Source organism: Lactuca serriola, chromosome 5 (assembly GCF_051521515.1).
Source record: "Lactuca serriola cultivar US96UC23 chromosome 5, Lser_US96UC23_V15, whole genome shotgun sequence".
NCBI lineage: Eukaryota > Viridiplantae > Streptophyta > Magnoliopsida > Asterales > Asteraceae > Lactuca > Lactuca serriola.
In genome coordinates this window covers 238,809,907-238,954,085 of record NC_136412.1, presented here as the reverse complement: position 1 = coordinate 238,954,085, position 144,179 = coordinate 238,809,907, and the positions used below count along the sequence as shown (strand labels likewise).

Sequence of the window (144,179 nt, the reverse complement as noted above, 5' to 3'; positions counted from 1 at the left end):
TCGCCGAGTCCGGTCAAGCTGACCGTTGACCTTCGACCAGAGTTGACCTATGTTTGACTTCTTAGGGATAGTCAAATTTAGAAGATAAAAGTGTTAATGGGAGATGTATGATATCATAGGGAGATTGTAGCTCAGCGGATCGAGCACGGGTGATTTCGGGATTTGCTAGCTTTCGATATTCACGAGGTGAGTCTTCTCACTATACTGTACCCGGAAGGGTTTGACTGTGTGACCGGAAGGTCGGATATGATATGTGATATATGTGCTATATGTGATAGTTAATTGTTATATGTGCTATGTATGTTATGTGGGCCGGAAGGCATTATGCTATGGGCCGGAAGGCGAATATGTTATGGGCCGGAAGGCGTTGTGTTGTGGACCGTAAGGTCGGCGTGGGTAGGACCGGAAGGTTTACCCAGCAGGGACGGAAGTCCCCTGAGACACATGGACCGGAAGGTCAGGGCCTGGAAAGGCGTATGTGCGTAAGTTGTATATTGGGGAACTCACTAAGCATTTATGCTTACAGTTGTTATGTATGTGTTTCAGGTACTAGCGAGGACCATGGGAAGGCGCCGGCGTGATCTGTACACACTGATAGATGTTATATGATCTTGGGATTTATATTATTTGTATTTGACATGACACTTGGAATGTTTATGCCTTGTTTTGAATGAAAATACTTTATTTTGAAATGAAAATTTTGTTTGAAAATTTACGTTGTTACAATTGATCATCCTCATAACTAATCCTTTCAAAGGTTTTATAGCAGTAGATTTTAGTGGATAAGGTTTTCGACATCATTCAATAAAATTCCATTATAGTTTGTTTTACTTATCCTTAGAAATAAATCACCCTAAATAATTTTAGAAGGCTAGGATCCATATTTGGCTCCATGATGAGTAAAGGGATGTCATAAACACAGCATAAAGTTATTTAGGTAGGCAAATCTCTTTGCCAATTTCGATCACTACGAAACTCCTAGATCTTTGAGATTCATTAACTATCAATGGCATCTTAATCTCGGATTATATTCATCTCAAATTCAATGACGAGGTCGTCGCGGATCACTGAACAGATGGTGAATCAACCATACAAAATCGCATGGTCCCCGACTCAAGTTACGCTTGAGATTCGCGAGTTCCACATCATTCTCTATCTATACTCTCGAATTGACGTGTTGGTTAACCACACGAGCTCTATCAACAAGTTATAAAGAGAATGTGCAACTTTTATGGATAACATCAGATTCACATTAAATAGATTGAGAATTAACCTTGCAAAATCACATGGTCCCCGGCTCAAGTTACACTTGAGATTCGTGAGTTCAATATCATTCTCAACAATATTCTAGATTGATGTGCCGGTTAACCACACGAGCTCCACCAACATAATATAAAGAGAATGTGCAATTTTCATGGATAATATAAACTCACATTCTATTAATAAAACGGGATTTTGTTTTATACTTGTATTTAGAATACTTTTAGATTGACCATTATCACTATCAAACCCTTTCGGTAACTCCATTCTCAAAATGCAATAGGACAGTGAGGGTGGTAAGTGCGAAGCATATTAAAAACCAACCCCATTAGGAATCATAGAGACCTTCTTAAACCCTTACATTAGAACGGGTGAACCTAGTCGAGGTAAGACTGACAATGTCAATATTTAAACACGCGAGGGCGCATGTTGTAACTTTCTTATACATATAATAGACACAATTCTAATATATATATATATATATATATATATATATATATATATATATATATATATATATATACACACACACACACAAGGGGTAAATTAAAAACTCTTTAAATTTAGTTGTCTATTATTAATTCTAATTAATTGCGAGGACGCAATGTAACAATTAATAAATCATGAGGAGTTAATATTCAAATTTATAATTCTCTATTAAAAATAATATTAAATATTAAATTCACTATTTAAATAATAGATAAATATCCAAATTCAAATAACATATTTAAATAATATTTATCAATTATCAAATAAATATTCAAATACACATTTAAATAATATTTATTAATTTTCCATATTCAAAAACAATTTAAATTAGGTATTTATCCATGTTTATCAAAGCTAAATATTCGAAAAATGGCAAAAAAACCGAAACCCTAAATTATGCTGAGCTCACGTCATGAACTCCTAGTTCATGTCGTGAGCTGCGACTAAGGTTTTTATCAATTACGAACTTTTCATCTAATCTTCTTCCATTCAATTTCAAACAAGTTTAAGAAAAACAAGGATCAAGGGTGAAAATAACCATGAACCAATGACTCTGATACCACTGTTGGGTTTTCTACGCATCAAATACACTCTAAAACTAGGCAGTGGAAAAATCGAAACAACGATATACCTAAGTGTATGTGCATCCTATGGATCTATGGCTTCATGCTAATTACATCAACCCTAGAAAACTAAAATATACCTCTTATGTATCCATTGATCCCCATGCTTGAGATCTTGAACCTCCATGAGGTTGCTTGGATGAAATGATCCAAACCAGAATCCCTCTAATGGTATCACACCCGATGACACCAAAGAGTGGAATAAAAATAACTAGGAGAAGGATCAATTTCACAAACCCAAAGGGGTTAGAAATCATCCCTAAGAGGGGGAGGAAGAAGGGTTGGCGAATACTTCAAGCCAAGGTGCAAGGAGGAATGAAATCCCTAAGGCCCTATTTATAGCCTTTGATGCCTCCTAGGGTTTAGTACTCCTTCCCATGTGGGATGGAGGCCTAACCATGAAATTTCACTCTTTTCCCATGTGGGATGGAGTGGTTTTCATCCAACCTTAATTTCATAAGGTTCTGGAACATTCTTGATTAACCAACTATCGATTAATGAACATTCAAGCCTTTAATTAATTAAACTGTTAATTAATTCCCAAAATATATTTCCAAAATATATTTCCAATTAGTTTCTAATTAATTATTAACCATAATAATTAATAAACTAATTTCTCCTTTATTTATTCTACTCAATTTGGGTCTTGAGGGCAACCCAAAAGGACCCTGCTATTATTAGAAATATTACCAATAGTTAATGACCTTGGACACTATTCCAACACCTTTGCTGTAGATCAAATTCCAAAAAGTTAAGGAAGATAACAACCAAAGTAGATTGCCTCTAATGGTTCACCCGCATCAAGAGAAAAGAAAAAGCTCCAAGTGTATAAGGGGTGGGACGTTATTGAAAGAAAGAAAATTTGAATAATTAAATAATCTAATTTAATCCAGAATTCAAATCTTTTCCTTATTTATATCCTTGGATAGAAATTCAAGGATTTATCACTTAGAACTTTCGTCCACATCCAAGGGGATCCATAATGTTCCAACTATTCAATTATTGAACAATTGACATTTAGTCTTTTCACCTTTTAAGCAACACAAATTAATTCTAGTTAATTCCTATTGTTGAATGTGATTCAAGCATTTAGAGCATTTTCATGGAGCATTTGGAGTACTTAGAACTCATTGAGCACTTGAGGTTCATGGAGCATGTGACAAAGGAAAGCATCATCTAATATGGCTTTGGATCATCTGACAAAGGAACGGATCATCTAAAATGGGTTTGGAGCAACCTGAAATGGCTTGGAGCAACTTGGAGTGACTTGGAGCAACTTGGAGAAACCTGTAGCAACATGGTCCAACATGTTGAACCAAGTGAAGATGTTGTGCCAATTGAAGATGTTGGACCTTCATGGAGAAGTTGAGCCACCTCTGGGAGATGTTGAGCCAAGCATGAAGGATGTTGCGTCATACTTACACAAGATGTGCTAACATCATACATGTTCTGCCATCTTGGTGCAAGATATGTCATATTGGTTTCTTGATGAGCCATGATATTTCTGATGAGCCACGTATGATATGAAGTCATCTATGATGCTCATAAGTTGGTGATGCTCAAGGAATACACCATGTTGTGCCACCACGATGGATGTTAGGCCACTAGTGTTCATGTTGTACCACTATGGATCAAGGTGCCCCATCACGTGTGTTGCTGATGTTCATGGGTTGTATACTTGTATGACATGGATGACCGTTCCAGAAGATGTTACATGGCGAACTATTATTGGTTGACACCATTCATGGGCTTATGGGCTAATGGGTTTGGTCCATTAGGGTTTTAGGTCTAATCCATAAAGTATAAATAGGGATCCGTTCTAAGTCATTTTGTATCTTGAATTCCAGAATGTTAGGCAAATCTCTGCGACATTCCAACAAGAAAGGAAGCAATTCGGCGACATCAATATGCTATTTCCTCCATGTTAGGGGTTTTTAGGGGATGGAGAACATAACATCATGAGTGAGAGATATAGAGAAAGAGTGATGACTAGGGTGCACTGTTAGGGTAGTGTATGTGTGTGTGTTTTGTCCTTTATTGAAATAGTAAAAAAAATAATTATAATAAATTTAAAAAGAAATATTTAAGGGTATATTCGTCATTCCAAGTTAGATATGGATCAAATTCACAAACAAATGCCAAACATAGGGACCAAAACTGTAACATCTGGTTTTAAGACGTTCTTATTTTGAATTTTGTCTTGGTCGCGACATGGTGATGAAGGAACCATGATGTGGCATTATCTGTTGGAGGAAAGCGCTTCTACGAAATGCCATGTCGTGGCAAAGTCTTGGCCACGAGTTGGTGGTTAGTTTGGTCCAAAACCCTAGACTTCTGAGTTTATACCATATTAAGAGACAATAACTCCTAGGGTTGCCTTATTTGGCAACCTCCACCCTCTGATATCATACCACATCCAAACCCTAGCCTCCATATGTGTGTTTTGAGTGTGTGAAGCCACTTTTGTGGAAGTTGAAGGAAGGAGTCCATTTTGGTGATTGTGTGCTTGGTTCCAACTTAGATCTTGCATCTTCATCACATTTATGGTCTTTTGGAGGTATAAAGTCTTCACCTTTCTCATTAGTGATGAGAATTATGCAAAACATATAAATCTTATGTGTGCAACCCTAAAAATTGATCTATGATTTCTCTAATTGAACATACAATTTTAACAACAAATTAGAAACCCTGGAACACTAACATATAATCAAAATACACAATTAGGGTTAGAATAATCATACCACAATTGTTATATAATAATAACAGTGAAAAAACTTGTGTTGTTAAAGCTTTTAGAGCAAGCATCACAAATGTCACGCCTCTAATGGTTCACACCCAACACTAGCAACCAAGGGGCTTTAGGAGTGAGGATGGAGAGAAGGGAAATTCGGCCTAACCCTAGGATGAATGGCATGGTCGAATTTATGAGGCTAGGAGTCTTATTTATAGTGTAACAGCAAAACCCTAGATAAGTCCCAAAACAATAAAATAACATTATCTTACTTTTGGTATTTATCTGACTTCCTAATTATCCTCTAAGGATAATTCTAGATAATCTATAACCATATCAAAACCGTCCAAGGCTTATGGATGGTTCAAGAATGCCTCTTGTTCAACTATTGAACAATTACACTTTCATCCCTGCACTTTTAATTAATCTAATTAATCCTAAGATTAATTCCAATTGATTTCTGATTAATTATTAATTAAATAGTACTATTTCCAATTAATATATTATTCTCATAATATATTAACAAATTATTTATTTTGATTTAATTTATTAACCATAAATTAATAAATCATTCTCTCTCTCTAAAACTTATCCTATTCAATTGCTAGGTTTGAAGGTAACCCAAAAGGACTGTGCTACTATCAATTCAAATATATACCAATTATAGTTATGTGTTTAGACACATAATCCAACAGTCTCCCACTTGGATTTCTTTAATAACTATAACTGCCAGTATAGCTTCCAAATTGTAGCTCTCAAAAGTCGTTATCAAACTCTGACCTAGTCAGTTACGTGTCCTAAGATAAGTGATAAAATATTCTTTCGTTCTACAAGATATTGTACAAACATAAGACATGGATTATAATCAATCTCATTGTCCAATTTTTATTTCCCGATTTCTGACTTATGATGACTGAAATCGGACTACCAATTGAACACATCAATTTAGTCCAAGCTTGGCCAAACACTTTTGATGTCATATCATCGAGGGACCCAAAGATATCGCTTTTACCATTATGGCAAAGGAAAGAATAAACTTTGACTTACATGCTTGCACTATTTACTCATCAAATTACGCACAACAATACGTTTTATAACATCAAGTTACTGATGCGTTTATGTATTATCAATGCACAACCAACTTGTAAACAACAACTCATATATCTTCGTTTTAAGAATATAAAATATTATCGTCTCAAAATTACTTGTGATAAAATCCATGAAGTAATTCTTTGAGCGTGGGTTTTATCCAATACTTAAAATCCCCATTTTCTAAGTACTCATGAACATTGCAGCAAAGCTATTGTTATGTCTAATTCCCATAGAAAATCTACGATTCAATTCATGATAGCCTTGATTTCCTACTTACTTCCAAAAGTATGAGCGACTGTGGATGTTTTGAATAATCAAATTACTCAGGAAGTAAAACATGCAAAGTGAAACATAATAATAACCTGACTATCTATGGTCTCAAAATATTGAATTTAATAAAACTCTTATTATTTAATCATCATATTAATTAGACTTTATTCAATGTATAATGTTTCGAGTAATCAACTAAACACTTTAATTAAACATCAGTCATGCCATGCTATAAACATGCATACTATGTCTCTCTATGGTCCTTCCTATGTGAACAGATTGACTGGACATTATTCCAATGATGCTTGTTTCACAATTCTAAATTCTTGTTATTATCTTAAATGTATTGAAATTCCATCTTTACATGCATTGTCCTTTTGTGATGTCGAGGCTTCAAATTCACAAAGACTTAGCCAAGGATATTACAAAATGCTCCATTAGATCTTTGTTACTGAAAACAATTCCATGAGAAGAAGTCTCAAATTCAAGATACACTCCTTGAACACCTTCCTTGCATTAAAGTTTCCAATTCACACATAGATTTCAACTCCCATCATGGAAACATTTCCATATTTTCATATGACCATCAATTTTGATCAAGAATCACGTCAATCTAAAACATGTCACTGTGGTCATTCCAAACAATACTATAATATAAGGTGTATTTCAAAACATTTTAAAACATCAAGGGTTTAATCTTTTAATAAATTAAACTTTTAACTTAATTAAATTTAAACCATTTTATGGATTTATTAATTATCCTTTAATTAATCATTTAATTAAATTAATAATAAGATCTTTAAACTTTTCAAAGTAGTAGGGTTATATTTTAAAGTTTCAAAATTAATATTCAATTAATTAAATTAAAAAAAAAACAATCATGAATTCAAGACAAGGATATCCAATTACATAGATAATTATTCAGTTTTACTTAATTAAAACATTATTTAAGATAATTATCCTAATCAATTCGTGAGATATGCAAAAAGTCCGAATTTTAAGGATCTGAGAGCTCAACACGCCGTGGTGGATGAATGGCATGGCCGAATTTAAGGATCTGAGAGCTCACACCTCTAATGTTTCACACCCAACACTAGCAACCAAGGGGCTTTAGGAGAGAAGGGAAATTCGGCCTAACCCTAGGATGAATGGCATGGCCGAATTTATGAGGCTAGGAGTCTTATTTATAGTGTAACAAAAAATCCTAGATAAGTCCCAAAACAATAAAATAACATTATCTTAATTTAGCATTTATTTGGTTTCCTAATTATCATCTAAGGATAATTCTAGACCATCTAGAACCATATCAAAACCGCCCAAGGCTTATGGATGGTTATAGAATGTCTCTTGTTCAATTATTGAACAATTACAGTTTAACCACCACACTTTTAATTGATCAAATTAATCCCAAAATTAATTCCAATTAATCTTTTATTAATTATTAATCAAATAATACTATTTTCAATTAATATTTTATTCTCATAATATATCAACAGATTATTTCTTTTGATTTCCAATTAATTTATTAACCATAAATTAATAAAATCATTCTCTCTCTCTAAAAGCTATCCTATTCAATTGCTAGGTTTGAGGGCAACCTATAAGAATTGTGCTACTATCAATTCAAATATATACCAATTATAGTCATGGGCTTAGACACCCAATTCAAGAATTAGATCACTAGATTTAGTTCTAGATCATTTTATATTTTTGGTCCAAAATCTTATTGTTCTTGGAGTTGGAGTGAACTTCAGGACCTTGTAGTGCTCTATTTGGTTTCTAAACCATGTTAGTGGTTAGAAAAAGGACTTGTATGACTTAGTTAGGTGTTCATGTATTTGGTGTAACCATTAAGAGCGTAGGATTAGAGATCTTGGCTTATTGGGAAGTCTTAATGGATAAAGTTGGAAACTTTATCCATCTAGATCTTGGGAAGGTTCAGATATGAGATTTGTGGCTTACGGGGTTAAAGGTTAAGAGCTTAATTCATTAAGCTGTGAGAGTCTAGTTCCTACGACGTGGCAGTCTGCTCGCCACGACGTGGAGACTGGTGTCACTACGATTGTTTTGTCGTGTAACTGCCAAGACGTAGCCTATGGGCAGCCACGACGTAGAAGGCCAGTTAGGGTTGACTTTGACCATTGACTTTTTGATGTGTTTGACTTTTGGTCAAAGTTGGAGAGGTGTTGAGTTGTAGTATGAGGTTTAGCTTGTCATTAGTTTAGGAGGTTCATGTATATGATTTTGTGAGACTTGGAGTAGTGGATTTAAGCTCTTCGATCAGGTGAGTATTCTAATTGTATTACCTATATCATAATGGCGTGCATGCTAGACTAGTTGAGTCTTATTTGCTTATTGTTGTTATGTGTATTTATTGAGTTGCTGATAATTTCAAGACTGTTGATAGTCTGCAAGGTTGTTGATAACCTATAGGGCTACTATGAGCCCATAAGATTGTTGATAGTCCACATGACTGTTGATTGTCCCGAGGTTGCTAATAATGCATAGTTGTTTATATTGTTTTGTTGATATTTAGGACTGCTGATAGACATAAGGTTGCTGATAACCCATAACTGTTTATTATGTCGTGTTGTATGTGAACTTTTGGGAAACTCACTAATCTTCGTGCTTACAATTGTGGATTTAAATGTCTTTCAGGTACTTCAGATGATTTTGAGAAGGCGAAGACTTAATTATACACACTCATCAACAATTTTTGTGATTCCGCATTATTATGATATTCTGATTTTAGGACGACTGTATTTGATACTCATGTTGTTCTTGACTGAGTTTTATGGAAACAATGTTTTTATTTAATTTAAAAATAAAAAATTTGATTTTGAAAATGGGATATTTCAAAAACCACACAAAATATTTAAAATTAGACTACTGATGCATCACCAAACATCATATCATACATACTTATAAAGCTAACATTTTTTCTTGAATCTCATGCATTTGAAACCCCCATAAAATTTTGCCAACACCTCATTCATTTGAAACCCCCACACCCTTTCACCTTCAAAGTAATTAATCACACATAATCCTATTCCAAGAAAATCACACACTCTATAAGTTCAACACCTCATGCATTTCAAACCCCCACACCCTTTCACCTTCATTATATATGTAGTTATATTTGTACATTTTTCTCACAAAAAGTCGTCCTTTAGTTGAAGATATTATGATTCAAAAGTTTTCATATAGTTGAAACATTCACGATCCAAATATGATGATTTGAAGAAATGGGTTATGTCACATCGATAGTAATTGTAGTATGATTTTTTCTTTCAACCAAAACAAATGAAGCTTTTCTATTCTTTCTGTATATTGAATTTCTCATTTAACCTTTATATGTGATTTGTATGTATTACTCAATCTTGAACGTGACTCTCCAAACATCAATGTTTTGCTTGGAACATCTTTCTCATTCTTCTTTTTCAAGAAAAACATTTTGATTGTAGGTTAGTGAAGAATTGTCATTAAGTTTCTATGGTTGAATGATGTTCAATAAAGAAAGAAAATTCAAAAAACGGATATAGATTTTTTTTGTTTGAACAAAGTTGACGAATGTTAGTTTTTTCTTTTGATTTAAACGTATATTTTGTAGCATTTTTATTTATATATTCAACCACCCAATGTTCTTATTTATTTGATTGTAGTTTTTCAATTTTGATTATGTTTATTTTATATTATTTTTTTGTTGGGTTATCCTACACAACATATTTAAAAAGACAACATTTAAAAGATAACATAATTTTTAACATTTGATATGTAATTATGATGACTTATCATGATATGTTCTTCATATGAAAGTAATTTATCCATATTACTACGACAAAATTTTCATATGACATTTACAAAAATGTATATTATATGTGATTTGTTTAACATATATATGCACCTATGTATGTTATAAATTTATAATTAAATATCTTTTTGTTTAATAATTGAAGGGATTAAAATGATGCGTCAAAACCAATTATTTAGACGAAATAATAATAATAATAATAATAATAATAATAATAATAATAATAATAATAATAAATACACATTTCCAAGTACTGTATTCATTTGAAACTCATACTACAACTCAATAGTTTTCTAATTTATGTATATTTATTAGTTACAACTAAAGAGTTTTTAACTTATGATTATTGATTAGTAATCACTAATAACTTTTTATTTTTTTTATTTTTTTTATAAGGTTGTAAAGTTTTACTCATTAAAAACATTAATGTATTTGAAGAGATTTGTGATTTAAATATGAAAAGTTAATTTAAATGTTATAATAAATGTTTTAGTGTTTTTATGTTATTAAAAGTTGTAGTGTTTATTTTTCATATTTTTATTATTTGTTGTATATATATATCTTTTGAAACAATTACTGAAATCGTCCCTGTGGTTTGGGTAAAATTACGCGTTAGGTCCTAACGTTTTTTTTGCACTCGGATGGTCCCTAACATATCATATTCTTGCGTTTTTCGTCCCTAACATATCATATTTTTACGTTTTTCGTCTCTTGTAAAGATAAAAAGACTATATTGCCCTTTGTATTTTCTTTTTCAGTTTTTTATTACTTATTTTTATTAATTAATTAATATAAATGAAATATGAGTAATTTATAAATAAGGGGTCCGATCTACTCCACACCCCCGTCTCCCTTCCAATCCACTGCCCATCGCTCACCTCCACCGGACACCTCCGACAACTATTCCGACAGCACCTCCATTCAAACATGGTTCATCTCCAGCAACCACTGCAATTTACACCAAATCAAAAGAAATTAAACCAAAATCAAGCACCAAATCAACTACCACACCCACCACTTTTTACAAAATCATAACCAAACAAAAACAGTAATCAATGTATACAAAATCAAAACCTACGATCAACACTAAACCAAAACCATAGATCAAAACTAAATTCAAAGCTCAGAACCAAACCAAAAAAAAAGATAAAACCAAACCATGTAATCAAATCTAAAATCAAATCTCAAAATTAAACATAAAATGGGCATTTGTATCTTAGTACAAGCTACAAAATCAAACTTGAATCAAAATTAAACATGAAAAACGAACTTGATGAAATTTAGAAATAGGGGTGAACTGTTGCAACCAGGGTGACGATGAGAAACATGGTTCTGGCAAAACTTATCTCTATCAGGGAACCGAACTTGATGAAATCTACTTTGTCACCATCAAGAAATGAAAAACAATGAGGTTCTGGTAAAACTTATCTCCATCTCCACACATCAATCTTCGTAACAGATCTGAAACTGAACGTCGGTGGGAAAATCGAACGAAGGCGATGGTCTCGGCTAGGGTTCGATATTATCAAGGAGAGGGGCAGAGGGAGGATAGGCGATGTTCTTTCAGGGGAATCCAATGATCTTTGAGGATCTGAAGTAGAGAGAAGTAGGGGAAGAGAGAGATGAGAGAGACGAAGTAGACGGTGGCCCATGGGTTTAACCGAGATGAAAGAGTTTAGTGGGCCCCACATGTTTTATTAGTTTTTTTAAATAATATAAATAATAAAAAAAACTTAAAAATAAAAAACAAAGGGTAATATAGTCTTTTTAATTGTGTTAGGGACGAAAAACGTAATAAAATCATATTACAAGGACGGTCCGAGTGAAAAAAAAAAGTTAGGGACCAAACACGCAATTTTGACCAAACCACATGGACGATTTCAGTAATTTGTTCATATCTTTTTAATACAAATGTTATAATATATGTTTTTGTATTTTTATGTTACTAAAAGTTGTAGTTCATATTTTTGTTCATACATTTTATTACCTGTTATATATAGATTATCATACGTTTGATATATAATTTACACAATTTTAAACGGTTTATAAAATTATCAAATAATTATATATATCACAATGACTTTAAAATTAAAACTATAATCACCATATCATATCATACTATATTAGAAAGGAAACATTTTTTCTTTCACCACATTCATTTGAAATTCCAAACTTTTCATATTTCCATATAATATACTTAATTTATTAACTAAAATATGCTTTTAGTTGTAAACATTATCATAAATGGAAGAATTTGTGACTTATCAATTTGATATACTTAATTTGTTAACTTTAATATATAGTTAAATAAATAACCTACATTAATATATCAAATAAGCTTAAAAATTTAGTTTAAAATTTAAAACCTAAAATAAAATATCAAATAATGTTTAAAAAAATTCAATAAATATTTTTTAACATAGATAAAAGGAAAACATTAAATATAATAACAATAAAAGAACCTAAATTAATGAATTGAATTAACTAAAAGGTGTCTGGAAACTATATTCTAACAATATATTTTTAATCTGTGTCGCGCAACGCGCGATAATTCGTGTAGTATACTTATAAAGGAAACATTTTTCTTTTCATCACATTCACTTGAAACTCCCATGTATTTTTTCTTTCACCACATTCATTTGAAGCTCCTATGACTTTTCAATTTATTTCTAATAATAATTATGAGTTGGTTAATAAGATTAAATAAATATCAAACCTAAAGTGTAATCATATATAAACTAAACTTCAATATTAAGATAATATCTTTACTTCTACTTATAAAGTTATGTTTTTTAACTTTTAACATATTATACTTAATTTGTTAGTTTTAATATATTGTTGGATGTAATCCATTATCATTTTAAAGATATAATTTTGGGACAATTAGTATAAAATATTTAAATTATTAATTTAAATATAACATTACAAGGTCAACTTAAATATTAATTTTAGTTTAACTTAACCAACTCAAAAAATATTTTGTAAATAGTTAAAAGTGATAACTGGTAGTGTCTTTCCAATAATGATTATAAGTTGGTTAATAAGGTTAAATAAATATCAACCCTAAAGTATAGTCATAAATAAACTAAATTGCAATTTTAAAATAATATCTTTACTTCTACTTATAAAGTTATGTCTTTAACTTTTAACATATTATACTTAACTAGAGGGGAATCATGCGCGCCGTTGGCGCTGTGGTAGTTTTTTTTTCTCTTGTTTCAAGTTCTATCATGTAGTAGAACATGTCTAGCATAAGCAATCAATAAACATCTCAAAGAATTTCTTCCATTATCAGCCAAATCCTGGAAATGTTGGAGGCAAATCCTGCATATGAAAACGTACATATGAATTAGGAATTAGGGGTGGCAATAAAAATAAAATTTATTATAATCTAAGAAGTCAAGTTAATTTATAGTGACAACATCGACACATATTGAATCCATCCAACAAATCCCTTTCATGAATTACAGACAACACAACATAACAAACACACATAGCAGAAAATCAGATTCACCAAAATCCAAATGATACTGTACTTCCTTTTCGTGTTTAAGAATTTTTTGGAATTTGTTGCAGCTAACTGTTGTCCAAAATCAACATACTTTTAATTTTTAACAAAGTAATTTAACTTTCATCCATTATAGCAACCTACATCACTCATATTGATAAAAAGAACAAAAAGCAGATTGTTATTTTCTGAAATTTATTTAAATTGATACCTGTATAGAACCAGTTTCATGATTTTCTATGAAGGTCGGGGGATGGCCACCATGCAACGACACCTGGCGGTTTGTCTATAGTTATCTTCATTTTAATCCATCTCACCAACATTCTCTAATAATAAAATATGATTCACTTGCATGCATGTAATCTTTTACATAACCTCACAAAATGAAGCCTCCTCCATCAATCATATCCTATTTCCTACCTGTAAATATCAAGATTCAATAACGACTTAAAAAACTGTAGGATTTTATAAAAAAATTTATCTATATTTTCTCTTATTACATCTTGACTAACCTCATTCAACATAAGTATTCTTTATGATATTTCCTTACATAGTCCTGTGAATGATCAATATTTGGAGCAGCATGAAAATTATCTCCACTACTCTTCTTTCCTCAACCCTACAAGATAAACTTCAAATTATTACAAAAAGGTAATGTAGATTTCAACATTTAAATATATAAAGAAAGTATTTATACGTGGAAGTGAGGATCATCACCAACAATTGCACAATCATCTCAACTCAAACAACCACCGAAAATATTACGAACACCTTTTTTATTCTAAAAAGCCTTGTTCTTAAATATTGATGTTTTATCTAGATATGATCCACTTGGAATTTCCCATTTTTTATTCTCATCCTTGCATACAACCCAATCAACAACAACTTCAGTTTATGTATGGAGAATATTATTGGCAAATTCAAGACATATCTTTATGTAAACTCATGGAGTTATCAACCAAAGTTTGTTTTACTATGTCAAATTCCTCATAAAAAAAGATTCCTCTTATGTGTAGATTCTTTTGCATTGAACCCTCCAGATTTCTACAAAATGTTCGATAAATGTCCGAGAGTCCCTGGTTTGACTGAAATAGATCGGTCAGTCAGGTTGTTAGAAGCAACAAACGTTGAAATAAAAGAAAATGATAAAAAAAATTAGCTTTAAGATCAATATTGGCATTGAATAAAAATGTTTCATAGACTGGCCATATGGAAAAATCTTGTTTACTTTCTATAGTATTGCCAATTGCCATCATCATTAGATACATTTTTAAGAGGCACCTTAAAATTCTCAATCTTTTTTTTTATGGTATGTGTATTACTACTCATTGAAGAGGAACAAATTTATAGAATTTGTATCAAATTACTTAACAAAAAAACAAAAGAAAACAAACAAATTTATAGCATAATTAAGCAAAACTGAAGCGAGACTCGCAATTATCCAGAGCAAAATCCATATAGCAATTTGAAATTGAAAATGATTAGAGTTCAATATAGAAAACTAACCTGAAGCAAGGTCGTTAAGGACAGTAAATGAAACAGTTGCATCATTCTACAAATCTATCAAAAAAATCCATGACCAATAAAAAATATAGTCTTTGAACAAATGACTTTAAAAGAAGAAACAAGAAATTATGATAAGGACAAGCGATAAGGAAGTAATCACCCAATATTCTCCTAGGGGCATTTGGGTTTTTTTTTTCTTTGGTTTTGTTTTTTATCCACCCGTGTATTTGCTTTGTTCTGCTTGCATGCTGTTGCTTTGGGGTTTTTCCTACTTGAAATACATATATAAAAGGTTAAATTTATAAGATGCAATCAAAGTATGATCCATAAAGGAATAAACATAATAAAAATTCATAAAACAAAGAAACAATGCTTGTGATCCTACCATCCATTCACAAAGTTGTTGTAGATCTCAATAGCAACTGAAAGTGGAAATTCATCAAAAGAGGAGAACAAAATCGGAAGATTGACCCAGCTACTATGGTAAGGTTTTTTTCTCCGTAAGGACTTTCCATCAAACATCCGATGTGTGAAATCAAACATCTCGTTGATCTAGCAGGTTTTGACGTTCTGTATCCCCTGAAATCTCATACATATAGAGATATTAAAAAGGTTATTATTACCAATAAAACTCACGAAAACAGTTAACATGCGTAGTTAAGAAGGCTATTTGTTGATTTATAAGGATGGAATCGAATATCTTTAAGAAGCCATTCATCACCAGCAGCAGTGAGATAAGTGATCAAATTCCTTGCAAGAACAAAGATAAAAAAAACATAAAAAAAAAGTCAAAAAAGTTACCAGGACTAGGAAGAACAAAAGCCCCTTTGCATATTGTATATTTTTTTGGTACCCTCTCATTTGACTCATTAAATACCTAAAAATAACGACAATCACAACTATAGACAAACCTGATGAAAGTATTTAAAAAACGATAAAAATCATGATACCTTTACAACTGTTTTGAAATCAAAAATCAAAGAATTTGTGCAACTTTTCATCTGTCACACAACAAAAACAAAATAAATTATTAAAAAGATAGAAAAAACTACTTACCTGATAAATATTCATGGCATCCAATGTAACGCTCTAAAAATTCAACCAATTTTAAGCTTTTCAAAAACAATCCGGTTTCATAAAGTTATTACAAAATGGTTTTCAATACAATTATTTCAGAGTCTTCCCAGAACCACATCACAAAACATAATCATGAGGAGCGGTACGATCACGCCTTTGCCTTGCCACGGTCTCCTGAAGAACTTGAAAAACATTAAACCACAACTGTAAGCCCGAAAGCTTAGTGAGATACCCCCAAAATACTAACCACATATACCATACACGCATAACATGTCATATCATAATAGAACACAGAACAACCATGCACTTCGGGTCTACTGTGTGACTGGTCCGCCGCACCGGCCTTCAGTCCACCTGGTCCACCCTCCGAGTCTAGCCACATACATCGAGTCTATAGTGTGATTGGTCCGCCCGCACCGGGCCTTCAATCCACCTGGTCCACTCTCCGAGTCTACAGTATGACTGGTCCGCCCGCACTGGGCCTTCAGTCGGCCTGGTCCACTCTCCGAGCCTCGGCACGTCTGGTCCGCCCTCTTAGGGCCTACAGCCTATTCGGACCGCTCGCTGGGCCTTCGGGATAACCGGTCCGCCCTGGATATGTTGGCCTACAACACAAAGCAGGACCTTCCTCAACCCAACCCTAGTCCAACAACCATGTGCACATAAACATTCAATCATATAACAAATCACATTCAATCAAACCGATCTAACAGATCACATAGCATAACATCATCCTAACCAGGATACCGACCTAACCGGTCACTAGCATAGCATCATCCTATATACCAGGATACCGACCTTAACCAGGTTTCTACCATATACCATCCTAACCAGGATGCAAACATAACAAAGCAATAACATAACAACGATACCCGGATCACAATCCGATAAAGGGCCGGCCTTGGTGTCGTAGACCCTGTCGATATAGTGAGGATAACTCACCTCGCAGCTGCCGACTGAAAAGATGAGACCAAGATGCTCCGACCACTGACACAATCTCCACCACTATCCACCACCAACACTGAACTCAAAACAAAAGCCAACAATTACCAAAATGCCCCTGGAAGTCAACCGGTCAACCCTTGGTCAAAGTCAAAGTCAAAGTCAACCTCCTGACTGACTCTACTCGCCGAGTCAACCCGATGACTCGTCGAGTCCCCATGCTCAGAACTTCCCCAATCCGCGACTCAACTCGCCGAGTCACCCCGAGACTCGCCGAGTCCAACAACTCTGAGTCCCCTCGCACTCAACTCACTGAGTCCTCCCTTGACTCACCGATTCACGACTCAACCAGAAGAAGGTTAGGACCTCACGACCAGACTCGCTGAGTCCAAGGCTATCTTCAACCAACTCGCCGAGTTGTTCTTCCAACTCGTCGAGTTCCTACCCACCTTCGTGCAACTCGCCGAGTACACCTTTGTGACTCGCCGAGTACCCCTAGATCTGAAACTATACAGAGGCTTTCCAAGCCATGCATATGCTTTATACCATAGATCTACCATTCTACAAGCCATCGATCACGTAAAGTGGCAAACTCTACGTGAATCCACGTAGATCTAATTTACACCCTAGGGTTTGGGTTTGGGACAAAAGGGCTTCATCAACCATTCAAGAACAGGGACTTTAATGCTCTTTAGACCTCCTCCATTCCAGATCTGAGGTAGCAACCTCAGATCTAACCTCCAACTCACAATACCACAAGCTATTCTTTCCACATGCTCCAAAAATGATGAATCTAGAAGAATAACAGCCCAAGAAATGAAGTAATACCTCAAAAGAAAGCTCCAACAAAAGAGAAATCTGAATCCTTGCAAAGCCCCTTGCTCCAAGCCTCTTAACTCTCCAAGATCTCTTCCAAAATCTCTTCTCCAAGGATCAAAAGCTCTTAATCTACTCACAAACGCGTCTTAGGGTTTTCTGGACTTCAAGAGAGGGTAAAGAGGCTGGGGAGAGGGTATAATGTCCTTTAAATAGGGCTCATCCTCCGAAATTAGGGTTTTCTCCACTCAACACCAACTCGCCGAGTCCAGCCGCCGACTCGCCGAGTTGGCCGCTTAACACGCGACCCTACTCGCCGAGTCCACTCGTGGACTCGCCGAATTGCCCTTTCACATTTACACTTTGAACCCTGAACTTACACTCCTGAACTTGGGATGTTACATCCAAAGCACTAAAACCTATAAATCATACAAAGCTAATAACATTTGAGGAAGTACAGGTGGATACATAGGACAACATACCCAAACCTACAACAACGGGTATAAGCAGGACAATTTGGACGTGATAAATACTGAACTCATCAAACCAAAAAAGAGCCAAACATGAATTACAAATAAAATCACAATCACCAACATCATCATAATCAAGCAAAATCAAACACTTATCAGAAACATATGAAGATTGAATGGGATGAGGAATAATAGCAGCTAAACGCCGAGAGAAGGAACGCTTGGAGGATAAAATTCCCATCATCAAATAATTATATAAGAAGAATTATACATACCTAAAGAAGAAACGCGAAGTTGTTACAACACAAGAACAGAAAACCGCAGAGAAATTCGCCTTAGAACACAACAATAGAGAACTCCAGAGAAAGTATTGTGAAAACCTAAAAAAATAGACAAACAAAATTAAGAAACGATGGCGGTGAAGGTGAAAAAGGATAAGGAAGAAAATAAAATAAATTAGACAACGATGCCGGTCAAGGTGAAAATGGGTAAGAAAGAAAAGAAGATAACGATAACAAAAACATATGCGGTTTGGGGAAAAAAGGATTTTTTTAAGACAGTGGTGGTAAATATTGGAAATCTTCGAAATTGGGTGGCAGAAACGCAATTCATAAAACATAACTGTTCACGAAGGTTTTAACAATTAGTGGTATATATAATTTATTAGATTTAAAATGTTGTATATTTAACCGTTATCAGTTTAATGCTACAACTTTTGAACAGTTTAAAGAAAATACTTAAATTGTTAATTTAAATATAATATTATAGTGTCAACTTAAATATAAATTTCAATTCCATTTTTAAAAAAGCAAAGAATATTTTGTAAATATCTAAAAGTGATAGATTGTAATAATAAATGCAAAAACTAAATTATAATATCAATTTATCTAAAACATTTCCTAAATATATTTTTATAATCGTTAAAAGTTTTAAAATAAGTAGCTTAAAATAACTTACAATAACAATAGTTAAAAATAATTCTATATAAATGATTATATTGTTACATTTAAAATAAAAAATAATGTTTGTTGTTTTAAATAATTATAATGATTGAAATTAAAACATTAAACAAATAAATTTTAAAAAATTAATTAAGAATAACAAATATAAATAACATTAAACTATATATTATATCTAATTTTATTCATGTGTAACTCATGAGTAGAAGTCATTCAAACGATTGAGATTATGTAGTTATAATAAATATATATATATATATATATATATATATATATATATTATCATATAATTTAAAATAATCAATATATTATATCAATTTAGTATACGAATTATTATATCAAATTTAACAATAAAATTATTTTATATTTAAAAAAATATATATTTATAGATATTTCTCTGCAACCAACGGTTTAGTTTTTGAATTAAAACCATGTATTTTTAACAACAATAGAACCATTTATACAATTTTGTCAATAAATTAATTTAATTTTCAAACATTCGTGAGTCAAGTCGAAATTACGTTCGGGGGTATCGGTGTTCATCCGATCTATCGGAAATAGAATTAGGGTTTTAAGTTTAGCCCCAAATTGAATAAAAACCTTCTCCGTCCTCTTCTCTCGTGCGTAATAAGTAACATCCAGCCATAATCCAAGATTTCAGCACCAATTTACATCCAGTGTCGATTTTAATTGACTGAGAAATACCACCTGGTTCGTTAAGCCCTAATTAATTCCAAGCAATGGCTCAGCCCAACAATGTAAGCTTCCCCCTCCCTTCATTTAATCAGAATCTGTCAGGGCTTGCAAATCACAGATTGGATTAGTTTATTCTATTGTTTGGTTTGTTTTAACAATAGTTTCAATCACTGTATGTAGACTGCTGGAGTTGACAACACTTTCAGAAGGAAATTCGACAAAGAAGAGTATCTGCAACGCGCTCGTGAGCGTGAAGAAAAGGTTCTCAATTCGGTGCTTGCTGATTTTGTTAGCTTTTGCGCATTTCCATTTTGATTTCTTCTGATGGTTTGTTGTCTTCATTTGTAATTCAGGAGTTGGAAGGCCGTTCTAAATGTAAGTAAAAGAGTTCATTTTCTCTCACCTGTTCTCCCAGAAAGAATACATACGTTTGATCGCTTTATGGCTTATTAAACTTGATTAAGAAGAGAGTTCTATTATGAGATAAAACATAAAGCTGGCGTGTTTGTGTATATTTTGTTCGTTTTCAGTTTTGGATCTGAAAAGAAAAATCCTCCCCTTTCCCACATTCTTGTTTTGCACATTGCAACCTAACTATCTTAGTGTCTTCCATATTGGTCTATGCATGCATACAAACTATTTTTGTCTAATCAAGATTTTTGAGAAGATTCAATCAAACTTTGATTGCAGCAAAAGGTCCTCCAGTGCAAAGGAAACCCTTGAAGCATAGAGATTATGAAGTGGACCTCAACTCTCGCTTGGGGAAGACTCAGGTCAGCCCTTTCAGTTTTTGCCCATATAAATATATAATTATATTTATAAGTGGGTGGTTTGTGAGTCATCCAGAAATCGTGGTTCTGAATTAATGAGGCACCCAAGATTTAAATAATGATACTTAAGTGTGTTTTTGACGTTTTGTATCTTTGATCTTACAAGTTTATGGCCTTTAATAAGTAAGAGCAATATGTGTACTGTTCATGTCCCTTCCAAAGGAAAAACATATGGATTAAAATATCATGGATATGAAATAAGAGCTAGTGTTACTTTGTTATTTTAGGATTGATTGTTTTATGAACTTTAGCTTGTATGCTCTTTGTTAAGAATATGGGGGCCCACCAACAGCAGGAAACAAGAACTACATTAATTTAAGCAACTAGTGTAGAAAAGAATGAATTGACAACCACCAGACATAATTTAAACCTCACTTTTTGATGTGTTGGAGTAGACCAATATTGATGTGTATTCCAGCTTTACAACAAGGCGTCACACCACCATTTATCTGGGTGGTGATTCAAGAACTTGTGTTCTCTTTTTTCATTGTTTTTATCCACTTTTCTTGACACATTTATATCCTCACACATATCTATGTACGTATTTGTATATAGTATACATGTGCATTTATTCCATGTGACAAGATTAAATCCCTTCAAACTCTCACCTTTAAAGTTGTGGTCACTCCTGATTTTTATGCTTTAATGAAGCTTGTTATAAGTTATAATAGAATTTTTTTTGGTTCTTACTGAACATTTTATTCTGACTCCTTCATGCCTCTCTTCTTTGATAGGTTGTCACTCCAATTGCACCCCTTAGCCAGCAGGTAAATTTGTAAACTTTATAATCAATCATGCATTCTGTTACCCTTTTTTGTGTTGAATTGACGAAAATTGAATTCTAATAAAATGGTTCTAGAGTTCAAAGTATGATGAAAATTGATGGGTATGCTAAGATTTAATTGATTCAATGTAGGCTGGATACTTCTGCTCTGTTTGTGAATGTGTAGTGAAAGACTCTGCAAACTATTTGGACCATATCAATGGGAAGAAACGTAAGTAGTTAATTCATATGTAAAGATATTATTATTATTATTATTATTTATAATTCATGATTTACTTTCTTTTTATTTATATATTTGTATTGTTATTTTGCTACAGATCAAAGAGCCTTGGGAATGTCTATGCGTGTAGAACGTGCATCTCTTGAACAGGTACAAATCCAGCCTAACATAAAAATACTTGAGCAAATATTTAAAAGGGAAACTTGCATATATATAATTGAAGCAGTTTCAGGTAGCTTATTAGGTTCCTTGATAACTTGATTCACCAAATTGTTGGAAATGTAAAATTTTTAGGAAAATATGTGTTTTTGAGGCACATTATTTATTGGAAAAACACAGGTACAGCAGCGATTTGAAAACCTGAAGAAGCGAAAAGATCCTGGAACCTTCACCGAGCAAGGTATGAATAAATTGGATCATGATTTAGTAACAAATGTAAATGAGAAAAGGTGATGAAAGAAAGGGATAGGGATGGATTCAGTCAGTGTAAAAGACGTAAATACCCTCCCTAGACCCATTTGGTGAATACTTGGTAGCTGATGTTGTTCTATAAAAAACAGATCTTGATGACCGGATCTTAAAACAACAGCAAGAAGAGGAGGAAAAGAAGCGTCAAAGGCGAGAAAGGAAAAAGGAAAAGAAGGTAATATAATTTTCACCAACATTTGTGGCCTCACTTAATAAAGTTATATAATAAAAAGATAATAGTAAATAGTAATGCAGGAAGGATGTGTTGTGTTTTTTTTTTTTGTTGAACAGAAAGAGAAGGCAGTAGAGGAGGAAATCGAGGTGGACCCCGATGTTGCAGCTATGATGGGATTTGGAGGTTTTGGTTCTTCCAAAAAGTAAAACAAGACTGACTATACCTGTTTTAAGTTCTTAATCACAACTGCATCAACAAGTTGATCTGTAAGTTGTATATTGTATTGCTCATCTTATGCCTTATACAAAGCACCAGAACATGTTCCCTACATGCATCTTTGCCAAATGCCAATATTCTTTATTATTTTTATTTTTTTTCATAAACTTACTAAGCAGCTTCAAAGCATAACTTCAACCTTGCCATCTATTCACATTAATCTATGCAATCCGTTTCCTCATTGGATGTTTTCCCCTGATATGGAATCCATAACTTCAAATAGCAACATACTACAAAAAGTCATAGTTTGATACAATTCAACCAATCTAAATAGTTTAATACAACGCAACAAATCCTAATAGTTTAATACAATTCAAGTTTCAACAAAAGTAATTATCATTTATTTCTCCAATGCCTTCTTCCCATCGCCTAGTCATCAACTTTGTTTAAAGCTTCTTTAATCTTTAATCAACTTTGATTGACCATTTTCTTAGATGTAGCTCTAAGTCTAAGATTTCCAGGTAAAGAGATGGATTAAAAGTCTTGTTGAAACCGAAACTTTCAAAGAAATCCACCTTTTCTTTTATCGCCTTGATAAAGGCCAAATACTCCCATACTCTTTCTAGATCCTTCTAATACGATTTTTCTATCAAAATTAAAAAATAAAAAATAACTGAACTTCCATATATAAAAATGATATATCTTTAAAACAATATATATTTATAAAAATTTCAAATATATTATTATATTTTGTAAGCGCAGGTTCGTTAGTTTTAGATAAAAAACATTTTTGGAGTATATTAGGAAGTTAATTTTTTCTTGACCTTCATGTTTGGACATATTGACGTTTGGCAATAATAAGGTTTTCTCCACTCTCCAGGCCGATCACTTTCTAAGAAATTGATAACGGAAAATGGAAATAGCCGCAATTAATCAATTAGATATCATTTGTCCAAACTAGAAAATACGTATACTGCATGTATACATAATTATCAATCAGAATACGTACAGACATGCAAATGTATATACACATTTAACATTACGTATACGGTATACCCGTTATATGCAAAGGTCCAAAAATCTAAACGTCCATTCATGTAAACTTTTACATACAGCTGTCAAACACTAAAAACCTGAACACCAACATAGACTACGCAAAAGACTGCAGTTTATTCAGATAAGTAGTAGTAAATAGTAATCTATCCGGTGCCGGTAACGCCAGGGTCTGGCTTGTCTGGACGGCCTTGTTCTTGAGCTTCAACGGTGGCTGACACTGCATCACCGAAAATGGGGCCACCACGTCCGGCGCAATCTTCCACCTTGTCTTGTAGTTTGTCAATCTGAACCTTACCTTCGTCCTCTTTCGAGTGAATATCCATTCGACTCTGGTTCTCTCCTCCCGGCACAGAATGGTATGTTGTCGCCGTCGTGCTTCCCGGCGGCAGAGTTCCTTGGGCTCCTGACATGTTGACTTCTACCTTCTTACTTTTTTGCCGTTCTTGCCAGTAGTGTTTAATTATAGTTGGAGTTGTAAGGGATAATGAACCCTTATTTGCCACGTGGTGGTTACGTGGCAGGAATATATTACACGTGCTCAGCCCTTATGTGTCTTGCAATTGGGTGCTGGGATCTTGATCTTTATCTTCATATTGTTTAATATCTTTGATGCTTAACAAATTGTTAGTTTGATTCGTCAACGTCGGTGAAAGTTTGCAAGTGGATAAATTAAATAACATACAAATATACAATGCATATATATGTATATATGTATATTTACTTTAGATAAAAATGAGGATATTATGTTATATATATATATATATATATATATATATATATATATATATATATATATATATATATATATATATATATATATATATATATATTGAGAAAATAAAAAAGGTTGAAATGGGGGAATCATTCTCAGCCACTCATTTAATCTAAGCATAAAATACACGGTGACAAACTTGTAAATATCGTAATAACCTTCAATCTAAAATACGTAACTATAGAGAATTCGATAACTGTTCGTTCATCATCAAAATTTTTCCTCCAACCTTCAATAATCATCAAGATTTCTTCAACTAAACCGGAATTTCTTCGCTGTTCATGAAATTGGAATCGGAGTTCTGGACTCGCAGTCACAGTCGACATTGAGGGACTTAGAATCGGTACTCACAGGTTCCCAATCGGATTTTCGGAAATCAAAATCAAATTGAGAAATCGATCAGAGATAGGATGTCGCATCTGAAGTCGAAATCGGAAGTATATGATGATTTGAAATTGATAACTTGATGTTTTTAACATTTTAAAAATAGTTAACTTGTTTGCACTCCAACTGTTTGATGAAATGCATAAACTAAATTACCACGTTATATTCACATATGAATATGTTTTTCTCACTTGAATCAGTATATCATTATTAAAAACACAAAACAAATATGCAAGTATGTATGTTATTCATATGTAAATAACATATAAAAATTATATATATTTGTCAAAATACCTTCAAATATTCATAAGTGAATATACCTTGTAATATTCATATGTGAATATACTATGTAATATTCATAAGTGAATATATCATCTAATATTCACAAGTGAATATACTCTGTAATATTCACATGTGATATACCATGTAATACTATGTAATATTCACATATGAAATATAATTTAATACTCATAAGTGAATATACCATCTAATATTCACAAGTGAATATACTATGTTAATATTCACAAGTGAATTCATCGTCCAATATTAAAATATGAATATACTATGTTTATTATATGCTATATTCATATATGAATGATACTTAAATTGTAAAAAAAAATCATATTTTTTATTTATAAGTGAATAACGAATGTACTGTAATAAATCATGATACATCATTATTCACTTATGAATAACGATAAAAATATAAAAAAAATAAATTTTTTATTTTATCTTAAAACTATATTAATATGGATGTCTATTTGTAGAGAATAAAAAGTCATGAATTTTGGTATATTTAAAATCATTTTTTGATAAAAATAGCTTATAAAAATTAAAAAAAAACGAAAAAACTATGTTTTTGTATATATTAAAGTAATGATTAGCATAGTTTAAGGAAATATGTTATCTTGGAAAACACATGTGCATTCGTTTCCCATTTCCGCCGGTACGTTGGAGGCTTTTGCGGCAAAAATAAATGATTAGCTGAGAATGTCCCCCATTCTCAACCTTTTTTTTTTCTCAATTGAATATATATATATATATATATATATATATATATATATATATATATATATATATATATATATATATATATATATATATATATACTTTAGATAAAAATGAGGATATTATGTTAATTATTTGAAAATAAATCATGACGTATGCAAGAACTAGACACTCTCTTGAATATTAAATGTAAATGCACGTATCAAAATTGTAATTCACGATTTTTGCAACCTATTGACCTATTGTCTATTCGTAAATACTAATACTTTACACTTTCACTGGACCTCCGTCAATGCTTGCCAACAATATACGCTAAATTTCAAAGGTTGTTTAAAGACTTATATCATGTTTTAAAAGGTGCAAATAAAGATTGTCAACTGCAAAACAGCCACAAGATGGGAATCGGGGAACAAGACTAAGTAGTTCATCTGCTAGTAGAGGGTAAAAAGAGTAACACAAAACCTATTCAATTGATCAAATAATGTGAAAAGATAAGCGGAAAACAATTCAAATTTAGATGAAAATTTAAGTATGTACACTGTACACACAAAACCTATCCAATTTGCTTTGAACTATTTTATAATGACGATTTTGCCCTTGTTTTTTTCTTTTTTAGTTTTTTTTATTTAAATATTTTTATGATTAAAAGAAAATATTACCCCTACCCTACCCTCTCTCTCTTACAATGCACAAGACCACCAACACCGGCCACCACCACTGCCAAGTGCCGACACTAACACCGGCCACCACCACTGCTGACACTGATGCTTCCTTTGTAACCTTAAACACCACACATATATAGAGCTTTCTCTTTCTAGATGAACAAACACATGAAAATCAGAAATCTAACATACAAGAACACATTAAAAACCCAGAAATGATTAGACACAGATGAAATGATTAAACACAGATGATATCAAACACATACATCTATTCAAGAAGATATGATATACAAAGCTAGAAATCTGATATACAAGACCAAGCACATAGACTTGATTCAATACATAAAACTCGTCGGAGCAACATTATCTTTAAGCCATCTGTTGATCAAAGAAAAAAAATCAAGGGTTTCCAAATCTTCACGTCTGTAGATCGAAGCAAAATCGAGGGTGGAAACAGATTTGAAAAGCTGGGGTTTTGAAAAACTAGAAGGGTGGTGGCGTTAGGGTTTTTAGAAATGACAGCACCTCGCCGGAGAAGGAGAGGGACGGACGGCTGAAACCCTAAACAGCGTCGGATATCTCACCAGATCTGTTCAAATCCAAAAAAACGAGGGTGACAACAGATCGTCATGTTAGAGCTGCCATACGATGCTTTTCAAACCCTAAACGGCAGAAACCGAACCCCTACAACGTTGCTCAAACCCTTGTGTCGTCCGAACCCGAGCCTTCATGGGTGCCGATTGATATGGGCATATTTAGTTATAAAATTCATGCATTATCTTAATACTTTATGTTGTATTTGTCTCATTTAATGAACCAAAGGTGCTTAATTAGCTTAAATATTTCATTTTCAGTAACAATTACATGCTCGGATGGAAAAGGAAGTGGAACTAGCAATTGGAAGCTTGGATCTTGGATTTTGAAGAAAGAAGGATGTTGCTGGACAGCTTGACCCCTCGTCAGTGTTTTGGCCATATCTCATGAACCGTAACTCCGATTGACGAGATTCAAAATGTTCTGAAAAGTAGACACAATTTTGGACGACTTTCGTGTTTTGAGAAAATGCTGATTCGAAATGTACTCGGCGAGTAGGGTCGATTACTCGGCGAGTTGTATCGAACTTTCGCGATTCTGGACGCGCTGACTTGCCGTGCACGGGTTTTAAGTGACGGACTCGCCGAGTAGGTCACTGGACTCGCCGAGTAGCCTCTGTTTTGTGAAAATCTATATAAAGGGACTTTCAGATCGATACCCTAGCATGGAGAGAAACCCTAGGAGGCTGAGAAACGATTGGAAGTGCTGCTAGGTCGTGAGGAACTAAAGAATCAACCCTACATTCAATTGTGAAGAGAATCAAGACAATTTTGGTTTATTCTTAGTAACTTTTTGATTTGAATCATGTTTATATACTTTGATTTTGTTTTTGAGTTTATGTTTACTGCAATCATGAGCTAAAAACTTATTCTTCTGTTAGGGTAGACAATTTTGTGAACATGGATTGATTATTTGAGTAGGATTATTTTTAATTGGTAATTATGTTTTGTTAAGCTTGTTAAAGAACCTTATGTGTTGACAATAACTATTCTTTTGTTAATAAATTAGTAATTAAGTTGTATGAACATCTCTTAGTTATTAATTTCATATGATTTATTGTGACCACATAGTTGTATGTCTAGGAATAACGAATGTGAAACTAGAATTAACTAGAAGATAGGTAAGTTAATGTGTGAGATTGTTTGATGAACATCAGCAATAGGTTAATTGAAGGGTCAATTTAATTAACCATTACAAGTCTTACTTAACCCGAATCAATAATCTAGGAAACCCGTTAATTTAGACAACTGGCCATTGCTTGAGTTAATTTGTTTTCTAAGAATTAGGAATAACGAACGTGAACCTAATTATCTTAATCGGTAGCCAATGAAGAATTAATCCGATACATTAAAATCATCCATGGGAACGAATGAGTCGTACCTAAACAGAAGTCCTCTTTACTATTGAATTTAGTTGGTAATTAATTGTTTTAGTTGCTATTTAGTTAATTTGTGTGTTGGTTATTCTAATTAAGTTCCTAGTCTTGTAAAACTAGAGAAAACCCCCTTTTTGTTATTTGTTTTATTTAGATAATATTAGCATTTATTTTAATTGTTTACCGTTCCCTGTGTTCGATACCCTACTTGCTTGAACTATATTACTAATCGATAGGTACACTGCCTTTCGTGTGTTTATTTTGTGTCTAAGTTAGTAGGATTAAAACTAGTTGGTTTTACACACATCACCGATGCCTCTATAAATCCTAGATATCTTGTCAGATCTGTTCGTCTCCATGCTTGTCTTATCGTCAGCATCGTTGAGAAGTGGCAATTTTCTAAGTGTAGATGTCGTCGAAAAACAAATAAATCTTGTTGGTCTCGATGATGGCGGATTTGTGTTTCATCGGACATAGCAGATTTGAGGGAAACAAGTGTTTGAAGAAGAAATGAAGAACATGAGAGAGAGAGAGAGAGAGAGAGAGAGAGAGAGAGAGAGAGAGAGAGAGAGAGAGAAAGAGGTTAGGGGTATTTTATTTTTGGTTTTTTCTTAATTGTTTTTAAATTGTTGTAATAAAAGAAAAATATAAAATAAAATAATAAGGGGCAAAATCGTCATTATAAAATAGTTCAAAGCAAATTGGACCAAACCTGCAACAAAATGAAAATTTTGAACCTCTGATGCTAGTCCAAACTTTTTTGGACCAAAGTGACAATTTTGAGCTAACCACAGGGACCATTAATGCAGTTTAGTCATAAATAAATCATTATCTTTATAGAATTCATATAATACCCTAAACCTCACCGATCTAGGGTAGAGTGATGAAGTGAGGAAACAGTAGCACAAACTCATTTTTTCTTTTAATGAAGTTTTTAGATGCATTGGATGATCCCAATATTTCTCCTTTAGGATACAGTGACAAAGTCCTGGGGTCAATAAATATGAAATAGATGTATTTATCCATATTTACTAAGAAAAATTAACAAATCTAAAGAATTAGAAACTCATGTACCAGTTCTACTGAAATGAATTTCATCTACAACACCTACAAACTCTTCCGTCCATCGATTTCCTTGTGCCCACATTCATTTCCTATATATCGGCATGTCATCGTTACATCGTATCTGTGAAAAAAATGAAAATCATAAAATGGGTCATGAAAAAGTAGGCAACAACATTGTTCTCGATCTGTCCAATATTTCAGTATCGCAACTTATGTCTTTTTATATTATTTGGTTTCATCAGGTGTATATTAGGATGTAGAAAACTTTATAATGATAGGTAATGGATAGTTGAAAATATGAAATAAACATCAACTTTTATATTCAAATGAAGATGCGTTTATGTGTAGACTATAGCCAGAGAGGGAGACCCCTAAAAAGGAAAATTGTTTGGTTCGCATAGTGTCGTGGAAGGAATTGAATCTGTCTAGGAATTTGAATATAAAAGAATTAGAATGGAGATGAATATGCTTTAACCAAGCATTTGGTTGGCAGGGAATGGAACAGATTCAATTCCATACCTTTATCTATGTGGAATTGCATATCTAGGTACATTATTACAATAAAAAATTAACATTTTAAAAATATAATGTCCTAATATTCATAGATTTTTAAAGTAAATTGGGTTGATAAAAAAAAAGTGAACGTAGTCACATGAAACAAAATTCGAACAGGTCGAAGGTCAAAAAACAGAAGCTTTCTTTTTTTCCTGCCCAATAAGTTATGGGGAAGGAAAAGAAGGAAATATGGAGCTAAATAATTGCAGATGCATTCATGTTTCTTTGACAATCGACATGAAACCTACAGACAAAAATATATCATAATTGAGCTAGTTTTTGGTTATTTTATTTTATTTTTTTTACTTTCTTTTTAATCTGATCAAAGTGTTATGGTTTTCATTTTTCGTATTTTCTCGCATTAAGTCCCGAATAGGTTAAATGCTTCAATGGGTAATGATGGATGACCATTTTATCCTTACTTTCCATCAAAGAAATTTCAAAATTAATATGCATCGATTTTAACAATTGTAAGCGGTATTAGTGTGTAAAATCGATGATACCTACTTAACTACATTGGATCAAGCAACCTTTATGCCATGAACTTGAGGAATTCTTTATTCTAGACCTCAAGATTGGACTCTTCATATGCCAAAAGGCGTCCTCTCTCTGGATAACCATGTCATCCATCTTGCTTTTCTCGTTGAACTTGCACCATTTTGCTTAAGCCACCAAGAAGCTAAATAGTTTGTTAATTTGTATGCTATCTATAACATCTTGATTTCCAGATATTTTCAAATTTGACCCTTGATTTGAGTTTGGTTTTCAAATTTAGTCCCAAGGGCTATTTTCGTAATTTTGGGCAGGACTCTCGTACGCTGGGCGTTTGTGGCCAGGGTGCAAACCTTAAATTTTAGGGTTTGGACCCTATTTAAGCATCATTATAGCCCCATGCCCTCCCTTATCTTCAACCTCCATCCCTATCTCAAAACCCTAAAGCGAGTGAGTGTGTTTTAAAGCTTGAAGAACCTTTTTGGTGTCATTTTAGTGCTCTTGGTGGTGAAGGAGAAACCTAGCATTTGTGGTGTTTCACTCAAGGCTTTGGATTCAACAACTACTCTCTCTTGTGCATCTTCTGGAGGTATAAAGCTCCAACCTTGATGAATATTTCATTAAGATCTAGTTTAGCTTAAAGTTAACACTTTTTTTGTCCCAAATCTTGATCCTTGTGAGTATGGACTACTCCAAGATGTTTGATTTACCCTTTCAGATGCTATAGGGTGTGTTAAGTCATAAAAATATGATCTTAGACATTAGTTCCTTCCCATGCATGATTTAGATTGTCTTAATGGGTCAAGAGACTAGGGTTTTTGGTATTAAGGTCTTATTAGCCATGGAAAACCATAAAGTTGGAGACTTTATGGTTAAGAACACTTTTTAGGGTCTATATCTGGATTTTGAACATGAGTGCTTAAGGATTAAGCACTTATTGGATTGAGTGGGTGGCAGCCACGAACACTAGGCGTACCAAAGGGTATGCTGCGCGTTCAAGGTCAGCCCCTCGACTTTTGGTCAAGCAAGCAGTACGCCCCGCGTTCAAGTTAGGAACGCCCAACGTACTCACCGAGTTAACTTGGTTGACTTTGACCTAGGATTATTTTAGGTGTTTTAACCTATTTTCTGAGTATTGGTCACTATATTTATAAAGGTGACTGGTAGAGTTGATTTCGGAGCAATGTGCTATTTCTGTTTTCTCATCTGTCTGTGAGGTGAGTTTCTCACTATATACATGGGTCGAAGGCACCAATGTCGACCCATCTTCCGGTTATATAGAATATTAGTTGATGTGTGATGTGTACTTGTTTGATTGATTGTGTTGAAATGTACCCCAGTGTGGGGCCCACTATGTTATGCCGGGTTGAAACATATCCCAGAGCGGGCTCCACTATGACATGTTTGGGTTGAAACATACCCCAGGGCGGGGCCCATTATGACATGTTTGGGTTGAAATATACCCCAGATTGGGGCCCATATTTGTTTATTGGGTTGAAATATACCCTAGGGTGGGGTCCATATTGGCATGTGGTGCTTTGGGGAACTCACTAAGATCAAAATGAGGGTTTTTGACATGCATGTCCAATGCATGTCTTGGACCCTTATCAGGTCAAAATGAGGGTTTTTGACCCAAAGATCCATGCATGGCATCAAGGCTCACTAATACTTCAGATCCAAGGCACCACATGCCTTAAATGGCATGGAGATTCATAAAGTTGCAAACTTATGAGATATCACCACCCAATAATCAAGAACATGAAGATTAAGGGACAACATAGTTAGATCTAGTCACATAAAGCATAAAGGTTCGATTTTTAAGGACTAACAAGAGTCTAGGAGGTTGCTACAACAAGGATGATAGCTTGCATGCAGATTCTAAGCTCACTTCTTCTTCTTCTTCCTTTATTTAATGTCTTCAAAAATCACCAAAACAAGGTTCAAACAAAAGAGGAAAGGATTAGGGTTTTCAAATCTCAAAGGGGGATGATGAAGGATGAGGGTGAGCAAACCATATCCTCCTCATTCCTTTAAATAGGGAGCAAAACCCGGAAATAGGGTTTGTCATTTGCCAACTGCCACGCTGTGGCGGCCTTAAATGATCCCGTAGTTTTTTTCTTGAAGCGCCACATCGTGGCGCCTTCCCCCATGTCGTGGCGACCTAATTGCTTAAATTACTAAATCACCTCGGGATCTGGGTGTCACATACAATCATTCCTACATTAGTTAATGTAGTTTCTCCTACTTTTCAAGGTGTTATAAATGAACCGATCACTACATTATTCTCTTCTCAGTCAACAGATGTAGAGGTGCAAACTAACGAAGATGAGGATGAGGATGAAATGGTTGGATTTGCTGAGTTTGAGTTCAATCCTAAAGAAGAAAATATGGATGGCAATGCCATCATGTTTGGAAAATAGTACAAGATTCTTATGTAACACTCATAAAATTGAAGCCAACTTAAAACTTTTTAAAACATTAAAAACCATTAAGTTATTACAGTTTACTTTCAAAATAATTTAAACATCAGAGTATCCCCAGAATCAATCATGAAAATGTAAGGAGGTGCACGATCACGCCTTCGCCTTCCCGTGATCATCAGAATACCTGAAACAATAATCAATAAATGTAAGCTCGAAGGCTTAGTGAGTTACCCCCAAAATACCAACGCCATACAATCATAATCATATCATATAACATATAAGCAAACAACATGCATAATGAGCCATCAATCTGACTGGACCGAATCCCGATCCTCAGTCTATCTGAACCGCTCTCCGAGCCTTCAGCATGTCTGGATCGCCCTCCTCGGGGCCTTCAGCCTATCCGGACCGCTCGCTGGGCCTTCGGCCTGACTAGATTTGCCCGGCCCGGGCCTGTAGTCTACCTGGTCCGCCCAGGGTGTCTTGGCCTACTGCACACAGCAGGACTTGCCTTAACCCTTTCCCCAAACCAACAAACATGTGCACATACATATAAACAAGTAAACATGCAGATCTAACATATCACTAACACGACAACCATCCTCTAACCAGGATACCGATCTAACCGATCTCTAGCATAACAACCATCCTAAACCAGGATGAAATCTAGCATAGCAATAACATAGCAACCATTCTAAGCCAGGATGTAATCTAACATAGCAACCATCCTAAACTAGGATACCGATCTAACCGATCTCTAGCATAGCAACCATACTAAACTAGGATGAAATCTAGCATAACAATAACATAGCAACCATCCTAAGCCAGGATGTAATCTAACATAACAACCATCCTAAACCAGGATGAAATCTAGCATAGCAATAACATAGCAACCATCCTAAACCATGATGAAATCTAACATAGCAGTAACATAACGACCATCCTAACCCAGGATGTAAATCATAAAGGGACGACCTTGGTGCCGTAGACCCTGTTGATATAGTGAGGATAACTCACCTGACACTGCTGAAGTCCCGCGAATGAAACTCCAATTGCTGGTTGACTGCTTCCCGAACTGTCAACATCAAACAATACCTAATTAGTAATTGGGTTCCAATACCCAAGACCAACTCACACTCCAAAAGCCCCAAAGTCAAGTAATGGGCCAAAGCCCAATATATGGCCCGATTTTCCAAATTGGGCCCAAACCTCAACATGGTCTTTCTTTAAAGCCCATCCAATTATTCTAGTCCAACTCTTTGTATTCCCATGGCCCAATATCACATAACCATAAAGGCCTAAATATGGCCTATCTATGGCCCAATTTTCCTAATTGGGCCCAAGACTCTCACATGGACCTTATCCTAAAACCCATACATTTATCTAGTCCATTTACTTATTCTTGGAAAGCCCATTAATAGTCCAATCACCAAAGCCCACTAGAAAGGCCCAATTCAAGGCCCAAGTGAAATTAGGGTTTTCCACATGAAATGACGATTAAGGTTAAGTGTTTCTTACTTAACCCAATTAAGGGCTTAATCCATTAACGACTTAATCCATTAAGTCCATTATTGCCTTAGGTTAATTTACCAATGATTATAATTTATTATTTTAAATGTATTAAATAATTCCCATGTATGTGTGTGTGACCCGATCAATTCCCAAACATTAGGGTTTCCAACCCAATTACTAGCCCATCAATCAAGTGAGTGGGCTTTTAGGTCCATTAGATCTTTATTGGGCCCATTAGGGTCTCATTGGGCCCACTAGGGTTTCTTTGGGGCCCATTTTGTCTAAACATCCCAAACGAGTCCAAAATGCAAACAAGTCTTCTTGGGCTGGTTGTGTATTAGTGGGCCCACTAGGGTTCCTTTTCATCATTCAAGGAAGATTCTCTGAAATTTTCAAGTTGCGGCAGTTGAAGTTCTATGGATGTGTCAACCTATCATCAAGTTCAGTATATTTTATATTCCTTTGGTCTCTGGGTATGTTTACTCTCAATGGTGGTGTGGAATTTTGGTTTATAGCATACTCATGTTTTGGTAGCATTCAGGATCACCTTAGAAGTCTTCTTGGGCTGGTTGTGTATTGGTGGAATCTGTTCAGTCTCAATCAAGGTATGGGGTCTTGTTCCAGGCGTCCATGAGAATGTCTTCAGTTAACAATTGAGGTTTTTCATTCAATAAAGTTATGGTACTTCTTCCCTTTTTGGATGAGGTTATGGGTTCCTTAAGGATGTGCATTGTAGTAATTCATTATATGTATTGCCGAGAGGGGGTGTGTGTGGTTTGGATAAAGGGAACCGTTTAGGGTTGTTGGGAGTGTCAGTTGTATATCAGAAAGTCTCTGCCGAAGGGTGCATCACAAATCCCATTGTACGCAAGTTGTTATTAGGGTTTGGTTACCTAGGTTGGGTATCAATTATGTAGTCTCGAATCATGAATTTCATTGTAAATGTATTGAGTGATCTGCCAGGTGGGGGTACACCTGAGTTGATAAGGGTTGGAGGTAAAAGGGAAAATTCTTGGATTAATCATATTTGATCGTAGGAGCAGTGGTTGGAAATTACATGTTAAGTAGTCAATGGATCATTTAAGGTTTTAAGTACATCTTATGGATTTGAGATTCGGTTGAAATTCGCAATCGATGTGTTTGGGGTACTTCATTCCATGTGTGTGGTGGTGTTGTTAGTCAAAGCCAAGGACGTGGGTTCAAGGGAAGGATGAATATCAGTTATGGAATATGGGTTTCGAAGTTTAGATCTGTTGGGTTCCCGGTCTAGGGGATCATATTGATTGAGGTGATTCAGTCTTATAGTTAGGAAGTTGTAGAATATGTTGGCGTTGCACGTCGTCCTCTGCATCGGTTATATAGTTGACACTCACATTGGGAGTCATCATGATATTTTTGAATCTCATGTTTTCATCAGAAAGTTAAGGTTAACGAATTTGTATGCCAGGTTATCAGTTGAAGGGTTCAAAGTCAAAAGGATGTTTTCAGTTCTATTGGTAGAAGGAGAATCTTTTGATTTGGTTCAGATTGATTTCACCTGTATGGAGGTTAGGCAAGTTTTGGGGCTTCAAAATTATAGCAGTAACGTTTTGGTTTGTCTGTAAAAGGATCAATATTTGTTCTCAGTTTGGAGTGTATGGTTTCTAGGTGCGTGGTAAGTAGTGATTTCGAGGACGAAATCTAATTTAAGTGGGGGAGAGTTGTAACACCATGTTCCAAATCAATTCCTAATTCGAGGCTGTGGACCGAAGATTGGTTATCATTAGGCTTAGGGCCTTTGGAAAAGGAGATATATAGACCCATTTGGGGGAGAATAATGGAATTGAGGTGATCTGGGTGTTCGGTTTGTGTTTTGGAGCCTAGGGGTATTTTGGTAAAGTGTCAGTTCAAGATTTTATGGAAATTGGATTTTTGTTTGGAAGGTCTTAAGGCCGGTATGAGTTGATAGAAGTGTAGAACTTTTCATTACCTTTTTCGTGGATAGAAGAATCGTCAGATACAGACTTATAACGAAGAAGTTATGACCTTCGGAAGATTGGTGAAATTAGGGTTTCACCGGGCATGCGGGGCGTACACAAGTGTATGCATGGCATACTAGGGTGGAGGCCAGTACGTGGGGCATACCTTGGTGTACGTTGGGTGTACTAAGCCAAATGGCCGCAAACGTTCTTTAGAGTACGCACGGCATACTCCACTCAGACCGAAACCCTATTTTAGGGTCTTGGACCCTATTTAAGCTCCTTATCTCATCACCTAGCTTTAATATCTTCAGCCTTCATCCCTTTAAACCCTAAAAATGAAACCTTAGCCCCCTTTTGAGTGGTTTTTGAGATTTTTTGGTGGTATTTCATGCTTTTTGGTGCTCATTGAAGAAGAAGGAGCTTCTTTGAGAAGTGTGGGATTGCTTGAAGCTTTTGGACCTAGGCTTGTTGCATCTTGATCTACATCTTGGAGGTATAAAGTTTCTACCTTGGTGATCTTATATGTTAGATCTAGTTCATGGAGTATTTTGTGCATTTTGGAGTCGTTTTTTTAAAGATGGGTTTTTGATCTACTCCAAAAGCAATGGGCGCTAGATCTTAGCCCTATCCAGTCCCTAGGTTCATAAAAATGCAAGCTTTATTTTGTATTTTGGTCCATGCAAGCATTAAGACCTTTGTTAATACCTTATTGAGCTTTTGAGTCCCTTTTTGACATGAAAGCACGTAAAGTTGCCAACTTTACTTGATAAGTAGTCTTTTAGAATCAGATATGAGAGTTTGGCACTTTGTCTTAACCAATTAAGGGCTTTTTGGAGTGAAAAGGGGTTTGAGGAGTACGCGGGGCGTACGTAAGTGTATGCTCAGTGTGATGTTGAGTTTATGCATACACGTCTTGTACTCTGTGCTTCGTGGCTGTGTATGTGGGGCGTACATCTTGAGTACGCAAGGTGTACTCCCCAATTCAACATTATTGGGCCTTTTTGAGTTTGGGCCTCGATGGGCCATTGGGTTTCTGTTTTTGGGCCATGGTTAGGCTGAGGACTTTCTTGGTATTAGTCCCATGAGAATTTTTTTGGCCCAATTAGGAAGTTGGGCCATATTGGACTTGGGTTGCCATCTTGGGCTTGTATGCATTTGGGTTTAGCTTTGGTTTTGGGCCAAGTAAGAAAATGTAAATTGGTCTTTTTCCCTTTAGGAAGTTGGTTTATGGAGTGAGCCTTGAATTTTGGGCTATCGGGTTATTTATTGATTAAGATTGTATTTATTGATAGTTGGCATGAGGTTATCCGGTTCGATGGTCCGAGCAATGATTTGATTATCAGCGGATTGAGGTGAGTTTTCCTCACTGTACTTTTGGGGTCGAATGTACCAAGGCCAGCCCATTGGATTGTTATCTTGGTTTACCGTATGTTGGTGTGCTATAGTGATCTGCTAGATCTAGATCCTGGTAGATAGGATGATGCTATGCCTAATGATCTGTAAGATCTATCTAATTGTCCGTTGACCGGTTATATGTTTATCTGTTGCATATGTCGACATAGTGTGATGGGGTTGAGACTGTATTGCTTGTGTTGTCACTCAACAAACCCTGTAATGTTTATATCGATACGTTTTTATGTTATGGTATGTGTGGATATGTTTTGGTTATTGGGTTGAGGCGGACCAGGTGGGACTGAAGGCCAAGAGACCAAAGGTGTTCCGAATAGACTGCAGGCCTGAGAGGTGTACCAGTCAGGCCGAAGGCCCGGAGAACGTACCAGATAGGCTGAAGGCTCGGTGAGGCATTCCAGTCATGCTGAAGGTTTTGTGAGCGTTCTAGATAGTTTGTAGGCCCAGTGAAGCGTTCCAGTCATGCTGAAGGCTCTGTGAGCGTCCCAAATAGTCTGTAGGCCGGTGCGGCGTTCCAGTCTGCCAGAAGGCTCTGTATGCATGTTGTTTGTTTGTTATGTTTATGTAGTGGTACTTTGTGGGAACTCACTAAGCTTTGTGCTTACAGTTTCAGTTTATTGTTTTAGGTGCTTTAGGTGATTGTGGCAAGGCGAAGGCGTGACCGTACACATCCTTGGTTTTACTACTGACTGGATCTTGGGAGACTCTGATTTTAAATCATGTTTTGGAAACAATGGTTTTGTAAACATTTTTATTAGTAGGGTGGTTTTGAAAAGTTTAAATTTGTTGAATTTTTGGGGATGTTACAGATACAATATGATCTGAGAAAACAACGCATTATGTGATTTCACCATTGCAAATTTCCCATTGATGAATCTTAATGATCTTATTGATGGGTTTTAGCCATAAGAACTTTCCTATGTGCGCATGCAAAACCCTAATGCTTGGATCTAGATTTTCTAATTAAACATGCTTTAAATCCAAGACTTCTAATGACTAATTAGGTATAAAACAATACAAAATCAGATCTAGAAGTTTACGTTTGAATGTCTTGTTTTATCTTGTTGTCTTGGAGCTTCTAGAGTCACAATTGTCACTCCTCTAATGTCTTACAAACACCAATAAGCAAAGAAGATGATTTGAGAGAGAGAGGGGAGGGAAGATTCGGCCAGGGTTTCTTTCTTCTTAAGAGGTGCCGATTTCCCTATGCCATGGGGTCTATTTATACTTGTAGACTCCTTAAGGGTTTCACCTTAAACCCTAGTTGGATAATCCTTTCCTTAAAGCAATCCAAATCCTTACCATAGATAAGCCTTGGACGATTTTGAGCTATCCAAAGCTCTAGAATCCGTCCAATCCCTATCTCTTAAGGATTTACAGTCTAAAGTGTAACTATCAAACAATTGACAGTTTATACCCTCTTATTTAATTAATCTCTTTAAGTCACCAAATTAATACTAATTATTTATGACTTATATTAATCAAATAACAATATTATTATTCCTTATATTATTCTCATAATATATTAATAATATTTATTCTCTCTTAATAAATCATCCTATCAAGTTGCTATGGTGAAGGCAACCAAAAAGGACCATGCACAATCGGGTCAAATACTTGCCTAATATAGTTGCAGCCTTAGACACTATTCCAACAGTCTCCCACTTGGATATGTCTAGTAACTATATGCACAAGTACAATTCGATTTGCAATCATAGCTCTCAAAGACGCTGTCAAACTCTGATCTAATCAATCTTGTCCTTTAGATAAGGGATCGTACAGTCCTCTGTTAGATATCATGCTGACAATTCTATGGAACGATTAGTCTAGCATTTAGGTTTCTCGATCTCTGATTTATTTGACATAGAACTTAATCGAACACATCAATTCAGTTCTGACCGGGCCCGACACATAAGTCAAATCAAATCATCGAGCGGCCGAGATATCGCTTTTACCTTCTTAGGATAAAAGTTATAGATAAACTTTGACTTATATGCATTTACTTATTCATTAATCAACTATACACAACAATGCGTTTTATAACACCGAGTTACTGATGTGTTTTCTCATTATCAATGTACAATCAATTAACAAATAACAAACCATATATATAGGTTTTAAGACTATATGATATTATCGTCTTGCGATCACCCTTTTTATATCATATTCCATAAGGTGATTCCAGCAAGCGCGTGTTTGTTCCAACGCTCAAAACCAGTTCATAAGCACTCATGAATGTCGTAGCAATCTTTTGCCATGTCTAATACCATTTAGACAATCTACGCACCAATTCACGACAATCTTCATTCATATCTACTTCCAACATATGAACGATTGTGGACAATTTGAATAATTCGATTATTCTTAATAAACTTAATTATTCTGGAAGTCAAAACATGCAAAAATGAAACAATAGTTAAACAATTAACATAAGACAGTAACATTACACATAAATAAAACTCCTTTATTTAATCATCAAATGTTAATTACATTTATCTATTACACGTTTCTACTACTATCTATCTAATCTATGCTAATGTCATCCTTCAGCCCAATACTCCTAGCATGCTGCAAGTGCTTAACCCTACTCAGTCCCTTTGTAAGCGGATCTGCTGGGTTATCTTCTGATGATATCCTCTTCACTACAAGTTGTCCTTCTTCTACACGATGTCTAATAAAATGATATTTTCTGTCGATATGTCTAGATCTAGCATGATCCCTCGGTTCCTTGGTCAAGGCAACCGCTCCTTCATTATCACAGAAAATCTCCATGGGCTCCTTTATGGCAGGTACAACTCCAAGATCACTGATGAAGTTCTTCAGCCATATTGCCTCCTTCGACGCTTCGCTCGCTGCAATGTACTTTGATTCGCACGTTGAATCAGCTACGGTTTCTTGTTTGGAACTTTTCCAAGTCACTGCTCCTCCATTCAGGGTAAAGACCCAACCCGACTGCGAACGGTAGTTGTCCCTATCGGTCTGAAAGCTGGCGTCACTATACCCTTGCACCTCCAAGTCATCACTCCCTCCGAGGACTCAGAACCATTCCTTCGTCCTCTGAAGGTACTTAAGGATATTTTTCACCGCAATCCAATGGGCTCTGCCAGGATTTCCTTGATATCTGCTAACCATGCTCAAAGCAAAGGCTACATCAGGGCGAGTACAAGTCATAGCGTACATGATTGAGCCAACTGCGGAAGCGTATGGTACTCGGCTCATTTCTGCTATTTCAGCTTCGGTACTCGGACTTTGAGTCTTACTCAACTTGGCATTACTTTGTATTGGTAATTCTCCATTCTTCGAGTTTTCCATACTAAAACGTTTCAGTACCTTCTCTAAGTAAGTGTTCTGACTAAGTCCTATTAGTCTCTTACTTCTCTCTCTTACTATCCTTATTCCCAAAATGTAAGAAGCCTCTCCGAGGTCCTTCATAGCGAAGCACTTCCCGAGCCAGGACTTAACTTCCTGCAGAGTCGGGATGTCGTTTCCTATGAGTAATATGTCATCGACATATAGAACGAGGAAGCTTACTATACTTCCACTGGCTTTGACATATACACATGATTCATCTTCGCTTCGTACAAATCCAAACTCTTTGACTTTCTCATCGAAGCAAAGATTCCATCTGCGAGACGCTTGCTTAAGTCCATAAATGGACTTCTCAAGCTTACGCACTCTATTCGGATGCTTCGGATCCACAAACCCCTAGGGCTGTTCTCTATTTGGATAAAACCGAATTGTCCAATTGGACAATTTGGATTGGCTATTTGGTTCGGATATTCGGATTTTTGGATTGGTTTTCAACAAAACTGAATTATTATTTTGGATTTCAGATTGGTTTTGGTTTATAAAATAAGAACCGGATAGTCCAAAAAAACCGAATAACAATTTGTTATGTTTTTATTTTCAATATATCTATAATTATTTATTAATTTTATAATTTTTTTTAATAAGTTCAAAAGGTTTTACCTAATGTCAAAAGTTTTTTATCTATTAAATAATAAACTATAATATGTCTTCTTAGTGGTTGTTTATAAATTTTAAATCACAAGTAAATAATTTGTTTTTGCTTCTTCTGTAAAATTATATCATATTATAAATCTATGTCCTTTTAAAATGTTATGGTTTTTAAAACCCGAATTATAAAAACCTATCCAACCGAATTGTAATTGGATCGGATCGGATCGGATTTGAATTTAGTTTGGACTATTTGGATCCATATTTTGAAAACCGAAATCCATTTGGATTTACTTAATTGGATCGGATCGAACCGATCCATCCAAACGAACACCCCTACAAACCCCTCTGGCTGAGCCATGTAAACATCCTCAGCCAACTTCCCATTAAGGAAAGCGGTCTTGACATCCATTTGCCAAATCTCATAATCATGAAATGCAGCAATCGCTAGCATCACTCTAATAGATTTTATCTTCGCAACTGGTGAGAAGGTCTCATCATAGTCAACTCCGAGAGTTTGAGTAAAGCCCTTCGCGACCAATCGCGCTTTATATGTGTGTACGTTTCCATCCACGTCGGTCTTCTTCTTGAAGATCCATTTGCACCCAACGGTCTTACTTCCGGGCACATTATCAACCAAATTCCAAACTTGGTTATCATACATGGATTGGATCTCGCTATCCATTGCCTTTTTCCATTTCACAGACTCCGGGCCTGCCATGGCTTCCTTATAGCTATTAGGTTCATCAAGATTTATTAGTGTACCATCACTAATATACGTATCCCCTTCGGTAGTAATATGAAAACCATAAAACTTGGGTTGAACTCTAACTCTTTCGGAACGTCTAAGAGGTAAGGACTCGTCAATCGGTTTAACCGGAGTTTCCTCCTCGGGTTGAGTGCCAGCGGTGGAGGTTCCTTCATTTATCGACTCTTGAATCTCTTCAAGCTCGATTTGCCTCCCACTGTCTCCTTGGCTTATGAGTTCTCGCTCTCGGAAAACTCCTCTCCTCGCAACGAAGACAACATTGTCCTTCGGTCTATAGAAGAGATATCCAAAGGATTTCTGCGGGTAGCCGATGAAAATACATCGCTCACTACGAGGTTCGAGCTTGTCGTGAGTATCTCGTCTTATGAAAGCCTCGCAACCCCAAACCTTGATATGTGCTAACGAGGGAGCTTTCCCTGTCCACATCTCGTGAGGTGTTTTGGCAACCTTCTTAGTAGGGACTCGGTTAAGGATATGGGCGGCAGTCTCTAAGGCATACCCCCAAAAAGAGATCGATAGTGAAGCACGACTCATCATAGAGCGAACCATATCCAATAAGGTTCGATTACGCCTTTCTGCCACACCATTCAATTGTGGTGTCCTAGGAGGCATCAATTGTGAAACTATTCCACACTCATTGAGATAATCGTGTAATTCAAGACTTAGGTACTCTCCTCCTCGATCGGATCGAAGCATCTTGATTTTCCTGCCCAATTGATTCTCCACTTCATTCTTGAACTCTTTGAACTTTTCAAAAGTTTCTGACTTTTGCTTGATTAAATAGATATACCTATATCTACTATAGTCATCGGTAAAAGTCACGTAGAAGCGGTTCCCATCCTTCGTGGTTGATCTAAACGGTCCACATACATCGGTATGTATTAGGTCCAATAGACCCTCACCCCTTTCACATGTACTTGTGAAAGGTGACTTAGTCATCTTTCCAAGTAAACAAAGACTCGCACGTGTCATCTTCCCTAAGGTCGAATGACTCCAACACTCCATCCTTTTGGAGTTGGGCTATGTGTTTCTTGTTGACATGTCCAAGACGACAATGCCACAAGGATGCTCTATCCATACTATTGGAAGAATCTATGTTCAAAACATCATTTCCTAAGTTATCAACAATCATAACAGTTTCATATATTCTATTACACGGTATAGCTTCAAAATAAAAGACACCATTTAGATAAGCTAAAATAGAACCATTCTCATTATTAAAAGAAAATCTAAAACCTTGTCTAAACAAACCATGAAATGAAATGATGTTTCTAGCCATTTCTGGCGAATAGCAACAATTGTTCAAATCTAAACATAAACTATTCCTAAGCACTAAAGAATACACTCCAATCTTGGTCACAGGCGATGATCTTCTGTTCCCCATGATTAGATTGATCTTTCCTTGCTCCACATTCCTACTTCTTCTTAGTCCCTGCACATTAGAGCAAATGTGGTAACCACAACCGGTATCAAGAACCCAAGAAATAGCATGATTAGAATCGTTAGATTTAATTGTGTATATACCTACGAAAGACGGCTTGATCTTTCCTTCCTTGATGGCTTGCAGGTACTCTGGGCAGCTTCTCTTCCAATGTCCTATCTTGTGGCAGTGGTGGCACTCTGCCTCCTTTTGGTTAGGGCAGGGCTTAGCAGGATCAACTTTGGTCCCACTAGAAGAGGCACCATCTCGGGCTTTAACCTTACGATAGTTCTTAGACGAAGGCTTCATCTTTTTTCCCCTTCCTTGTCCAATAGCCAAGACAGGAGCAGCGGGTGGATTAGGAGTTGGTGCAGCAGACTTGTCCTTGAAGTTGCTCTCAGCGACCCTCAAGAGACCTTGGAGTTTGCTTAGGGAGACCTCCTCTTTGTTCATGTGGTAGGTCATCCTAAATTGATTGTAGCTCGGAGGCAAAGAGTGAAGCAACATGTCGATCACCAAGTCTTCCCCAAAGTCAACATTTAACTTGCGAAGACGGTCGACATACCTTTGCATCTTTTGCAGGTGCACGGTAAGAGACTCTCCATGACCCATCTTAGCGGAAATCATGTTAGTGAAAATCTCATAACGCTCTTGCCTCACGTTTTGGTGGTATCTCTCCAATAAGTCTTGATGCATCTCGTACGGGTACATGTCCTGATAGGACTTTTGGAATTCGGAGCTCATGGTGGCTATCATGATGCAATGTACCTTCGTTGCATCGCGCTCATGAGTTTCAAAAGCGGTCATTTCAGCCGGAGTAACGATTTCAGGGTTAATTTTCTCGAGCTTCTCATCGAGGACATACTCCTTATCCTCATAGCGAGCAATGGTGCGAATGTATCTTATCCATTCGCTAAAGTTCGTTCCATCGAAGGTGACCTTTTGACAAAGGCTCATCAATGTGAAAGAACTAGCAGCAACGTTGTTCGCGTTCGACATCTACAAATAGAAAGGACAAAGATAGATTAGAATATGAATCCCTAATTATCACCCAATAAGAAAAATTAGGGCTAGGATCCAACAACAATATTTACATATTAGAAAAGGGATGCCGTAATCTAACATGCAAATAATATGAAGGTAAGTGAATGACGATTCACTAATTCTCCACCATAAAAAACATAACTTTAAGTCCTAAATGTATTGAGAATTCCTAGGTTTGGATGAGATTCATTGAAACTATTCAATGGCATGTTTAAATCTCGATATGCCCCTCTAGTTTGTGACTGGGATACCGAGGATCACAAAGCAGGTGTGAATTACCATGCAAATTCACATGGTGCCTTCATTGTAACGATCACCTATTTGATGTGCCGGTAAACCACACACGCTCCATCGAACTATGGTAAACAATGAATCACCCTTTGCCACCTTTGCTTAGAACCAATTAGTGTGCCGGTAAACCACACACGCTCCACTAACTTCTTAGCAAGGGTGCAAAGTGTAATTTCATGGGATTGCATCAATTCACTTTTCCTAAAGTAACTAAGATTGGGAAATTTAAAAAAAATGTGTAGTTACTTTGTATTTCATATTATACTTTTAATGAGAGGATGAGGTTGCCCTATCCTACCCGTTCGGCTAACGACCCTCCACCGATCAAGCAAGCGGTGGGCGTGAGTGTACACCCATTAAGCGCCATTTTATAGGCCGCAACCTTATACCCACCTTATAGATCGGCTTCGTGAATGAGGCCTACTAACGGTAAGACTAGCATTTCAGTTATACATACATATATATATATATATATATATATATATATATATATATATATATATATATATTAATCTTGTAATATTATATTAGTATAGGGTTGTATTTTAAACTTTTAAAAATCTAGGGTTTGAAATTTAAATTGTCTAAATTAAAATTTTTAATCACAAAACATAAATTTCAAAACTTGAGGACAAGTTTTAAACATTTAAAACATGGAGGATCAAATAACAAATAATTTTAATTAACAATCAATTCCATAATTATCCATATTTGATTTATTTAATGATTTCTTGCAAGATAATTACCAAATTAATCAAAATAATTAATTAATTATCATATAAGGAAATTAAATATTTTATTAGTTGATAAATATCTTTAATTAGATCAACATTATATCAAAAAATCGGATTAGGGTTGATCTAATATGATTAAGGTAAGTTTCCATAAGATAATTATCAAAAAATCCCGAATCTGGCCTTTCCTGACGCTCGAACTCGTCGAGTTCCCAACTGGACTCATCGAGTCAGGCCAACTCGTCGAGTCCACCATGGGACTCGTCGAGTTCATGACACAAAAACACAAAATTTGAATTTTGCACACAAGTTTCAAACAAACAAGCAACAATTTAATAGAAACCAATCTAGGCTTTGATACCACTGATGGGTTTTAGCCATAAGAACTTTCCTATGTGCGCATGCAAAACCCTAATGCTTGGATCTAGGTTTTCTAATTAAACATGCTTTGAATCCAAGACTTCTAATGACTAATTAGGTATAAAACAATACAAAATCAGATCTAGAAGTTTACCTTTGAATCTCTTGTTTTATCTTGTTGTCTTGGAGCTTCTAGAGTCATAATTGTCACTCCTCTAATGGCTTACAAACACCAATAAGCAAAGAAGATGATTTGAGAGAGAGAGGAGAGGGAAGATTCGGCCAGGGTTTCTTTCTTCTTAAGAGGTGCCGATTTCCTTATGCCATGGGGTCTATTTATACTTGTAGACTCCTTAAGGGTTTCACCTTAAACCCTAGTTGGATAATCCTTTCCTTAAAGCAATCCAAATCCTTACCATAGATAAGCCTTGGACGATTTGGAGCTATCTAAAGCTCTAGAATCCGTCCAATCCTTATCTCTTAAGGATTTACAGTCTAAAGTGTAACTATCAAACAATTGACAGTTTATACCCTCTTATTTAATTAATCTCTTTAAGTCACCAAATTAATACTAATTAATTTATGACTTATATTAATCAAAAAACAATATTATTATTCCATATATTATTCTCATAATATATTAATAATATTTATTCTCTCTTAATAAGTCATCCTATCAAGTTGCTATGGTGAAGGCAACCCAAAAGGACCATGCACAATCGGGTCAAATACTTGCCTAATATAGTTGCAGCCTTAGACACTATTCCAACACTTATTATGGTTACAAAGCTATTAGGTGATTTGAGCAAATACCAAGTACATGATAAAGCTTCGTACATCGTTGAATATGCAAACATCAAGACCTTATTGGACGATTATTTTGCTCACTTGGCTCTTACATGTATCGATCTCTCCATTGCATTCAATATAAAGTTGAAAGTTCCTAAAGCTTTGTTGAAAGGAAAATTGAATATAAATAATTACAAAGATGGAGAAATTATTCATAAACCACTAGGTGTGGTTTTCCAGGGCAAAGACAAGAAAGGAGGAAATAAGAAATTCTTATTTCGTACTGATGATGTAGAAAGATATTTCAATCAACATCTTTCTAGTATCGTTCTTCGTATCAATAACTTTCAGAAGAATTTGAATGAAGACACGGAGGAGATTAGAAAGATAATTTATCGTTATATGAAGAACCATAGGTAGTTATCATGATTACGAATGCCAGTTAATGACGAAGATCCACAAGACTTCATTATGTATTTACTAGGCACATTTGTAAGTTCGTTAATTTAATGTCGAGACTTAGTCTTTTTTATATTTGTGTAGCACATGGTTCTTGGTACGTGTTCTTTTTATTAAATCTTTTAATAATTTTGCATTTGGCCTTGGACTCGGCGAGTTGAAGGACCAACTCGCCGAGTAGAAGCTGGATGAGGCGCGGAGTTTAAGTTGTGGACTTGGCGAGACGAGTTCCAGACTCGGCGAGTAGACCCTGTTTGGGCAAAAACCCTAATCTGAGGGTTTGCACCCTGTTTAAACACCTTAACTCGGCCTCCTTAGTCCCATTTGCTCCCAGAAGACCCCCATATCAAACCCTAGCCGTTATTGAAGCAATCTAAGGCTTTTGGAGTGATTTTGGTGCTCTTGTGATCCAAGGAAGGAAGGAAAAGCTTGAAGGATCAAGAGGAGGCTAGAAGGATTCGGTTTTGAGCATCATTTGCTAACTTCAGAAGGTATAAAGTCTATACCTTGCTTGCTCTTTTGATAGATCCCATTTTGTGGAGTTTTAGGGCGTTTCTAAGCCATTTTGGTCACCAACCACGATTGCAGGCATGGTTTGAGGTTGATGTTTCGGATCTAGGTTCTTTGAGGGGTTACAAGGCAGAAAGGAGTGACTTTTGCACTCAAAGAAGGCCCCATGCATTGTGAGAGCTTGTTTTAGGACCTTTTGAGCTTAAAGTCCCATGCAAGAACGTAAAGGTTGTAGCTTTACATGCTAGATCGATTGTAGAAGCATAGATCTACATTTTGATCAAGTGTTGTACATCAGAAAGCGAAGATTCAGTCAGTGGTTGTGACCAACTCGGCGAGTCCAAGGTTCTGTCCCATATCAGTTGAGGGTCATAAGGACCCAGTTGAGTGTGGAAAGGTTTTAAGGGGGTCCCAAGGGGCGACCCAACGTTATGGACTAAGCCATTGTTCTGGAAATTCATGGGACTCAGCGAGTGCATGAACAGACTCGGCGAGTCCAAGGCAATCTTCTTAAGGATGAAGTTGAACTCGACGAGTTGTTCATACAACTCGGCGAGTCAAGGACAGGACCTGAGTATCAGTTGATGATGAACTCGACGAGTTGTTCATACAAATCGGCGAGTCGGATGAGGATTCAGTCGATGTTCATTTAGAAGGAAAACTCGTCGAGTCATCGCCAAACTCGACGAGTAGAGATGGGTTTGAGGTCTAATGGAAGGATAGGGACTCGGCGAGTTGGCGAGCCAACTCGGTGAGTCAGGTCAACTTGAAGTTGACTTTGACTTGGTCAGGGGGTAAAATGGTCATTTTACCCTAAGAGTAGATGTCAGTTTCTGACTAAGTGTTTTGTGGGAATTTTAGTCGGAGGATTTCCGGAGCAGCAGCAGCAGCAGTCAGAGGATTCCCGCACAGTTAAGCAGCTACTACGAGGTGAGTTACCTTCCAGTATCGATGGGTCTACAACCACAATGCCGACCCATCAGTAGGGATCGTATGCTAGATGTTTGTCTTTGTGATATTCATCTGTGTTGTTACTACCTGATATGTTATATGCTAGTGTGATATGGTATGTGATAGTGATAAAGTTCGGTTGTTAGGACCGAAGGGTAGGTTAGGCACCCCAGATATGTCGAACAGTATGTTATGACATGTTTAGCTGCTAGCATGATATGTTACATGAGATAGAGGTAGTAGGAGGGGGAAGATTCCCCGAGATTCAGTTGTTAGGACCGAAGGGTAGGTCGGACACCCCATATATGTCTAACAATATATTATGCTATGATATATGTGATAGTAGTAGTAGGGGGTGAAATAGTCCCCGAGGTTCAGTTGTTAGGACCGAAGGGTAGTTAGCACCCCAGAATGGCTCGACATGGGTAGGTCAACGCCCCAGAATGGCTTGACACGGGTAGGACGGCACCCCAGAATGGCCACATAGGTAGGTCGGCACCCCAGAATGGCCGTACCGGTTAGGTCGGGCACCCAGAAATGCCTGGCAGTATGTATATGATATAATTGTATGGTATGTGGTACGATGGGGGAACTCACTAAGCTTCGTGCTTACAGTTTTCAGTTTTGGTTTCAGGTACCTCTTCAGCGAAGGGGAAGGAGCTGGCGCGGTAGCGGCACATCATACACACACACTTTGATTTTCCGCATTATGAGATGTTCTGGGATTGTACTCTGACACTATTATTATTTTGATGTTTTGGGTTTTCAGACACGAGATATGTTTTATGAAATGATATGATCGGATGATGTTTTACTACAAATGTTTGACAAACTACTTAATTTAAATGAAATTTTTGGGCGTGAAAATTGGGTCGTTACAAGTTGGTATCAAAGCCCTGGTTTGAGGGATTCGGACACACCTTCGGGGGCGTCTGGACTCAAACTGAGGGATTAAAAGATTTTATAAGAAAGTGGTTTTCTAAAGAATAAAACTGAAGAGTTTTTTAGAAAGAACAAGTGTGTGATGTGCGCGACCGGCTGAGCTCAAGTAAGTATTCCCCAAAGTACCCATACAAGCTTATGTTACGTTTATCAGTTTCAGTAGAACACCATGCTAGAATAGGACTAAGGATCTAGGAGTGATGCCTTATGTGCCTGCTTTATGTGCTTCAGCTTATGAGAGTTGCATGCTAGAATTGAGTAGACAGCAGTAGGATAGCTTGACTAGGTTATGCCTGATAGTATGAGCTTAGCATTGTATGCTAGTGCAGTTCCTGTTATGAGGATAGAGTTGCTTGAGATTGTTCCCTTTTTTTCCGAATGCTGTTTGCTTTCTGCTATGAAGGCTTTGAGTGATGGGAGTTAGCTGTTAGGTGAATACGTTAAAGTCACATGTGATTAGGGTTGAATAATCTTAGAGTGTTGGATTTGACCCTATTGCGTAGCTCTTGTTTGAGTCCTAACCGTTGTAGGGATGAGTCCCTTACACGAAGGATTATCCGAGCCTCGTTGCATGTGATTGTATTCAGGTAATGGCTAATTGGCATTACAAAGAGACCTTCAGCAGTTGAGGACTGGGTTGGGTGGAGTCAGAGGTTTCCAAGGGTAAGCCTAGGATAAGAGTAGCAGAGATCAACAGTGGTAAAAGGGACCTGGTGGAATCAAGGTAGTCCTTGAGGAAGGTACGGATAGATGTGGAAGGTAGTATGGGCCCGTACTACTGAAAGCAGAGGATCCGTACCCAAATTGAGGAAGGCTAAGACAAGACCGAGGAACTTGTAATAGATGTGATCCCTTTAGAGGTATCAATATCACTAATAGTTGCTTGTATGTATTGCAGAATGGTGGTACTACGTCAGAGGCCAGCAGTTGGCAGTTCTGGAGAGGGATCAGGTTTCGAGCCAGTAGATGAGAAGCTATGCGAGTTCATCGCGTCATAGATCACCAGAGGCATCCTTGAGTCGACCCCCATCATTTTTGGGTCGATCAAGGAAGGGATAGTTGAGCTGATGAAGGACCGCTTCAGGGCGTTCTGGAGTGACATGGCATCTGGCCAGTCAGGATCTCGTACACTGTCCTTTAAGGACTTCAGGGGCAGTGGTGCGCCAGATTTCTATGGGGCGAAGGACCCCATTGCTGCCAGACGATGGATTGCGGACATTGAGTCCGCACAGCTGACCAGCTTCTGCCCCGAGGGGTCGAAGGTGAGATATGCAGCAGGATGTTTACAAGACCGAGCTAGAGATTGGTGGGAGTCCGTCGGTGACTCTTTGGGAGCCTCGGCTATTGAGGCTATGACCTGGTCGGACTTTGTGACCAGGTTTAGGGCGGAATTTGCGCCGGCGGTCGAGCTTCAGCAGCTGGCCAGGGAGTTTTTAGATATGAGGCAGACAACGGAGACTGTGGCGGAGATCACCGCCAAGTTCCGAGAGAGGGCACTGTTAGTGCCCCAATATGCGGGGGATGAGGATATGAGGAGGACCCGCTACCATGACATGCTACGGGCTGACATACGAGAGCATATTAGCTTTTCAGCTTGCCTTACCCTAGAGTCCATGATTGCCAGGGCGAGGGAGAGGGAGATCGATCTGGAGCATGTATGAAAAAGGAAAGTAAAGGAGGGGTAGTCGATTGGGGCTTCGGGGAAGAACCCAAGGGATCAGATGGTAGGCCGAAAGGCCAGTGAGGACCGGGCCGCTGCAAAAAATGCGGCATGCCACATGAGGGGGCGTCTAGACTGGGATCGTCGGGCTGCTTCAAGTGTGGCAAGACGGGGCATTTCAGCAGGGATTGTACTACCCCTGCACCGGTTATTCAGACGTCTGAGTTGCTGTGTTTCCACTGCAACCAGAGGGGCCACAAGAAGGCCAATTGCCCCCAATTGACAGCAACATCAGCGCCAGTAAAGGCGCCAGCTCTAGCGACCCTGCGGATCACTGATGGTCGGCAGGGCAAGGCAGAGGCTCCATTGGTGAGGAGCCGGGCATTCCAGTTGACTATCGAGGAGGCACGCGCTGCACCCGATATGGAGACAGGTATGACTTCTTATTTATGCTGTTATGATATGCTGCTGTGATTTTGATATGTTTGTATGTGCTCTGTTTAGGATCGTTCCATGTGAATGGTATCCCAGTTTAGGTATTGTTTGATTCGGGTGCTACCCGATCGTTTGTTTCTCTTGCGCTTAGCAAGAGATTTTTCGAGTCTTCAGGCATGTTGGATTGCCCTCTAGACGTAGAGATTGCAGATGACCGTTCGGTGCGAGCATCGACGGTGTTCCGAGATTGTGTGCTGAGGTTATTTGAGGAGCGTTATCTGGTGGATCTGGTTCCCATACCTTTGCGGGGGAACAAGGTTATTATCGGTATGGATTGGCTAAGCCCCAATGGGGCAGTGATCGACTGCACGCAACAGTTGGTGCGGATCAGGACCCTAAGTGGGGGAGAGCTGGTGATTCAGGGTGAGAGGCCACAGCGAGGACCAGCCCTATGTTCAGCAGTGAGAGCTAGGCGTTACCTCCAGCAGGGTTGCGCAGGTTATGTCGCGTATGTTATGGATACCCGGGAGGCGGGTAGAGCGACGGTGGGCGAGGTGCCCGTAGTACGAGAGTTCGCGGACATATTCCCTGAGGAGCTGCCTGGGATACCTCAAGAGCACCAGGTGGAGTTCAGGATCGACCTAGTCCCTGGTGCGGCTCCGATAGCCAAGGCACCCTATCGGTTGGCTCCTCCCGAGATGCCAGAGTTGTCTACGCAGCTGCAGGAGCTGCTAGACAAGGGATTTATCAGGCCAAGTAGTTTGCCTGGGGGAGCCCCAATTCTGTTTGTGAAGAAGAAGGACGGGTCGCATCGTATGTGTATAGACTATAGGGAGCTGAATAAGGTAACGATGAAGAACCGTTACCCACTCCCGAGGATTGATGACCTGTTTGACCAACTACATGGAGCATCTTGGTTCTCCAACATTGATCTGCATTCAGGATATCATCAGATGAGGGTCAGAGAGGAGGATATGCAGAAGACTGCGTTTCGGACGCGCTATGGCCACTACGAGTTTGTGGAGATGCCCTTCGGGTTCACCAATGCTCCTGCCGCGTTCATGGACCTCATGAACCGCGTGTGTAGACCGATGTTAGACCGGTTAGCGATAGTGTTTATTGATGATATATTGGTTTATTCCAAGATGCAGGAGGAGCACTTGCGGGAGGTGCAGTTTCTTGGGCATCTTGTCAACCAGAACGGGATTTCGGTAGACCCGGCCAAGGTGGAACCCGTGATGAGATGGGAGGTTCCGAAGTCTCCATCTGAGATTCGGAGTTTCCTGGGATTAGCGGGCTATTATCGGAGATTCATCCAGGATTTCTCCAAGATAGTCGTACCATTGACCAGGCTAACAAGGAAGGTTGTGGTCTTTTGTTGGGGGCCTGAGCAGCAAGTAACGTTCGAGACACTGAGACAGAGATTATGCAAGGTGCCAATCTTAGCCCTGCCAGAGGGCATTCAGGATTTTGTTGTGTACTGCGATGCGTCGATCTCAGGTTTGGGCGCGGTGTTGATGCAGAGAGGGCATGTCATCGCCAACGCGTCGAGGCAGTTGAAGCCTCACGAGGCGAATTACCAGACGCATGAATTGGAGCTGGGGGTTGTTGTGTTCGCCCTCAAGATTTGGCGTCATTACCTCTATGGGGTTCGCTGTACCATTTACACGGACCATAAGAATTTGAGGTACCTCATGGATCAACCGAATCTAAACATGAGGCAGCATCGATGGATGGATGTGGTAAAGGATTACGATTGTTAGATCCTTTATCACCCGGGTAAGGCCAATGAGGTGGCCGATGCGCTTAGCCGGAAGGCGGCTTTGATCAGGGATATTTGCATGCGGATGACAGTGGTGACTCCGCTACTGGAGCGGATTCGGGAGGCCCAACAGGAGGCCATGAAGGAAGAACATCGGATGAGTGAGCGCATTATGGGTCAAGTTTCCTCCTTCGACTATGACAGCAGGGGATTATTGATATTACACCACAGGGTGTGGGTGCCATACCTCGAAGGCGTGCGCCAGATCTTGATGGAGGAGGCGCACAAATCCCGATTCTCCATTCATCCCGGGGCGACGAAGATGTATAGGGATCTTCGTCTGGACTATTGGTGGCCCTGCATGAAGCGGGATGTGGCATGGTACGTGGAGCGGTGCTTGACCTGCAGGAAGGTCAAAGTCGAGCATCATAGACCTCACGACAAGATGCAGCCGTTGGATACCCCGCTGTGGAAATGGGAGGATATTACAATGAATGTTATCACCAAGCTTCCCAGGACCGCGCGGGGAGTGGATTCAATATGGGTCATCGTGGATCGATTGACCAAGAGCGCCCATTTAATCCCAATTCAGGAGAGCATCTCAGCTGAGAGATTGGCCGATATCTATATCAGAGAGTTGGTGGCCCGGCACGGAGTGCCAGTTTCGGTGATTTCGGATAGGGATGCGCGGTTCACATCCAGGTTTTGGAAGAAATTCCACGACGAGTTGGGTACTCGTCTGCATTTCAGCACCGCCTTTCACCCGCAGACGGATGGCCAGAGCAAACGGACCATCCAGACTCTGGAGGACACGCTGCGGGCATGTGTTTTAGACTTCGGAGGTAGTTCAGATACCTACCTTCCGTTGGCGGAGTTCTCGTATAATAATAGCTATCATGCGAGCATCGATCGTCCTCCCTTCGAGATGTTGTATGGGAGGAGGTGCAGGACCCTGATATGCTGGGGCGAGGTTGGCCAGAGGGTCATGGGGAGCACCGAAGTAGTGCTCAAGACGACAGAGAAGATTCAACAGGTTCGAAGCAGGCTTCAGACTGCTCAGAGTCGGCAGAAAAGTTATGCCGATAAGCGTCGATCAGACCTGGGGTTCCAGGTCGGAGATATGGTTCTCCTGAAAGTGTCGCCTTGCAAAGACGTCATTCGATTCAGGAAGCGGGGCAAGTTGGGCCCAAGGTATATTGGACCGTTCAGCGTTATAGCCCAGGTGGGCAAGGTGGGTTATAGGCTGGATTTTCCATCCAAACTCAGTCAGATACACAACACTTTCCATGTTTCTCAGCTGCGAAAGTGTCTGGTGGACGACTCAGCAGTGGTACCCTTGGAGGACATTCAGGTTGATGGCAACCTGAATTACACAGAGCGGCATGTAGCAATCCTTGATCGGAAGTCGAAGGATCTGAGGAACAAAAGCGTAGAACTCGTGAAGGTGCAATGGCAGCACCAGAAGGGATCAGATTGGACTTGGGAGCCGGTGGATGAGATGATGGAGCACTACCCCGAGTTGTTTCAGGATCGAGCAGCAGACTTCGAGGACGAAGTCTAAAATAAGTGGGGGAGATTTGTAGCACCTGGTTCTTGGTACGTGTTCTTTTTATTAAATCTTTTAATAATTTTGCATTTGGCCTTGGACTCGGCGAGTTGAAGGACCAACTCGCCGAGTAGAAGCTGGATGAGGCGCGAAGTTTAAGTTGTGGACTTGGCGAGACGAGTTCCAGACTCGGCGAGCAGACCCTGTTTGGGCAAAACCCCTAATCCGAGGGTTTTCACCCTATTTAAACACTTTAACTCGGCCTCCTTAGTCCCATTTGCTCCCAGAAGACCCCCATATCAAAACCTAGCCGTTATTGAAGCAATCTAAGGCTTTTGGAGTGATTTTGGTGCTCTTGTGATCCAAGGAAGGAAGGAAAAGCTTGAAGGATCAAGAGGAGGCTAGAAGGATTCGGTTTTGAGCTTCATTTGCTGACTTCATGGCTGTAGTCTTCAAATGTTGACCCCTAACGCTGTCAACAAAGTGGTTGCCTTCGAGATGATCTATAGAGCCAATGGGTATGTTCCCGACTACTTCGTCTTCAAGTTCTTCTTCCGGTTCTGCCTTACCGGAGATAAGTGTACGTTTTCGGCCCGGTGAGGGGGACATGCCCAAGTTCCTGATGGGCGCACCCCCAAGAATTGGCAAGACAAATGGTTGTGGGTGAATCAAGAACTGGTTGGGAGTGGTCGTTACCGTGCCAATGCTTTCGCTGATACTGTCCCTAAGCTCTTCCCTCACAATCAAGAAGTCGCCGATTACTTGAAAAGTGTGCAGGTAAGCGCTAAAGATTACTCCGAAGCGCTTCTGTTCGGGGTAGGGATGAGCCCCTCCTGGAGGCGGCGTGACAAGATGGCGGTGTTCTACTCCGTCATTGATGGTGAGTGTCGCATTCGTCCTGTTTCTCTCTTTACTTTACTTTTTTGGTGTTTCTCTTAACCGCCTCCATGTGACTTACATTCCATTCTACTTTTCTTTAGGTGTTGAGTCTTCCTTATCCATGGATGAGGTGTTGCGTAAACGCTATCGAGGCAAACTGGAGTTTCGTGAGGTGGATCTGTTCGAGCGTCTTCCCCCTCCTCGTCGGCAGATCGTCTCAACACCCCTACTCCTCCTGTCCCTCCAGCGAGCTCGTCGGCGTCTGAGGGAGGTCCATTGCTTGCCCGCCCAATTTCCTCTGTTATGCCAACGGGCGGTGTTCCTTCCCCTTCCCCGGAGGACGGTGAGGATAGCAAAGAGGGTATCATTGCTGACGTTCGGCGGATGCAGGCGAAACGGAAAGCTATGCAGGCGATGGGTGAGCCGGTGACTGGTGCTCCCTCTGCCCCCAAGAGGGTGCATACTAGGCGCAACTTTTCTCGTCTGCTGAGCTCGATGAGTTCCACGCCAGTGAGCTCCACTTCCGCTGGCGTGGTTGTGATTCCCGATGATGACGTGCAACAGTCTGAGGGAGTCGATAGGGCGACTGAACAGCCCGGTTTTCCAGATTTTTCTTAAATCCCTTCTCCAAGTGTTCCGTTTATCCCTTTCAAGCTTTCTCCCGCGAAAGGCCTTGGTCCCCACGGGCCAGTTACAGTTTCCAAAGATGATGGCCCTGGTGATGGTGCTTCTGGGTCGACGGCTTTTGTGCCGTCTTGGGATCTTCGCACCGATTCTCGTCTTTCTGTTCGTGCCAATGCCTTGGAGTTCTCGCGCCATGCCTTCCCTCCAACTGTAGTGGGGGATATGGATGTGATGGGTAGCCCTGCCCTTGCTCACAACATGGCCTATGCTGCTGCGCAGGCGATGTTCTATCTTGTTGCAGGTTCCCGGTGCATCCATAGCCTCGGCGAGGTGGAGGCTGCTCATGCCACCTGTGGATCGCGTGTGGCAAGCCTGGAGCGCCGCCTGGGTGAGCTTGGTGACGATCTTCGCTCAGCTGAAAAGAAATGTGAGTTGCTGGCGTCTGAGAAGAATGTTCTTGATGAGGCTAGGGCTGCATTGGAGGCCAAGGTTGATTCTCTAACTCAAATGAATGAAGGTTTAATGATCCAGGTTGAGAGTCTCGAGCGTGACGCCATTGACCATGACAAGCTTGTGTCGTCGCTGCAAGCAGATGTGTGCGCTGCTCGTCGAGACTTGGATTGGCTGTTGCAAATCGGTGTTGTGCGTATCGTTGATAAGCTGATAGAGCATCCTGACTTTACCAATGATATCAGTCTTATCCGTCATGCTGCATATATGGCTGGGGTTGAATATGTCCAGAAAACTTCAAGTGGTGGTGAAGGTGGGGAGGCGGGCGCTGGTTCGCTGTCTGTCGGGCCTGTGGTTAGCGTAAGTGATGCTCTCTTGTCCTTCGTTAGCATGGATCACACAGGTCTATTGGGTCTGGGAGAGATGGGTATTGATGGTTTGCGAGAGTTGTGTTCTTTTGGTTCAGAAGGTACTCCTGAGGATGTTGCGGGTCGTGAGATGGTGCTTGTGAATGACCAAGGTGTGGGAGGTAATGGGAAAGATCGTGGTGCTAGTGGTGATGATCGAGCAGGTGTTAGAGGTGATGATGTTGATGAAGTGGTGGATGATAGGGAAGTTTCTCGTGGGTTGGCTGGGAAAATGGGTGAGGATGATGCTGTGGAGGGGGTTGTGGTTGGTGGTAAGGCTGTTGGTGATGGTTCGGAGCCATGATATTTCTTCATTTTGTTTAGTCTATGTGTTTTGCTTTGCGTTGGTTGAACGGCTAAGAACAATGTTATATATATATATATATATATATATATATATATATATATATATATATATATATGTGTGTGTGTGTGTGTGTGTGTGTGTGTTTGGCATGCACTAAGCATTATCTATTATCAACTTTTGTTTTGTGCTTGGCTTATTCGTTTATTGCATGTTGCTCAAGATGTGCCAAACATGTTGCCTTGTTTTGTTACCACTGACACACTAAATGTTCACATTGAATGCACTTAGCACTCATCATTCAATCATTGAAGATTATTACACTAAGTATGAGAGATCAGCAATTGCATTATTATTTAACCGCGGGTTTTTTTTTTAAATACACTAAGTATTAAGCTCATGTCACTTATCCATGAAATTCTATATATGTCGAGTACTAAACTCATGCCTTTAAACATAGAAATACATTGAGTATCAATTCTCATGTCACTTAGCATGGATAGACGTACTCTAAGTACTCTAGGGTGCAACATACTAAATGGAACATCAACCAACTAGGGTTACATCTTTCCTCTTCCTTAGAAAAAATATTTCTTTAGGTTCCTAGCATTCCATGTTCTTGGAATGGGCCTTCCTTCCATCGTCTCTAACACGTATGCCCCGTTCCTGTTTGCCTCTGTGACCCTGTATGGGCCTTCCCACGTTGGGCCCAACTTTCCCTAGGGTTGTGCCCGACTGGCCTCATTTTTCCTCAAGACATACTCGCCCACTTTGAAGGCCTTATCCTTTACCCTTTGGTTGTAATACCTTTTTGTTGCATGTTTATACGCGGCTTGGCGTACTTCCGACTCTTCACGTTTCTCCTCTAGGATATCTAAGTTTATCCTTAGGTCTTGTGTGTTGCTTTCCTCATTTTGGTTGGCCACCCTTAGCGTATTCACTGCCACTTCCATGGGGAGCATGGCTTTAGTCCCATATGTCAAGCTGAAAGGGGTTTCCTTTGTGCTTTTTCGTGGTGTAGTCTTGTATGACCATAGCACCATTGGTATCTCCTCTGCCCAATTCCCTTTTGCTTTGCCCAACCTCTTTTTGATCCCATTGACAATGGTTCGGTTGGACACCTCCGTTTGACCGTTCGCTTGAGGGTGTGCCACTGATGTGAAGCGTTGGCTTATCCCTTTGGCAGTGCACCATTCTCTGAATGGGTTCTCAGTGAATTGAAAACCATTGCCTCCCAGATATGCATGCCAGTGGCTCAGCTTCAATCCACTTTCTGAAGTAATCCACGGCTACCACCATATACTTCATCTTCCCTGGTACTTCTCGGAATGGACCCACTATGTCTATGCCCCACTGGTAGAAAGGCCATGGGCTGGATATGTTGCTTAGCGGCGCCAGGGGTTTCGCCTGGACTGGGGCGTAAGACTGACACTCCCAACATTTCTTGGTTACTTCTACCGCGTCTTGATGTATCATCAGCCGGTATACCCCCATTCGTAGCACATTTCCTGTCAAAGCCCTCGCCCCTTCGTGTGCGCCTACCTGCCCTGAGTGTGCTTCCTGCAATATCTCTCTCCCCCTGGCTTGATCTACACATTTTAGCCATGGAGACGTGAATCCCTTCTTGTATAATGCCCCGTTCACCATTGCGTATGAGGGTGCCTTTATACGTATTTTTCTGGCCTCGTCATGGTCATCCGGCAACACTCCTCTCTGGAGGTATTCCCGGAACGGTGTCATCCATGTGGGTCCAGCGGGGGTCAAGGTGTTCACCTGCTGTTCATCGATGCTTCTCTCCCGGAGCACCTCCACTAGAACTTTCTTTGACAGGTGGTCAAAACAAGTGGACGCTAGCTTGCTTAAAGCGTTTGCCCTCTTATTCTCACTTCTGGGTATCTGCTTGATTGTAAATTGGCCGAATGATCCTACCAGTTGCTTTACCATCTTTACATACTTTCCCATTCTTTGGTCTCTTACCTCGAAACTCCCATTGACTTGGTTCACTGCTAACCTTGAGTCGGTTAGTGCTGTTACAGCTTTCGCACCCATCTGTTTGGCGAGTCGCAACCCTGCAAGCAGCGCCTCGTTGTTCGATGTATGGAAGTCGAAACAGAGGGTGTAGGTTACCTCTTCTCCTTCTGGGCTGGTCAGGATCAGCCCCGCCTCTGAGCCTTTCCTGCTGGACGCCCCGTCCGTGTACAGGGTCCATGAACCGTCGCCGGTAGGGGCCTCTTCAACTACCCACACTTTTTCTTTCGCCGGGTTCCCTCCGTCAGGAATTTCTAGTAAGAAATCAGCCAGCGCCTGCCCTTTGATACTCTTTCTTGGGCGGTAGTTTATATCGTGCTCTCCCAGTTCAATTGCCCACTTGGCCAGCCGACCCGACGTCTCCGGCTTAAGCAAGATCTGTTTAATGGGGGTAGCTTGTGAGTACCTCGATTTGATGTGCCTGGAAGTCTCGCCTTAATCGTCTCGCCGCGTAGATGAGTGCCAGCACCAATCTTTCCAACGTGGGATAGTTGAGTTCCGGTCCCTGCAGCGCTCTGCTAACAAAGTATACCGGTCTCTGCTCCCCTTCCTTTTCCACAACCAATACTGATGATATCGCTTCGCCTGATGTTGAAAGATACACTTGTAATGTTTCTCCAGGGATGGGGGTTGCCAGAGTCGGTAGCTTGTGCAGTGCTTCCTTGATTCTCTGGAGCGCCTTCTCGACTTCATCCGTCCATTGGAAATTGTTTTTCTCGATGCATCCCTTTAAGGTGTGGAACAGTGGCATAGCCTTGTCGGCAGATTTCGAGATGAACCTGCTTATAGCTGTGAGGTTCCCATTCAGACCTTGTGCATCTCTAAGAGAGTTTGGGGTTGGCGTCTCAATGAACTCGTCGACCTTGGTCGGGCTAGGCTGGACGCCTTGTCTAGTAACATAGTAGCCCAATAATTGCCCCTCTTCTACTCCAAACATGCATTTGGCTGGATTTAGTTTCATCTTGGCCACCTCTAATGTCTTGAAAGTCTCTTCGATGTCTTGCAGCATCTTCTCTTCATTTGGACTCTTAGTCGCCATATCATCTACATATACCTCAATATTCCTTCCAATTTGCTTGGCGAATATCGAGTCAACTAGTCGCTGGTATGTCGCCCCTGCATTCTTTAACCCGAAAGGCATCTTGGTGTAGCAGAACGTGCCATGGTCTGTATAGAAGGCTGTTTTCTCTTCGTCTTCTTTGCTCATCAATATCTGGTGATACCTTTTATATGCATCCAAGAAGCATTTGAGCTTAAATCCTTGGAGCAACTCTACCTTCTGATCGATTTCCGGGAGTGGGTAGCAATCCATAGGGCATGCCTTGTTTAGATCAGAAAAGTCGATGCACATGCGCCACGACCCATCCTGCTTGCGGACCATAACTGGGTTTTCAATCCACGTTGGGAACATCGCCTCCCTTACTATTCCGGCCTCTGTCAGCTTAGACACTTCTGCATTGATCGCCCTGTTACGATCTCCTCCTTGTACCCGCTTCTTCTGCTTAACCTCTTTTACTCCCGGTTTGATCAATAGCTTATGTTCAATGACCCCATTTCTACCCCTACCATATCCGTGGGGGTCCAAGCAAATACATGTTTGTAGCGTTTGAGCAGATCGACCAGTGCTCTTCTTGTGTGGCTTGGGAGGTCGCTTCCAACATTGACCGGCTGGTCGGGGTATCCCTCATTGATTACCTCCTTCCTCTTTGCAGGATTGCCCCTGGGCCTCTTGGGCCCTTTGGTTATTTCTGCTGGCTTCATAACTGTATAGCATCGCAATTCTCTGGGCGGGGTGGCCAAAATCGTGGCTTCGCCTTTTGGTGTGTCGAATTTCATGATCCCATGCATGGTTGAAGGTACAACCCCTAGCTTCAAGAGGGCAGTCCTTCCTAAGATAATGTTGTGCTCCGCCGAGTGTCGAATGACCACAAAGTCTATCAGGGCAGTCTTCTTCCGCTGTTTGTCGTGGCTAGTGATTGTTAATGGGAGGTGGATCGTGCCCAACGGCCACAGGCTGTGGCCGGTGAATCCCACCAGCCTACCCGTCGTAGGTCGCAAATTATCTTTCCAGCGATCCGGGAGGAGCCGGAAACAATGCTCATAGATGATGTCTGCTGAACTCCTGGTGTCGACATAGACCCTATGGATGGTCACGTCTTTGATGGATGCATGTATTATCAGAGGGTTGTTACCTTTCCAGCCGTCCGGCCGGGGATCCTGTATGGAAAACGTGAGCGCGCGTGCTGACGGTTTTACAATGACTTGCTCGCCTCGCTGTTCCTCCCTGCTTCTTTTGGTGCGTATCATGAATATTTCCTTGGGCTGAACTCCTTCGCAGGGTGGACCCTTGGCGTTCTCAGCATCGAATTTGGCGCGTAGGCTTCACGCCACCTCCACCAGGTCTCCCTTAAGTTGTTTCTCCTCCATCTCCTTCTTTAGTACCGAACAGCTAGCTGTATCATGCATTTTGCTTTTGTGGTACTCACAGTACCGACTCTTAGGCGACTTGGTTGGATGCTGTTTCTCAGACACTGCATATACTTCTGGGCGGCGACCCCGTCTGTCGTCTTTAATAAATGGTCGGAAACGTGGTGGTGGTCTTCTTGCTTGGCCATAGTGTCTTCCTCCCCCCCCCCCCCCCCCGGAAATCCGTGTGGGTCGGGTGGTGACGTCTAGTCGCCATAGCATTCAAGTAGGCCTGCTTGGCTGCTTCACCATCTTCCTACCGTAGGTATCGCTCCACTCTTTCTTTCAACTCAGCTCGTGTTAGAGGCTTATTTCCCATGAGTTTTTGCGAGAGGGGCCCAGGCAGGAGTCCCCATGTGAAAGCACCAGCAATGAGCCCTTCGTCATGCCCCGGTACATCCAACGTAGCGTTTATGAACCTTGTAAAGTATTCTCGAACAGTCTCCCCCTCCCGTTGTTTACAGCCTATAATTGAGTGAGAATCGCCTTTGTATTTACGTAGCTGCATGAAGTTGGTGAGGAAAAGGTACTTGAGATGAGCGAAGTTTAAAATGCTGCCCGGTTGTAGCATTTTGAACCATGTGCCGGCGTTGCCATCGAGCATCGCCGGGAAATATGTGCACCAAAACTTCTCGTTAAGCTTTAGCGACGTCATCGTCTATTCATATGTGTCAATGTGGCTATCTGGGTTGGTAGTCCCATTGTACGTTTTAAGCGTCGGGAGCTTTGCAGTGTTTGGTATTTTGTAATCGAACAACTCTTTAACAAACGGAGATGTTACGCTCCAGGAAAAACCATCCTGGTTTGGAGCAGTCAATGTCCCTTGCTGGTATTGAGAACTCATTCCATGTTGTAGGGGCGTAAGGTAGCCTGAACTTGGTCCATAAAAGGGGTATGGCTGGAATGGTAGCTGGAGGGGATAGCTAGTGGAGAAAGGGTGCATGGATGTAACAGGGTTGATCATTATCGGCTGTTGTAGGTTGTTGTTTGAGGGAATAGTCGGTCAAGTCCATGCACCAACCGTCGGGTAGACGGGTGGTGAATGGTTCATCATGGTTTGCGCCAATGGTGGTAGTAGCGTTGTGGAACTCTGTCCACCAGTCGTCTGGAACGATGTAGGTGTTACGAATGACAGTGAAAGGTTGAGAATATGGCTCGACGGGGGTGCAGTTGAGTGAACTGTTCATGCCTGTTGTAGCGGCGGCGCAAAGAACGGCGGCATCTGAAGCTGTGTAGGCGAAAGTAGCCCCACCGAAGTTGTTCCTTGCTGAGAAAACAACGGTTGCGAAATGTTTCCGGCGGCTGTTGTAGAACTTCCTTCGCCCAAAACTGGCATGTTGGTCGTTGTAGGCGGTGGCGTTTCGTCCAACGTCGTCATGGGACGTATGGGACTAATTGGTCGTCCCTCACTACCGTTGGACGCCATTGATGCTTGCTTTCGTGCTTTTGTTTGTGTTCTTCGTCTCACAAACGGATGGCGCCAAATGATGGAACCTTGTCCTGGATGAGATCTTGCTTCTGACTCTGGGATGAGATCTCCTCGGTTGCGTGGTTATAACTGCAAGATCACAAAGAACAAGGGCCGTCAGCCGCTTCCCGAGAGGGGTTCCCGGGAGAACGCTTCGACGGTCAAGTTAGGATGACTTTAGGGTTTGTGTCTGTTCTCTCAGGATTGGTTAGAGAGCTTACCTCGCTGATCTTGTGTGCACATCCTTTTATACCTAGCGCTCCTGCCTGGTCCGTACCAGACAGGATCACTTTTGGAGGAGACAAGGTCAGAGGCGCTGATTGGAGGGTCGTGCGCCCTCAACCGCTAGAGCGCTCTCATTGGCTCCGACGGTAATGCTCTAATCCTGCCCTTTGTCTCCTGACCGTATCTTTTGTCTCAGAGCAAGGAGCGTTACTTGGTGGGCGCGAGCCTTCCGCCTGTCCGTTCCGCTCCCGGGGGCGCCAGCGGGCGCTGAGCCTGGCTGGTGTGCCCGGCTCTAGGGCTTGGACGCGGTTCTGCTGTGCTGCCCTAGGCACACCAACACTCGGCGAGTCGGATGAGGATTCAGTCGATGTTCATTTAGAAGGAAAACTCGTCGAGTCATCGCCTAACTCGACGAGTAGAGACGGGTTTGAGGTCTAATGGAAGGATAGGGACTCGGCGAGTTGGCGAGCTAACTCGGTGAGTCAGGTCAACTAGAAGTTGACTTTGACTTGGTCAGGGGGTAAAATGGTCATTTTACCCTAAGAGTAGATGTCAGTTTCTGACTAAGTGTTTTGTGGGAATTTTAGTCGTAGGATTTCCGGAGCAACAGCAGCAGCAGTCAGAGGATTCCCGCACAGTTCAGCAGCTACTACGAGGTGAGTTACCTTCCAGTAGCGGTGGGTCTACGGCCACAATGCCGACCCACCAGTAGGGATCGTATGCTAGATATTTGTCTTTATGATATTCATCTGTGTTGTTACTCCCTGATATGTTATAGGCTAGCGTGATATGGTATATGATAGTGATAGAGTTCGGTTGTTAGGACCGAAGGGTAGGTTAGGCACCCCATATATGCCTAACAGTATGTTATGACATGTTTAGCTGCAACATGATATGTTACATGAGATAGAGGTAGTAGGAGGGGGAAGAGTCCCCGAGATTTGGTTGTTAGGACCGAAGGGTAGGTCGGACACCCCAAATATGTCTAACAATAGATTATGCTATGATATATGTGATAGTAGTAGCAGGGGTGAAATAGTCCTCGAGGTTCGGTTGTTAGGACCGAAGGGTAGTCAGCACCCCAGAATGGTTCGACATGGGTAGCTCAGCGCCCCAGAATGGCTTGACACGGGTAGGACGGCACCCCAGAATGACCGCATGGGTAGGTCGGCACCCCAGAATGGCCGTACGGGTAGGTCAGCACCCCAGAAATACCTGGCAGTATGTATGTGATATGATTGTATGGTATGTGGTACGATGGGGGAACTCACTAAGCTTCGTGCTTACAGTTTTCAGTTTTGGTTTCAGGTACCTCTTCAGCGAAGGGGAAGGAGCTGGCGCGGTAGCGGCACATCATACACACACATTGGTTTTCCGCATTATGAGATGTTATGCGATTGTACTCTGACACTATTATTATTTTCATGTTTTGGGTTTTCAGACACGAGATATGTTTTATGAAATGATATGATCGGATGATGTTTTACTACAAATGTTTTACACACTACTTAATTTAAATGAAATTTTTGGGCGTGAAAATTGGGTCGTTACAATCTGTGATTATCCTATAAATAGGGTAGATACCTAAGTGAGTTGTAACTTTCAGGCACTTTATGCATTTTTTCGGATTAATTGAGTTGGATTAAGATCATATTTAGATCTCGGTGTTCAAACTTACTTTGATTTACATTACGATTGATTGAATCTTATTTCAAACATGCCTTCAATATGAATAATCATATGCATATGCAAAAGAACATGTATATGCATATCCATAAATATATGCATATGCATAAGAATAAACATATATATATATATATATATATATATATATATATATATATATATATATATATAAAGTCGTGAGGGCAGCAGATCCCATAAGAACTCTGCAGTTAAACGTGCCCGGGCAAGAGCAAGCTGGGAAGGAGAACTAAGCAGTCCTTATAAAGGGTGTGGATACCTTCCCTATCACAACGCCTTTTAAAATGGCGAGGGCAACAGATCCCATAAGAACTCTGTATTTAAGCGTCCTTGGGCGGGAGTAGTACTGGGATGGGTGACCCCCTGGGAAGTCCTCATTCCGAGTAGCCTAAAGCGGACAATATTGTGATATATGCCAGAGGGGGATGTTACAAATGATATCAGAGTTGGGGCACGGGTCGATGTGTTCGATGGGGATGTCGAACCCTATAATGGGGGAGTGAAGGTGGGTTGCACCTGATCCCACATTGGCTTGGAAGGAGAACAAAACTTTTCCTTTCAAAGGGGTGTAGATACCTTCCTTGTCACACCGCGTTTTAAAGTCGTGAGGGCAGCAGATCCCAAAAGAACTCTGCAGTTAAGCGTGCCCGGGCAAGAGTAATCTAGGGATAGGTGACTCCTTGGGAAGTTTTTGTACTGGGAGTCCAAAGTGGACAATATTTTGATACGTGCCAAAGGGGGATGTTACAAATGGTATCAGAGCTATGGCACGGGTCGTTGTGTTCGACAGGGACGTCGAACCCTATAATGGGGGGTGAAGGTGGGTTAGACCTGTTCCACATCGGTTGGGAAGGAGAACTAAGCATTCTTTATAAAGGGTGCGGATACCTTCCCTATCACAACGCGTTTTAAATTCGTGAGGGCAACAGATCCCATAAGAACTCTGCAGTTAAGCGTGCTCGGGCGGGAGTAGTAGCGGGATGGGTGACCCCCTGGGAAGTCCTCGCGTCAAGTGGCCCAAAGTACACAATATTGTGCTACGTGACAGAATGGGATGTTACATGCGAAATAGAGCGAGACCTAAACTTCTAAAATCATTTAGTCCTCGCAATATGTAACTTAACATATTCGTTTAATAGTTAGTAAAAGACAACCAGATCTCCTAAAAGCACAAAGCAAGCAACATTCGAGCATTGAGTAAACATAACCAAGCATATCTTATTCAGGCTATCCCTGACTAATCTGTACTAGAATACAAATTATTTAGTCCTCGCAATATGTAACTTAACATATTCGTTTAATAGTTAGTAAAAGACAACTAGAACTCCTAAAAGCACAAAGCAAGCAACATTCGAGCATTGAGTAAACATAACCAAGCATATCTTATTCAGGCTATCCCTGACTAATCTGTACTAGCATATAGTTCATAAAGCTTATACACATATAACAGGCACATAAGGCATCCTTCCTAGATCCTTAGTCCTAATTTAGCATGCAGTTCTCATAAAGCTGATACACATATCATAACATAAACTTGTATGGGTAATTTGGGAGTACTTACTTAAGCTCGGCTGATTGCATGCACCACACCCATTTCCCTTTTCAAAGTTCTTTTATAAAAATAATTTTCTTTAAAAAAAAATTATACCATTTCCTTAGTTTGAGTTCAGACACACTCGAGAGTGTGCCTGAATCCCTCAAACCAAGGCTCTGATACCAGCTTGTAACATCCCAAAAATACGGTCCAAAACTTTCGTTTTAAAATCATTACTAAAGGAAAAATGAATACTAATCATTGTATAAAAACCAAAAGTCTTGTAACTCAAAATAACATAATATCTGTCAATGTATCAAAATCATATCAAATATCAGAGTGACTCATCCCATGCTAAAACTGTGGTGTGTGCCAGGCAGTTATCCGGAGCTCTTCCCTTTGCTAGTTTAAGTACTTGAAACCAAAATTAAAACCTGTAAGCACAAAGCTTAGTGAGTCTCCCAAACTACCACATACCATACACATAATCACATAATAACATACAATGAGCCTTGCCCACTACATCGGGCCCCGCCCGACATCGGATCGAAGTCCGGTGTACATATAACATAGTAGCAGGCATATAACACATAAACATATAACATAAAAATATAAATATCTTCGAGCTTACGCCGACATAGGACTGAGCCCGGAACACAAAACACATAACATATAAGCTAAACCTTCCTCGGGCTTACCATGGCATTGCACCGAAGTCCATAACACATAAGAAAACACATGCAAGAATCACGGAGACATCAAGCATACAAAAATTCATCGGGCTAACCCTAGCATAAGCTATCATACATAAATGGGACGACCTTGGTGCCTTAGACCCATTCCTACTGGAAGAGGAATCACCTCGCAAATTTCACTATTGAAATTTCGAGTGAGGAATCTCCGACGGCTGCTCCCACGACTCCTCGACTATTATTTCCAAAATAACACTTAGTCAAAATCTGATAATTCTCCTTAGGGTAAAATGACCATTTTACCCCGGGTCAAAGTCAACGCTTTGGTCAAAGTCAACCTTCGGGTTGACCTCTCGTCGAGTTGCCCCATCAACTCGTCGAGTCCTTGAACCTGAAATCGCGACCTAACTCGTCGAGTTCCCAGGCTACTCCTCGTCGCGATCTACCGAATCAACTCGTCGAGTCCCTTAACTGACTCCTCGAGTTCTAACTTAAGCTAAAAGAGGACAAACCAACTCAACTCGTCGTGTCCTTCAATGGACTCGCCGAGTTCCTCTGTTTGATTCAGCCATCTGAATGGATTAAGCTCTTACCCTTCAGATCCAAACTCCATACTGTTGGGTTATGAGCATTCTAACACTACTAAGTGTACGTGCAACCCTAAATACCTTGGATATATGTTTTCTCTATTATACATACAAATATGAATATCCAAGATATTATCCTAACTAGCATACCAAAACATTGATACTAGGGTAACAAAACAGATATAATACATACCTTGTTCTTGTTGCTTGACTCCGTGAAGCTTGAGTGCCTAGTGCCCCAAGCGTGACACCTCAAATGGTTCACACAACACCATGAACACTTGGACTAACCTTGAGAATAAGGATACTTTGGTTCTCTCTAGTGAAATTGGCCTTGCCCTTTTGTGTACACACACTACTTCACATTTCACCAACCAAGGACATCTTTATATAGTGTGGAGATTAGGGTTAAACCCTAATACCCATGACCTTTCATTTAATATGATCCATGGGTTAAACACTCCATGGACTATCCATGAAAGCTTATCCCAACCTAAATGAACTTGGCCCATCACACACATATATCTAAGAGTTCATATTTAATTAGTTCCTTTTGATCACTTAATTAATTACAAATTAATTCTTGATCAATACTAATAAATGATATGATTATATATTAATATATTAGAACTTATAATATATTAATATCAATCACTAGTATCCTTTTTCCTCATCTTGTCAATCCAATTATCTCGATGTCATGCAACCCAAATGGACCATGCCGGGTCGGGTCAAGTATTACCAATTATAGTTATGGACTTAGACATTAATCCAACACATACTTCATATACACACTGGGAATACACTTTTAAGGGTAAAGCTTCCAACTTTACCCGCAATTTGTCCTTCTTAAAAGATTTTAGCTAAAACCCTAACTCTCTAGGATACAAATCTTGGTCCACTAGCTATAATACTCTAAACCAAAGCACATTATACTAGATCTAGGCCGTGGACATCAGTTGGGCACGTAAAGTTCCTATCTTTCCTTCCAAGCATGGCCTTTTAGGGACATACTAACATTTTTAAGCTTGCATGGGCCTTCCATGGTCATAAAGTTTGCACCTTTATTCCATGGAACCCCTTCTAGATCCCAGATCTGAAATGTAAGTTACTTGGGACGTCCAAATCCCTAGGACCAAGGTTCTTGGACCAAAACCCTCATAAAATGGAAGTAGGTAGTGAAGGGTTTTGAGCATTCTAACACTCCTATGGTTTACATGCAACCTTATAAACCTTAGATCTATGTTTTCCCTCTTATACATACAAATATTCAATATTCCAAGGTTTCATCCTAAATAGCATAATATGAAGCAACTATACTACAAAATCCTAGTTAGATGACATACCTTTTAATGTAGATTGAAGTCTTGAACTTTAAGAGCTTAGCTCCAATAGTGTGGAAGCCTCAAGTGGAATCACACTAGAAATTGGCTCACTCTTGTTTACTCACACACTAGTACCATTTCATGTGACAAAGACCTCTTTATATAGTATGGAGGATTAGGGTTTCATTCATGTAACCCAAATACCCATGACCTTTCATTTCCATAGGATCTATGGGTTAAAACTCCATGGACTATCCATGCAAGATTAGCCCAACCTAAATGATCGTGGCCCATGCTATATATATAAGATTCCATATTTAATTAGTTCCTTTTTGATCACTAAATTAATTCTTGATCAATACTAATTAAATAATATGATTCCATATTAATATATTAGAACTTATAATATATTAATATAAATCATAAACATACTATTCTCAAAAGACTATCCATATAAATTGTTCCGGTGAAGTGCAACCTAAATGGACCATGCCAAATCGGGTCAAGTACATACCAATTTTAGTTATGGACTTAGACACTAATCCAACAGTCTCCCACTTGGATAAGTCTAAAACTATTATTACGTATGACTTCAAAACCCGACTAGCAATCGTAGCTCTTAAAGCCGCTGTCGAACTCTGATCTAGTTAATGACTTGTCCATTAGATAAGGGATCATATATTCCTCCATTCTAGATATCATATGGACTGAGACATGGGTTATAATCATTCACTCTGTCCATTTGTTGTTTCCCGATTTCCGATTTATGACGACTGACTAATTGAACAAATCAAATCAGCCCAGGCATGGCCAAGCACTTCGGGGTGTCATCAATAAATCATCGAGGGGCCCACATATATCGCTTTTATCCCTTTAAGGGTAAAAGGAATGGATAAAATTCGACTCATATAGTTATTTTGGAAGTCAAAACATGCAAAGTGAAACACAAGAATAATCGAATCCAATATGGTCTCAGAACTCATGAATATAAATAGAACACCTTTTATTTATCACCATATTGATTACACATTATTCATTGCATACTGTTTCAAATTATCAACTTTATACTTGAATTAAAACAATAGTTTTCCCATGCTCCAAGCATGTACACTATGTTTTCTAAACACTAGTCATGCCATACACCAAGTACACATACTATGTTTGTCAATGATCTTTACTTTGTGGAATAGATCGATTGAACATAATTGCAATGATTTTCATTTCACAATCCCAAATCCTTACCGCAAATGCAACAATTCCAAATTCCTGCCATTTACTGAAATCTGTTAGATTTTAAACTTATATGCACTGATCCTCTAGTAATGATTATGCACAAAGTCACAAAAAATTGTCAATAGTCATTACATAGTATTCCAATGGAGATCATTCCATGGAAACGAAGTCTCAAATTAAAAGTATATTGCTTTGAACATCCTTCTTGCATTAAGTTTCCTAATCTTACACAGATTTAATGAATAACTTCCACCTATGGGAATATTTCCATATTCTCATTTTGACTATCACTTCTGACCAAGAGTTGCCTCTTTTCAGAATATGTCAATATGGTCCTCTCCAAAAATTTACACCATACTTCCAACTGTCCCTGAGCAACCAATCTTTGGTAAACCTTAGATTGTCCTCGACAATTGCTTAATCAAATTAGTCATATCTAGTTGTAGTACTTTTTCCCTCTTAATGCTCTAGGAATTTGGAAAAATTTAGAACAGATGAATATTATAGCACATGCAATCGACCATATATCCAAAGCATATGAGACACGATTCATGATTTCTCACATAAAGACATGATACTAGACCAGTCTTTTGCTATAATATTTCTATTTCTATTTGCCATGTTCTCATAATTCAGATTATGAAAAGGGATGCCGTAATCATAATCGAATTTTAAACTGCAAATAATGTTCCCATATATAGAATTTCCTTATGTTGAACCATTCCAACATAACATTCATATATATACTTGACTAAATTTGATTAAAATCTCACGATCTAAGCTTTTAGAATTGAAATGAAGTATAATTTCCTCTTCCTTAATTATAGCAAAATAACTTTTTCCCATTTGAAACTTTTGTTTTCTATAATTAACATTGCTAACTTGCAACACTTATTATAATTATCATGCTCCCACTAACATGATGATTATTAGCATAACACTTATGCTCCCACTAGCTTTGACATGTACTCAGAAATCAGCTGGACTTCTAGAAATCAATACTTTATTGACTTTCTTACCAAAGTTCAAATTTTATCAAAGTCTTACACCTTTCCTTAGATAGCACACATGTGTGTCTAAACAATTTCAGAACTATGAAAAGGGTCGCCATAATCATAGTCTCAATTGTTTAGACCTTTTCCATTCCTCACAAGTCCATGTTAGTGTGCCGGTTAACCACACACGCTCCACTAACGACTTTGAGAATGCAAATATCACAATTGTTATCTACTTAAAACCTCTTAGTGAAAGCGTTTGCTCATCATCATTTTCATGAATCGGAGAGAAACCTTATGACACTTAGATTTCTATGGTGTATATGTTCCTATCCATGTAAATTTGTCAAACCATAATCACAAGACAAGGTTAGTGACAAATCCTAACTCATATGGATTGAACTTGTGTAGTCTTAACTTCTTGCTATCTGGCAGCACAAGGGCTTGCCATTGCTTCCAAGTTGTTATGCAACCAATTGAGGACTCTCAGAACTCATATGCAAGTCAACTTTAACTGGAATGGCACAGAAATCAGAATATGTCAACACGATAGGTTATAAACCTCAAGTCGTGTGCTAGTGATAAACTACGTGTTTTATTCTTGATTAGACTCTTTCAAGATCTTTTAGACTCCCACTGTCCTCTTGACATATAAGACTCTCTTTCCAAGACCCATTCCTTGACAAACAAATATTCAAGAGATAGTGTGGATTCTTATAAAGACAAACACTTCACACAATTGGCCTAAGTTGGTCTCTGCTTTATACAAAACATCACAACTTACCAATTTCAAATGTACAAGAATAGGACACATTTTACTCTTACATTTGATAAGTGTTAATAAACCTTCTAAAAGATGTGTCACTCAAATTACATTCTTGGAGTATGACTCTAAGACTTGTTTTGGAACGAAGTATGTATCACCTTCTTGATTTAACCACTTCAATAATTCATGACTCCTCTTCTTAGCCATAAGAATATACTAAGATGTCCTTAGAGGATGAATTGTGATATGGTCTCACAATCATTAAGATGATCATAAAACATGATATTAAAGCACTCTCCCATCTTTTCAGATTAGAGAAACTTTTATCTTTCTGCCAAATTTGATTCTTCTCATTCGTTCTGCCATACATTGAAACTTTTCCAATGCTTCAGAATTATACTAAAACTTGTAAGTATAACCATATTTACTAAACTTTAGTAAATCATGACGAATAGTCTTATCGATCTTTTGTGGTGGACTTGATCGGTGCACAAGAATGTGTACTCGATCCCTTAGTCCTTCACTTGACTCACATATACATGTGAACAAGGAATTAGTCTTAATTTTCCAAAGCTGAAAGCTCTCATTCATCATACTATACAAATTGCATGATTCTAAGTTTCGGTCCATTTGAAACTTAGGTGATGAGAATCTTTCCTTATTTGGTAAATTTAGACACTACCACAAATTAAAGAATCAAATTCACATTTCCATTATTGCTAGAAACATACAAACATCAATTTTCATAAATACCATTTCAAGGAGATATAAAATCAAACAAAATTTTATTTATTTATTAAAAACGCGGAAAAACTTTTTCCTTACAATGAAACTTTAAATGAAAACTATGTTATTACATATTTCCTAGCAATCTATCATAACTCCTAAGTAGTAGCTCAAGAATCCGATCTTCGAACCATGCGATTGAAATCCATCTTTGCGATTAGATTCAACATACTCTTCCTTTAAGTTTCCTTCTCTTTGCTTGATCCTGCCAAACATCAAAATGTAACCGCATCACATTTTGTATTAAGAATCATCAATTAGGAACTCAACAGAGTTAGATAGTGGACTTACCTGAAGCAGAGTCAAACTTTTTGATTCTTCCTTCTCTCAGATCCTTCAGGTAGTTAGGGCAACTTCGCTTCCAATGTCCCTTCTCTTGATATTAAAGACATATAGACTTATCCTTTTTCTTTACCTTCTGGTCAATCGGGTTGACCAAGGTCGATCCCTTCCCATAGGGAAGAATAAGCTTTTTTGGACTTCCAATGTTACCATTGTAAATGTCTATGGAAGTTTGAGAAATAGACCTTCCACCAATATTTGCTTGACCATTGCGCCAAATCATTGTTGATTCAGCAGCAACAAGAAAATAAGAAAGATCTGTTAGGGTCATGTCGTGATCTGTCACATAGTAATCTTTAACAAACTCACTATATGAATCAGGAAGTGACTGAAGAACCCAGTCAATAGCCAACTTCCTTGGAACAACGACACCCAACATTCTCAACCTGTCAATGTGTGACTTCATTCCTAGAACATGAGTGCACATAGGTCTTCCATCTATATGTTTCATTGCAAGCAGGGCTTGAGTGATCTTGAACTTTTCAAGTCTTCGAGCTTGTGGGTCAGGGAGAATAATTGGAGGATGTGGAGGAAGAGAAGTATGATTTCCATGAGATTTGGGAAGATCATAGTTGTCTGAACCAGACATGTACAATGGGAGAAAATCAAGTTAGTTGATTTAAGTCCTTAATAGAACACCCAATATGAAATATTAAGGCTAGGACCCAACACAATATTTTATAACTTGGAAGAGGGATACCGCAATCCAAACTATAAAATATTTGAAGGTAGGCGAATGACGATTCACCAATTTCCATCATGAAAAACGAAATAATTTATTAGGTTTTAATTGGATTTGAAATTCCTAGATCTTTTGAGATTCATTCAACTTTTCAATGGCATGTTTCAGTCTCGATTGTGCCCTCTCAAGTTTTGTGACTGGGATACCGAGGATCACAAAACAAGGTGTGAATAACCATGCAAATATACTTGGTACCCTTAATATTTATCACTTAATCGATGTGTCGGTTAACCACATGCGCTCCACCGATCCTATGATAAACATTAAGTTACCTTTTTCCTACCTTGTTAAATCCAGGTTAGTGTGTCGGTTAACCACACACGCTCTACTAATGATTTAAGCAAAGTGCAAAGTGTAATTTCATGGGTTATCACCAAATTCACATTTTCCTAAAGTAACTAAGATTGGGAATTTATAAAAGGTTTAGTTACTTTATATTTATCATTATACTTATAATAAAAGTTATAGTCCTTGTCCTACCTGTTCGGCTAACGACCCTCCACCAGTCAACGAAGCGGTGGGTGAGAGTGGACACCCATTAAGCTGCCATTTTATTGGCAACAACCTTATACCCCCCTTATAGATCGACTTCATGAATGAGGTCTACTAATGGTAAGACTGACTAGATCTTATATATATATATATATATATATATATATATATATATATATATATATATTATTAACTTATAATATTATTAAGTATAAGGGTTGAATTTTAACTTTTAAAACTCTAGGGTTTGGAATTAAAGTGTGTGTGAAACTCTACAAATTCCAAAACTTGAGGGCAAGTTTTGAACAATTCAAAAACTATTCAATTCCATAACTTATGAGTTTAAAGTAGTTTTAATAAAAAAACTCTTCAAGTTCCATAACTTGAGGACAAGTTATGGAAGACTTTAAAACATATAAAAATGAGACTCTTCTTTTTCATAACTTATGGAAATCTTATGAGTTTTAATAATCATAAATGTAACTTTTCATATAACTTGAGGACAAGTTACAAAAACACATATTATGAGCAACTTTTAGATCAATTTGGATTGAAAACATATTATCACATAACTTTTCTGTTAATCTAAATCAACTCATAAGAACAGTATAATTCAAATCAAACAATTTTCATGTAATTAGCCTAACCATTAAACTAATACAAAACATGAATCTATTGACAATTATCTATGAAATTGGATTAGCATGAACATTACCACATTAAAAACATGTTTACAAGTTCAAAAACAACTTACGGTAATGTTCCTAGTCCAATTCCAGCCAAAAAACTCGAAAATATGCAAACTGGGAGACCAACTCGTCGAGTTTTTGGCCAGAACTCGTCGAGTTTTCAGTCTGGACAGTTTCTTGGTTTTGAAAAATTAGTTGCATCAAGTATAATTGAAAACAAGCCAAGGCTCTGATACCACTGAAGGGTTTTGAGCATTCTAACACTCATATAGTGTACATGCAACCCTATAAACCTTGTATCTATCTTTTCTCTATTATACATGCAAATATTCAATATTCCAAGGTTTCATCCTAACTAGCATAATATGAAGCAACTATACTACAAAAGCCTAGTTAAATGACATACCTTTTAATGTAGCTTGAAATCTTGAACTTTAAGAGCTTAGCCCCAATAGTGTGGAAGCCTCAAGTGGAATCACAAATCACCAAAACCACCTTGGAAAACTTGAGAGAATAGTAAGCACACTAGAAATTGGCCCACTCTTGTTTACTCACACACTAGTACCATTTCATGTGCCAAAGACCTCTTTATATAATATGGAGGATTAGGGTTTCATTCATGTAACCCTAATACCCATGACCTTTCATTTCCATATGATCCATGGGTTAAAACTCCATGGACTATCCATGCAAGCTTAGTCCAACCTAAATGATCTTGGCCCATGCTATATATATATATATATATATATATATATATATATATATATATATATATATATATATATAAGAGTCCATATTTAATTAGTTCCTTTTTGATCACTAAATTAATTCTTGATCAATACTAATTAAATAATATGATTCCATATTAATATATTAGAACTTATAATATATTAATATAAATCATAAACATACTATTCTCAAAAGACTATCCATATAAATTGTTCCGGTGAAGTGCAACCCAAATAGACCATGCCAAATCGGGTCAAGTACATACCAATTTTAGTTATGGACTTAGACACTAATCCAACAAGTAGATCTAATGAATGAATGATCAAGTTAGAGACTTGATTATCAGAAAGTGATGAGGATGGAAAGAAATCCCTAGATCTACAATCTTCTCCTTGAACCTTTTAACTCCTTCTTCTTCTTCTTCTATCTTCAAGAACACACAAAATCAGTCAAGAATGGCTCAAACACTAAAAAAATACTCTAGGGTTTCGTGGATTAGGGTTTACGTCTTGGAGGCTGGAAATGAGGGAAAAAGGTGAGGATTAAGATGCTTAAATATGGTCCAAAACCCTGAAATTAGGGTTTCAATATGACAAACCTACTCGCCGAGTTGAGGGCTCTCGACTCGTTGAGTAGATCACTGAAAACCGCGTCTAAGACTCAATTCTACTCGACGAGTCTGGGGCTTCCAACTCTTCGAGTAGCTCTATAAAAATGAATAATTTATAAATAAAAGCATACCAGAAACCAGGCGTTACACACTCCCTAAATAGGAGTTCGTTATTGAACTTGACTATATATATATATATATATATATATATATATATATATATATATATATATATATATATATGACAAAATTGCGAAAATGGGCCCTATGGTATGCATTTTTCTGAGGTTTGGTCCAAACCTTGACTTATTTGGATTGATGGTCCTTTTGGCCTAGTTTCGATGCGTATTTGGTCCCCCGGTAAACTAAAAAGACTGTAATGCCCCTCATGTATTTATTTTTCATTTTTCTTTCATTTTTTAATTTAATATATATTTATCTATTTAAATAATTAAGAAATAAAGAGAGGGCCCACCTTCTCTCTCTCTCTCTCGTGAACACCAAATTGTGAAGATTAACACCTAGACGCATTCTTCCTACACCATCACCCATTCATGAAGACCAAATTGTGAAAATTAACTGCATGTACTCCACTTTTCTTAATGATTCAACATTGTGATTCTATTTTCTTGTTATGTTTTAAAGTATAACAGTACAACATGTCCAAATACTTCTTTCCAACATGAAGGAACCCAAATCGAACGAACCCCATTCATCACAAGATCCAAAAATACACCATCCACCACCACCATTACCCATCTCTGTCTCCATACACATAAAATCAGAAATCGAGATACCTCTTGATGAGTGTGTTTATATATTTGAAGAACATACCCTTTTAAAATCAAGATATGCTCTTGATGCCACTGATTGAATTATCGACTTTAGATGTTGAAGAATTATAGCTCCTGATTAACTTTCACCTGTTCCAACACCTGGAGGTAGTCCTCTCATCCGTTTCGAGACAAATTTCATCTGATTGAATTATTGACTTGAGGTTGATTGTTCTTCCCCTTTGGTTTAACAACATGGCAAGACTCCACAATTTTTTCTCACCGTATTTCCTCTTTTAAAACAAACCCTAAAATTAAACCCAAGTGGTATCATTTGTCAAACTCGTGTCCAAATCGTAATCGAAGCTCTGCTTGGAATGAGGGTATGAGTCCTAATCCAGTTGATTCATCTCATCGGAGGTGGGTTTGATTGAACTCACTGCTCTGATTCTTCTTTGTTGTTGTATGTGTTTGAGGACAAGAACGAGGGAGATGGCGGTGAAGATTGACGTCGTTGCTAAAAAGATAATGGCGTTGGAGATGGGTTTCAATGAGAATAGGGAGTGGCGGAGCAGGAGGACCACGATAGAGGTGGGGGCTAAGAGTTTCTTCTAGGTATTTTCTTTATATGGGTTGCCCCTAGTTGTTCTAATCTATAAGAATCAAATGAAAAAGCATACAGTATGGGCACAAATTTTCTCATTATGGCTGACGTGGCAAAGCCACAACTACGTTGTAATGGGGGGGGGGGGGGACACCGCACCCCAGCTCATTCCTTCTCGTTACGGGGGTACTCGTTGTCGTTACCATCGGGTGAAACACACAAAAATCCGACCGTTGTTTGCAATGGATCGTTGTTAAGCGATCAAAATGTTTGAATATATATATATATATATATATATATATATATATATATATATATATATATATATATATATATATTTTGAAATCTTTATAAATATATGTTTTTTAAATATAACAATAGCATTGTTGTTAAATTAGATATAATAATTCGTATGCTAAATTGATATAATATATTGATTATTTTGATTATATGATAATATATACATCGATTATAACTGCATAATCTCAATCGTTTGAATGACTTCCACCCGCGAGTTACTCATGAATAAAATTAAATATAATATATGGTTTAATGTTATTTATAGTTGTTGTTATTGTTAATTAATTTTTTAATATTTATTTGCTTAACATTTTAAAGGTAACAATATAATTATTTATATATAGTTATTTTTAACTGTTGTTATTAAAATTTATTTTAAGCTACTTATTTGAAAACTTTTAACGATTATAAAAATATTTTTAGAAAATATTTTAGTTAAATTGAGATTACAATTTAGTTTTTGCATTTAACACTACAATTTATCAGTTTTAACTATTCACAAAATATTCTTTGGGTTTTTTTAAGTGGAATGAAACTTATATTTAAGTTGACACTGTAATATTATATTTAAATTAAGAGTTTAAGTATTTTGTCCAAACTGTTCAAAAGTTGTAGCTTTCAACTGATAATGGTTTACATACAACAACATATTAAATCTATTAAATTAAGTATAATATGTTAAAAAGTTAAAGACATAACTATATAAATAGAAGTAAATATATTATTTTAATATTGAAATTTAGTTTATTTATGATTATACTTTTGGTTTGATATTTATTTAACCTTATTAACCAACTTAAAATCATTATTAGAAAGACTCAACAATTTATCACTTTTAACTATTTACAAAATATTATTTGGGTTGTTAAAGTTCAACTAAAATTTTTATTTAACTTGACCCTATAATATTATATTTAAGTTAATAATTTAAGAACTTTATACAAATTATTCAAAAGTTGTAGCTTTAAAATGATAATGGATTACATCCAACAATATATTAAAACTAATAAATTAAGTATTATATGTTAAAAGTTAAAAAAACATAACTTTATAAGTAAAAGTAAATATATTCTTTTAATATTGAAATTTAATTTATATATAATTACACTTTAGGTTTGATATTTATTTAATCTTATTAACCAACTTATAATTATTATTAGAAAAAAACTGAAAAGTCATGGGAGTTTCAAATGAATCTGATGAAAGGAAAAATGTTTCGTTTATAATATAGTAAGTATGATATATATATATATATATATATATATATATATATATATATATATATATATATATATATGAAAATTTTCAATAGAGAACCGTAATTATTGGTTCTCCAAGGAACCAAATATTATTTTCAAGTTCTAGAGCTTATTCTTTATCGAAAAAAAAAAACTAAAAATATCTAAATTTATAGTTTAACATTGTGAATGTTAAATATATTTTCGGATTCACCGTGTAAATTTAGATTCACATTGTGAATTTTCAAAGATTCACATTGTGAATTTGATGAAATTTTTTTTTATCGAATTTGATATCATTGGAAAAGGATAAAAAGTTATGAATTTTAGTATTTTTTTTTTTGATAAAAAACAAGTTCTTAGAGTAAAAAAAAGATTAGTTTTTTGGTTACTTAGCTATTGAACCTCACGATATATATATATATATATATATATATATATATATATATATATATATATATATATATATATATATATATATATATATATATATATATATATAAAAGAGTAGGATCAAATGAGAACACCAAAAAGGTTGAGAACGCGAGAACAAAGTATATTCTTTTGTGATTCCATGTATTCATTTGTGGATGAATGATAAATTTTTACGCCTTTAATTTCAATTGAAAAGAAAAAACATATTCATATTGATTGTAGATAAAAATTTATCATTTCACCACAAATGAATATACTCGTTTTCACGTTCTCAACATTTTAGGTGTTCTCATTTGATCTCTCTCTCTCTCTCTCTCTCTCTCTCTCTCTATATATATATATATATATATATATATATATATATATATATATATATATATATATATTACCGTTTTGGAAGAGGCCTCTTTCTCAAATTCAAATGAAAGGATCTTTTTTGGATTTCAAAACTTATTGAGGGAGGACTAAAAGTCAAAAGGTCACCCAACTTCAATGTTTCCTGAGTTCCTCATATTTGAATTTTGATGACACGTCTGAAAAGATATATATTGTTATATAATTTTTTTTTAGTTATAGAGATTAAAATATTGTTATGATCTAGTTTTTTATATATCATATTTTAAAAATATATATTCTTATATCATATATTTTTTTAGTTAAAGAGATTAATAAGAGACTAAATATACCAATAAAAGTTGATAAAAGTCTAATTATATTATACAAAATTGAACATTGAATCCTTATACTATTATCTAAATAACTTCAAAGGTCATCAAGTTTTATAGGCCAAATGGAGTTTTTAGGTGGAAAATGGATTGTTTTTGCGTAGTTTGAATTGTGTCGCTGTTTAAAACATATTAATTAAAAAATAACCTTTTTGGTATTAGCAGCATAACTTTGTCTTAAAATTCTAAACTTGGGCGGCATTTCTCAATCTGGACACATCTACAGAAGCTCTGTCTCTTTGTCTTGTCTTAAATATACCTTTTTTTCGCCATTGTCTTCCTCTTCCAAACATTGTTCTTCACTTCGCTTTTTCAACACATTTCGATTTCTGATCAACAATCACTCTGAATACAATCAGAAGCTTAGAATGAGTGCTTCAAAGTTCATAAAATGTGTTTGTGTTGGTGATGGAGCCGTTGGCAAGACTTGTATGCTCATTTGTTATACCAGTAACAAGTTCCCCACTGTCAGTCTCTCTCTCTCTCTCTCTCTCTCTCTCTCTCTCTGTGTATATATCTTGTGTATTTCTTGAAAGAATCAAGTGTAATGTATAAGTCAACAGAGCATGATTGGGATGGATTTGTTGATTCCAACACTAAAGAAAAGGATTTTAGCTCTTGATAATTTGTGGGTATCTCACGAAATGTAATTTAACTTAATCTTCTTGATGAATACATGTTGGGTTGTTCTAATTTTCGGGTTTCTTCCATTAAAGATTGTATGGTTTGTTCTAGTTTTCGGTTTTCTTCCATTAAAGATTGTATATTTGGGCACTGTATCTTAATATCTCTTAATTTGCAGGATTATATCCCAACAGTATTTGACAATTTCAGTGCCAATGTAGCTGTGGATGGAAGTATAGTGAACTTGGGACTTTGGGATACTGCTGGTATTCTATTAAATATCCAATTATCAGAGTCTTTATTGACACTTTGGAATCGTTAGGGTTTACTTTCTTGATTTCTGACCAAAAAAGTTTGAATCTTTTAGGTCAAGAAGATTATAGCAGATTAAGGCCACTAAGCTACAGAGGTTCAGACATTTTTGTATTAGCCTTCTCTTTAATGAGTAGAGCAAGTTACGAAAATGTCCTCAAGAAGGTACAGTCCGCTTTTAGATGTCTACCTTTGATCTTTCTGGTTTCAAATTATGTAAAAAAAAAAAATATCTTTTATTTTGTAAAAGAAGAAGATCCCATCATCAAGTTAGATACCCTTTTGATCTGTTGAATTTTTTTTAAAAGTTTGAATGTTGTTACAGTGGATGCCAGAGCTTCGAAGGTTTGCACCCGATGTTCCAGTTGTACTTGTGGGGACAAAATTAGGTATAATTTGCTTTCTTGTATCATACTTGTATTTTAGTTATAATCAAGATTTCTTGAAAACTAAGCATATAATCAAGAAACCTTCTCTTGTCTTTCTGCATGTAGATCTTCGTGATGACAAGGGATATTTAGCTGATCATAGTGGTTCTAATCCTATCACATATGCCCAGGTACTACTAAATCATCAATCTTCTAACTTTAACATTCAAACCCATTAACCCAATAAATTAACAAATTCAGAAATCCGTGTTTTAAGTCGCTTTAAATTTTGTTAGATTGTAACCAATACATTCATAGAAGTCAAAACCGAACTCTAATGACTTAATGATGTTTATAGGGAGAGGAACTGAGGAAACAAATTGGTGCAGTTGCTTATGTTGAATGCAGCTCCAAGACTCAACAGGTACTCCATATATTAAACTAAAAACCGACATATTTAACACTTTTTTTTTTGTGGTTATATCATATAATGATGTTTTTAAAAATATTTGAGAAAAAATTTGTATATAGTTAGAAAACAATCTGGAAAGTTATTTCCCTAACTTTGTCAGTTATGTCAAAAAATTATCTGGATTTAATCTTGTGTGTTTATGTCTAATCAGAATGTCAAAGCAGTGTTCGACACAGCAATCAAGGTCATTTTACAACCTCCGAGGAGGATGGAGGTGACAACGAGACACAAAAGGCGCAAAAGCTCTGGTTGCTTGTAAGTATTGTTATTTGTTTATTTGAAAATTAAGTGAACCCAAAGTTGAAGGTTGTAGGTTTCGAACCTGGGTCAACTAGGCCACCTTGAATTATGATTTTTTTTTTTTTTTTTTTAAATTTTGTGTGGTGATGGCAGGGGCATGGTGTGTGGAAGTTGTGCTGCTTAGAAAGGTTCATCTGTGGATGAATTCGACAAAGTTTTCGAAATTTTCTTATTCATTGTTAAGGATTTGGTTGTATGTGTTATTGTAAATTTTTGTTGTTTGGTGACCGGTGTTTTATTGGATGTGTTGCAAACTTGATTAATATTATCTTGAAGTTCAAATAGTTTAGTTTTATAGTATGTGATATGTTCTATTTTACTTTTAATTTTCTAAATTTATAAAACCAAAATAATCAAAATTGATTAATTTGTTATGCTAAAAAGAACACGTGTCCATTGAATCCTTTACATCATAATTATACTGGAAAAACATAAAAAGTTAATTAAAATGCAACAAAACATTGTACAGAAAAATAACAAAAGGGATTGTGCTTGATTTTTTTTTTAAAATTAATCCGCTGTGTATTAGGAAAAATTGTGTCAAATAACAAAATATTTGTTTATTTCTACGGCAAGTTGATGTTTTAGTCTTTTTAATCCACAATATAAGTAAGACAAAATTGCAAAAATTGTCCTTTGATATGCAAATTTTTGGGGTTTTAGACTTTTAGTCCAAACCCCGAGTTTTTTGGATTCATAGTCCTTTTGGAGTGGTTTGTATGTGAAAATAGTCCATCTGAAAATTGAAATGACTATAATATCCTTAGGGTATTTATTTTTTATTTATTCTTTCATTTTTTAATTTAATATTTATTTATTTATTTTAACAATTAAAAATAATAATAGAGGACCTCTCTCTCTCTCTCTCTCTCTCTCTCTCTCTCTCTCTCTCTCTCTCTCTCTCCCCCCCCCCCCCTACATAATAACTAAACTCATCGTCTTCTACATTGTAACTCATACATACACATATACGTACTTTGAAAATCGATTATGCAACAATTGGAAAAAACTAAACACCTCGACAAATCATTTTCGATTTTGTATATGGGCCAGACTAACACCAACCACATCAGTTGGACGTCCCTGACGCAATTGGGAAGGTAATCTTCCCTTCTTCTCATTCTCCTCACGGAAATGGCGAATCGGAAGGCAACAGTGCAGTGGACATACTGGAGACACCCAAGGAACTGATTATGTACATGGACGTACCTGGTTTATCTAAATTTGGCATCCAGGTAAATGATTAGTTGATGTAATTTGAAGAAAATTAGGGATTTAGAGAGATCGATCGAAGTTGTGTGATTGTTTGTTGTATGTGACAGTGGAGGATGAAAAATTACTAGAGGTGAAAAGAAATGGGAAGAGGGAGCGTGAGGAAAATGAGGTGGAACCAACCCTAAACCCATAAAGAAAATTGATTTGCCATTTGTATGTGACAGTGGAGGATGAAAGATTCTCGTTGATGGAAAATTAGTGAATCAAACCTGGGATGTTGGAAAAACAAGACGACAACCATGGTGCTCTTGGCTTACCCATCTCTGTCACTGGAATCAATTCTGACGCCTACGAACCCACTGCAATCTCAGCCGTTCCTCCTGATGTTTCCTGCATCGCCACCAGTCACTACCAATATCTCACCGTTACTTTTCAAGGCCACGTTTGGTCTTAGGGCTGCAATGTTGAATCACAACTTGGTTGTAACCTTGATTCCCCTACGTATAATTTCACTTTACAACAGAGACTGCAGCTATCGGAATCGTTGGTTCTATATGGATTTGGGGGAAATCAAACAAGGTCCGTTATGTGTGGTTTTGGAATCGGAATCACAGAATTATTTGTTTGATATATGTGTTTTTTCTAAATTTTTAGTGTTTATGTATATAAAGTGGGTACAGGTGAAGAATATGTGATGAAGATGACGAGAGAGAGAGAGAGAGAGATGTGGCCCCAAATTAGGTAACTATTTTACTTTTCATTTAAATTAAATATAAAAGCATCAAAAAATATATCAGAAGGGCATCATAGTCTTTTCACTTTAATAAGGGACCAAAAACGCAACGAAACTAGCTCAAAATGACCACCAATCCAAAAAAGTCGTGGTGTGGACTAAAACCCCAAAAAAATGCATACCACAAGGACCATTTTTGCAATTTTGTCTATAAGTAGATTTGGACGAAAGGGCATTGGGCGAAACGGTATTAAGATTTTCCTTGATTTTTTTTTCCTAAACTAATCCAATGTTTATTAAGATAATTTGTGTCAAATAACAAAATATTTGTTTATTTCTATGGCTAAAGTTGATGTTTTAGTTTCTTTAATCCACAATATAAGTAAATTTGGACCAAAAGGCCTTTGGCCTATCGATATTAGAAGTTGACAAAAAGGTGTCCATCAACCAAAAATTGAGAGTTCAAATATCATTATAGACGAAATGTATAGATTTAGTACTAGAATAATGGGTGCATGTATAAGATGTTCTAAAAAAACAATACAATTTGATCTGTATATCTACATGAATTTATAAAATACTTAGGTGCCGTTTGGTTTGCAGAATGTTTTTGAAGGAATTAGAATATGTTAAGGAATTGGAATCTGCCATGAATTGCAATCCAATTTCATATTATGTTTGGTTGACAAGTATGAAATTTGAATCTAATTTCATATGATGTTTGGTTGGCAGAAAATATAACTGAAATAATATGAAATGACAATAGTGGTGATGATGACAACAGAGGTGATGGTGGGTAGTGACGAAGGTGATGACGGTGGTGGCGGTAGTAATTTTGATAGTGATGGTGATGGTGATGGTGGCGGTCATGAGTAGTGGTGGAGGTGGCAATGGTGGTAGTAACGATGGTGGTGATGAAGGTGATGGCGAAGGTGTTGGTGGTAGTTGTGGAGGTGATATCGGTGGTGGTGGCAGTGATGGTATGGTGGAGGTGGCGAGTGGTGGTGGAGGTGGAAGGTAGTGTGGTGGTATAGGTGATAACGGATGTGGTGGTGGGTGGTGGTAGAGGTGGTGACGGTGGTGATATGTGGTGGTGGAGGTGGTGGTGGTTGTGGCGGAGGTGGTGGCGGAGGTGGTGATAACAATGGTAGTGGTCGATGGTGGTGGAGGCGACGATGCTAGTGGGTGGAGGGTGGTGGTAGTGGAGTTATCAGTGGTGGTGGTGATGGTGGGTGGCGGTGGCGACAGAAGAGTTTTATATGTAGTGTTGAAAGTAAAATAGATAATATAGTAACAATCAATATTCTCACTTGAAATGAATTTTAATTCCTTAAGTTTTTGGATGAAATTTATTTTCCCTCGTTGGATGGAAATTTGACTCATTTAAGAATCCAAGTCTTTTTGAAAGCTTGAACCAAACAAAGGAAAGTGATGGAATTGGATTTCAATTCCTTCTAATTCCAATGGATTCCGATGAACCAAACTACACGTTATAGTTATCAATTTTAAATTAGAAAAAAAAGAATTTTTTTCCGGTTTTACTTTATAACGCTTCAAATAGTACTATCACCATCAATTGACTTAAACTATGCGTCAAACTATTTCGAATGATGTTTTTTCCATACATGGTATGTTGCACATACTACTTGTACAATTAGAACTAAAAATTGCAAAAGAAATACGGTTAAATTTAGAAGTTATTAACTACGACTTACGGTACCTCTAATGCTATGCGAGCAAATTTTCGTGTTTTGTCACAATGTCGGTGAAACTCCATTAGGACCCGACTACGACATGCCTACCAGGTGGAATTCAACATGATTTACATTTGAAAGTGTTTAACAACAAAATTGTATTTAAAACTTTTCATGATTTGTTAGCGGGAAAAATGTCGACCTGAGCCCCAAAGAGGATTGGGAATTTGGGATGTACTCAAAGAGTTATGCAAATATGTTACAAGTTTTTAAAGAAACAATACTATCCTACAAGTTTCTTATTTCTCAATTAGTTTTTTAATAACAAAAAAATTAGTCAAATATAATGTGTTTTTTAATAACAGGTTTGTTTATATGGTTACTCAATGAAAGTTTTTTTTTTAATATTTCCGGAACTTACTTTGGTTTTTACTTGTGTCGATCCTACCATAAATATTGGTGGCGTAGGAACCTTAGTAGAACAAAATGGTGACAATTTAAATATATCTGAAACCAAACCAAAATTTGTCCAAGATGAAGTAGATGTTTCCATTACCACTTTTTAGAACATATATCATTTTTATGCAAAACAAATATGTTCAACAAAGTAATCAAATAGTTGATCATATAAGGAGGGGAATAATGCGAAAATCTTCTACACATGATTGGATGTGAATATTCAAGTATATAATACTTTGTAGGAGGAAGCTAGTAAAGGAACTTCCATCCTAAGTAGTGAATTAGAAAATTGTATCGCATCAAACTTTATCATACACATGAGTCTCGACAAAAAAACGCAATTTCATATTCTAGTCATCATGAACTGTGATTTACTAACTGTCCAAACTTCTAAGGTGACTTTAATTGATATCTAGTTTTTTTACATGTGTTGTAATACCGGAATGAAGGTTAACACTACCCACCATATCGATAGACGTATGCGTTTGTTTCAAGGATTACACGAGTAACTTTAAAAGATACAAAATTTTGTTTCGCTTGAAGGGCCTAATGAATATTTTATCCACGAAGAAAAAATTTCACTTGTGATATCATTTCTAATGCTGAGGTGGATGAGATTTTGACATTTGAATATGCAATGCCCTAAATCTACGTAGTCCTAAAAGTAAATCTCATTTAACATATCGACACACAAGTTTTGAACTCTTAGTATTAGTCTCATCCTCTCTCACATTTTTAATCTGAAATGACCTAAATCTTAATCATTTCCACATTTCACGACAGCTCACTGCTAGAATCGACTATTGTTTAATATAAGATATTCTACCAATAATATTTCTTATAAATATAATCTTCTATTCATTTATTAAAATAATGGCAAATAACTTTTATAAATAGTACGAAATGTATTAAAAATGAATGAAGGTGATGTATAAATACTCTTACAAGATAGGGGGACCCGCTAACTAGATTATGACTTGTGAACGCGAATTTAAATATGACCCACGAACACATATAATAAAACAGGGTAGGTGGGTCGTATTCGTATTTGGCAGATACATGTTAGCATTAAACAATGTGACACGTTAATTACACCATCAAGCCACAAACCCAAACACAATATGATTATCACCCCTACCTAGAAACCTAATTATCTTACGTTGTACTGGTATTCCACTTCTATTGTATTTGAGATTTGAGATTTTATCCTTGTCATACAGTGGATTTATGTATGTTCTCTATTAGTAAAATCATGTCATGCGTTGTTTAAGTTGGCCATTTGACTTTAGATATGACTGAGTTATTTCGTTTCCTAGAATATGGGGGTGTTTGGGATATCTTTTTACCTTCAAAAGTCCTTTTTGTAAAAGGACTTTTTACAAAAGATGTTTTTAAAAATGAGTTTGGATTAGCTTTTGAGAAGCAAAAGTCAAAAATTGTTTTTAAAAAGTATTTGGTTTAACTTTTACATGTAAAATGACTAAAAATGTTGCATACATATTTACAATTATTTACTAACTTACATATACTATTTTATACTTAATTTTTTTTAAACACACATTATAATTTTGTAAACATTTTATTAAAAAATATAAAATATAAATTTCTTTTAAATATTCCTAATTTTTTTTATTAGACCATGATAATATTAAAAAACGTTCATACAAATTGTAAATAATTTATAAAAAATATCATAGATGATATTACATTCGTCATCGTAATGTGATTATATCTTGTGCAATAATATCTCGTACCGCTGTCATATATAAATCAGCATCACTCGTGCGACGTGTATTTGGACCTTCTTCGTAAACTTCACTACTAGTATCACCTCGTATGGGATTGTAGGATTCTTGTTGTGCCTTGTTAAACGCGTCATCAAACCTCCAATCTTTTTAATGTAGTTATGGATCGTCATCGATGCTATCACAATTTTCACTTGGTTCTTATACTTGTAATTAACATACATGTCTCTTAATAACGCTCACCTAGCTTTCCACACTCCAAAAGTTCGTTTAATGATATTTCGCAATGATGAATGGAGATAGTTAAATTTCTCTTTCAGTCCACGAGGTTCACGAATAGCAGCCGAGTGTCCACGTCGAAAATCTGGTAAATGATAACGAATATTTGTGCCTTTGTATGGAGCAAGATACCCTCTAAATTTCTGGATATTCGGCATCAACAACGTAATATTTATTTGTAAATAAAACAAACAAATTATTTTTTCGTTTCAAAAAAATAGTAAAAATATAAAACTTGTGTTCCAAAAAAAATATACTAACCACCCGTTGGATATGGAAAATTAAGATATGGTCTTTGTAAGGCTTCATTGAAAATTCTTGTGTCATGTGCAATCTCCTCCCAACCGGCCCATACAAATGTAAAACACATGTTAAAATCACAAACAACCATTATATTTTGTGTTGCATATCCCTTTTGACCAATGTACTTCGCTTCCTCGTTTTGTGGAACTGATGCGCTAACGTGTGTCCCATCTATAGCACCAATGCAATCCTTCAAATACAAAAATATATCATAAATAAATCATTTGTTAAAGTTTGACTACCAAGAAAATGAATATTGGATAATACCTTGAACATTGGATAATAACGAGGGTTATTTAATATATATTCAGGAACATCGTCATTATAGTTTGCGTCTGGCTTGATGATGTCGGCACTCAGTTTTAGCACGGCTTCCAAAACTGTATGGAAATGCCTATGAATTGTTTCCCCCGAATGATTAAAAAACTCTTGCACAAATCTATTGCTACACCCATTAGCCAAAGTCATCAAGAATATTCCTACAAATTCCTCAATAGATATATTTCGTGTTTGTTGTAGTCCGTAATTTGTAGCAAGATCTACGCATAACCGTCTAAAAACCGGTACGTTCAATCTAAACATCTCATAACACCGTCTAGGATGTCCATTTAGTACTTCATAAATAAACATGTGCCTTGTGCGGTCTGAAGTGTGACATGGCATACGTACGTTACGAGCTAGTATTATCCCTTTCAAAGCTAATCCACATAACATTTCAAATTCTATATCCTCTTCCACCCAACATTCTTCATTATCATTAGATGAATTAGACTTATCATTATCCATCCTACATAATACAAATAAAAATGTCAAACAATAACACATAACATAAAGACAAACAATAACACATAATATAAAATGTCAAATACATAACGTCAAGGGACAACACATAATGTTAAAACATAAAACATAATGTCAAAGTATAACACATATTGTCAAAACATAAAACAGAATGTCAAAGCATAACACATATTGTTAAATCATTATTTCATAAGTAACTTAAGGAACTCCATCTTGGCTTCATCGATCATTGGAAACATAAAAGCTTCACGATTTTGCTTTTGGTGAACACAAACAATGCTTGTGAAAATTCGTTGGTGAAACAACCCAAAAATACCACCCAAAAATTTCGATTTTTATTATAACAAAAACCACGAGACTGAGTATCACATAATAAAACCATATGCTGCGTGTTCAAAAACCATAATAAAATACTGTGAGAAAAACTGTATCACGACTGTATCCAAACATATCAAGAACTAAATCAACTCCCAGGACAAAACTGAAGCTGTGGTGTGTGTGCGATGCCATCATCCCGAGCTCTTCCCTTTGCTTGCGGAAGTACCTGAAACCAAAACTGAAACTGTAAGCACGAAGCTTAGTGAGCTCCCCCAAACTACCACATACCACATAATAACATATAAGCACATACTGGGCCTTGCCCACTGCATCGGACCGAAGTCTGGGCTAACTGGGGCCTTGCCCCCTACATCGGACCGAAGTCCGAAGCTAACTGGGACCTTCGTCCCCTACATCAGACCGAAGTCTGAAGCTGACTGGGATCTCCGTCCCCTACATCGGACCGAAGTCCGAAGCTGACTAGGACTTCCGTCCCCTACATCGGACCGAAGTCCGAAGCTGACTGGGATCTCCGTCCCCTACATCGGACCGAAGTCCGAAGCTGACTGAACATAGCATAAACATATCAACTAGCATAACACATAAATCCTGTCTGAGCCATGGAGGCGTCAAACACACTAGCTACTGCATTAGACCGAAGTCCAGAAACTACGGCTAGCTGAACGGGCCGGCATTGTGGCCTTAGACCCGTTCCTATTGAAGGGAAACTCACCTCGTGAACTGGCTGCTGTGAGAATGGCTCTGGAAGCTAACTGATGCTGCTCCGGTATCTCCTCGGCTACAAGTCCATAAACACACTCAATCAAATGCTAAACACTGCACTGGGGTAAAATGACTCTTTTACCCTTGGTCAAAGTCAACTCTCTCAGTCAAAGTCAACCCACAGTTGACCTGACTCGCCGAGTTGGGTCGCCAACTCGCCGAGTCTCTAGTCTCACTTCTCAACCCTACTCGTGGCTACTCGTCGAGTATGGCATCGACTCAACGAGTACCCTCTCGATCCAAGAACTCAGAAAATCTTCATCCGACTCGCCGAGTCATATGAACAACTCGACGAGTTGTTCTTCGATCTAAAAAGATTGCCTTGGACTCGCCGAGTTGTATGAACAACTCGTCGAGTCCCACCATTACTGAGTCCACCCTCCGACTCACTGAGTCCATCCTACTGCTCACTGACCTCCACTCGGAATCACTCAAAGGGGGTAAAGATCGGGGACTCGCGACCGGACTCGTCGAGTCCGAAGAACGACTCGCCGAGTCACATGCATGCAGATCCTAAAAACTCGATTCTGCTCAACACCACCGCATACAAATTATAGATCTGAGTTCCTAAGGCTGATTTACCACGTAAAGTTTCCAACTTTACGTGTACATCCACATGAAAAAGGAGATAAAGGCTAAAAAGGCACTTAGAAGAGTAGATCTAGGGTTATCATGCAAAATGGCTCCATAAAGGTGATAGATCTACGATTTTGGAACTGAAACATGGCTATATCCGAAGGCTAATCAATCTAATGTGATCTCTCTACCAAGAACAAGCTAAGAAATGGCTAAAAGGGGCTAAATATGCTTGTTAAAGAGAAATCAATCATAGAAACAGAAGGAATTCGGCTGATACCTCAATGAACTCTGAAATGGGAGTAAGACCTTGGATCTTCTTCTTCTCCTTTGGATCTAGCCTCCTTCTTCTCTTCAAAACTTCAAGATTCACACCAAAATGCACAAATAACCAAGGAAACGATTAGGGTTTGCTAAATGATGCTCTGAGGGTGAAGGGGACGAGTTTGGGGGCTCATAAGGTGGTTTAAATAGGGTGCAAACCCGGGGATTTAGGGTTTCTACCTGGCAGGCAGACTCGCCGAGTCGCCGACTAACACATGCTCAAAATCTCGTCCCCACTCGACGAGTCGGGCCATAGACTCGCCGAGTCCCTCTCAAAAACTTCTAAATAAATGCCACATAAACAACGTACCAGGAATGGGGCGTTACAATTCTCCCCCACTTGTCTTAGACTTCGTCCTCGAAGTCTGCTACGGCTGAATCTGCAAATAACTCTGGGTAGTGCTCTCTCATTTCTTCCTCAGCCTCCCACGTCCACTAAGACCCCTTCCGGTGCTGCCACTGCACCTTCACTAACTGAATTGCCTTGTTCCTCAAGGTCTTTGTCTTCCGGTCCAGAATCGCGACCGGCCTCTCAATATAATTCAGGTTGCTATCAACCTGAATATCCTCTAAGGGAACAACTGCTGACTCATCCACCAAACACTTCCTCAACTGAGACACATGGAAAGTGTTGTGGATCTGGCTAAGCTATACATGAAGATCCAACCGATAAGCAACCCGACCCACCCGGGCCAAAACCCTGAAAGGACCAATGAACCTGGGGCCCAGCTTGCCCCTCTTCCGAAACCTGATGACACCCTTCCAGGGTGAGACCTTCAGGAGGACCATATCGCCCACCCGGAACTCCAAGTCTGAACGCCTCCTGTCGGCGTAGCTCTTCTGCCGACTCTGCGTAGTCTGCAGTCTACTACGGACCTGCTGAATCAACTCGGTCGTCTTGAGCACCACCTCTGTGCTCCCAACGACTCGCTGACCGACCTCGCCCCAACAAATCGGGGTCCTACACTTCCTCCCATAAAGCATCTCAAAGGGAGGTCGATCAATGCTCGCATGATAACTGTTGTTATACGAAAATTCCGCTAACGGAAGATACGTATCCCAACTGCCACCGAAGTCTAGAACACACGCCCTGAGCATGTCCTCGAGAGTCTGAATCGTCCTCTCGCTCTGCCCATCCGTCTGAGGGTGGAAAGCGGTGCTGAAATGGAGACGAGTACCCATCTCGTCGTGAAACCGCTTCCAGAATCTGGATGTAAAACGGACATCTCGGTCTGACACTACCGATACCGGCACTCCATGACGTGCCACGATCTCACGCACATAGACATCGGCTAACTTTTCTGCTGATATACTCTCCTGGATCGGGATAAAATGAGCACTCTTCGTCAACCGATCCACTACTACCCATATCGAATCTACTCCTCGTGCGGTCCTGGGAAGCTTGGTGACAAAATCCATAGTGATGTCCTCCCATTTCTACACGGGAATGTCTAACGGTTGCATCTTGTCGTGAGGTCTCTGGTGCTCCGCCTTGACCTTCCTGCAGGTCAGGCACCTCTCAACATACCAAGCAACATCCTGCTTCATGCAGGGCCACCAATAATCGGGTCGAAAATCTCTATACATCTTCGTCGCCCCTGGGTGGATAGAAAATCGAGACTTATGAGCCTCATCCATCAACACCTGCCGTACCCCACCCCAGTACGGTACCCACACTCTCCCATGAAGTGTCAGCAATCCCCGACTGTCATAATCAAACGAAGATACTCGGCCCACTATCCTCTCACACTTTTGCCTCTCCTCCTTGAGGCCCTCAACCTGAGCCTCCCTGATCCGTTCCAACAACGGAGTAATCACTGTCATCCTCAGACACAAATCTCTGATAGGGGCTGCCGACACTTTGCGGCTTAGGGCGTCGGCCACCACGTTGGCCTTCCCTGGATGGTAAAGGATCTCACAATCATAATCCTTCAGCACATCCAACCACCTCCTCTGCCTCATGTTCAGACTCGACTGATCCATAAGGTACCTCAAACTCTTGTGATCCGTGTAGATAGTACAACGGACCCCATAAAGATAATGCCTCCAAATCTTGAGGGCAAACACAACCGCCCCCAGCTCTAAATCATGGGTAGGATAGTTAGCCTCGTGAGGCTTCAACTGTCTCGAGGCGTAAGCTATCACATGGCCTCGCTGCATCAACACTGCTCCCATACCTGTGATCGAGGCATCACAGTAGACTACGAAGCCCTCTACTCCCTCTGGCAAGGTAAGGATCGGAGCCTCGCACAATCTCTGCCTGAGGGTCTCGAACGTTGCCTGCTGCTCAGACCCCCAACGAAATACCACCGACTTCTTGGTCAGTCGGGTGAGCGGCACTGCTATCTTGGAGAAATCCTGAATGAACCTCCGGTAATACCCTGCCAGCCCTAGGAAGCTCCGAATCTCAGATGGAGACTTCGGCACCTCCCACTACATCACGGCCTCTATCTTGGCCGGATCCACCAAAATACCCTTCTGGTTGACGAGGTGACTAAGGAACTGCACCTCGCGCAACCAGAACTCACACTTGGAGAACTTTGCGAAAAGTCTCTCCCTCCTCAAAACTTCCAGCACCTCCCTCAGGTGCTCCCCGTGCTACTCCTGCGTCTTGGAATATACCAAGATATCATCTATGAATACTATCACTGACCGATCCAGCATCGGCCTGCACACGCGATTCATGAGATCCATGAACGCGGCTGGGGCATTGGTGAGCCCAAATGGCATCACCACAAACTCATAATGACCATACCTGGTCCTGAAAGCAGTCTTCTGCACATCCTCATCCCTAACCCGCATCTGATGATACCCGGAGCGTAGATCGATCTTGGAGAACCAAGACGCTCCCTGAAGCTTGTCAAACAAATCATCTATCCTCGGAAGTGGGTAACGGTTCTTCATTGTTACTTTATTCAACTCCCGGTAATCTATACACATACGATGCGACCCATCCTTCTTCCTCACAAACAGGATCGGCGCTCCCCAAGGCGAACTGCTCGGCCGAATGAAACCCTTGTCAAGCAGCTCCTGCAGCTGCGTAAACAACTCCTACATCTCGGGGGGAGCTAGGCGATACGGTGCCTTGGCTATCGGAGCCGCACCAGGAATCAGATCGATCCCAAACTCAACCTGCCTCTCAGGAGGTATTCCCGGTAAATCCTCGGGAAATACATCCGGAAAGTCTCGCACTATCAGAACATCATCAACTGTCGTCTTGCCCTTCTCCCGGGCATCCAAGACATAAGCTACATAACCAGCGCAACCCTGCTGAAAATAGCGCCTCGCCCTTGCGGCGGAACAAAAGATCGGTTCGCGCTGTGACCTCTCGCCCTGAATCACTAACTCTCCCCCACTAGGAGTGTGAATCCTCACTAGCTGAAGCTCACAATCAATCACCGCCCCATTGGGGCTTAGCCAATCCATGCCCACAATAACCTTATTCCCTCGCAGGGGAATAGGAACCAGGTCCACCGAAAACTGTTCGTCAAACAACTGAAGAGAACACCCTCTATGCACTCTGGCGACCCTCACGGTCCTGTCATCTGCTATCTCAACCTCTAGTGGACAATCCAGCTCCCCTGGAGTTCTGCTAAATCTCTTGCTAAGCGCAAGCGATATGAATGATCAGGTAGCCCCCGAATCGAATAATACCATAGCAAAAATGTCGTTCACAGAGAACGACCCCGTCACCACATCAGGAGTCGCTCGCGCCTCCTCTGCTGTCATCTGAAACGCCCTACTCTTCGCCACTGGCGCCTTGGCTCGGCCCTGTCGGCCATCTGTAATCCTCAAAGTAGCAGGGGCAGGTGCAGCCACCTTCCCTACTGCAGCTAAACTCGGACACTGGGACTTTTTATGTCCCCTCTTATTGCACTGAAAGCAAATCAGATCTGATGCTGCAACGGTAGTAGCAGGGGCCGTACAATCCCTGCTCAAATGCCCAGTCCGACCGCACCTGAAGCAGCCGGAACTCCCTGCCTTGCACACCCCATCGTGCATCTTCCCACACCTGCCACATCGACTGTGGCTCGGCTGAACCCTGGATCTGTGATCTGAAACCTTGGGCTTTTTGCCCGAACCTCCTGAACCCGAAACCGTCTCCGGTTTCCTCTTCTTCTCCATCTCAAGATCAATCTCCCTCTCTCGAGCCCTAGCAATCATGTCGTCCAACGTTTTACAGCTGGACCGGCTCACAAACTGGCGAATATCGCTCCGCAACATCTCATGATAGCGGGCCTTCTTCATCTCCTCATCGGCTGCATACTGAGGAACAAGAAGAGACCTCTCCCTGAACTTGGCGGTGATCTCCGCCACGGTCTCTGTAGTCTGGGTGAGGTCCTGAAACTCTCTGGCTAACTGCTGCACCTCAATGACTGGTGCAAACTCCGCCCTGAACCTGGTAGAGAAATCAGCCCAGGTCATGGCTTCCAACGTTGCATCATCTCCAATGGTATGTCCGACCTCCTCCCACCAATCGCGTGCCCTGTCCTTCAGAAGACAGGACGCCAATCTGACCTTGTCCCCTCGGGACACCTGCTAGTGCGGAACGCGTTGGCCACATCCGCCAACCATCTAGTACTCGCTATGGGGTTCCGCGCCCCATGATAGTCTGGAGCTCCACATGCCCTGAACTCCCTGAATGTAAGTGTACGCGACCCCATCATGGCCGCCATCTCGGCACGGAAGGTGCCCAATCTCTCATCCATCAGCTCTTGGATACCCTCCTTGATCGAACCGAAGATCACAGGAGTCTGCTCTAAAATGATACGAGTAATCTCTGAAGAAAGAAACTCTCTGGTCTGCTCATCCATGCGCTCGTCCCCCGAGCCTGATCTTGATCCCTCCCCGGCACCTCCACTGCCGGTTGCTGTCCTCGGACGCAAAACCACCATTCTCAAACACATCATAGCAACATCAGAAAACTGAAATATCTCAAGGGATCATTGATACTACTACTAGCTTCCTGGTCTTGTCTCGGGCTTCCTTGATTCGAGTACGGATCCTCTGCTTTCAGTAGTACGGGCCCATACTACCTTCCACATCTATCCGTACTTTCCTCAGGAACTGCTTTGACTCCACCAAGTCATTTCTACTACTACTGATCTTTGCTATTCTCATCCTAGGCTTGCCCTAGGGAAATCTCTGACTCCACTCAAACCAGTCCTCAGCTGCTGAAGGCCTCCTTGTAATGCTAATTAGCCACCACCTGAATACCATCCCATGCAATGAGGCTCGGATAATCCTTCGAGTAAAAGACTCGTCCCTACAACGGTTGGACTCAGACAAGAGCTGCGCAATAGGGCCAAATCCAGCACTCTGAGATTATTCAACCCTGCTCACATGTGATGTGACGTATTCACCTAATGGCTAACTCCCACCACTCAGAGTCCCACAAAGCACAAAGCAAGCAACATTCGGATAAAGGAAACATACTCAGGAAAAACCATTCTCATAACGAGAAGCTACACTAGCATACAATGCTAAGCCCGCGCTACCAGGCATAACCTAAACAGGCTATTCTACTGCTGTCTACTCAATACTAGCATGCAATTCTCATAAAGTTGTAACACATATAGCAGACACATAAGGCATCCTCCTAGATCCTTAGTCCTATACTAGCATGCTGTTCTACTGAAACTGGAACAATAAATCATAATAATAAAACTTGTATTGGTAATTTGGGAGTACTTACTTGAGCTCGGCTGATCGCATGCACCACACCCTTATCTTGTTTAAAAATTCTTTTCTTTCTAAGTGCTTTTCAAAATCTCATTCGAAAACATTTTTTTCTTTTTGAAGATCTTTTTATCTTTCCCTTAGTTTGAGTTCAGATGCACCCGGAGGTGTATCCGAATCCCTCAAACCAGGGCTCTGATACCAACTTGAAACAACCCAAAAATACCACCCAAAAATTTCGATTTTTATTATAACAAAAACCACGAGACTGAGTATCACATAATAAAACCATATGCTACGTGTTCAAAAACCATAATAAAATACTGTGAGAAAAATTGTATCACGACTGTATCCAAACATATCAAGAACTAAATCAACTCCCAGGACAAAACTGAAGTTGTGGTGTGTGTACGATGCCATCATCCCGAGCTCTTCCCTTTGCTTGCGGAAGTACCTGAAACCAAAACTGAAACTGTAAGCACGAAGCTTAGTGAGCTCCCCCAAACTACCACATACCACATAATAACATATAAGCACATACTGGGCCTTGCCCACTGCATCGGACCGAAGTCTGGGCTAACTGGGGCCTTGCCCCCTACATCGGACCGAAGTCTGAAGCTGACTGGGACCTCTGTCCCCTACATCGGACCGAAGTCCGAAGCTAACTGGGACCTTCGTCCCCTACATCAGACCGAAGTCTGAAGCTGACTGGGATCTCCGTCCCCTACATCGGACCGAAGTCCGAAGCTGACTAGGACTTCCGTCCCCTACATCGGACCGAAGTCCGAAGCTGACTGGGATCTCCGTCCCCTACATCGGACCGAAGTCCGAAGCTGACTGAACATAGCATAAACATATCAACTAGCATAACACATAAATCCTGTCTGAGCCATGGAGGCGTCAAACACACTAGCTACTGCATTAGACCGAAGTCCAGAAACTACGGCTAGCTGAACGGGCCGGCATTGTGGCCTTAGACCCGTTCCTATTGAAGGGAAACTCACCTCGTGAACTGGCTGCTGTGAGAATGGCTCTGGAAGCTAACTGATGCTGCTCCGGTATCTCCTCGGCTACAAGTCCATAAACACACTCAATCAAATGCTAAACACTGCACTGGGGTAAAATGACTTTTTTACCCTTGGTCAAAGTCAACTCTCTCAGTCAAAGTCAACCCACAGTTGACCTGACTCGCCGAGTTGGGTCGCCAACTCGCCGAGTCTCTAGTCTCACTTCTCAACCCTACTCGTGGCTACTCGTCGAGTATGGCATCGACTCAACGAGTACCCTCTCGATCCAAGAACTCAGACAATCTTCATCCGACTCGCCGAGTCATATGAACAACTCGACGAGTTGTTCTTCGATCTAAAAAGATTGCCTTGGACTCGCCGAGTTGTATGAACAACTCGTCGAGTCCCACCATTACTGAGTCCACCCTCCGACTCACTGAGTCCATCCTACTGCTCACTGACCTCCACTCGGAATCACTCAAAGGGGGTAAAGATCGGGGACTCGCGACCGGACTCGCCGAGTCCGAAGAACGACTCGCCGAGTCACATGCATGCAGATCCTAAAAACTCGATTCTGCTCAACACCACCGCATACAAATTATAGATCTGAGTTCCTAAGGCTGATTTACCACGTAAAGTTTCCAACTTTACGTGTACATCCACATGAAAAAGGAGATAAAGGCTAAAAAGGCACTTAGAAGAGTAGATCTAGGGTTATCATGCAAAATGGCTCCATAAAGGTGATAGATCTACGATTTTGGAACTGAAACATGGTTATATCCGAAGGCTAATCAATCTAATGTGATCTCTCTACCAAGAACAAGCTAAGAAATGGCTAAAAGGGGCTAAATATGCTTGTTAAAGAGAAATCAATCATAGAAACAGAAGGAATTCGGCTGATACCTCAATGAACTCTGAAATGGGAGCAAGACCTTGGATCTTCTTCTTCTCCTTTGGATCTAGCCTCCTTCTTCTCTTCAAAACTTCAAGATTCACACCAAAATGCACAAATAACCAAGGAAACGATTAGGGTTTGCTAAATGATGCTCTGAGGGTGAAGGGGGCGAGTTTGGGGGCTCATAAGGTGGTTTAAATAGGGTGCAAACCCGGGGATTTAGGGTTTCTACCTGGCAGGCAGACTCGCCGAGTCGCCGACTAACACGTCCTCGAAATCTCGTCCCCACTCGACGAGTCGGGCCATAGACTCGCCGAGTCCCTCTCAAAAACTTCTAAATAAATGCCACAGAAACAACGTACCAGGAATGGGGCGTTACAGTTGGACCCTTCATGAAAATCGGCAAACTTGGTAACAATGGCCATGCAATCTGCTATTGTTGGGGAAGGATTATTTTGTGGATAAGTTTGTGTGTTTTTTTTGTTGAGATGGCATCCAATAAAGCATCTACTTTTTCTTCATAAATTGAACTTTTACTCTTGGTTGAACGGTTGTTGGAAACAAGCTTAGACCTTTTCTTCTTACTCGAACTACTTTCATGGAAACTAGGAAAAAGAGGCTCAACATCATTATCTAAATTGATATCATCACTATCTCCTTTGCCCTCCACATTTTCTTCGTTTGGATTGCTATTGTTTTGAATCTGTAATGGAGTCATAGTCTGATCTCCAATGGCAACAAAATCCCGAAACAAAAGTGCATATTTCTCATCAAATATGCGCAAATATGTGTTCCTAAATTTTGCATAATCTTTATTCTCCTGCAAGACAAAAAGATAATGCAAATCAAATATGTTCAATCTATATGCAATTATAACTTAAAATAATTACAAAGAATAGTAAAGCATACCTTTATTTTCTCCTCCCACCACTCAGGCGATGCATCTATTAGGCTTCTCGTCCCACCGAGTCCGGTTTCAAGCCTCATTAATCGGTTATAAAGCTTCCACTCTTTTTTTATGTTCTCCTATTTGTTTGTTAGTTGTTGTTTTTTCAAGGCAATAACATGTTTTGTCCTTTATATGTTTTTGTATATTCTCCCACCCAACTTTATTAAAGTGAGTACCGGTTTTATGGTCTTTTCTTAGTTCAATCAAGCATGAATCAACAAACACCATGAAGCTACGATTACCCATCCGAATTTTGGTTTTTTCATTTTTAAAGATGTTTCACAATCAACAACATTGGTGAGGTTTTCGTCCATTATCTTTGAGTTACATATCAACATTTAAACAACAAACCAATTTCATTAACCTTCCTAAATGATTTCATCAATTTAAACAATTGCTAATTAATCTTTCATATGATTCATGAACTATAGTTTAATTAAAACAGAAAAAATAGAACAATGGAAGAAAACAACACAAACCAGAATAAAAATATTGGAATAATTTTCACAAATGGGTACCTGTTAACAAAACAAATCGGTCCCTGTGAACAAAAATTTCATCACTTTAATCAATATCATCCATATTTCATCAATTTCACTAATTATTATTCAATAAATCATCAATTTCACAAATCTATAACTATTAACACAATATTCATCAATTTACAGTCAACACAGATCCATGCAAGGAACAAATCACATACAGTGCAAGGAAAATTGAAATCAAATGAACAAATCACATATGATGCAAGGAAAATCGAAAGTTGACATTTTTCTTTGCTAATGAAAATCGAAAATCAAGACAAACAAAGCCAAAATCGGAGTTTGCACTTACCTAGTCGGAGAAGGACAAATGAGACGTCGGCTGAGGAAGATCGCTGACGGCTTTGGAGGAAGATCATCGACTGCTTTGGAGATAGATGAACAACAGAGAGAAGAGAAGAACGAGGAGCGGACAACACGAGAACGAGAAGAACATATCTTCAATTGATTAGGGTAGTTGGGATTAAGGTAATTGGAAGTATAAAAGTAATTTAAGTTTTAAAGGGTTCAAAAGTTACAAAAAGTTAGATTTACTAAGTTTTCAAAATGCTCATTTTCCTTTTTTTCTGAATTTTCCTTCTTTTCTGAAAAGTTGCTTTTAAAAGATCTTTTCACTTTACAAACATCTTTTAGCTCCTTTTTAACTTTTAGAAAAAGATAAAAACTGAAAATTGTTTTAAAAGATAAAACAAACACCCCCATATGTGATCATTTTAGGAATCAAATCAAGTAACCTTTGAGAATCATTTTTATGAGTATTCAAGTTGAAAAGACCCCAAGTATGTATGTAACTATGTATGCATGCATATTAAACAAATGAGCAGCAGTCTTTAGTCCTCACAAAACCCCTTGTCATCAAGATGCATGATATTCTCAAACTAAAATGTACCAAATATCTAACCAAATTTCAACACATCTCAAAACCACACAATATATGGTTCACAACTACAAAAACCACATGAATCACATCAATCTTATCTAATACTAATACTAATACGGATCACGACCCATGCCCCTTCGATCATCCCGTCCCCTATCCACATAGGCATCCCGTCTATAATCCTTCGAAGGTGGCGGCGGTCCGCCCCTAACCGGCGACCTACTCCTCTCTCTCTCATCACGAACCCACCGTCCACTGCCACGCCCCACCGCTGACGGCGGTGGTGGCCCTCCCGGAGATACCGGCCGCCTGTCATACCCCTTTCTCTCTCTTCCCCAATCGGGTGGTGGCACCATTGGCCTATGATCAAACCTGTTATTTCCCCTCTCTCTCATCTCATCTTCAAAGTAATCCGGCCTCTGATTATGATGATCCCTTGGAAACCTTCCTTCATGTCTCATCGGACCACCAATTCCAAACTCTCTAGGCGGCCCATCTCTTCCAAAACCCCGTGGAGGTGATCGGTACCCGTTGAACCTTCCCGGTGACCGGTCGAGTGGTGGTCCGGTGAACCGCCGCCCCATCAGTGGCGGCCCTGGGTAGCCCCTCCGTGGTGGACTCCCGGGTCCGGCATAGCGGGACCTGTTGCAGTTGTTGCAATACTCTCGCCTTGCAAAGTTCAAATTGTTACATCTGAAAAAGATACAAAAAACAAAGTTTTTTTTTAGTATTTTATTATTTTCTGCAATTTTAAATTCTAAATTTGAAATTTACTTACGTGGGATCTGTGCACATCCAATCACCTTCACGTGGACGGACATTAGGGTTGTTTCTAGGAATGACATCACCACCACCACCACCTCTGAAACCACCCGGGCCCATACCAGGGCCGCCATCAAACCCTCTGCCGCCAAACCTGCCGCCGCCGCCAAACCGGCCACGGCCGTAAGGCGGCGGTGAATGGTCACGGAACCTACCGGAATCTCTCCCTCTACCAAATCCACGGTGGCGGGGTGGTGGTGGTGGTGGCGGTGGTGGGGGGCCGTCTGAATGATCATATTCAGGACTGTAGTGGTGGCTCCCGTTTCTCCGGCGAACAGGAGAGGCAGAACCTGCACGCATTCTATACCCTGAAAAGCCAGTTAAACCCAAACCATTAAAACAGAGTAACACCAAGAAGAAAAACCAAGTTTGTTTCTTGTCCAAAATCCAATCAACTTTAACCAAGTCTTTAAGAACATTAATTAGCAAAGAAGACACCCCATTTCCATTAACTGCTCTTCATGTACCTTTTGATATTCTTGGGTTCATGTTTACCCTATAAAGATCACTAAATAAAAATCCCAATACTTAATTGTAAACAGTAAAACTCACACAACCCATTTATTCACTTCCTTCAAGAATCAAGACCCCTCTGCTGATTGATTCATAGATAAGAAACATTTCTCCAGTAAGTCATTATACCCGATTTGTAATGGAAACTACACCTAAAAACTAAACCAATTAACCACCTTAGGGACCCTAATGTTCAAAAAACCCAACTATATAATATGAAAGTGCTTTTGAACCAAATTGTTGACACCACAAAAGCACACTCTCCTGCAATTGATGATATCAAGGAAGCAATACCCAAATTTCTTTTCCCCAAAAGTAGCTGGAGCAAGTTCTTCAAGAGGTATTGGAGCATTATTTTAGCAGACATCATTACCAATCATGTAAAACCCCCATGTCAGCTTTTGATCCCATTTGAATACCCTAATTAATATCCCAATTCAAAACCCAAAAAACAAGTCCCACAACCAAATTCATATATAGCAGCATTCAAATCAAAATAACTGGCTTCCTCAAGACCTCAAGTTCTTGCACCAGCCGTCTTTTCTCAGCTGTAAAACACAATAGCAAAATCATTCACAAATAGAACACTCCAAATGACTAGTGCTCCACACAACCAAAGGTATAAGGAAAAGGTCAAAATCATCTTCAAACATAGCTACAACCATGGAAGTTTCAAACAAACAAGATAGTGTTTCAAATCCCTCATGGATTAAGTTAGTAACTTTAGTTAATAAACATGCCTAGTCCCAGAATTCTATCTCATGTCAACACAATTTCAACAATTTCTAACTTAGTTTTCAAAAAAAAAAATTAAGGGTGGCTTTGCTTCATCACGTATCGACTAGAGAAGTTGATGAAAAATCATTTGGTTAGATGTACCTTGTATAGAAAGAAAGATTAGACCACCTCTACTACCTTTTCCAAACAGGAGATTGACCTAATTTAATATTAATGAAAACAGATACAAAAAATTGGGAAAACAAAGAGACGAAACAACCACCATATATGCCTCATGATTAATAATATGAACGATTTCTGATTGCAATAAACATAAAAGCAGATCTAAGCTTTAAAACAATTTAAAGATAAACATATAGAAAACGAGTAAAAGGGGAAACGGAAATAATCGATAGAACGAACCGTGGTTGTTTTCAGCAAATCGATCAGAACGAGAATAAGGAGGCGGATCGCGGCGAACTTCGCCTGGCTCGTAATCGCTACCACCACCACCACCGCTGTCGGTAGGGCGTACGACGAGGCTGCTTAGAAGGGGTTGGTGAGGCGTCGTTGGATCCTTGTCTCGCGAACCCATTTCCTGCTTGTCTCTCCCTTTAGGTCTCTTCAGCTCCGTTCACTCTTTCACCATCTTCCGTAACAGCAGACGATATATAAAACCCTAATCATAACTTGCAATTCGTTCCCAACGGATCGAACTTCCGGATCAAGTCGGGTCGAGTATTTCAACATATTATAAGGAAAAGACAAAATTGCAAAAATTGTCTGTGGTATGCAATTTTTTTTTTTTTTTTTTTTAGTCCAAACTCCGATTTTTTTGGATTTGTGGTTTTTTTAAGATAGTTTCATTGCGTTTTTGGTTCCTATGAATAGTGAAATGACTGTAATACCCTTAATGTATTTATTTTCCATTTTTTTTTATTTCTTTTTAAATCTAATACTAATTTATTTATTTTAATAATTAAAAATAACAAGGGACCTCTCTCTCTCTCTCTCTCTCTCTCTCTCTCTCTCTCTCTCTCTCTTGTGAAGAATTTCATCTTCTTTGTATTCTTCATACATCCCCTAATCAACACCATAACTCTTCTTCTTCTAGAATCAATACTTATACACTCAAGAGGTTGTTTATGTATAAATATTACAATATCAGGTAGCGGTGATTAGATGATGATTAAGATTCACAGAAGAATCAAATATATATCCCAAATTTGTAATACCTTCAAGTCCTACAATTAAACCTAAAATCGATTTCAAATTAAACCAAAAATCGATTTCATGGCTTCTCAGCTAAGCTTTCTGATGTAGAGCAGGAAGAAGCTACACCACCCCACTGCCACCACCTTCTCCCCATCGTAAACAACCATCCCAACTCCACTCAACTTTCGGAGCAACCTCCAACGACCAAACCACCTCCTTTCCCTCACCCATCTCCTTCTCGTTCGTTACCGACAGAAGATAAACAGGGCAACAAGGTCATCACCTCATTGCCACCGTGAGACTTTCCGACCCACCACTACCGAGCTGTTGTTGCCGAGTTACTTCATCCACCACCTGCCACCCCTTGTCGACGCAACCTGCCACCATTGTTGTTGCTGTCAGAATCTTCTCCTCAGATCAATTTGCACCTTTCTCGACCCTCTCCCTGAGTTTATGCTAGAAAAAGACAAACGAACAGCACAACGGAACTGCCACTGTGCGCCACCCATCACCACTGCTGCCATTTTTTTCTTTTTTGAGTTGCTTCCACCATGAAGACTCCGATCAATCATCACATCCCCCTACTGTGAGAGCTACATTCGGTTCTTCATTTTCTGGGTTTAGAAGCATAAAATATTTCTTGATTGGATTTATATAAAAGTTGTAGAATGTGTACTAAATGTGTATGAATCTGGGGATACGAGGTGTGTGTGTGTGTGTGAGTGAGAGAGAGAGAGAGAGGGATGTGGGCCCAAATTATTTATTTATTTTCTTTTTCATTTAAATTAAATAGAAAAAATATAAAAAAAATATATCAGAAGGGCATTATAGTCATTTCAATTTTACGAGGGACCAAATTTACGTACAAACATGGTCAAAAGGACCATAAATCCAAAAAACTCGGGGTTTGGACTAAAACCCCAAAAAATGCATACCACAGGGACCATTTTTGCAATTTTGTCTAAGGAAAAAAAACATTCGTCCTACGCTATCTAGAAATCAAGCATATAGTCCTTAGGTTCAAAAAAAAAACTTTCCAAATGGTTACGTGGTTTCAAAACTTTTAACAAATAGTCTTTTTTGTTATTGTTAGCTTTTGGTCGTTAATTATGATTTGATTATAATATCTAGAGGGCATTTCCGTCATTTCATGTAACATCCCAATTTTCAAGACCAAAAATTTTGTTTTTAATTATGTTAATTATAAAATACGTTTACTGAAAAACATTATCAATATCATATAAAACTATAAAACCATAATCACATGTCTCAAAATCGTATCATCAATAATATCAGAGTGCAATCTCATGGATCTCAAAATGCGGAAATAGTGTGTGTACGATGCGTTGCTACCGTGCCAGCTCCTTCCCCTTCTACGAAGAGGTACCTGAAACCAAAACTGAAACAGTAAGCACACAAAGCTTAATGACTTCCCATATCATTCCACATACTAGCCCTGTCGAAAATACCCGATACCCGAATTACCCGCCCGATTTTTTCGGGTATCAGGTAAATCGGGTATCAGGTAAATTTTTCCGGGTAATCGGGTTACCCGAAATTTTTTCGAGTCGGGTAAAAGGTATATTTTTTGGGTTTCGGGTATACCCGAATTACCCAAATTATTTTAAAAATTCCTTTTTTTTGTAGAGCTTGTACTATATAACATGTATTTGATCACGCTTAAACTAACTATCATTATTGTAAAACATAAATATATTTATTATAACAATACAACAGTAACAATATTAAAAGTAATTTTTATATATCATCACGTTCTTTAAAATTTAACTGTTTTCTTGATTATAGTTTTTATTACAACTAACAAACTCATTATCTTGATGAAATTTTAGAACATGACAAAACTTATGACTACATTTATCTTAAACATTTTAAACTTTTAAATTAAGATCTTTAGGTATTTGTTTTTTTAACATCTTATTAGATTAGATTAAGTCGTTAAAAAATTACTTGATATCTCATGTATTATTGAGTAGAAAATCTCAATGTTCAAAGCTTGAGTAACTTCGTTTATGTCTCGTTTGTTTATATAAACAAGACTAATAAAGCACGACATATTTATTTCATTAAATTTATTTTTAGGTGAAATTCAAAAAAAATCATATATTTCGGGTAATACCCGAATTACCCAAACCCGACCCGATACCCGAATTACCCAAACCCGAATTTAGTTTGGGTAGGGTAACGGGTAATTTTTCTAACATGAAAAACCCGAATTACCCGAAACCCGAAAAAATTACCCGTTCAACACCCCTACCACATACCATACATAACACATATTGTCAGGCATATCAACGTGCCTGACCTACCCTGCTGAGCATACCAGGGTGCCTAACCTACCCCTGCTAGACATACCAGGTGCCTAACCTACCCCTATCATACATACCGGGGTGTCCGACCTACCACTCTGGTTTATCTCAATCGGTTACGAGGACTATTTCACCCCCTACTACTACCACATAAAACATAACATAATCATATTGTTAGGTATACCGGGGTGCTTAACCTACCCCTTGGCCCTATCGACCAGATATAGGGACTATTCCCCCTACTAACACTATCACACAACATCATATCAGGCTATCACATAAACATATCAGACAGCGGCAAACCAGATAATTATCATGAAGACAATCATCCATAATCACTCCTACTAGTGGTTCGACATTATGGCCTTAGACCCACTTCTACTGGAAGGTAACTCACCTCAATGTCGTGTATTGTCTGCACTGTCCTCGGTACGGAAATCAACTATGCTCAACTCCTCAATCCGTACACAACAAGCTTTCTTAATTACCATCTCATACTCTTAACCACTGCAAGGGTCAACTCATGTCCAAGTCAAGGTCTAGGTCAAAACCCTGGTCAAAGTCAACTTTCGTCAAAGTCAACATCTGGTTGAATCGACGCGCCGAGTTGGTCCACCAACTCGTTGAGTCCCCACTTCCACAAAATGCTAAAACCCCAACCCTACTCGCCGAGTATAGCAAGAGCTCGACGAGTTCTCCTCCAACAAAAAATCGAGACGTTCTTCTACTGACTCGTCAAGTTCAATCTTGAACTCGTCGAGTCCGTCTTCATGTGGTTGGGACATTGCCTTGAACTCGCCGAGTTCATCCTTGAACTCGCCGAGTACGTTAATCCTTAGGTCTATAATGGACTTAACTGACTGAGTCTCCTTTCCACTCAATACTCTACTCGATATCAGAAGGGTTTTGGGGACAAATATGACCTGACTCGCCGAGTCACTTAAGGGACTCGTCGAGTCCTTTAAAGCCCAAAACTATTCAGCCGATTACAACCGGTCTTTTTGCGTCCAAATCACAAATATGGCCTCCTAAGGTCCATATGATACGTAAAGTTATGAACTTGATGTCCATGCATGGGCTTTTGGCTCAAAAGGCTCTAAAATGGGGTTAATATGGTGCATGGGGTTCTTGTGGCAATAAAGTTGGCACCTTTATGCCATAGGAACCCCCAATGGTTCCAAATCTGAAGTCCTTATCCAAAAATCGTGGTAGCATCCAAAAATGGCTTCCAAAAACCCTAAATTACTCCAAAAAGAGTATCTAATGAAAGGAGAAGCAAGGTCTGGACTTTTTACCTCCAATAAACAGGAAATGAAGCAAAACCTCTGGATCTCCTTGCTCCTTCTGAAAACCCAATCTCCTTTTTCTTCTCTTCAACCTTCTAACTTGCACAAAATTGCACAAGAGCTCAAAATCACTCAAAAACGGTTAGGGTTTCGTGGGGGTGGTCTGAGGGTGTTGGAGGTTGTAAAAGGGAACCACTTAAGGTGTTTAAATAGGGTGCAAACCCTAAATATTAGGGTTTCATCTAGACAGCCCTACTCGTTGAATCGGGCTCATGATTCATCGAGTAGGTCACTTAACCCCGCGGACCAGAAATCCAGTCTACTCGACGAGTTGAGCCTCCAACTCGCCGAGTCCCAGAGCAAAACATGATATTACATAAATTTAAATATGTACCAGGAACCGGGTGTTACATTTCATTACCATAATGACCATTTATAAAGTTAAATAATATATTTCTTTTTTCTTTTTTTAATTAAATAAGACACAACTTCATAAATGATCCCTATGGTAGTGAAATTGTAACACCGTAAATTTTCGCACAAATTTTTCATTTTAAATTCACATAAATGACATCAACACATTTCATAAAAAACTCAATATATCAATTATCAAAACACGTGTTCATAATTATTTGAATAAAATCCAGGATCCTCAAAACACAACTTCATCTCGTGTTTACAATCAAGTCGGCGCCTTCCTGTGATCCTGAGAAGTACCTGAAACACATAACACACAACACAGTAAGCACGAAGCTTAGTGAGTTCCCCAAAATACCACACACATCCCATTAGCCCCTCATGGCTATACTCACAATAAGACCCTCCGGTCAATGTGTCTCAGTGGGACCCTCTGGTCCCACAACTCAGATGGACCCTTCGGTCCCTCAACTCGGTAACTCAATTAATCACATTATACATATCACAACAACAATAACCAGTACATCTCAACACACAACATATGCACATAGAAAATGCATACTATCACATAACTCAAGTAAGCAAATAAGATCAATATTTACACAGATTACTATAACAACATAAGTCACAAAGACAGTATGCACGATAATACATATCACATTATAAACAAACAAGACCCTCCAGTCCATAATGTACTAAGACCCTCCTGTCTACCATGTACAGTGACCCTCCGGTCAATAATATACTAAGACCCTCCGGTCAATAGTGTAAATACGACCCTCCGGTCATCAACAAGAATAAGACCATCCAGTCACACACAAATTGCAACATAGGTAAGTATAGTGAGAAGACTCACCTCGGATGGCAGACAGATCCTACAAATGTTGTTGTTGTACTCCGGACTCCGGCCTCTAACACTGAGCCAAACCTACAATTAACCTCATTAGGATCTAATACCATACCTTCACATATTAGGTCTAAATATGGTCCACAACCCCGCCCATAAATAACCCAAGCCAATTGGGCCCACCAAGGCCCTAATATCACATGAATCCACAAAAGACCACTAATTGCCAAATTATGGCCCAATTTTCCAATTTGGGCCCAATCCCTCATTTGGGCCTTGCCCTAGAGCCCATCTACATGTTCTAGTCCACATGATTTCTCTTGGATAGCCCACCCATAGCCCGGTCATCAAAGCCCAGTAGAAAGGCCCAACACAGGCCTACGCAAAATTTGGGTTTTCACATGAAATGACGATTAGGGTTAAGTGTTCTCACTTAACCCATTAAGGACTTAGCCCATTGAGTCCATTATTCCACTAAGCCATCATACAATAGAATCGTCATGAGTTATATCTTCAGTCCACTAGTCCAAATGCGGGTCCCAATAGGCCCAAACCAATAAACCCAAAAATTAGGGTTTTCTAACCCAATAACCATCCAACAAGCCCAGATCAAGCATTTGGGCAGATTAGAGTTCATTATGACAAGCACCACCCACTACCACCTCAGTTAGTGATGGTCAATGGAGGCTCACGGCGGCGGCCACCACCTCACGACAGTGGTGGTTAAGATTTTAGGCCAAAAATAAAACAAAGCTACCCCAAACACCGATCCATATATACCCACAAACACACAACCACCGGAGATGGTGGCTGGTGGTGGCAAGAGAATGGCAACCACCACCCCACAAACACACCACATCGGTATTCACCCTAATTCCTCCTCCTAGGATCCCAGTGTTGGATTAGTGTCTAAGGCTGTAACTATATTTGGTAAGTACTTGACCCGGTTGTGCATGGTCCTTTTGGGTTGCCTTCTCCATAGCAACTTGACAGGGTGATTTATATAGAGAGAAGAGATATTATTACTAATGTATTATAAGAATAATATGTTAAAAGAATAATAATATTATTTGATTAATATAAGTCATAAATTAATTAGGAGTTAATTTAGTGACTTAAAGGGATTAATTGAATAAAGGGGCATAAATTGTCAAATGTGTGATAGTTGTATTTTGGGCTAAGGATCTTTATGGATAAAGGGGGTGGATGATTTTAGGGATATGGATCTCCTAGAAATTGTCCAAGGCATATCTAGAATGATCTTTGGATTGCTTTGAGGTTAAGTTATCCGATTAGGGTTTAAGGTGAAACCCTAGGAGCTCACAGTATAAATAGACCCTTAGGGTTCAAGAAATCGGCCACTCCATGTTTGAGGAATCCCTAGAGCCGATTTCTCACCTCTCTCCTTCTATTAAATCATCTTCTTGCTAGTTGGTGTTTGTAAGCCATTAGAGGAGTGACATTTATGACTCTAAGCTCCAAGAAGAAGAAGGTTTTCAAGCAAGTAACTCAAGGTATTATTCTAAATCTATTTTCATATGTTTTGATTGTTAGTTTACATTAGATCTAGCCATGAAAGTCTTGGGTATATTGCATGTTCAATTAGAGAAACCTAGATCCAAGCTATAGGGTTGTATGCGCACATAAGAAAGTTCTTATGTCCAAAACCCATCACCCAGATCACAAGTACTCTATATCTCGCTAAACACAGGCTACTCACCAATAGACCACCCATAAGCTCCTCGCTACTACCTACTCACTCTCGAAGTAACTCATAGTAGCAGTCATCTCATAGGATAAGGCATCACAAATCAGGACACCCTAGTCCTAGATATGAATACATAGCCTACTCTAGCATACATAACATATCACCTAATATCTCATTACACATAATGTAAGGGTATTTTGGGAAATCATCGTTCGGGCGTTGGTTGATCGTACACACTGCTTCATTCTGCTTTTCTCGAAAATCTTTTACTCTTTTTAGAAAAATCGTTTCTTTTATGAAAAACTTTTTTAAATCCTCAGTTTGAGTTCAGATACGCCCGAAAGTGCATCTGAATCCCTCAAACCAAGGCTCTGATACCAACTTGTAACGACGTAAATTTTTCAAAACAAATTTTCATTTTTCAAACACATCATGTCTCAAAAAGTAATCTCAAAACTCAAAATGTATCACATGTTATCACAGTAAAACATATCTCAGGATCTCAAATACATAAAACTCCATCAGTGTGTACAAATCATGTCGGCGCCTTCCCGCGATCCTCGCTGGTACCTGAAACACATATCACATAACACAGTAAGCATAAATGCTTAGTGAGTTCCCCAAAATACCACATACAACACATATGCCACTCAAGGCTATAACTCGGTACGACATTCCGGTCGATGTGTCTCAGCGGAACCCTCCAGTCCCGTAGCTCATTGGACCCTCCGGTCCGGTCTAGCTCGTTGGACCCTTCGGTCCGGTCTAAATCATTGGACCCTTCGGTCTGGTCTAAATCGTTGGACCCTTCGGTCCGGTCTAACTGAGGACTCTCTGGCCTCGTAAGTCATTGGACCTTCCGGTCTGGTCTATATAACACATATTATACACGTAACACAATGCACATACTCTCAATCATACACATAGCACATAAGACCCTCTGGTCTACACATATATACCACTCTAGGTAATGTATAGTGAAAAGACTCACCTCGGGAAATCTCGGAAAGTCTTGAACTCGAATCACTGATCTAGCCTCCACCTAATCAAATAAGTAAGTATCTCTAACTAATACGACTCTCAAAGACTAGACTAGCTCCTCCCTATGTCATCTCAGAAGAGGAAAAAGACCATTTTACCCCTGCAATGGTCCAATGTCCAATTGTTGACCAATCCCCAAGGTCAACTGAAGTCAACTCTAGTCAACGGTCCAACTTTGACCAGACTCGCCGAGTGCACTAAGGTGACTCGGCGAGTCCATGTGTGTCCTTTTAAGGCCTTACTCGACTTCTCGAGTTAGCCTTTCACTCGACGGGTTACCACTGATCACGAATCATGGGGCAACCCAATCCGAATCGTCGAGTCCTCTCATGAACTCGACGAGTTCCTTCCATGGCAACACTCATTTGACCTCTTGAGGTCAGATTTGTTTCTCTAACTTATATATTTGGCCTTCTAACACCCAAAAATCACGTAAAGGTCTGAACTTTACGTTCATGCATCGCACATATGGCTCTTTTTGATGAAATGGCTCTAAAAATGAAGTCCTAGGCTCAATGTTCTCATGTAACAGCATAAAGCTTGGTTGTTGGGACACTCTGGACCTCTCAAGGTCTAGATCTGAAGTCTATTCCTCAATGGGACTTCACATGCTCCACATTCCAACTAAAGAAAGGGTAGAGAAACCCTAGATTCAAGAGATCTACTATATACACGAAATAGACATGGATTCATACCTCAACAAAAACCTTTGAAGAAGTAATGGTAGGTCTGAGCTCCTTAATCAGCCTAACTTGAATCCCTTCTCTCCTTCTTGCAAGAATGCACTAATGGTGATGAAATTAGCTCCTTCCTTCTCTCTCTATGCTCTCTGGTTCGTTTAGGGTTTCTCAAGGGTGTGTGGCCGCAAATGAAGGCCATAAGGACCTTTAAATAGGGATCAGGCCCAAGGATTTAGGGTTTCTGTCCACAGCGCAGACTCGTCGAGTCGACTCTCCGACTCGTCGAGTCCATTCATTAATCCTAGTCAGCAGTCGCGATCCTACTCGACGAGTTTAGGCGTCAACTCGTCGAGTCCCTCTCCTTGACTCAAAATAAATACTCAATTTACGATACATGGAAATTCAGATGTTACACAAAGCGACACCATATGAAGCGTTATACAGAAGAAAATATAGAACAAATGTCTGCTGATGGAGGTCGGTGAGAAGCAATTAACCCGTCCTTAAAATTGTCCAACAAACAATAGATAAGGTAACTCAAATAAGATAATGGCTCACATGATAGGAAAAAAGATATGCCAACAAAATAATGAAACCTATCGAATTCCAAGTTGGTTACCAAATATTACTGAATCTATTACCATCGAAAGGGATCTTATGTTTTGTCAAAAAATGGTAAGCTACAACCACTCTATATTAGACCATACAAAATAAATAACAAGATAGGAGTAGTAGCATATCAACTTGAATTACCACTCTAGATTAGACCATACAAAATAAATAACAAGACATGAGCAGTAGCATATCAACTTAAATTACCAAAAGAACTAAGAGGAATACATAACCTTTTTCATGTCCAACTTACATGTAACGTCCGCAGATTCGGGCTAGTCAATTTAGAGATAATAATCGTTAAAAAAATTTATAGAAGATTATTTAGCATAAATAATCTTAACCAAAGTTATAGTATATGTCACAAGGATTTCGTACATGTAAAGAACACTGAAATCCGACTTAGAACGAAGAAGTTATGACCCGTCGAAGTTTTGCGATTAAACCGGCATAGCTCTGCGTATCGTAAAAAGTAAAATTTTGACAAAATACTTTTTAGCCTTAGCGAGCTAAAAAAAGTTGTAGTAGACATTAAATCAAGAATGTAATATAGAGAACGTTCAAATCTGACTTCGTTAAAGGAAGTTATGATTTTTCTACGATTCAGCGTAGCAATACAGCTCAGAAATCGAATTTTAGATCGATCGATTATTAGCCGACATGACTAAACGGGAATTGAATATCTCGTTAATAGGAGCTCAACGATATAAAGACGGCTGAAAACAAATGTTGGATGACAAAGTTATGAGTTTTTAACAGACTTTAGTTGTCTAAGTCTGTTAAAATATAACTGTAAAAATAAAGTCAAAATTAGCTGACAAAGTCTAAACTAAAGTTGTACATCACGTTGCTACCTACGCGTGGGTATAAAAAACATCAAAAATAGAGCTTGTATGCAAAAGTTACGGATTTTATAAGATAATTAATTAATGGGTTAAACCCCGAAGTGACACGTGGCAAGATCTGGGCCACTACTTCTTCCCCACGGCTTGAAACGATGTAACATCTATAAAATTCATGCCAAATTTAAACTTGTAAAACATTTCAAATACTAAAAGTTATTACAAAAGGTTTCCAAAATAGTTTATATCAGAGTATCCCAAAAATCCAAATCAAAATATGAGGAAGTGTAAGGTCACGCCTTCGCCTTCCCACGGTCATTCGTTGTATTTGAAACAATAATAGATAAATGTAAGCTCGAATGCTTAGTGAGTTACCCCCAAAACACCAACGCCATACCGATATAACCATATCATATAATCACATAAGCAATCAGAACAGCCATGCATCACGAGTCTACAGTGTGACTAGTCTGCCTACACCGGGCCTTCAGTCCACCTGGTCCACTCTCTGAGTCTACAATATGACTGGACTGCCCATATCAGGCCTTCATTCTATATGAACCATTCTCCGAGCCTTGGCACGTCTGGACAGCCCTCTCGGGGCCTTCAGCCTATTCGGATTGCTCGTCGGGCCTTCGGCCTGACTATGTGCCCTCTCGGGCCTACAGTCTATCCGGTCCGCCTTGGGTATGTTGGCCTACAACACGAAGCAGGACCTGCCTCAACCCAACCCTCATACCAATCAAACAATCACGAGCATATAAATATCATACGCTAGCATGTATATAACAGATAATCATATCGATCTAACAGATCACTAACACAACAACCATCCTATAACCAGGATACCGACCTAACTGGTCACTAACATAACATCATCCTATATTCCAAGATACCGATCTAAACCATGTCACTAAGATAATACCATCATACCAGGATGTAGATCTAGCAGATCAATAAATATATCAAGCAAATACCCATATACAAATCCGATAAAGGGCCGACCTTGGTGCCTTAGACCCTGTTGATATAGTGAGGATAACTCACCTCGCAACGGTCGAATCGAAGTGATAAGCTCAAGCTCTTGAATCACCAACACAAACTCCACCACCTATAATCACCATAGAACCATATCCATAAATTTCCAATTTTTCCCAAAATGCCCCAGAAGTCAACTAGTCAACCTTTGGTCAAAGTCAAAGTCAACAGTCAAGGTCAACAATCCATGTTGACCCGACTCATCAAGTGCAGTTCAATGACTCGTCGAGTCCTTCCAGAACTCGAGTAGTCACGAAATTCCCTATTGACTCGTCGAGTTTCCCTGCAACTCGCCGAGTTCATGCATGTCCAAAAGTCGGGGTAACCCTAGATGAATCTCCGAGTCACCCTAATGACTCACCGAGTCCATGCAGAAGTCCTTGCACGTCAATCTTCATTGGACTCGCCGAGTCCCTTCAGACCTTTCTTCATTCAGATGCCTTTTAAGCCATTCAAAGGCTCCATATTGCAGATCAAGCTTCCCAAGACATGTTTATCACGTAAAGTTGCAAACTTTACGTGCATGCAAAACTCTAAAGACTTAGAACATCAGATCCAAGCTTGAAATGGGGTTTAACTCATAAGGAAGGGTTCATACTTGCTAAAGCTAGAAACTTTATGGACTTAAAGACCAAGATGAGCTCAGATTTGGAGTTGCAACTCCAGATCCTGGCACATACTCAAGAATGGCTACATAACATGCTAGAAAAAGCCCTAATCTTCAACAAAATGAGATCTAGAAGGAAAGAAGGTCAAGGTAACGACTTGATACCTTCAAATGATGCTAAGCTGAGGTAGATTTCAGATCCACACACGTTCCTTGCTTCAAGCTACTTGATCTTCAAGTTCCTCTCACTAAGATCCACCTCCCAAAGCTTAAATCACACAAAAATTGGAGCACACACATGGATTAGGGTTTCTAGATTTTCAAGAGGCTGTAAGGGAGGCTAAGGGGCCAATGATCCTTTAAATAGAGTGCAAAACCCAAGAAATTAGGGTTTCATCCTCTAGCTCCTACTCGTCGAGTCCTATCTTAAACTCGGTGAGTAGGTCACTTAAACACATGGCCAAACCCCGATTCTACTCGACGAGTCAGGAATCCAACTCGTTGAGTGGACCTTGCGAACTATGAAAATTGAAGTCATTAAATTAATACCTGACAGTCGGGTCGTTACAAATGAGATCACGACACCTGGACTCGGTACACACAACGTAGCTCGAAGTACACTCATCATACTGCTATTTTACCCATTACGGCCAACGTAATTCTTGAGTACGCCTCACATACTCCAGTGTTGGCAGCTATAAATAGAGCTCATTTCTCACTCTTTCTTCGCACCTTCTCAACCATTTCTCTGCCAAACACCCCAAAGCCCCTATTACTTTCCCTAAAACCTGCTAGGTATTAGTAGTGAGTCCCAGGGTGCCAGAAGGCCCCGAGAAGAAGAGCTTTCTGCTCAAAAGTTCTACCCGCACAGAGCCAGGTTTCTCGCTAAACCCCATTGTAAGTGAGTTATGCTTACCATACTTTAAGTATAACTTATGTTTAAGTTCATTATCGTTATTATGAACCTATAAAAAAATTATTAGTAATTCCAAGTCGTTATACCGAATGATCTACTTACGAAGATGATGTCTAGGTTGGATTTAGTGAGGTGTTTAAAGTGGGATTTGCAAATAGTATACTTCGTATACCAAACGAACCCTACCTCCAATATGATCCTAACTTGTTGTTCCTTACATGATAGATCATGAAAGCAAACTTTGAGTTAATGGTAAATCTAGAATAATAATTAGTCACAATAAATATTAGACTAAAACTTAGTGATGATAATACTAGGTTACGTCGACGGAAAAGACAATTGCTAGAAGCGAAGCGGTATCCGAATTACGAGTCGTTGCTTTAACAAGTGAGTGCATAGTTACTTTTATCTTACACATAGATATGAAGTATTTAATGTTAATACATGCTATACGTTCTTATTATCTATGTTCCTGATATCTATGATAGATGAACGATTTATACATGTTTTATTTGATTTAAACTGTATATGTATTTTTATACCTATAAATATATTAGGTAAGATGGGTAGATGATATGGATGATGATAGATTATATAGAGGTTGAGAGGTGTAAGATGATGAGAATCCTTGACTTTAAAGTTGATCCAGTCATCTAGCTAAGTATAGATGATGACCATAGACTATTCTAGATAGTCCAGTGGAATGCTAGCAGGCTCGCAACTTGTAGGTATCTGTGAACGACGTGTTCACCAGATGTAATCTAAAAACCATGGCAACTATGGACTTAGTGCCTTATGAATGAACATTGGCAGCTATGAACTTGGTACCTAATGGATAGCATTGGTAGTTGCTCCTAATAGATAACATCGACAACTATGGACTTAGTGTCTATTAGATAAACCCTGACAATGATGGACTTCGTGCCTATTCCTTAGGAAAATCCTTAGGAATAAATATTGAAGAATAAATTATTTAATTTTAGGGTAGATCCTTAAGAATAAAGAAGATAATGAGGATGGGTAATCGGATTAATTGTTAGACATGAAGTATGTGAAGAAACAAATTAACTATATTATTGTGGGTTGAAAACCCTATGTACTCACCAGATTTTCCAACTTGACTGTAACGCCCGCAGATCCGGGCTAGTCAAATTAGAGGCAATAAGTGTCGAAAACGACTTTTCGACAGAAGCTTATAAATAATTTGAACCAAGTTGTAGTATATGTCACTAGGTTTCCATACATATAAAGAACGCCGAAATCCGAGTTATAACGAAGAAGTTATGACCCGTCGAAGTTTCGCGACGGAACCGGCTCGATACCGGGAGGCGTAAATAGTGAATTTACGATAGAGCGAGATTTAGCCTTGGCGCTCTAAACAAAAGTCGTAGAATATGTTAAACTAAGAACTTCGATAAAAAGAACGCCCAAATCTGACTTCGTATGAAGAAGTTATGATTTTTCGAAGTTTCGGATTAGCAGTGTACAGCCCGAAATTTGAATATTAGATCGAGCGATTCTTAGCCGACACGACCTGAACACGAATCAAAGATCTAGTTAAGAGTAGCATAACGAGAAAAAGATGGGCGAAAACGGACGTCGGATGGAGAAGTTATGAGGATTTAACGGACCAATCCTGTCCCGGCCTGTTAAAAATATAACTTTAAAAATAAAGTCAAAATTAGCCGATAGGGTCTAAACGAAAGTTGTAGAGTACGTCTCCACCTATGCGTGGATATAAAGAACGTAAAAAACGGAGTTCGTATGAACGAGTTACAAATTATAATAGCATATTTACGTATTAAAATAAGGTATAAATCATATATACGTACACATATATATACATATGTATATATCATTAGAAAGGTATCGACGATGCGGTCATTATAAGACTAATGTTGAGTTCTTTCGACATTAGTTTAGTGCAAATATTGTTAAATCTATTTAAAATAGTATTATAAAGGGGTGTTTAGTTGTTTATATAACTATAAGGTCATTAAGTAATTATGGAGGGTAGTTTTTGTAAATTCAATTACTATAAATAAGAGGCTTGGGCTCTCATATTTCTTGCATCATTCTCTTGATTCAAGAGTCTTTCTCTCCTTATCCCCCGAGCATTTCGGTCCCTCGTGATTCGACTTCTCTTTCTGTAGTTTTAGTATATTAAGGTGAGCGCTGAAGCGCTACACGAATCTTTCTTAGAAAGATTCAGCGACGAAGTTCTGCCCCTACAAAGCCCGACTCCTAGCTAAAATCCCCTTGTAAGTAAGTTATGCTTACCCTATTTTAAATATAGTTTATATTTAAAATTAGTATTGTTATTATAAATTTATAATAAATATTTGAGCTATTATTATGACTTATATAAGTGTCGTTATAATATCTTTTTAACTACTCGCGGTACGGGGAATCTGGTTTAAAGGGCCGCATAGGGTTGTTGGATTTCAGAAGTGCTATATGCCAAAATGGTCCTGCCCTCCGGTGTTTTATGTCTGGCCCCTGTCTGTACATAGTGGTTGGAAAGTATTGTTTAAACGCCTATATAATAATAATAATAAGACTAATAATTAGTCACGGTAAATATTAGACTAAAATCTAGTGGTAATAATACTTGGTTTCGTCGAAGGAAACTATTTTAAAGTAAACGAAGCGATGTCCAAGTACCGAGTCACCACCTTCTCAAGTGAGTGCATAGTCTCTTTCATCTTACACATAGATATGAAGTATTTTAATATAAATTACGTGCTGTGTGTGCATATTGTCTGAATACTTGTTGTCTATGCTGGGTGAAAGATTTTTATACATGTTTTAAATGATTTAAACTGTATATGTATTTTATATCTACAAAATGTGTTGGGTAAAACATGGGTAGATGAAATAGTTGTTTTGTGATAACACGATGGGAGACATCAATGTTGTCAGTGATCCAGTCATCTAGTGGAGTATAGATGATGACCATAGGCGATACTAGAGGGTCCGGTGGAACGCTAGTAAGCTCGTAACCTGTAGGTGTTTTTGAACTAGGTGCTCATTAGGTATTTTGAACCGAGTGTGTTCACTACGTATCTTTGAACTAAGTGTGTTCACTAGATTTTGAACTAAGTGTGTTCACTAGTTACTTTTGAACTAAGTGTTTACCAGATGTTTTGGACTACGTGTTCACCAGTTGTAATCTATAAGCTTTGGTAACGATGGACTTCGTGCCGATTCCTTAGGATAATCCTTAGGAATGAATGAACGAGAAATAGCTGATTCTTAGGGTAGATCCTTAAGAGTAAAGAAGATAATGGGGATGGGTAATTGGGTTTAATTGCTTGATTGTTTAAACATAATAATTATATTATTGTGGGTTGAAAACCCTATGTACTCACCAGGTTTCCCAACCTGACCCACTCAGTTTATTTATATCACAGGTGTTGATATGAAGTCACATTACACTGAGAGATTAAAGAGATGTAGATCACTAGTGTAAATAAATGTAAGTTCTGTTTATGCTTATGTTTTTGTATTGACAATGACATCCCAAATGTTTTAAAATGAATAAAATACGTTTCTTCGAAAATGTTTTAATAACGTATTTATCGTGTTTTTCTGGGAACAAATTCCGCAACATTTTTATGAAAAGAAGTACTCTGACTTTTATAAAGCATAAACAAAATTGGTCTTTTCTGGCCGTGAAAATGGGGATGTCACATTGACTCACTCAATTTATTTGTATAACAGGTATCGGTGCGAAGATACATTATACTGAGAGATTAAAGGAGATGTAAATCATTAGTGTAAATGAATGTAAGGTTTGTTTATGCTTATGTTTCTATATTGACGATGACATCCCAATGTTTTAATATAAATAAAATGCATTTCTTCGGAAATGTTTTGATAATATATTCATCAAAAATTTTGGGACAATTTCCGCAATAATATTTTTCAAAAAATATACTTTGATTTTAAAATAAGCATAAATAATTTTTTAAAATGATCGTGAATTTGGGGATGTCACATTACATAAATCTCTTGTTGAAGAATATGTTGTAATCCCGGTCAAAGAGATCTCAGTTGATGCTAAACTCAATTTCCTATAAATGTTCATAGTCGTACAAAATGTATGGTGTAGAAGCTTCAAAACAAGGAGGTATCCTTAGTGTTAGTTCATTGGGAATACTACCAAGGATCAGAAGCCACATGAGAAGTTGAGTCAAAAATACAAAACAATACACACATAGTTGAGTAAAATTTCGAGGACGAAATTCTTATTATATATATATATATATATATATATATATATATATATATATATATATATATATATATATATATATAGAGAGAGAGAGAGAGAGAGAGTTAGGTTCAAATGTTTTCACTATCTATTGTGTGTCCGTATAATTGATTCTGGACCAATCATTTTAGTTATTTTAAGAAAGTAATTAATGCATATTAAATGTTGAAGATGTAATTAATACTTATTATATCCTCAACATTTAATATGCATTAATTACTTTCTTAAAATAACTAAAATGATTGGTCCAGAATCAGTCATACGGGCACACAATAGATAGTGAAAACAAAATAACCTAACCCTATATATATATATATATATATATATATATATATATATATATATATATATATATATATATATATATATTTGATAAGTCTAAAACTTATATAAGGGATTAGATAAGTTTTTTGTAATATAAACGGATATAAGGGACAATTAGGGAATAGTTGTTATAGGAGAATGTTACAAATTTTACTTGAAAAGCAAAGTTGAAAGTAAGGCTGGAGGGTGTAATTGATGGTTTTTAGTCATAAGACCCTATGTGCTCATACAAACCCTAATGCTTGGATCTAGGTTTCTCTATTGTACATGCATGTTATCCAAAACTATAAACCCTAATTCTAGCATACAAGTAATCATATTAGATATTAGAACAGGTTTATAATGTTACCTTGATTGTTATGTAGCAATAACAATCCCAATTCCTCCTTGAATTGACTTTGGAAGGCTTAGAGTCACAAGTGTCACTCCTCTAATGATTCACAAACACCATAAGCAAGAGGATGAAGAGGAGAGAGGATGGAGGTTGCCCAAAACATGTTCTAACCCTAGAAAAGAAGTTCCCCACATTTTTGAGCCTTAAGGGTTCTATATATAGTGATGCTATTAGGGTTATCTAACAAGGAAACCCTAATTTGGTTGCTTAAGCCCTAAGCAACCCATAGACTCCTTTAATCAAGCCCTTGGACGATTTCCTTATGGGCTTCCCATAAGAATTCGTCCACCTCTTGATTTAAGACAATCCATGGCCCAAATTGCAATTATCTTATAATTACAATTCCAGTCCCTTAAGTTTAATTAATCTCTTTTAGTCACAAAACTAATTACCAATTAATTATTGACTAATATTAATTAAACAATATGATTTCTCCTTTAATATATCATTCCCATAATATATTAATAAATCACATTTAATCATTTCTCTCCATAATTCATCTTATCAAGTTGCTTTGGTGAAGGCAACCCAAAAGGACCATGCACCATCGGGTCAAGTACATACCAAAATAGTTATGGACTTAGACACTAATCCAACAGTCTCCCACTTGGATAAGTCTAATAACTATTCTGCGTATGACTTCAGATCCTGATCTGCAATCGTAGATTTCCAAAGCCGCTGTCAACTTTGATCCTATCAGATACGCGTGTCCTTAGATAAGGGATCATATATTCCTCCATTCTTGATATCGTATGAGATATGATTTCAAATCATTCTCTTTGTACTATATCTCGATTTCCGATTTATGACGACAGACTAATTGAACAAATCAAATTAGCCCTAGCCCGGCCGAACATTTACATTTGTCATCACTAAATCATCGAGGGGCCCAAAGATATCGCTTTTATCCTACTTTGGATACAATGCTTGCTTGCACTTACTAACCAAATCACACACAACAATATGTTTTATAACACCAAGTTACTAGTGCGTTTACATATTATCAATGTGCAACCGATTTGCAAGATACAACTCACACATCTCGGTTTCAAGAATATAAGATGTTGTCATCTCACCAATCACTCGTGATACAATCCATGGAGCGATCCAAGTGAGCGTGGGTTTAATCCAATGCTCAAATCACATTCATAAGCACTCATGAACGTTGCAGCAAACCTTTGCTATGTCTAATACGTTCTAGACAATCTACAAACCAATTCATGACAGTCTTCATTCATACCTACTTCCAACATATGAACGATTGTGGCCCGTTCGAATAATTCGATTATTCTTAATAAATTCAATTATTCTGGAAGTCAAAACATGAAAATGTGAAACACAAGAATAATACTAATCTCATATGGCCTCAATCCTTTGAGCATAAATAAAACACCTTTTATTTATCACCATATTGATTACTCATTATTTGTTGTTTCGGGTAATCAACTTCTTACTTGAATTATTACACTTGTCCCATGCTCCTAGCATGCACACAATGTTTACCTATGGTTCTTACTTTGTGAAATAGATCAAATTGAACACACTTCCAATCATTATCATTTCACAACTCCAAATCCTTTTTCATAAGTGAAAGAATATCAAATTCTTGCTACTTATAGAATATGCTAGATTCTAATATTCTATGCAACGATCCTTTCGTAATGTCACTGCACCTAAGTCACAAAGACTATTTCCAATGATATTACAAAGTCCTCTATCGGAGATTGTTACAAGACAATTCCTTAGATATGATGTCTCTCACTCAAAGTACTTTCCTTTGAACATCCTTTTGCATAAAAGTTTCTAATCTTAGACATAGATTTTTCAATATTCATTCTCAATATGGACACGCTTCCATATTTTCCATATGACAACTCATTCTTAATAGAATCTTATCTATCCATAATAATGTCGATATGGTCCATCCAATATGGAAACATTTCCATATTTTCCATATGACAACTCATTCTTAATAGAATCTTTTCTATTCATAATAATGTCGATATGGTCCATCCAATACCATGCTTCCAACTACTCACAAGCGACCAATCCTCGTCGAACTTTGGATTGTCCTTTGATAGTTGTTTAATTATTTTAGTCAAAACCGATTCTAGTCTCTTTTCCCTCTAAATGCGCTAGACATTTGGAAAAGTTTAGAATGGTCAAACATTAAAGCATTTGCAATCGATCCTATACCCTAAGCGTATGGGACACGACGCATAATCTTTTATTTGCTATGTTCTCAAAATTCGAATTGTGAAGAGGAATGTCGTAATCATAATCGAAATTTTAAGAACACGCTATGTACCTTTGGCTAAATTTATTAACATTTCTCAACCTAATCCTTTAGATTTGAAATGAAGCATAATATTCTCTCCCTTAATTATAGCAAAACAACTTTACAAACCTTACGACTTTGCAAGGTATAACTCTTGTTTTCTATAATTAATATTGTCAACTTGCAATACGTGCCTTAATAATCATACAATCATAACTTTTATGCTCCCACTATCATGATGATTATTATAAAACATAACACTTATGCTCCCACTAGCTTCGACATGTATTCATAAACATCTTAACTTTCAGAAAAAAAAACAATGCTTATTGAATTTCTTAAGTTCATGTTTCTAATACTTAGTGCTTTGATAATCTTTTATCAAGGCTTCTTGAACTTATACACCTTTGCCTTAGATAGTTAATATGTGTGTAAACAATTGCCAAACCTCACAATTCAAATTATGGAAAGGGATACCGTAACCATAATCGAATTCGAGAATGCAATTTTACAATCACTATCTTCTTAAAATCTTTCTTAGTGAAAGAATTTCCTCACAATCATTTTCATGAAGGAGGAAATCTTATGACACTTAGATTTAAACGGTGTATTTGTTCCTATCCATGCGAATTTGTCAAAACCAAAGTTTACGACAAATTCAAACTCATATGGATAGAACTTTCTTAATCTTGACTTCTTGCCTTATGGTAGCACAGCTGCCCACCATGTCTTCCAAGTAGTTAAGCAGCTCACCTTTTCTTATCAATGTACTTTCCATTGATCAAGGTCCTTGCCTTTTATGCATTCAAATGAGAACTCATAGGACTCACATGCATAATTAACTCGATTGGATTGGCACAAAAACAAAATAATGTCAACACGATAGGTTGTAAACCTCAACTCGTGTGCTAGTGATGATCGATAAGGTTTATTTGATTTGTTCTTGAAACCTTTCAAGACCTTTGAGACTCCCACTGACTCCTTGACATATAAGATTCTCTTGTCAAAACATTTCTTGACAAACAAATATTCAAGAGTTAGTGTAGCTTTTATCAAAACTCTTCATAAATTGGTCCTAGTTGGTCTTTGTCTTATCCAAGACGTCACAACTTTCCATATTTGATGAATGTTATAAACCTTCTTAATACTTTTCACTCAATGTCATAATCTTAACTTTAAGACTTGTTTTGGAACGAATTATGATTGACTTCTTGATTTAACCATTTCATCAATCCTTGATTCCTCTTCTTAAACATACAATTATACTAAAACTCACTTAGAGGATCAATTGAGATATGGTTCTTATCATTAAGACCTATCATAATGCATAAAAGGTACTCTCCCTTCTTCTTAGAATGGAGAAACTTTTATCTTTCTGCCTACTTGATTCTTCTTGTTCGTTCTGCTATTGATTTAAACTTTTTCAATCAATTCAGAATTACACCTAATCTTATACGTATAATCATATTTACTAAACCTTTAGTAAATCATTACGAATATCTTTGTTACTCTTATGGTGGACTTTGATCAACACACAACTTTGTGTACTCGATCTCCTAATCCTTCACTTGACACTTTGTCAATGAATTAGTTTAATTTCCAAATATGAGATTTCTCATTCATCGTGCAACCAAGTTGCGTGATTCCAAATTTCTGTCCAATTGAAACTTTGGGCGATGAGAAACTCTCTCTATTTGATAAATTCTCGACTTTCCATAAATAACATAATAAGAACCAAATCCATTGTTGCTAATAATAGAAACATTCAAACATCAATTTTTCATATACGCCATTGCAAGGATAAATAAATAATATAAAATCAAAGTTTATTTTATTGCGGAAAAATTTGTCCTTACAATGCATCTCATTGAAAAACTATGCTAGTACATATTTCTTAGCAATCTAATTCTAACTCTAAGTAGTAGCTCAAGAATCTAATCTTCAAGTAATGCGATCGAAATCCATTCCTTCTCGGTTAGACTCTGCTCACTTCTTCCCTTAAGCGTCCTTTTCTTTTCTTCGATCCTACAAAACATCAATTGTAATCTTATCACATTATGTTTCAAGAATCTAGAATAGAAACTTAAAAGAGTTAGTCAATGGATATTACCTAAAGCAGAGCCATACGTTCTGACTCTCCCATCTCTTAGATCTCTTAGGTAAATAGGGCAGTTTCGTCTCTAATGCCCCCTCTCTTGGCAATAAAAGCAAATTGACTCTTTTGGAACAACACATGGAACTACTTCAGACATCGCCTTTCTCTTATGATCAAACTTTTCGATCATTGCATGTCTTTCTTCACCATTGTCTACATCCATAGAGCTCTCGAAGGCAGATTCACCAATCAACATTGCTTTTCTATTGCGCCAAACCATTGCTGATTCAGCAGCAATAAGCATATAGGTGAGATCTCTAAGGGTCACGTCGTGGTTCATCATATAGTACTCTCTTACAAACTTACTATATGAGTTAGGAAGTGACTGAAGAACCCAATCAACAGCCATTTCCTCACAGACAACGGATCCCAACATTCTTAACCTATCAATGTGTGACTTCATCCCTAGGACGTGTGCACACACCGACTTTCCTTCTTTATGTTTACTTGCCAAAAGGGCTTGAGTGATCTTGAACTTTTCAAGCCTTTGAACTTGTGGGTTAGGGAGAATAATTGGAGGAGGAGGAGGAAGTGAAGCATGATCTCTTGTTCCTCGATCGAATCGTGGAATATCATCTTCATGTGGAATGCCTGTTCCACGGGATTTGGGAAAACCATAGTTGTCAAACTTTGACATCTACAAAACGGGAGAAAACAAATTCAAGTTAGTTGATAGATTGAGTCCTTAGTAAATCACCCAAATGAGATACTAAGGCTAGGACCCAACACAATATTCTACAACTCGGGAGATGGATGCCGTAACCCAAATTGCAGAACATTTGAAGGTAAGTGAATGACGATTCACTAATTTCCATCATGAAAAACGAAAAAGAAATTTAAGTTTTTAAATCTATGAAAACTCCTAGATCCTTTGAGATTCATTGAACATTTCAATGGCATGTTTAAATCTCGATATGCCCCTCTTGTTTGTGACTGGGATGCCGAGGATCACAAAGCGGGTGTGAATAACCATGCAAACTTACATGGTGCCCTCACATGTTACAGTCACCTATTCGATGTGCCGGTAAACCATACACGCTCCACCGAACTATGACAAACATTGAGTCACCCTTTGCTACCTTTGCTTAGAACCATTTAGTGTGCCGGTAAACCACACACGCTCCACTAACGTCTTTGCAAGGGCACAAAATGTAATTTCATGGAATTGCATCAATTCACTTTTGCCTAAGTAACTAAGATTGGGAATTTTATGAAAACATTTAGTTACTTTAATAATACATTATACTTATAATGGAAGGTTTCGTCCTATCCTACTCGTTCGGCTAACGACCCTCCACTAGTCAAGAGTGCGGTGGGTAAGAGTGGATACCCATTCAATCGCCATTTTATAGACAATTTCCTTAAACACCCCTTATAGACTAGCTTCGTGAATGAGGCCTACTAACGGTAAGACTGACTTTTACTCATATATATATATATATATATATATATATATATATATATATAATGTTAGACTTTTAATGTTATATATATAGTATAGGGTGTATTTTACACTTTTAAAATATTAGGTGGTCAAATTTAACAATTATACTTTTAATTCAATTAAATTTTAAACCTAAACTTTTATGGATTTATTAAACCTCCTTTAATTATACACTTTAATTAATTAGTAAAACCATAAGGGTGTGATTTGAACTTTTTCAAAACTATACTAGAGTTTTAGAATTTAACATTCCTAATTAAACTTTTAATCAACTTTTAAATTCCAAAACTTGAGGGCAAGTTTTGAAACATTTCAACACATTAGGGTTTTGAATTTAAATATACATCAAAATCAAATCATTTAATCAAAATTTAAATTCCAAAACTTGAGGACAAGTTTTGAAACCTTTTTTCAAAACATTAGGGTTTTAACTATTTAAATTTCAAAACAACAAAACTTTTGGGTTCAAATTTAAACTATTAAACCTAAAGGGGAAAATATGAAACTTTTCATAACAACAAGGATCAAATAACAAATAATCTAAATTAACATTTAATTACATAATTATCCATATTTGATTTATTTAATGATTTCTTGCAAAACAATTTATCAATTTAGTCAAAATAATTAATCAATTATCACATAAGGAAACAATTATCTTATTAATTGATAAATATCTTCAATTAGATCAAGAATATAGTCAAATATATCATAAAATCGGATTTATATTGATCTAACATGATAAGGTAACTATCCAAAAGCAAAAACAGCAAGAAATCGCGAAGATATCCCCATCTGACGAGTTGACTCGTCGAGTCAGGCTTGGACTTGTCGAGTCTGCATGGACTCGGCGAGTTCAGCTATGGACTCGGCGAGTCCAGCCTCCAGAACACCAAAAATTGAATTTTTCAAGCATACAAACAGCTTACCATATGCTTGCAAAGGTGCTTACAAGTACCACAACATAAGCTACGAGTAACCAAATGCTTGGCATGACAAATCAGGGCTAAAAATAGTTATCAAGCAAAAGCATGTACATAGGCTGTACAAGTATAGAAAGAGTTGTCCAAATTTTGAGTGATTAAAGCTAAGCTAGAAGATGACATGAAATAGCTAAAGGCTTTAAGTGTAAGCTACTAAGCATGGAAGGCACAAGAAGTACACTAGGTGCAAGTAAAGAATGCACATAATTTGCCTATAAATAGGAAGTTAAACATTATTTTCGTCCCAAAGTAATTAAAGTTAGAAATTCTATCAAGCTTAATGGTAACTTAAGGGATTAAGAAGAAGCCTAGAAGCTCTAAAGCAAACTCAAAGAAAGGTGAGTATATTTATGTGATTTGATGAGTATGTTTATGTGATTTGATGAGATGCATACATGTCACATATATGTTCTATGCTTTTGAAATTACTTACCGTGTTACTTTGTGTAAATGGTATTTCAAATACATGTTTAATGGTACGCTATAAAGTTAGTATGATAGTTTTAGACATGTAAAATATGATCATTTAAATATCCACTGTAAACGACCCTTATGGAATAGTCTTATATGAACCCTGATGTTAGCAACGTGACCTACTTATATTCAGCTATGAGATCTCAAATTAAAGCTTTCAAACATAAAAGATGTTAGCCACAGAGAATGTATTCATTGTTATTTTTGCATTGGATGTTTATGTTAAATATTAAAGCCATAACTACTCGCTAAAAGCTTATTCATTTATGTACGTATCTTAGGAATGAGTAGATGTTACTGTTTTAACATAAATTTTGGATGTATCCCTATTATAAACTATTAAGATAGTTTTTCTTTTATACACGTCGACTTATGTAATTTTGTTAAATCATGATAAATAATAGTAGGTATTATATATAACATAAAAGGTTAAAAGGTTGGGAAACAGTAAACTTTTTTCTCTTTCTTCTTCTTCCACTCAAGTTTTCCTTTTCATAAAAACGCCCCAGCTCCTTTTTCCTTTCCATATTATCAACCGCCTCAATTTATGTTGTTCTACACAATTTTTTTTTTTTGGGAAAGAGGCCGAAGCCTCGGCAAAGAACACAATTTCTCGATTATTGATTTGGTTTATTTGATAAATTGTTAATTTGTTATAAAGGTGATGGTATTTGAAGCTTCAGTTTTCGAGAGAGTAAATACCTTACAACATCATTCAACGCATTTCACTTCTTTTTTTTTTTTTCTTTTTTTTTTTTAATTTTAACTTTTAATGATATTGTGAGAATTTTCCAGGATAACATGATTTGCAGTCCTTTCCTCTGCGCTTTCCACAGAGTCTTAACCAGCCACCTTCCCTCACTATCTCAGCTACAATTGATTGAGCTAGGGTCTCCAATGGCTTCACGTAAAGAAATTTATATAAATGGAGATAAAGGTGTACTAATTTACTCATTCGTTCATGTTTTTCTGTTGCGAGTTATTACAATTTCATTTGGTTTATTTTCAGTATACATCTACTAAAGTACTTGTATTTGTTTTTCGTTTTGCACAACAGGCGTTCGATGAAATGCCCGACTCAACCAACTATGTAGAATGAAGGTTTTTTTTAATACAGGAGCAGATTTGGACAGCCAATGCATTGTAAGATTTGAAAATATTTATATCATTTTTTTAAAATATTGTATTCCAAAATTTGTTTTTTATTCGTTTTTAATTTGGGCAAATTTTATTGCAGACTTCATATGTGGAAGTTCGTCTTCACACATGCTTTGAATTGGAATCTCTTGAGGAATTTGTTGCGGAGGAAAAATGGTTTGCACAACTCCTTTTTAAAGCTCCAGAATAACCTCCTATATAAGGTATAAATGTTAAAAACAAACATCATTCTCAAGTCATGTCACAAAAACAACATAACAAATTTGTCCATTTGGTCAAGACTCTGTCCCACAATGCCAGTTTGTATCAATCTTTTGCGTAACATACAATTTGCACAGATTTTGAAAATAATCTCTAATTCATATCTAACTTTTTTTGCCCACAAAATTATAAGAAGTAATATATATATTTTTTTAGAAAGTTTGTCTGATCGGCATGTTACTACTCCATTTGGTGCAAGAAGTGTTGGTTTCGTGTACTGTACATACGATTTATTAGGCTTATTTTGATCCAATGCCGATGATGATAAAAAAAACATTTAATTTTGATGACATTATAAATAAACATTTAATCGATATCAAGTTCGGTTTGATAGGCTTTCTCGATACAGGCTCAACTCAATCAAGTTCGACTAGAAAAAATATTCAAGTTCAATTAAATTGGTTGGGTTAAGGGTGAAATCACCGACCTGTTAAATTTTTTTTAAATATATTTTATTTACTATTATTTAATTGATTATTATATTTTAATGAGTTCTTATTTCTCCAAAAAAAACGTGAGTTAGTTTGGTCTCGACTGTTCACCTTCACAAGCAAACGGTAACCATAAAATCTAAATCGTATCTCGTATCATACCATTCGCCTCAATGGAGGAAAGGGTGTTCATTCCTATTTTGTCTTGAACGGTTTGGAACTATCCTACTAGCATTATTAAAAAAAAGTTTGTTATGACTTGTGTTTGTAACAAGTTTATGATTTATTGAATAGCTGTACATTGTTGGATGATTTTTGTGAAAGCATGAATCTTAAGGTTTCTATCTAATTTTTCAGTAACTTCAACTTTTTATTACCTAGGTTACTAATTTTTTTATTAAATAGAAGGTTATTATTTGTTTCACTCAGATTTAAGGATATATGCTAATGTGTATTACAAATTGCTCATTGATTGGACTAGCGAGTAGGTGAAAAATACCTACGCTACTATAAATGCATTCAATTTTAAAAATGGTATCTCATAACACAAAAGATCATTTTTAGAAATTTGTTTCTCTATAATTCAAACTTCTTTTTTATCTTTCTTAATTTAATTTTATGTTTATTTCAGCATGGGTTTGGAAGAAAGCAGTGTAGCAATTCTGATGTTTATGATGTTTCATGGAAAGAGGGTGTTCATGAAGGCAATGGTAAATACACAAGGTGTAATGGTGACATATATATGGGAGGCTGGAAAGGTAGATTGATGTATGGTAGAGCGGTGATGAAAAGGCTGAATGGTGATCCGTTTGATGCAAGTTTTTTTCGACAAGAGCCTTTTAGTGATAATGTGAGTTTTATAGGTTTCAACCAATTCAAAATAGACAATTTCATAACTCAAGTTATATATATCCAAAATCAGCTCATTCTTAACTCAAACATGCAGTCAAATGCGAGAGGAAGGTGCAGCAACTTGATTCAAGTTATTTGGAGATCGCATGTGAAAGTTACAACTGTTTAAAGTTGGTTGCATGGTATGTTTTTTTTCTGTCAAAAACTAATATTATAAGTTTTGTTGACTTTTTGTATTTAATTGATGCAAAAATAATAGTTAAAAATAGTGAAAACTATGATTTTTAATGTTTGCAATTCGTAACGGATGCCATACGTGCGTTTTTCAAGGAATTGTTCAAGGAATGAATGAAATAGCTTGAGATTCGTGCTTCAAATATTCAAGGAAGGAATGGAATTATTCATTCCGCTGCGAGATGGAATGGAATGGACCATTTTGTTCTTCGTATTTTGTTAATTTTCCATTATTTATTGACTAAATGCTTTTTTTTTTTTTCATTTTCATTGTCTCATTAAATGTAGAAATTATTTCCAGCTTTCTGTTTCCAAACATTATTCAAGGTAGCACCAACGACATCTCTGCCTCTAATACATTTCTATGTTTTTTACCAAAAAAATAACACATCGTCATTACGTGCATTTTTCATTTTTAGGTGTTAAATGCACTAACATAGCAATATACTTTGCCTTTGCACATTTTTTCTGTTTTTTTAAATTTGTTTTGATTTTTTACCAATAACCGATAATGCATACCAATGTACTTATCAAAAACCAAAGTACATTGCTATTTCATGCATTTTTCCATAGTTTTGTGGTAAATGCAGTAAATAGCAATGTACTTCGGATTTACATTTTTTCCCTGTTTTTACATTTTGTTTTGATTTTTTTACCAAAAAAAAACATTGTATTCCCGTTACATGCATTTTCCATTTTTAGGTATTAAATGCAGTAAAATAGCAACGTATTTTGAATTCACACTACACCCTGAAAAAAAAAAAGGAATACAACACCAACGGCGCACCTAATTCCATCTAGTTGTCATAGTTGTATGTGAAATAGTGTATAAAAGAATGGGAAACAATCATATTCATAAACTCTATTTTCAATATTGAGTGGGAAAAAATAAAACAAAAAATCCGGTTTACTTAAGCTGTATTTGGCGCGTTACAGCTAGCTTATTTTTCGAGCTTTTTTAAGTTGTCGAGTTTGGTAAGCCAAAAAGTAGCTTATAAGCTAACTTTTTGAAAAGCAACTTAGACTAGCTTTTTAAGAGTTTTTTTAAAATTTTCCAAATAAACCCTTTAATTAATTATAAAAACATATACTCTTATATGTCATTTTATGTAATTTTATATATTTCAGCTAGGCTTGACAATTGGGTTGGGTTCGGGTTGGCGAGTCAGAAAACATAAACTCAACCCAACCCATATAATATATAGGTTGACGGGTTGGCGGGTCACGGGTTGGTGGGTTGGAAACCTAAACCCAACCCATATAACCCGTTTAAGTATATGGGTTCTCGGCTTCACAAGTTAATGGTTCAAACCCAACCCATATAACTCATTTAATAAATAAGCAACGCATTTTAAAAAGTGAGGTTTTTTCAACATAAATTCATAAAATGATTAAAGTAATTAACATAAAAAAAGGTTTTCAACATAAATTCATAAAGTCATTAACATCCAAATAAAAATGAAAAATGAAACATTCATAGAAAGCGGATGTGTTCTTCGTTCGTGATTCGTAAGTATTTAAAAAATAACGACATGTATTTTTTGTTTTTTGATTAACGAACCGCAAACGCACATTAGTCACATACGGATACAGAAGGAATACAATGATACGAAATATTACGAATACGGATGGAAATCAAATTTCATATATATATATATATATATATATATATATATATATATATATATATATATATATATATATATATATATATATATAGGTTGGCGGGTTGCCCAAACAGATAATCCAACTCAAGTACCCAACCCATGAAATAAACGGGTTGGTGGGTTGACGGGTCAAAAATCTCAACCCAAACCTAACCCAAACCTGTCTATTTTTGGTTTGGGTCAGTGTAGGGTTACGGGTTGGGTTGAGAGTTGCCACCCCTAATTTCAACTAGCGAAAAGCTAGTTTTACCAAACGTTATTTTTTATCAGATAGATTTTCAGCTATCAGTTAGCTTTTTATTTAACAGCTAGCTTTTCAGCTAACAAGTAATTGAAAAGCTAGTACGTGTGCAACTGAAAAGCAAGCTACATGAGATTTTAATTACGAACTATAATTCATAACCTCCCTTGGGTTCGCATATAAAACCTATATATATTTAAACATCATTCTTTCATTCATATTCCTTAAACCCAAACCCCACCTCAATAGTTCAACTTCCAATTTCCAAAAGACCAAAACCAAAAAAAAAAAAGTTGGAACAACCTTATTTTTCTTCACAACAAGACTAGTTTTATCATTTAACAAAGTAGGATCTTGATTTCCATTTCCTACAAACGAGCCCTTGAACTTGCTGACATCGGGGCACTCTGCAAAAGCAACAAACATATAAACATCTCAATTCACATAATAAAAATATATAAAAATAGTTTTTGGTGTTGTTCTCACCAGTGGGACCCCGTTATTGGCTCTTTCTTCAAGAAATCTTGAAGGCGTATAAAATTTGCTGTATTTCTCAGACCATTTCTTGAGACTTGTGTATATATGCTTCGCCCCAACCAAATCTCCCCAAAACACAATCCCACCACTGCAATCAACAAACATTAATTAAATCAACAACTGGTTTCATAAATCATAATTGATCGCATGTATGTTTGAAGTTTTGATGAAAATAATGATTATTAGGATACTAACCGATAAGATGGAAAACTCATCCCAAGAACAGATGCAACATCGAGATCAGATGCTCGAACCACAATTCCTTCCTCAAGAACACGACACGCCTCATTCACCACAGGGAACAATATCATCTCCACTATTTCTTTATCCGTTACATTTATTGCCTGATTTCCCAATTTTCAATTTTCAATTTTCAATTTTCAACAACAAATTAAAAAAACACTACCTTTCCCGAGGGCATAATGTTGACTAGTCTTTTAGCTTCTTCTATGATCTCAAACACCCGTGGATCGGGTTTTGGCTTGCTACCCTTCTCATAAAGGTAATACCCTTTTCCGTTATTTTTACCTAATAATAATATACATATAGCATCGTCTCTTGTTAAATTAAAGAATAAAGAACGATTGAATTTTTTTTTTACCAAATTACCATTTCGTCCGCTTTTGATTAGAAGATCGATTATCGGTGAGCGGAATGTGCGATCAGGAAAAGCGTTTGCGAACTCTTTACCTACCGCAACTGCGACACCATATCCCGCTAAATCCTGAAGCCTACAATCACATTACACATTCTTAATTTTTCTTTTTTGTTTTTTTTTTGTTTTTTTTTGAAAATCAAACTTACTGGAAGGGTCCCATGGGGAGTCCAAAGCTGGTGATCAATCTGTCAATTCTAAACAAATCGACACCCAAATGAAGCAAAACATGCGCACCCTGTGTGTATGGAAAAAACGTGCGATTCACAGCGAAACCTGTACAATTTCCCACAACAACAGGAGCTTTTTTTATGACTTTTCCAACTGTCATTAGGTCAAGAATCACTTGTGCAGATGTCTTTTCTGTTCTAACTATCTCCAGTAGTGGCATCACGTGAGCTGGACTGTAATCATTAAATTAAAAAAAAAAAATTATTAGTAGAAAAGTTTTAAGCATCTTAACATAAAGATGTGGATTGTTTTGTGTAACCTGAAGAAATGTGCCCCGATAACTCGATCTTGAGATTTGATTTTTTCTCCAATTAAATTGAGGTCAATGGTGGATGTGTTGGTTGCTAAAATGCAATGAGGGGGACAAATGCTTTCAATTTCACTGAAGATTTTTTGCTTCAATGGAATGTTCTCAATTACAGCCTGCATTCGGAAACAGAGTTATCAAATTACGTCTTTTATAAAGTTTACATTTTATGTTTTTTAAAAGATCATACCTCTATAACCATATCTACATCTTTAAATTGTGAGTAATCCAATACCCCACTAACCAATGACAACGCCTTTTCACCTTGAGCCTGTGGTAGCTTCTTCCTTGCTACCAATCCTTTAACATTTGCTGAAAAAGTCATCAAATATATATATATATATATATATATATATATATATATATATATATATATATATATATATATATATATATATATATATATATATATATATATATATATATAAGGAATAAGTCACATAATAAAATGGCTACAAAATACATAACTAACTACCTTGTATTGTTTTTATTCCCTTTTGAAGATACTCAGAGTTGACTTCCTTGAGAACAACTTTTATATTACCAAGGATAAGGGCAGTTGCTATTCCAGACCCCATTAAACCTCCACCAATCACAGCAACTTTCTTCACACTTCTTGGCTTTAGACCAACATCAGTAACTTTAGGTACCTGTAAATGTAAAATCAAAGAAAACCAAGTTTAGATTTTGTAGAAATTTTGATATTTGAGAAAAAAAAAAGATAAAAAGGTTTAAATTACCTTTGAGATTGCACGTTGTGCAAAGAATATATGAACAAGACCTTTCGATGTGTCTGAAACAACAAGCTCATTGAACTCCTTCACCTCCTGAGGAACAAAATGTTTGCATTATTAGAAGTAATTCATAAACAAGTTAATTACAAAAATGGTCCCTGTCATTTCTGATTTAACCGCATTTAGTCCAAAAATGAAATCTTTCTTCAATTTTGGTCCTTATTTCAAAGGTTCCAAAGACCAAAACCTTGAAAAAATAATCAACATTGAAAAGGGTTTCACGTTTTGACTATACAAGGTAATTTTTTAATCAGAAAGTACAAGGACCATTTTTGTAATTTACTCTAGATAAAATCAGGGTATATAAGTAACAACTAGTATCAAATCACTTATCACTTTCAAAATACAAATCCAAACAAAAAAAAGAAGTAATAAAAATACCTTCAAAACACCTGCATACCCTCCATGAACAATACCTTCCTCAATCACATCAAGGCAAGCTTGATGTTGGGGCAAATTGGGAAATGTACGTTTGACATGTTCTCTAGCAGCCTTAATAATCGCACGTGCTTCTGAAAGGGACCCAATTTTGTCTGTGCGATGAAGAGAGCGGGCCCACGGTTTACGGGCCTCAGCAATGTCTAAAGCCCATTTCTTAGCCACTTTCAACAATTCTTGAGGAGGGACAATAGCGTCAATTAGACCTAACTTTTCCCCTTCCTCAGAGAGTATTGGTTTAGATGTCTACAAACAAGATTCATAAATTATGATCACCGATTTATTTAAAATTCATAATCAGTAAATACTAAATACTAAATAGTATTCAAGGAGAGAGGAGAGAGGAGAGATGTGCTCACCAACATCATATCAATTGCCTTTGATAATCCCAGAAGCCTAGGAAGTCTTTGGGTACCTTGAAAACCATATTTTCCATTATTTAGTGAAATCCCGTTTGTAGAATCATATTAACTAAGGTGTTGTGTTGTTATTTACCATCGTTTCTAAACAGAAAGGGTAAAATGGTCATTTAATCGGATTCGGATAACTGATTTAGTCTAAAAAGGAATCTGTCTTTACGTATACAATGTTTTATCCATACAGGACTTAATAGGGGAAAAAAGAAACATGTATTTCTTTTTGACTTGATGCAAAAAAGAATGACTTGACAAAGAAAGTTAGAAAAAGAAGGGTTTTCATGTCAAGTTTCAACCTTTTTACAACTTTGCCCTCATCCCCTCATTTATTTTTTTCCTTTTTCCTTTTTCCTTTTTCCTCAAATGTGTTTTGAATTTCTCAGATATTTTTTAAACATTATTTATTCAGACATACCTCCAAAGCCTGGCATAACTCCAAGAGAGAGTTCAGGTAAGCCAAGTTGAGCTCTTGGAGCTGCAACACGCGCATGGCATCCCTACATTATTAATGAAATACATTAAAACACATTTTCCATAACTATTATTTTTAAAAAATAATTTGACTCATAAAAAAACTACAAACCATTGCAAGTTCTAAGCCACCCCCGAGTGCAAGTCCTTGTACAGCAGCAACTATGGGTTTCTTGGCATCTAGATGTACCCAAAAAAAGAAAAAAAAATTGTGTCAAGAAATGTAGACATTAATATAAAAACTATAAGATAAATTGAAAGTAAAAACCTTCGATTGTGTTGGTCACAAGGGCAACAGATACATCAGGTAGTTGAGAAATGTCACCTGCAATGACAATGGTTAAAGTTTCAACATGGATTTGAGGCACAGAATAGATTAGTAGCTTCTTGCATAGATGATGGATAATGAAGTCATACCAGTCTTGTGAACTTTTTGAAAAACATTGATGTCAAATCCACCTGAAAATCTTCCATTCTTGCCTTCATAAAGTAAGAGAAATGAAATTAAGTCATGGAGTTGTACACTTTGACTACAAATTTAGTACATATATGTTCCTTGTAAATGCCTTGATAAAGTAAGAGAGATGAAATTAAGTCATGGAGTCGTACTAGTTTGACTACAAATTTAGTAAATATATGCTCCTTGTAAACCAGAAGTAATGGATAGAAAACATTATTCTGAAAGAACTACAAGTGCAAAGATTCTTGTGAAGAATTAGTAACAAAAATTACGTCGATAGATATACCATGATCGTGTATTAAGATATTATTTAATCATGTTGTTATTCGGTATTAAACCCTAATCGTTTGCGTTCTACAAAAGAGACTAAATCGAAAAAGTGTCCAAATCAATGTAAAGGGAAGTTGGATTCTAAGAAATTACTGGTGACTTTGTTTGTTGGGCTTTACCGAATAGACCCTACATAGATCAATTAAATTTAAATAAAAACTGGATTCAAGAGATTACCAGTCAAAACGATCGCTTTTACATCATCTCTCCTCATAGCCTCTGCAAATTTCTCCTTCAGCCCACCGAGAACTTAAGGGAAAGGAAAGTCAAACCAAAATAAACATTTAATCATGGATATGAGATTAAAGTGAAGAAACAACTAAAAATCCACAACGAAGTAATCTGTTTCGTAAGATCTAATCGGGGAAAATTATAGGGAAACCGATTGAATTAAAAGCAAATATATACAAGGAAAAGATAAACTGAGCTTATTTCATGAGATTTTCCGAAAACACAATTGAATTAAAGGATCGATAAGCTTACTTGGGACAGCTAAGGCGTTAACAGGAGGGTTAGAGATGGTGATCACAGCAACACCATCGGAACCGACCTCCATCGTAACGATTACCTCTGCCATTTCCGGAAGTTCTTGTGTAGAGCACACGAGTCTATGAAAGTCAATAAAAATGGAGTAGGCGATCACGGTATATGTAAAGAGAGAAAGAGGGACACTCAAGTGTGAAATTGACCGAAGGGAAGGCACCGAGCCAAGCTTGTTTAGTTGTTGCCCAAATTGAGTCGGTTTCACATATGATATAATGGGTTCATCAATAATTGCGTGATCACTTGGCTCACAAACCTAGGTCTACTGGTAATTATTATTTTATATATATATATATATAAAAAGTGAATATACCTAACAACCTTATATAAGCTTAAGTACCTAATCTCATCAAACTACGTCATTTTACATTAAATTTTCATTGCAATCATCCAAGGTTCTTAAACTTCATCCCTAAACTTGATTTACTTCAAAAATTTTTGGAAATTCATCATTATATTTCTCCTACATCCTTTCATTTGTGGCGGTAGGATATGAAGCCCATCAAGTGGTATTCGATAGAAAGACGTGATGTAAAAGAAAGATATTGGTGAATGTCCAAAGATTTTGGAAGTAATCAAGTTATGGGGTTGAAATTTAAAAACCTTTGGCAATTACAATGTAAATATGATACAAACCGATGTAGTATTATGGATATATATATATCCTATATATATATATATATATATATATATAGGATATATATATATATATATATATATATATATATATATATATATATCCTAATAAATGAAGATCATTTTGCCAAATGTCATCTTCTCATTAAATTTGTCACATGTAATTTTGTAAATCTTTTGATTAAATTTAAATCCACATGTCATTTTGTGGTTTTTTTTAATTAAATCAATTAATATGCCACATAATACTAAATTTATATATGTAAAGTATTAAATACATTTAATGTGATAATAAATGCAAAGAATCTTAAAAAATATATAAGATATATTAAAATACATTGATATATATTTTTTAATCAACCCGTGTAATACACGGGTTTTACACCTAGTGTGTGTGTGTATATATATATATATATATATATATATATATATATATATATATATATATATATATATCCTACCTAATAAATGAAAATACTTTTGCCACTTGTCATTTTTTCCTTCATTTTGACAAATGTCATTTTCTAGGATTTTTAAAATTGTTATTTTCCACTTGTCATTTTTTGGGAAATTCTTGATTTTCTTAAAATAATTTTTTCAAAAAATTCTAATGGGTTATATATGTAAGGTTATCATTCTATTAATTTGATAATAAATTCTCATAAATACTTTAAATGATTTGATTTCATTCATAAATACTTCAAAAGATTACATTTTATTAAGGAAAAACATTATTTTATACAATATTTATTGGTTATATATATTAATATTAAATTTTTATTTTTAATAAACCCGTGTAATACACGGGTCTCACACCTATCCTACCTAATAAATGAAAATACTTTTGTCACTTGTCATCTTCTCCTTCATTTTGACAAATGTCATTTTCTAGGATTTTTAAAATTGTTATTTTCCACTTGTCATTTTTTGGGGAATTCTTGATTTTCTTAAAATAATTTTTTCAAAAAATTCTAATGGGTTATATATATAAGGTTATCATTCTATTAATTTGATAATAAATTCTCATAAATGCTTTAAATGATTTGATTTCATTCATAAATACTTCAAAATATTACATTTTATTAAGGAAAAACATTATTTTATACAATATTTATTGTTTATATATATTAATATTAAATTTTTATTTTTAATAAACCCGTGTAATATACGGGTCTCACACCTAGTTTCTAATAAATAAAAAACTTTTTGCCACTTTTCAATTTCTTATGTATTTGGACACATGTAATTTTGTGGTTAATTTTTAGAAATTAATTTCCACTTTTCATTTTGTGGTAATTTTTTATTTTCTTAATTAACTATCTAATTTTTAGGTTATAAAAAGTAATTAATGTGTCATTAATTTGATTCCTTATATTTTCAAATTTTAATATGTTTCCTTTAATATATATAATTCAAAATTGAGATGTTTCTTTTAAAGTTAATTGTCATTTTAGGCAAAATGGTCTATATACAAAAAATAATCAAACTTTGTTGTTTTTTATTGACAAACTAAAAAAACTTATATAGTCAAAATATAATTATTTTTTTTGTACTTTGTTTTATTAATATAAATTGAATTATTAGTTATTCATCATTTTGTTTGTATATATATATATTTTGAAATTTTATTTTAAAAAATACTTAATGTTTATACTTTGATATTTAATGTTTTCAGTAAAAAAAATATTTAACGTTTATATCTTCATATATAATTTTTTTAATCAACCCGTGTAGTACACGGATTTCACACCTAGTATTATAAATATATACAAATACCAACTTGGGATTGTGAGATGAAAATAATATAGCTAATAATACTTCTTATAATGCATTGTTTACAACTTAATAACGATGAAGAATACATACACGCATTAGTTTAGTTGGTCTGACAATTTCTTTATTTGTTTTCTTCTGCAACAATTCAATATTTAACAAATTACAAAAATGGCCCTTATCTATTCTATTCATAACAACTTACATCCATTTTTCTTTTTTTGTTTCACTTTTTACCATTGAAAATGAAATCAAATTAACATACCATTTGTAACCTTTTCGTTTCTTCTTTTCATTTTTTACCCTTATAATCCACATGTTCTTACACCTTCTTCACAATAGATATCATTTTTTATTTTTACTTGCCATTTGCGGTCCTTTAAACTTTTTTCATTTTTTTATCCTAAAAAACTACATTTTTACAAAATACACATTGCAAGATCAGTATAGACAATGTTATTGATCTTATATGTCTTTTACCAATACAATTGTTAAATTCAATTAAAAAAACATATTTGGCTCGTTGCAACATGCACTTGACAAAAAAAAACTAGATACAAATTGTAATTTACACTGT

The 144,179-nt window shown here is 37.5% G+C and overlaps 7 protein-coding genes, 1 long non-coding RNA gene and 1 pseudogene across 11 annotated transcripts; 3 read left to right on the top strand and 6 right to left on the bottom strand.

The window, feature by feature from the left end:
* Window positions 1–20,063: 20,063 nt before the first annotated feature.
* Window positions 20,064–23,096, top strand: LOC145053792 (C2H2 and C2HC zinc fingers superfamily protein). Of its 2 annotated transcripts, none has more exons than XM_079001894.1 (10): window positions 20,064–20,312; window positions 20,431–20,511; window positions 20,604–20,625; window positions 20,941–21,023; window positions 21,815–21,847; window positions 21,997–22,075; window positions 22,182–22,234; window positions 22,424–22,484; window positions 22,645–22,727; window positions 22,844–23,096. In XM_079001894.1, exons 1-10 carry the CDS (start codon window positions 20,295–20,297, stop codon window positions 22,931–22,933), a joined length of 603 nt encoding a protein of 200 aa, XP_078858020.1. In that variant the 5' UTR covers window positions 20,064–20,294; the 3' UTR covers window positions 22,934–23,096. The 2 variants fall into 2 exon arrangements, with proteins under 2 accessions (XP_078858020.1, XP_078858019.1); XM_079001893.1 differs by having other exon boundaries at window positions 20,146–20,312; window positions 22,808–23,096.
* A 919-nt stretch (window positions 23,097–24,015) lies between these two features.
* LOC145051508 (seed maturation protein) lies at window positions 24,016–24,456 on the bottom strand. The gene has a single exon (XM_078999455.1). It carries the CDS (start codon window positions 24,407–24,409, stop codon window positions 24,143–24,145), a length of 267 nt encoding a protein of 88 aa, XP_078855581.1. The 5' UTR covers window positions 24,410–24,456; the 3' UTR covers window positions 24,016–24,142.
* A 35,258-nt stretch (window positions 24,457–59,714) lies between these two features.
* LOC145050295 (uncharacterized) lies at window positions 59,715–63,148 on the bottom strand. Its single transcript, XM_078998570.1, has 3 exons — window positions 62,976–63,148; window positions 61,066–62,095; window positions 59,715–60,911 (listed from the first exon to the last, which is right to left on the bottom strand). Exons 1-3 carry the CDS (start codon window positions 63,146–63,148, stop codon window positions 59,715–59,717), a joined length of 2,400 nt encoding a protein of 799 aa, XP_078854696.1.
* A 107-nt stretch (window positions 63,149–63,255) lies between these two features.
* On the bottom strand, window positions 63,256–63,654 carry LOC145050294 (uncharacterized). Its single transcript, XM_078998569.1, has one exon. The coding sequence runs from the start codon at window positions 63,652–63,654 to the stop codon at window positions 63,256–63,258; it is 399 nt and encodes a 132-aa protein (XP_078854695.1).
* An 18,539-nt stretch (window positions 63,655–82,193) lies between these two features.
* Window positions 82,194–84,369, top strand: LOC145053791 (rac-like GTP-binding protein ARAC7). Its single transcript, XM_079001892.1, has 8 exons — window positions 82,194–82,460; window positions 82,796–82,883; window positions 82,985–83,094; window positions 83,255–83,318; window positions 83,424–83,488; window positions 83,656–83,721; window positions 83,921–84,024; window positions 84,163–84,369. The coding sequence occupies exons 1-8, from the start codon at window positions 82,362–82,364 to the stop codon at window positions 84,191–84,193; spliced, it is 627 nt and encodes a 208-aa protein (XP_078858018.1). The 5' UTR covers window positions 82,194–82,361; the 3' UTR covers window positions 84,194–84,369.
* Window positions 84,370–89,882: 5,513 nt separating this feature from the next.
* LOC145050293 (uncharacterized) lies at window positions 89,883–101,867 on the bottom strand (annotated as a pseudogene).
* Window positions 101,868–103,200: 1,333 nt separating this feature from the next.
* Window positions 103,201–105,968, bottom strand: LOC145053790 (RNA-binding protein-like protein). The gene is made up of 3 exons (XM_079001891.1): window positions 105,727–105,968; window positions 104,030–104,381; window positions 103,201–103,944 (listed from the first exon to the last, which is right to left on the bottom strand). The coding sequence occupies exons 1-3, from the start codon at window positions 105,896–105,898 to the stop codon at window positions 103,362–103,364; spliced, it is 1,107 nt and encodes a 368-aa protein (XP_078858017.1). The 5' UTR covers window positions 105,899–105,968; the 3' UTR covers window positions 103,201–103,361.
* A 25,749-nt stretch (window positions 105,969–131,717) lies between these two features.
* Window positions 131,718–134,445, top strand: LOC145051507 (uncharacterized). 2 transcript variants are annotated; one of them, XR_013683664.1, is made up of 7 exons: window positions 131,718–131,861; window positions 131,963–132,104; window positions 132,225–132,310; window positions 132,405–132,481; window positions 133,649–133,867; window positions 133,964–134,051; window positions 134,200–134,445. It is a non-coding gene; the product is annotated as an uncharacterized LOC145051507 (long non-coding RNA). The 2 variants fall into 2 exon arrangements; XR_013683665.1 differs by having other exon boundaries at window positions 131,722–131,861; window positions 132,405–132,528.
* A 1,759-nt stretch (window positions 134,446–136,204) lies between these two features.
* Window positions 136,205–141,384, bottom strand: LOC145053788 (peroxisomal fatty acid beta-oxidation multifunctional protein AIM1-like). Of its 2 annotated transcripts, none has more exons than XM_079001890.1 (18): window positions 141,134–141,384; window positions 140,828–140,899; window positions 140,278–140,340; window positions 140,129–140,185; window positions 139,973–140,040; window positions 139,805–139,886; window positions 139,333–139,388; window positions 138,917–139,219; window positions 138,482–138,568; window positions 138,217–138,391; window positions 137,932–138,041; window positions 137,694–137,857; window positions 137,353–137,607; window positions 137,158–137,279; window positions 136,955–137,076; window positions 136,744–136,892; window positions 136,498–136,636; window positions 136,205–136,418 (listed from the first exon to the last, which is right to left on the bottom strand). In XM_079001890.1, exons 1-18 carry the CDS (start codon window positions 141,225–141,227, stop codon window positions 136,380–136,382), a joined length of 2,157 nt encoding a protein of 718 aa, XP_078858016.1. In that variant the 5' UTR covers window positions 141,228–141,384; the 3' UTR covers window positions 136,205–136,379. The 2 variants fall into 2 exon arrangements, with proteins under 2 accessions (XP_078858016.1, XP_078858015.1); XM_079001889.1 differs by having other exon boundaries at window positions 137,932–138,053; window positions 141,134–141,383.
* Between the last annotated feature and the right edge of the window lie 2,795 nt (window positions 141,385–144,179).

What these genes read in the sequence shown, in the direction of transcription:
- LOC145053792 (XM_079001893.1), top strand. An exon ending in AACGTGCATCTCTTGAACAG is followed by an intron (nt 22,235 to 22,423) that starts GTACAAATCCAG and finishes GGAAAAACACAG; the next exon opens with GTACAGCAGCGATTTGAAAA. An exon ending in AAAGGAAAAAGGAAAAGAAG is followed by an intron (nt 22,728 to 22,807) that starts GTAATATAATTT and finishes ATAGTAATGCAG; the next exon opens with GAAGGATGTGTTGTGTTTTT.
- LOC145051508 (XM_078999455.1), bottom strand. Translation starts at nt 24,409, where the DNA reads ATGTCAGGAGCCCAAGGAACTCTGCCGCCGGGAAGCACGACGGCGACA.
- LOC145050295 (XM_078998570.1), bottom strand. Translation starts at nt 63,148, where the DNA reads ATGGCCAAGCAAGAAGACCACCACCACGTTTCCGACCATTTATTAAAG. An exon ending in ATGATACAGCTAGCTGTTCG is followed by an intron (nt 62,096 to 62,975) that starts GTACTAAAGAAG and finishes CGGATATGGTAG; the next exon opens with GGGTAGAAATGGGGTCATTG. An exon ending in AGGAAGGGGAGCAGAGACCG is followed by an intron (nt 60,912 to 61,065) that starts GTATACTTTGTT and finishes CCCATTAAACAG; the next exon opens with ATCTTGCTTAAGCCGGAGAC.
- LOC145050294 (XM_078998569.1), bottom strand. Translation starts at nt 63,654, where the DNA reads ATGACGTCGCTAAAGCTTAACGAGAAGTTTTGGTGCACATATTTCCCG.
- LOC145053791 (XM_079001892.1), top strand. Translation starts at nt 82,362, where the DNA reads ATGAGTGCTTCAAAGTTCATAAAATGTGTTTGTGTTGGTGATGGAGCC. An exon ending in GGGACTTTGGGATACTGCTG is followed by an intron (nt 82,884 to 82,984) that starts GTATTCTATTAA and finishes TGAATCTTTTAG; the next exon opens with GTCAAGAAGATTATAGCAGA. An exon ending in CGCAAAAGCTCTGGTTGCTT is followed by an intron (nt 84,025 to 84,162) that starts GTAAGTATTGTT and finishes TGGTGATGGCAG; the next exon opens with GGGCATGGTGTGTGGAAGTT.
- LOC145053790 (XM_079001891.1), bottom strand. Translation starts at nt 105,898, where the DNA reads ATGGGTTCGCGAGACAAGGATCCAACGACGCCTCACCAACCCCTTCTA. An exon ending in ATTTGCTGAAAACAACCACG is followed by an intron (nt 104,382 to 105,726) that starts GTTCGTTCTATC and finishes CTGGCTTTTCAG; the next exon opens with GGTATAGAATGCGTGCAGGT. An exon ending in TGGATGTGCACAGATCCCAC is followed by an intron (nt 103,945 to 104,029) that starts GTAAGTAAATTT and finishes TATCTTTTTCAG; the next exon opens with ATGTAACAATTTGAACTTTG.
- LOC145053788 (XM_079001889.1), bottom strand. Translation starts at nt 141,227, where the DNA reads ATGGCAGAGGTAATCGTTACGATGGAGGTCGGTTCCGATGGTGTTGCT. An exon ending in GGGAATAAAAACAATACAAG is followed by an intron (nt 138,054 to 138,216) that starts GTAGTTAGTTAT and finishes TGACTTTTTCAG; the next exon opens with CAAATGTTAAAGGATTGGTA. An exon ending in AATCAAAAGCGGACGAAATG is followed by an intron (nt 137,077 to 137,157) that starts GTAATTTGGTAA and finishes TATTATTATTAG; the next exon opens with GTAAAAATAACGGAAAAGGG.